The 142386-nt window shown below is 47.8% G+C and overlaps 6 protein-coding genes and 2 pseudogenes across 6 annotated transcripts in view; all 8 read right to left on the bottom strand.

Moving 5' to 3' along the window:
* Positions 1–3131: 3131 nt before the first annotated feature.
* LOC144274140 (butyrophilin subfamily 2 member A2 pseudogene) lies at positions 3132–17668 on the bottom strand (annotated as a pseudogene).
* A 2551-nt stretch (positions 17669–20219) lies between these two features.
* Positions 20220–27404, bottom strand: LOC144274141 (butyrophilin subfamily 1 member A1-like). Its single transcript, XM_077832787.1, has 5 exons — positions 27395–27404; positions 26370–26498; positions 23152–23499; positions 21681–21962; positions 20220–20383 (listed from the first exon to the last, which is right to left on the bottom strand). The coding sequence occupies exons 1-5, from the start codon at positions 27402–27404 to the stop codon at positions 20220–20222; spliced, it is 933 nt and encodes a 310-aa protein (XP_077688913.1).
* A 2806-nt stretch (positions 27405–30210) lies between these two features.
* LOC144274839 (butyrophilin subfamily 1 member A1-like) lies at positions 30211–47265 on the bottom strand. The gene is made up of 9 exons (XM_077833937.1): positions 46651–47265; positions 46294–46377; positions 45552–45668; positions 43611–43958; positions 42688–42969; positions 41640–41744; positions 36844–36864; positions 34206–34238; positions 30211–32429 (listed from the first exon to the last, which is right to left on the bottom strand). The coding sequence occupies exons 3-9, from the start codon at positions 45649–45651 to the stop codon at positions 31912–31914; spliced, it is 1407 nt and encodes a 468-aa protein (XP_077690063.1). The 5' UTR covers positions 45652–45668; positions 46294–46377; positions 46651–47265; the 3' UTR covers positions 30211–31911.
* Positions 47266–58684: 11419 nt separating this feature from the next.
* Positions 58685–63911, bottom strand: LOC144274142 (butyrophilin subfamily 2 member A2 pseudogene; annotated as a pseudogene).
* A 2970-nt stretch (positions 63912–66881) lies between these two features.
* Positions 66882–76906, bottom strand: LOC144274674 (butyrophilin subfamily 1 member A1-like). Its single transcript, XM_077833683.1, has 5 exons — positions 76697–76906; positions 73908–74036; positions 70692–71039; positions 69216–69497; positions 66882–67312 (listed from the first exon to the last, which is right to left on the bottom strand). The coding sequence occupies exons 2-5, from the start codon at positions 73972–73974 to the stop codon at positions 67149–67151; spliced, it is 861 nt and encodes a 286-aa protein (XP_077689809.1). The 5' UTR covers positions 73975–74036; positions 76697–76906; the 3' UTR covers positions 66882–67148.
* An 838-nt stretch (positions 76907–77744) lies between these two features.
* LOC144274676 (butyrophilin subfamily 1 member A1-like) lies at positions 77745–94810 on the bottom strand. Its single transcript, XM_077833685.1, has 9 exons — positions 94199–94810; positions 93842–93925; positions 93100–93216; positions 91160–91507; positions 90237–90518; positions 89189–89293; positions 84393–84413; positions 81755–81787; positions 77745–79967 (listed from the first exon to the last, which is right to left on the bottom strand). Exons 3-9 carry the CDS (start codon positions 93197–93199, stop codon positions 79450–79452), a joined length of 1407 nt encoding a protein of 468 aa, XP_077689811.1. The 5' UTR covers positions 93200–93216; positions 93842–93925; positions 94199–94810; the 3' UTR covers positions 77745–79449.
* An 11051-nt stretch (positions 94811–105861) lies between these two features.
* Positions 105862–134471, bottom strand: LOC144274675 (butyrophilin subfamily 1 member A1-like). Its single transcript, XM_077833684.1, has 8 exons — positions 134355–134471; positions 131138–131485; positions 129665–129946; positions 127644–127748; positions 126149–126169; positions 124802–124822; positions 110110–110136; positions 105862–106842 (listed from the first exon to the last, which is right to left on the bottom strand). The coding sequence occupies exons 1-8, from the start codon at positions 134419–134421 to the stop codon at positions 106328–106330; spliced, it is 1386 nt and encodes a 461-aa protein (XP_077689810.1). The 5' UTR covers positions 134422–134471; the 3' UTR covers positions 105862–106327.
* A 5000-nt stretch (positions 134472–139471) lies between these two features.
* LOC144275081 (butyrophilin subfamily 1 member A1-like) overlaps positions 139472–142386 on the bottom strand; it is a 16320-nt gene continuing 13405 nt past the window's right edge. Inside the window, exons 8-9 of the mRNA XM_077834191.1 lie at positions 142143–142175; positions 139472–140410 (exon numbers count right to left, since the gene is read on the bottom strand). Of these exons, the coding sequence (XP_077690317.1) occupies positions 139893–140410; positions 142143–142175 (551 nt within the window). The 3' untranslated portion in view covers positions 139472–139892. The remainder of the gene's footprint in view (positions 140411–142142; positions 142176–142386) is intronic.

Here is a 142386-nt window from a genome sequence, read left to right on the forward strand (position 1 = left end):
TCCCCTGAGCAGTGTTTGATTCTTGTGTTGCTCTCCCTTTTATCTAAGCCCCGGTAAATGCAGTTTCACCCCTTTTAATTATTTATTTTATTACTCTCATTGTTCTTAGTTCACCATCACTTTGGGTAAGACTGTGTAGAGGTATGTCCTTGTGCTACCTGGTTCACGATTGACTTACTTCGCCCGTGTTCACTAAGGGCACTGGCCTATTGTTGGTTTAAAGCCCCTTAAACGGATGAATGTAGCAGCTTCCCTTTGTCCAGGTTAACGGTTACACATGAGAGCAAGACACAATAGCAAAGAGAAGACCCGAGGCCACTCTGGAATTTTTGTGTTGTGTGTGTGTGTGTGTGTGTCCACACGCGCACCCAGTCACAAGTTGACTGAGAGAGTTTGGAGCAGTGCGCAAAGGAAGATTTCTGAGTTTTTTTGGATGGGTGGGATGGTTTGGTGCCTCCTTAGATAATGGAAACAGAACTTCCTGCATACTTTGTAAATACACTAGATTGTATGAAAGATACCAGACTCATCATCAAATTCTGCTCTCAACTAGAACAGTGCGCAGGGCCTTGAACATCAGCCATCCACTCGGGTCAACCTAATAACACTCTCTTGTATGACATCTCTCTCAGAGGCAAATTTCTACTGTAATTTTAACTAAACATAGATATACAGTAGTGATAACCCCAAGAAATCATATGGTACATCATGCATCAAAGAATTATGATTTAAAACCAAATATGTTTGGGGTTCTTTTCATTTTTTGTTTCTGAGCCTTTAGGGGTGCATTAGATTCATATTTTCACATTTTTTCCAAAACCACAAGTTAAAATTTTTTTTATTGGTATACTTAGTGAAAACTGTGATTCTCAAGCAATCATTTGATTCCAGAAGTTTGTGCTTTCAGAATAAAAACACCAAATACTGCCACCCTCATGGTAAAATGGCAAGAGTCGGTAAAACTGGTGATATGTATTTGGCTATCTAGACACACATGACACTAGTATCAATGAGAATTGCACTGAATACAGCTAAGGACATGGTTACATTATGTTTTTGGATACAGGCCGTAGTTTGCAAGCTGAAATTGCAACCATTGATTGCCTGTTACTGCTCCGAAAGGTTCCATATATCTGAAATGCCTTTATGTTCCTATGACAATTAATACCATTTTGGACTTCCAATGTTATGAACTTTTTATACCTTTTAATTAAAAATAATAAACCTAATGTCTGTAACTAATCCTCCCATTCTGTGAACACTGAAGCATATGCTTTTTGGAGGTAGCTGCCCTGGGACATGTGTAAGGTGATCAGTAGATACTGCCAGGCTTATGGCCTGAGGACGTCCTGATTTTTTGTACCTCAGTGGTGGCAACCCTATTTCAAAGCCTTCGCTGTCCTTCATTCTCACTAGTTTACTTTTCTTCCCTTCCAAACAGGGGCATCGTTTGCTGTGGGCAGGTGCCCCTCCAACCTTGGTTCCCCAGCCCCCAACATTTTCATAGCTCTTCGCCAGGGGTTGTGTGAAAAACAGCCCCCTGTCAGATTTAGCCATCAGGTTTAGCTACCAGTGGGGGTTTCTGATACTATCCATATCACGTCTTGCTTTCCTATCTGAATTAACTACCCGCAACTTTCCACATGGGTGTCTCATTCAGAGGGCCCTGCCTGCCACATCCCTCCTCACCTCTGAGAGACAGCCCCCCCACCTGCCACTCGCCACATCCTTCCTCACCCCCCGCCCCTGTGAAACGCCTGCCTGCTGCTCACCACGTCCCCTGTGAGATCCTTCCCCCACTGGTCTCCAGGTCCCTCCTTTCCTCCACCCCCCAACAAAATCCACCCCCCACTACCATTTGCCTCATCCCTCCTCATCCCCCAGCCCCTGCAAGATCTCCCAGCCCGCGGGTCACTGTGTCCCTCCTTTCCTCCACCCTCCCCGAAAGACTGCCCAGCGCACCCTGTCCCTCCTTTCATCCACCCCCCTACCCGCGAGATGCCTCTACCCATCACTCACTGTGCCCCTCCTCTCCTCCATCCCCTTGCCCATGAGACCCCCCATACCTCACTCATTATGTCCCTCCTCTCACCCATCGCCTACCCGCAAGACCCCCACCTGCTCGCTGGATCCCTCCTCACCCCTCCTCCCCATCAAGAGCCCTCCCCTCTTGCCGCATCCCTTATCAACGCTGCCCTCACATGGGCAGGAGAGTGATGCAGCCAACGGTGGTGGCTGGGCAGGGCCTGGGGCAAAGTGGGGACAGGGCCAGTGGGGGGGATGGAATGTGGATGCAAGAGGTGGGACAGGGAACTAACCTCCCCCAGGGGAAGCTTCACCCACTGCCCATGTTAAAGCTGTTTTAGTGCTTGAGGGGTTCACAGTTGATACCTGGTGAGTGAAATCTAAATACAGAACAGACAACCAGTGTGGGGTTTGTGCCCTGCTTTGTAACTGCCCTGAGGTTGGACCTCACGTTCTTGAGCTGCCCACAACAATTACAGCTGGGACATTAAGGTGAAGGAAACAAGAAGAATTGTTTGTAGTGTTTTTATTTTACAGTGAGTAGGTGGAAAGCAGGAAAGTAAAAGGAGCTAAGACAGAGTTTAATGACCACAGCATATTGTAAGGAGATCCACAGCTACTCAGAGCAGTTTGCTTAATAGCACTAAAATAGCACCAATGCCCAGGAATTAATATAGGGAATTAATGAGTTACAGTCTCACTTTCAGTAACATGTCATAAATCCCTCTGTCCCTCTCAGGTTCCCTTTCCTTCTCCCTTTTCTTTCATACTCTCCTTCTCTACTCAGCATTTTTCTAGCCCTCACTTGTGATCCCTGTTTATTTTCCTGTGTCTTTCCCACTCTCCTCCCCTCCCTCCCACAGATCAACCCCCTTGGCTGCTCCCTTCTTTCCCCTGATTTTCTGCCTTCCCCTCTTGCTGCCCCAGCGAGATCTAATCCCACAGATCTGCACAAAATACTCCCAGCTGCTACAGAGCTTCCAGCTTCTCCCAAAACCCTGATTGATTCATGCTGGGTCCCTGCCTCCTCCACCTCTGCCTGTCCCCAGCCCGGCTGTTAGTTCTGCCCCCTGCCCAGCGCCCGCCTGTGCCCCTCAGGGCCCCTCTGCCCCTCCTGCAGCCCCAGGGGTTCCTTCCCCTCCCCCTCTGTCTCCTGTTGCTGCAGGGAGGGAGGGGGAGGAGCTTCCACTGGTCATAGAGATGAGGGGCCGGGGCTGGGTCGATGGGAGTCCTCCAAGGTCATAGAGACTAGGAGCCGTGAGGCTAGAGAGGCTGATTTCCGGTTCCCCCCTTTGCTGTGGGTCTCAGGGGCGCAGGCGGAGCCGGGATCCCCACCACGCCCAGAGCCAGGGGCGGATTCTCTCCCCAGGGACGGAGCCCGGCGGGAAAGTGAAGATCGGGGCCTCGTCACCAGCATCGATAAATGTCACCTGCCCCCGGCCACAGTCCAGACAAACCCAGATCCTGCTGGGGACCCGGCTCAGGGTCAGGGGGGTCACAGGGGAGGTGAGAGCCCGGAACTGATCCCCGCACCGCTCCACAGCCCAGATCCCCCCCTCAGGGCTACAGCTGATCTCTCCCTTCCTCCCCACAGACTCTCTGGCCACCCCCACAGCCCAGTATCCCCCACCCTCCACCTCCACCTCCCAGCAATGTCTCCCCGCGGTGAATCCCTCACAGCCCAGCACACAGAGCCAAGAGTCAAATCTCTCAGGGTTGTCGGGCAGATCCTGCCACCTGTCTCCCTGGCTCACACTTTTCCCACCCTCAGACAGGACGAGTTGGGGATGAGCCGTGTCTGGATCCAGAGTCACGTTTGCTGGGGAGAGAGAATCAGAGCGTGAGGGGCAGAGCTCGGCCCTGGGGGAGGGTTTGATGGCCTCAGTGACAGAATCTGCCCCAGCTGGGGAGTGACGCAGGGAAACTCCTTCCTCCAGGATTTACCCGTCAGCTCTGAAGGGGGAGCAGCTCAGAGATGTCAGCACAGTGCAGGGGAGAGTCACGCCCCGGGCAGAGGTGGGCCAGCCATGCAGCCAAAGGGTCACTTGAGCCAGGTCTGGGACTCAGGCTCTTTCCTGTCCTGCTCCACATCTCTCCAGGGAGGGGACTAGAGACCCAGGTGTCATGGGGGGCCCCACAGAGTGGTGAGAAACTGAGCTCCCTCTCCTCAGTGCTCACTGACACGCCTCACCTCTCCCTGCAGTTTCCCATCTTAAACCCCACATTCCCAGATGAGAGAGAGCATTGCTATGGGGAGAGAATAGATGCCTCCCATCCCTGCACCCTCAGCCTACGTGAGAGCAAGGGGAGTGCTGGGGGAGAAGGAGCACGAGGTTCATCTTCCCGTCTGACTCTGGCAAAGACCAGACTAACTCAGCAGACACATATTAACAGACACACACACCCCTCACTCACTCAGCCCTTGCCCAGCATGGGGCAGGAGCGGTGACTGTGGGCAGGGATGGCCTGTGCTGGTGGAGGGTCCAGCCGGGAAATGAAAGGGTCTGAGCGGGAAGGGCAGGGGAAGTGGAATGGGGGCACTAGGACCCCGCGGCAGCAGATGATGCAGGGAGGTAGCAAGGAGCTGCAGGGGAGAGGCAGGGACACTCTGCTCTGGGGCCCAGGGAGGTGCAAGGGGGGCAACAAGGGGGGAACAGGGGACACTCGGAGGGGGCACGGGGCGGGGTGGGAGGTGGGGCCAGGGGGAGAACATTGGTGGAGCCGGGCCCTCAATATTGCTGGAGCCACGAGCCCATATAACTCACCGCTGCGGCTTGCCAGTAGGGCCGTACCAGGGCCTATTGGCTTCCTTTCACCTCTGCTGTTATTACCTGTAAAGCTCCTTTCTCCACTCCCGCTACCCTGCTGTTCTCTGGCAACATATTTTGTCCCTGGGGTTGGCCCATTAGCTGGTGTCCCGTGTGTGTGTTTTATGATACAATCTCCAATTCCATGATCGCACACTGTTTTTGCCACAGGACCCCTGCCTCATTCTTTCACTGCCCAGGATGGATGCACAAGGGGTGAGAATTAAGGGCGTACAGGCCAGGATAAAACTAGCATTTCCTAACTACCAAGTGTTTGACATTTCAACCTAAATCATCTTCTGTTCAGGGGGGTTGTGCAATATTCTGTACTTGTAACATGTCCCTTCTTGCTCCTCTCTTTTAAAGGTAAAAATCCCCCGTTTTTTCAATCTCTCCTTGTGCTGATTCTCATTGCCTTTCTCTGAGCCCCCTTTTCTTCTTCAGTACCCTTTCTGAGGTGGGGTGAGAAGTACCCAATACAGTACTCCCGATGAGGGCAAAACACTGATTTCTATAACGGCTGTATAATATCTCCATGTTGTTCACCATCCCCCTTTTATGGATTCTCAGATTTTGTTTGACCTTTTCCCCAGAGCTGCGCAGTGAGCAGAGGGTTTTGTCAAGCTGGCCACAGTGAATTCCAGGTTGCATTACTGAGGCCTTGGCTACACTTGCACGTTATAGCGCAATAGAGCCGCCCAGAGCGCTCTCCCTCACTCCCCGTCCACACTGGCAAGGCACGTAGAGCGCTCCGACTCCCTGGCTAGAGCGCGGCTGGTCCTCCACCTCCCCGGCAGGGATAAGGTTTGCTGCGTATTGGGTGAGACTCTGCAGCGTCAGTGTGGACGAGGAGTAACGTTACAGCGCTCTGATTGCCCTCCGGAAACGTCCCATCATCCCATTAACTGAAGTGACCGCTCTTGTCTTTGTTGAGAACTCCGGCAGGAATGCGGAAGTGGCCCTTTCAAAGCTCCATTTCGGAGCCGGCTGCTTATCAGCTCGGAGAAAAAAAACAAACAGCTACTGTTTGCTTTGAGTGACGGAGAGAGAGGCGGGGGTCTGAACTTACAGACAGCGTGGTGACACACTCTCAGCATCCCAAAAACCCACTCTCTCTCCCCCCACATACACACAACACACTCCACTCCACCCCACGCCCATTTGAAAAGCACGCTGCAGCCACTTGAATGCTGGGATAGCTGCCCATAATGCACCGCTCCCAATGCCGCTGCCAATGTGGCCATGCCCCTGCGCTGTCAGCTCTCAGTGTGGACAGACTGCGGCGCTTCCCCTACTGTGCTCTCCAAAGGCTGGTTTAACCCAAAACGCTCTACAGCTGCCAGTGTAGCCAAGCCCTGAGCTGCTGATGCACTTATTTTCAAACCCTGTAATGTGAATGAGTCGCTCAATTTTTTCCCTCCATGATATGTTAATTTATCACCAGTGCACTTCATATCCCACCAGGTTTCCCTTTCACACAACTTGCGGGGGGAGAGGTCCCTCTGAACCGCCTCACAGTCTTCACTGGACTTGACTAGCCAACCTCAGCTGTGGCCCTCTGGAAGAAGAATCATTCCCCACAGGGACCACTCCCGAAATGCCCTGTGCATCCCTCTATTCCTCTCCCACTCCCTAACCTCATCCCTCCCCATACCACTCCTCTCCTGCCCCATCTTCCCCAAGGAATTCCAGAGCGCGCACTGGCTCCTTCTGTGCCCTTACTGGCTTCTCATGCAGCTTGGATCCTGCCGTGTGTTTGGGGGGTTGCAGTCAGTGTGTGATAGGGTCTCGGTATCTCTGTATGTGACCTATGGGGGTCTGTGTGCAGTGAATGTGCTAAGCCCTGCTGGCTGCCATGTACCTGTGCCACGGCTAGAGCAGCAGCAGCAGCTGTCTGGGCACATGCAACTCGGTTAGGGCTTCTGAAAATTGAAATGAGCAGCCTAGACATTAACCTGGCCCTGGCCCAGCCCTTTGTCCACCCCTCCCTCCCTGAGCCTCCAGCCCCATCAGGGACTCTAACAGCATCTCGCTGAGAATCCTCTGAGCTTCCAGTGGGCACAAAAGAGCTCCTTGGGCACCCAAAATCACAATGTTGGCCAGACAAACCTTTGAGTCTTTTCACCTTAGTACAGAGCCATCCCTGCCCCAAAGAGCTAGTGTAAAATATTAACTGTGTGACAAAAGGGGACTGGAAGTCTCAGGGCAGGGGAGCTTTGGATATCGATGCAATAGGAGCTGTAGTTACCTGGGCAGACGATGTTTCTTCTCCAGTCTGAAACCAAACACAGAGAGAGGGATGAGAACCCAGCTGAGCAAATGCAGCAACACCAGGGCTCTGGGATGAAGAGCAGCTGGCTTAAGCTGAACCCAGGCAAGAGCAAAGTGATTGAGAAGCAGGGACACATTTTGAAGAACGAGATGAGACTCTGCCCTTCATTTCATTGAATCTGTACAGCCCCCGTTCACCAAAGTCGAGGTGCAAAGACTAGGTGACCTGGTAGCATCAGTGTCTAAACATCCCAGCTCACTAGGCCCAGGGCTACCCTGGGGTGGGTGCGGGGAGGGGGAGATTGACCTAAGATGCACAACTTCAGCTACGGGAATAGCGTAGCTGAAGTCGACGTATTCAGGTCGACTTACTTTGGCGTCCTCACGGTGGCGAGTTGATAGCTGCCACTCCCCCGTCGACTCCGCTTGCGCCTCTCGAGGCGGTGGAGAACCGGAGTTGACAGGAGAGCGCTCGGGGACTGATTTATCACGTCTACACTAGATGGGATAAATCAACCCCCGATAGATTGATTGCTACCCGCCAATCCGCCCTAGGAAACTCTGCCTCTTCCTGGGGGCAGGAATCTGGCCAGTGATCCCTGCCTCTGCCACCGCCAGGCTGGGTTACTGTCGCTCACTGAATCTACAGCTGAGTGTGAAGGCTCCAGCTGGTACCGAATGCAGCTGCCGGCCTTCTCCAGGGCTTAGGCCACAGTGAACCCATCAGGCCCATGTTCCAATCCCTTCACTGGCTCCCAGTCCCCTTCTGATGCCAGTTTAAGGCCTTGGTTTTAATCTGCAAATCAATTAAAGAATCCAGCCCCAGCGGAGGCTGTTTGTGAGCCGTCCAGGTAGGAGGCTACAGAGGCCCCTGCTCCGCCCCCACCCCACCTCATTCCACCCCCTTCCCGAAGTCCCCGGCCCCACCCTGCCTCTTCCCCTCCTCCCCCAAGCGTGTCACATCCCCGCTCCTCCCCTTCCTTCCCAAAGCATCCTGAGTGCTGTGAAACAGCTGTTTTGCGGCAGGTGGGAGGCACTGGGAGGGAGGGGGAGGAGTTGGTCAGCGAGGACGCCAGTGGGCACCGCGGGGAGGGGACAGCTTGGCTGTGGGTTGGTGCAGAGCACCCACTAATTTTTCCTTGTGGGTGCTCCGGGGCTGTCGGCACCTATGGCCAGTGGTGACAGCGAGAGCAGCAGCAGCAAGCCAGTTGCAGAGGTGGACGAAGCAGTGGACATGTTGCTCAATGTCCCCGCCCCCCCACCACACACACACACACCTTTCAGGGTTGGGAGGTGAATCCATGTGAGGGCACCTCTGAACTCTGGGTCTTGGCTGATTAAGAACAACCACCTGTGAGTGGGCTGCAGCGGCGGGAGAGGGGAGTGGTGTGTTACAGGTCATTCGCTCATTGGATTTTCACACGGCAAGGTGGGAAACTGAGGCAAAGGACACTGCCCAATGTACTGTGGGGTGGGGGTTTGCTTAGGGTAACATGCTTTCAAATCATGGCTGTGGTGTTTTCCCAAAACAATGCTGGGTTCCCTTTGCCTTGTAATAAAAGTTTTCTTTTGTTACACTCAGGGCGGGTGAGTGGGAAGGTTTGTCTCTTACCCTGTATCTACACTAGCAGGCCCCTGACTGACAAAAGTTTCACCGACAAAAGCACCGGTGTGGACAGTGCTATGTTGGCGGGAGACACTCTCCCACCGACATAGCTACTGCCGCTCGTTGGGGGGGGTTAAATTATGCTGGTGGGAGGTCGGCATCCAGCGGCTACACGGGAGAGCCCATTGCAGGGAGGCTGCAGGGGTACGGCTGTGCCGCTATAAGCCTTAAAGGGGCCATTGTAGAGCCTTAAAAAGGCTCAGGAGTGAAATTTGCCCAGATTATTGTGTGGGGTCTCAAGGTTTTTCTCTTCTGTATTGCTAGGAGGAACCCTTGACACTGCACCCAGTCCTTGGTGCTCCCGACTCCACCTGGCAGAAGGGTGAGAGATCGAGAGATCCAGAGGTAGTTTCAACACCACGGAAAAGGCTGCATTCGAGAAATAGAAACACTTACCAAGTTCACGTTGAAGATCATCTAGGTAACAAAGAATCAGAAACAAATACACACTAATTAAGTGCATCTCTTCCAGGATGGAATCAACCCCAGCCTCCCATCCCATCTGCAGCCTGTCCCTCTCAAACCCATAGAACCAGGCAATGGGCAGGGAAACTACTGAGGTCTGGAGAGAAGAGTCCCTTTCCAACCCACAGGAAGGGAACAGAGCACCTGCAAAGTCCCATAGGGTGCGGCTACACAGCAACTGAATACCCCCAATTGACCCATGGCAGCTAACCAGGCTCACAAGACATGGGCTGGGGGCCTGTAAAATTGTGGGGTAGACATTTGGGCTCATTTTGTGTCTACACTAGAGTAAAGTATCAAAAAATAACTGATTATCTGCATGGACTTACAGTTCTGAAAGTTCTGAATTCCCTAGCGAATTAGGGCCAGATTTTTAAAAGTATTTAGGTTCCTAACTCCCACTGATTTCAATTGGCATTAGGTGTCCAAATACCTTTAAAAAGCTACCCTTAGAGCCCAATGCCACTTCCTTGCATATTCCATGTTCCCATTCACTTTGCTGGGAGCTTTAGGAGTGCACGGAATGTAATATTGGGCCCTAAAATTATCAACATTATTCTTTTAGTGATGTGACTTGTGCATTTAGCGTTGGATCCTACACTCGTTGAAATCAAAGGCACAGCTCTAACTGATGTTAGTGGTGCAGCATCAGGGCATTCAAGTTTTTCTCATTTAAAAAATAAAACATGAGGAGACAAATTTGTACAAAGTTTTCCTTGTTGGAGAAAAGGGCACAACACTTACTGATTTGTGTATCACGGTTCCCTAAAAAAACAGAAATAAATATAAATTATTATTAGGAGCATTTTTCTCATGGATATACGGTTGTCTGAGTTTTGTGAAAGTTGAACATCGTGTCTCACTTTTCATAGAACCAGTTGGGGTGAAACTGATCAGGCTTAATCTCATCGCAGTTTCCTTTTAACATTAAATGAAAAAATGAACAACTCCTCCTCCAATATAATTACACACAAGATCCACATTGGACCCAATTATTTACTTGTCAGATGAGGCAAGAGGACATTTGAGGGCACAGAGTCCTCCTGGTCCCCCATGTCATGGTGCCTCCAGCACCATGTGGATTTCATCCTCAGAGAAGATACATTTCAAAGAACATTTTCTTTCTGGTTTTCTCTTACCCACATACTGAATAATTATCAATACATTATCCCTGATATTTCATGTGATACTCAAATTGATCTCTGTTTAATAATTATCATCATAAATAATAAACAGCAAACAACTTAATGGAAAAGGTTCTATGTGGAGTAAAATTGAATTTACTGATTTCTCCAAGATGTTTCCCTAAAGAAATGAAATGAAGCAAACAGATGGAAATACAAGTTATTTAAGAAGATTTCCAGTTAATGGAGATTTCAAGGTGTGTTTTCATGATATGAATGCCTGGCCCCTAAACACCAAACATTTCATTCATGTTTTACTAACCATGTGGCCACACTAGAGTTAAGTGTCCAACAGTAACTGACTATTTTCAAGGATTTACAAATGCAGGAACACCAGGGCTCTGGGATGAAGAGCAGCTGGCTTAAGCTGAACCCAGGCAAGAGCAAAGTGATTCAGAAGCTGAGACACATTTTGTAGAACTAGATAAGACTCTCCCCTTCATTCCTGGGAATTTGTACAGCCCCCATTCACCAAAGTCGAGATGCAAAGACTCAGGTCCCATGTGACCCTTCCCTAGGCCTAGTTGACCAGGTAGCATCAGTGTCTAAACATCTCAGCTCACTGGGAAACTCTGCATCATCCTGTGGGCAAGAATCTGGCCACAGTGATCCCTGCCTCTGCCACCACCAGGCTGTAGATCACTGAATCTACAGCTGAGTGTGAAGGCTCCAGCTGGTATCGAATGCAGCTGCCGGCCTTCTCCAGGGCTTAGGCCACAGTGAACCCATCAGGCCCATGTTCCAGTCCCTTCACTGGCTCCCAGGCCCCTTCTGATGCCAGTCTAAGGCCTTGGTGTTAATCTGCAAGTCAATTAAAGAATCCAGCCCCACTGGAGGCTGTTTGTGAGTCGTCCAGGTAGGAGGCTACAGAGGCAGAGCATTGTACAGGGCACCCAGGTTGCAGGGTGGGACCGACACAGCTACCCATTACTCTGGATTGTACCCTGGGTGTGTCACAGTCACACCCTGAATTAAAACTCACTGGCTAAGCAGGGGGCAGAGATGCCAAAGCCCAGTGAAGATCAGAGGGGGTGGGGACAGGTGTTCCTGCCTGATGCTATGAACTCCCCTTCGAGAGCCCTAGGTACCATTTGACCCTCCCCTCCCCTCTCCCGTGTTGAAAGCCAGAGCTGATTAGACTCCATGGAGAGCCCTTGTTTCAGTTCAGTGGTTGCAAGAGCTGAAACCATTGATGAGCAGGCCTGGGGCCAAGTCGCAGACCTGGTGTGGGGACAGGGCTGCAGGGAACAGCATGGAGACGCAGCAGGAGACACGGCCTGCTGGAGCCCCTGGGCAGGTCGGGGAACCTCAGAAGGCGCCGTTGCGGAAGTGGCAGTGGGTGGCCAGCAGCAGCCGTGGTAACCCCAGTGGAGCTGAGCGGTGGCAGAGGTAACAGCAGCAGAGAAACCAGCAGAACCCGCGGCAGAGGCATCAGCCAGCGGGGCAGAGACAGCAGCCGCCGCGAGCCAGTTCCAGAGGCAGGAGTGGCAGCAGAGGCGTTGCTCGACGTCCCTCACCCTTTTTCAGGGATGGGAGGTAGCGAGCAGCCAGGGGCCTAGGTGCCGACTTCCCCTCTGGCCGGTGGGTGCTGAGCCCCTGCTCCACACCAGGCCTCGCCCCCACTCCAGCCCTTCCCCCAAACCCCTGCCCCACCTCTTCCCACCCCTGCTCCACCCCCCCACTCCACCCCTTCCCCAAACCTCTACCCCACCTCTTCCCACCCCTGCTCCACCCCCTCATTCCAGCCCTGCCCCAAGTCCCCACCCCTGCTCCGCCCCCGCCCCACCTCATTCCACTCCCTTTCCGAAGACCCCGTCCCCACCTCGCCTTTTCCCCGCCTCCTCCCCCTTCTTCTCAGAGAATTCTGAGTGCCGTGAAACAGCTGTTTTGCGGCAGGCAGCAGGCACTGGGAGGGAGGGGGAAGAGTTGGTCAGCGAGGCCGTCAATGGGTGAGATGCACTGGTGGGAGGGGGGAGCTTGGCTGTGGGTGGGTGCAGAGCACCCACGAACTTTTCCCCATGGGTGCTCCGGGGCTGTCGGCACCTATGGCCAGTAGTGACACTGATAGCAGCAGCAGCAAGCCAGTTGCAGAGGTGGAGGCAGCAGCGGACGTGTTGCTCAATGCTTCCCCCACCCCCACCCCCCAGCACCACACACACACACAAACACCCTTCAGGGGTGGAAGGTGAATCCATGTGAGGGCACCTCTGAACTCTGGGTCTTGGCTGATTAAGAACAACCACCTGTGAGTGGGCTGCAGCAGCGGGAGAGGGGAGTGGTGTGTTACAGGTCATTCGCTCATTGGATTTTCACATGGCAAGGTGGGAAACTGAGGCAAAGGACACTGCCCAATGTACTGTGGGGTGGGGGTTTGCTTAGGGTTACATGCTTTCGAATCATGGCTGTGGTGTTTTCCCAAAACAATGCTGGGTTCCCTTTGCCTTGTAATAAAAGTTTTCTTTTGTTACACTCAGGGCGGGTGAGTGGGAAGGTTTGTCTCTTACCCTGTATCTACACTAGCAGGCCCCTGACTGACAAAAGTTTCACCGACAAAAGCACCGGTGTGGACAGTGCTATGTTGGCGGGAGACACTCTCCCACCGACATAGCTACTGCCGCTCGTTGGGGGGGGTTAAATTATGCTGGTGGGAGGTCGGCATCCAGCGGCTACACGGGAGAGCCCATTGCAGGGAGGCTGCAGGGGTACGGCTGTGCCGCTATAAGCCTTAAAGGGGCCATTGTAGAGCCTTAAAAAGGCTCAGGAGTGAAATTTGCCCAGATTATTGTGTGGGGTCTCAAGGTTTTTCTCTTCTGTATTGCTAGGAGGAACCCTTGACACTGCACCCAGTCCTTGGTGCTCCCGACTCCACCTGGCAGAAGGGTGAGAGATCGAGAGATCCAGAGGTAGTTTCAACACCACGGAAAAGGCTGCATTCGAGAAATAGAAACACTTACCAAGTTCACGTTGAAGATCATCTAGGTAACAAAGAATCAGAAACAAATACACACTAATTAAGTGCATCTCTTCCAGGATGGAATCAACCCCAGCCTCCCATCATGCAGCCTGTCCCTCTCAAACTCATTGATCCAGGCAATGGGCAGGGAAACTACTGAGGTCTGGGGAGAAGAGTCCCTTTCCAACCCACGGGCAGGGCACGGAGCACCTGCGAAGCCCCATAGGGTGTGGCTACACAGCAGCTGAATACCCCCAATTGACCCATGGCAGCTAACCAGGCTCACAAGACATGGGCTGGGGGCCTGTAAAATTGTGGGGTAGACATTTGGGCTCATTTTGTGTCTACACTAGAGTAAAGTATCAAAAAATAATTGATTATCTGCATGGACTTACAGTTCTGAAAGTTCTGAATTCCCTAGCGAATTAGGGCCAGATTTTTAAAAGTATTTAGGTTCCTAACTCCCACTGATTTCAATTGGCATTAGGTGTCCAAATACCTTTAAAAAGCTACCCTTAGAGCCCAATGCCACTTCCTTGCATATTCCATGTTCCCATTAACTTTGCTGGGAGCTTTAGGAGTGCACGGAATGTAATATTGGGCCCTAAAATTATCAACATTATTCTTTTAGTGATGTGACTTGTGCATTTAGCGTTGGATCCTACACTCGTTGAAATCAAAGGCACAGCTCTAACTGATGTTAGTGGTGCAGCATCAGGGCATTCAAGTTTTTCTCATTTAAAAAATAAAACATGAGGAGACAAATTTGTACAAAGTTTTCCTTGTCGGAGAAAAGGGCACAACACTTACTGATTTGTGTATCACGGTTCCCTAAAAAAACAGAAATAAATATAAATTATTATTAGGAGCATTTTTCTCATGGATATACGGTTGTCTGAGTTTTGTGAAAGTTGAACAGCGTGTCTCACTTTTCATAGAACCAGTTGGGGTGAAATTGATCAGGCTTAATCTCATCGCAGTTTCCTTTTAACATTAAATGAAAAAATGAACAACTCCTCCTCCAATATAATTACACACAAGATCCACATTGGACCAAATTATTTACTTGTCAGATGAGGCAAGAGGACATTTGAGGGCACAGAGTCCTCCTGGTCCCCCATGTCATGGTGCCTCCAGCACCATGTGGATTTCATCCTCAGAGAAGATACATTTCAAAGAACATTTTCTTTCTGGTTTTCTCTTACCCACATACTGAATAATTATCAATACATTATCCCTGATATTTCATGTGATACTCAAATTGATCTCTGTTTAATAATTATCATCATAAATAATAAACAGCAAACAACTTAATGGAAAAGGTTCTATGTAGAGTAAAACTGAATTTACTGATTTCTCCAAGATGTTTCCCTAAAGAAATGAAATGAAGCAAACAGATGGAAATACAAGTTATTTAAGAAGATTTCCAGTTAATGGAGATTTCAAGGTGTGTTTTCATGATATGAATGCCTGGCCCCTAAACACCAAACATTTCATTCATGTTTTACTAACCATGTGGCCACACTAGAGTTAAGTGTCCAACAGTAACTGACTATTTTCAAGGATTTACAAATGCAGGAACACCAGGGCTCTGGGATGAAGAGCAGCTGGCTTAAGCTGAACCCAGGCAAGAGCAAAGTGATTCAGAAGCTGAGACACATTTTGTAGAACTAGATAAGACTCTCCCCTTCATTCCTGGGAATTTGCACAGCCCCCATTCACCAAAGTCGAGATGCAAAGACTCAGGTCCCATGTGACCCTTCCCTAGGCCTAGTTGACCAGGTAGCATCAGTGTCTAAACATCTCAGCTCACTGGGAAACTCTGCATCATCCTGTGGGCAAGAATCTGGCCACAGTGATCCCTGCCTCTGCCACCACCAGGCTGTAGATCACTGAATCTACAGCTGAGTGTGAAGGCTCCAGCTGGTATCGAATGCAGCTGCCGGCCTTCTCCAGGGCTTAGGCCACAGTGAACCCATCAGGCCCATGTTCCAGTCCCTTCACTGGCTCCCAGTCCCCTTCTGATGCCAGTTTAAGGCCTTGGTGTTAATCTGCAAGTCAATTAAAGAATCCAGCCCCACTGGAGGCTGTTTGTGAGTCGTCCAGGTAGGAGGCTACAGAGGCAGAGCATTGTACAGGGCACCCAGGTTGCAGGGTGGGACCGACACAGCTACCCATTACTCTGGATTGTACCCTGGGTGTGTCACAGTCACACCCTGAATTAAAACTCACTGGCTAAGCAGGGGGCAGAGATGCCAAAGCCCAGTGAAGATCAGAGGGGGTGGGGACAGGTGTTCCTGCCTGATGCTATGAACTCCCCTTCGAGAGCCCTAGGTACCATTTGACCCTCCCCTCCCCTCTCCCGTGTTGAAAGCCAGAGCTGATTAGACTCCATGGAGAGCCCTTGTTTCAGTTCAGTGGTTACAAGAGCTGAAACCATTGATGAGCAGGCCTGGGGCCAAGTCACAGACCTGGTGTGGGGACAGGGCTGCAGGGAACAGCATGGAGACGCAGCAGGAGACACGGCCTGCTGGAGCCCCTGGGCAGGTCGGGGAACCTCAGAAGGCGCCGTTGCGGAAGTGGCAGTGGGTGGCCAGCAGCAGCCGTGGTAACCCCAGTGGAGCTGAGCGGTGGCAGAGGGAACAGCAGCAGAGAAACCAGCAGAACCCGCGGCAGAGGCATCAGCCAGCGGGGCAGAGACAGCAGCCGCCGCGAGCCAGTTCCAGAGGCAGGAGTGGCAGCAGAGGCGTTGCTTGACGTCCCTCACCCTTTTTCAGGGATGGGAGGTAGCGAGCAGCCAGGGGCCTAGGTGCCGACTTCCCCTCTGGCCGGTGGGTGCTCGACCCCCTGCTCCACACCAGGCCTCGCCCCCACTCCAGCCCTTCCCCCAAACCCCTGCCCCACCTCTTCCCACCCCTGCTCCACCCCCCCACTCCACCCCTTCCCCAAACCTCTACCCCACCTCTTCCCACCCCTGCTCCACCCCCTCATTCCAGCCCTGCCCCAAGTCCCCACCCCTGCTCCGCCCCCGCCCCACCTCATTCCACTCCCTTTCCGAAGACCCCGTCCCCACCTCGCCTTTTCCCCGCCTCCTCCCCCTTCTTCTCAGAGAATTCTGAGTGCCGTGAAACAGCTGTTTTGCGGCAGGCAGCAGGCACTGGGAGGGAGGGGGAAGAGTTGGTCAGTGAGGCCGTCAATGGGTGAGATGCGCTGGTGGGAGGGGGGAGTTTGGCTGTGGGTGGGTGCAGAGCACCCACGAACTTTTCCCCATGGGTGCTCCGGGGCTGTCAGCACCTATGGCCAGTGGTGACAGTGATAGCAGCAGCAGCAGCAAGCCAGTTGCAGAGGTGAAAGCAGCAGCGGACGTGTTGCTCAATGCCCCTCACCAAACACACACACACCTTTCAGGGGTGGGAGGTGAGTCCATGTGAGGGCACCTCTGAACTCTGGGTCTTGGCTGATTAAGAACAACCACCTGTGAGTGGGCTGCAGTGGTGGGAGAGGGGAGTGGTGTGTCACAGGTCATTCGCTCATCAGATTTTCACATGGCAAGGTGGGAAACTGAGGCAAAGGACACTGCCCAATGTACTGTGGGGTGGGGGTTTCCTTAGGGTTACATGCTTTCGAATTATGGCTGTGGTGTTTTCCCAAAACAATGCCAGGTTCCTTTTCCCTTGTAATAAAAGTTTTCTTTTGTTACACTTAGGGCGGGTGAGTGGGAAGTTTTGTCTCTTATTCTGTGCATAAACTAGCACGTTTGTCAGTACAACTTTTGTCAGTCGGGGTATGAAAAAAGCAGGCCCCTGACTGACAAAAGTTTCACCGACAAAAGCACCGGTGTGGACAGTGCTATGTTGGCGGGAGACACTCTCCCACCGACATAGCTACTGCCGCTCGTTGGGGGGGGTTAAATTATGCTGGTGGGAGGTCGGCATCCAGCAGCTACACGGGAGAGCCCATTGCAGGGCAGCTGCAGGGGTACGGCTGTGCCGCTATAAGCCTTAAAGGGGCCACTATAGAGCCTTGAAAAGGCTCAGGAGTGAAATGTGCCCAGATTATTGGGTGGGGTCTCCAAGGTTTTCTCTTTTGTGTTGCTAAGAGGAACCTTTGACGCTGACCCCAGTCCTTGGTGCTGCCGACTCCACCTGGCAGAAGGGTGAGAGATTGATAGATCCAGAGATAGTTTCAACACCACGGAAAAGGCTGCATTCGAGAAATAGAAACACTTACCAAGTTCTCTTTGAAGATCATCTAGGTAACAAAGAATCAGAAACAAATACACACTGATTAAGTGCATCTCTTCGAGGATGGAATCAACCCCAGCCTCCCATCATGCAGCCTGTCCCTCTCATACCCATTGATCCAGGCAATGGGCAGGGAAACTCCTGAGGTCTGGGGAGAAGAGTCCCTTTCCAACCCACGGGCAGGGCACGGAGCACCTGTGAAGCCCCATAGGGTGTGGCTACACAGCAGCTGAATACCCCCAATTGACCCATGGCAGTTAACCAGGTTCACAAGACATGGGCTGGGGGCCTGTAAAATTGTGATGTAGACATTTGGGCTCATTTTGTGTCTACACTAAAGTAAAGTATCAAAAAATAACTGATTATCTACATGGACTGACAGTTCTGAAAGTTTTCAATTCCCAAGGGAATTGAAGCCAGATTTTTAAAGGTATTTAGGTTCCTAACTCCCACTGATTTCAATTAGCATAAGGTGTCCAAATACCTTTAAAAAGCTACCCTTAGAGCCCATTCCCGCTTCCTTGCATATTCCATGTTCCCATTCACTTTGCTGGGAGCTTTAGGAGTGCACGGATGGTAATATTGGGCCCTAAAATTATCAACATTATTCTTTTAGTGGTGTGACTTGTGCATTTAGTGTTGGATCCTACACTCGTTGAAATCAAAGGCACAGCTCTAATTGATGTTAGTGGTGCAGCATCAGGGCATTCATGTTTTTCTCATTTAAAAAATAAAACACGAGGAGACAAATTTGAACAAAGTTATCCTTGCTGGAGAAAAGGACACAACACTTACTTATTTTTGTATCACGTTTCCCTAAAAAAAACCCAAAAAAACAGAAATAAATATAAATTATTATTAGGAGCATTTTTCTCATGGATATTCGGTTGTCTGAGTTTTGTGAAACATCGTGTCTCACTTTTCATATTACCAGTTGGGGTGAAATTGATCAGGGTTAATCTCATCCCAATTTCCTTTTAACATTAAATGAAAAAATGAACAACTCCTCCTCCAATATAATTACACACAAGATCCACATTGAAGCAAATTATTTACTTGCCGGATGAGGAAAGAGGACATTTGAGGGCACAGAGTCTTCCTGGTTCCCCATGTCATGGTGCCTCCAGAACCATGTGGATTTCACTCTCAGAGAAGATACATTTCAAAGAACATTTTCTTTCTGATTTTCTCTTACCCACATGCTGAATAATTATCAATATATTATCCCTGATATTTCATGTGATACTCAAATTGATCTCTCTTTAATAATGATCATCATAAATAATAAAACATCAAACAACTCAATGGAAAAGGTTCTATGTGGAGAAAAATTGAACTTACTGATTTCTCCAAGATGTTTCCCTAAAGAAATGAAATAAAGCAAACAGATGTAAATACAAGTTATTTAAGAAAATTTCCAGTTAATGGAGATTTAAAGAAGTTTTTTCATGATATGAACGCCTGGCCCCTGAATACCAAACATTTCATTCATGTTTAACGAGCCATGTGGCCAAACTAGAGTTAAGTGTCCAACAGTAACTGACTATTGTCAAGGATTTACAATTCTGAAAGGTTTGAATTCCTTATGGAATTAGGGTCTGATTTTTCAAGGCATTGAGGAGCCTAACTCTCACTGATTTCAGTGAGAGTTAACTGACCAAATAAAAATCTATCCATTAGAGTCCAATCCTGCTTCTTGTATTATCTCTCACATTCCCATTGGCTTTGCTGGGAGCTCTGGGGTGCAGACTCGAATTTCTGGCCCTCAAATTATCAGCATTATTTTTTTTAGCAATTTGACTTGTGCATTCAGTGCTTAATCCTACACTCATTGAAGTCAATGGCAAAGATCTAACTGATGTTAGTGACGCAGTATCTGGGCTTTCATCTTTTTCTGGTTAAAAAAACTCCACCCCAAAAATTCACAGAAAAACAAAGAAATACCCTTATGAGGAGTCAAATTTGTACAGAAGTTTTACTTGTTGGAGGAAAGAGCACAACTCGTACAGATTTCTATATCCTGTTCCATTAAAAATAAACAGAAATAAATATAAATTCTTATTAGGAGCATTCTTCCCTTGGTTATACAGTTGTCTGCATTTCGTGAAAGTTGCACAGTGATTATACAATTCATGAGCCTTTGAGGGTTTCATGTTCTCAACACCAGGAGAAAAAGGTTTCCCTTCTCCATCTCTGACTTCTTGTTCCTCACCATTTTCAGAACTCAGGTTAAGTCTCAGAGCTCATGTCTATTCAGACCCCTCTTTTCTACTGTGTATATTTTTTTAATATTATCTATTGGGATGAAATTTGTCCATGGGGACTGAGGAGGGAATAACTGCACAGCTGGGTGGGAAGTGGGCAGAAAAGAGTGAGGAGTGGAGAAGGTTTTGGATCACTCTCCCCCCCCTTCCCCAAGTGCTCCATTCAGCTTAACTGAGGCAGTTCTGGGGGAGAAATATTCTGGGCCTGTAAAGGGCCGATGAAGATCACTGCCCCCTGGAGCAAATGGGAACCTTAGTAACGTTTTCTGCTGCGGGGAGCATAGGGCATGTCTGTGCTTCCCCTGCTTGGCCCAGTGTAAAATTTCATTCTTCCCTTTTTTCATTTATTAGAAGAAAATTTCTTGTTAATTTCACTAAATTTTCCCCTGTGACATTTACCTTTTATTTTAAATAGATAAACAGTGAGGCCAATGAAACCAAACAAAACCAGCAGGATCACACTCAGAGCCACCATCCATGGATTCACCCTCGGGAAAAAGGAATCTGAAAAATAAACCCCCAGGATTTGCATTAGTTTGGAAGCAGGGACAAAACTAATTTTTTTCCTATTGCATGTAAATATATAAATAGTCCCCAGCAGGACGTATGTGAAGTAAGAGTGAAAACATGACACCCCCCCCCCCACGCTGCACAAAAGACCAAAACCTGATTTTAAAAATTACTCCAACCAACACAGCTTTAGCACTGATCAACCAGTGAATGAACAGGCCTGGTTTGATTCATGCTATTCAGAGCTTTATTGAGCTGAGGGGCAAATTCTTTGCTCACAAAACCTCATTGACTTCAGTGGAGTTATGCCAGCAAACAATTTGGTCCTCACTATTCAGCAACATTCAGAAATTGCAGAAGTCGTTAGAATATTTTGGTGAGTCACTAATAATTTCCTCAATTATTTCGACGAATCATAATTGCAATGAATCCAAACATTAAGTGCTAGAAATTGATTCATCTTCTTTTGCTGTTCTTGTGTTTACAGCATTTACATCATCTAGCCAGGGTGGGCATTTCAAACATGCCTAAGGCCTTCTCCACACAGGATTTGTGCCCTGGTTTCGTGAAATTGGTGTAACACTCATGCAGTCATTGTTACACTGATTCCACAGCTGACCATGTAAGAGGATTGCCCCAATTTAACTAAACTGATTTACAATTTAAGGTTTTCTCAATCAGCTTAATAGTGTCCTTTATCCATTTAGTATAAATCAGTAAGGAACTAACTTACGCTAAATATATAGGACACTGAAACTGAAATAAGAGCATTCAAACAAGGGTTTTCATCAATAACTCAGGAGATAATCAGGGCAGCTTTTGTGTGTAGACAAAGGCAAAGTGAGTTATGAGCACAAGTCCCACTGAATGTCAACAGAAACAAGCCCACATCATTTGGTGACATTTCACTTATAGAAAAGGTAGCAAACAAACGATGGTATAAAAATTGCTACGTTCAAAAAAAATCACTGAGGGGAAGTTAAGTTTTTAAGAACAAACTCTTCTCAAAATCAGTCTCTCTCTCTTTTTTTTTTAAAGTAAGAGTTTCAGGAGTATCAGAGTTAAGATTAAATTTACATGAAACCCAAAACTCTGATAACTCTGAATGTGCAAAATTAAGGCAATCAGATTGCCTGAGTTGTGACCCTGTTAAGGTTCCAGTTTCTGAACTTCTTTGTTTTTAGGTAGGTTGTAAAATATGCACAACAGATGCTTCAGTTCTTTGTTTCCTATGTTTTGTTTTGTTTCTGATGGAGGTGATTTCAGTATGTGGGTTTAGCTGGTAACTGACCTGCTATATAAACTGTTGATTCCTTTTCTTGATTGAGAAGGGTGTTCCTGATCAAACAGGACAGGTTCTGGTTTGAACGTTCTTTTATAATAATAGAATTTTCTGTTTCAAACAGGCTACTATCCCTGAGGGATTTTGCTTCAGAGAGCGATGGTAATTCTTTCCCACTGAGATCTCTCCAAAGAACCTTGGGCTCTGGAAACCAACCAGCCGATTGACAAACCATCCGGATCCCTCCATCCTGGTGACTCTCCACAGAGATGAGAGCATTGGAGCCCAAACCTAGAGGAAAATTACGTAAATGTGTGATAAATCAATGGGGTAACTTAACAGCTAAAAAAGGATGAGTGATAGATTGTGGATCCATTACTCCCACTCAAGATCACTTGCTCATGTAGAAGGGATAAATGAACACTGGAATTTCTGAATTCCCAATACGCATGGACACAGGAAAACACGTGAACAAATATTTAAAATAATTTCACTGAATAAGGAGAGATATTGTCCTCTCCACCCAAAAGCAAGGGAGCATTGAACACCTTTGGAAATCTGGCCACTTCATTTAAATACCTAGTGGAATATGAATTTTTCAAAAAGCCAGATTTTAGTATACTCGATAAAAATTTTGTTTGTTCTCTTTTTAAATCAGTCAATCAATCTAACTGGCTCCATGGTTCCTGTGTCGGAGCAGCAGGGCACAAACGCTCGGCCTCATCTGCTAGCAGTAAATACTTAACTTGTCCCTCCCCCACCTTTATGTGGCCTCAGCCAATGAGAAAGCTGCAACTGATTTTGACTGCACCCCTAAATAACCAGCAGTAGTGACCACGTCAGAAGGCCTGTACACCTGGCAGTCCCACCGTAGCCAGGCCTCAGAACGACGGCAGAGGAATTGGAAGACCAGGGGCCGTCCACACGTGAGAGGCTCCAGCAGCGCAGCTTCACCGCTGTGGTGCTTCAGTGTAGACACTACTTACCCCAAGGGCAGGACTTCTCCTGGCGTCCCAGGTGACACCCCTCTCTGAGAGGCAGGAGCTAGGTTGACAGAAGAATTCTTCTGTTGACCCAGCCCTGCCTGCATGGCGACTTAGGTCAGCTTAGTTTTGTCACTCATGGGGGGTGTATTTTTCACACCCCTGAGTGACCTAGTTCAGCAGACCTACTTTTCTCACGTAAACAAGGCCCATATTTGTCTAGAAGTCTTTTCCCTCCTTTCTCTCCCTCCTTTTGGAGTTAGTCAAGAACATTTTTTGGGCAAGGAAATCTCTTGACCATTCTGAAAATGTCTTTAATAAAACGTTGGGAAAGTTTTCAGCATATTTTCCAAAGTGTCTGAATGTGGTCGTGTGCTGAAATCTAGTCACATTGTGTTACTCTAAAATAATTCACAAGTTGCTAGTCACAGTTGTTGCAGTAGAAAAGAACAAAAACTGCAGCCCAGGATGAGATAATACAGACAAGAGCTGCTGACCTGCTACCTTCAGTTCCAACAGGGCTTCTTCATAAAAAGAACCATCTTGAACAAAACAGTGGTATTGTCCTTCATCTGAGCTTCTGATATTAACAATCTGCAAGGAAACATTCCCATCCGTGATGCCAGCTTTCAAAAGCTCCGTCCTTCCACGATATTCTGGCATCTGCTGTCCATACTCATCCTTTCTATGCCGATACAGGTGCACAAATGAAGTGAACTCAGATCGGAACCATCTCACCTCCATGTTCACAGCGCTCATCCTGGGGGACAGGTGACAGGGTAACACAATGTTCTCACCCAAAATGGCAGTGACAGGGTGACCAGGACCCATCACTCTGAACTGAGCTGTGAAATACACCAAAGCAAAAAGAGAACAACCTCAGAGAGAAAATAAAATATATTCATGACTGATTCAATAGGTTCATACTTTCCAAAAATTCAGCCTGGGGCAGACACCTGGTATGCAAATTTCCAGCCTGAACATTGAAAATTTGGCACAATAAGAAACAACTGAAAAGGGTGGGGGGGAAGAGTTACATTAATAAGTGACAGGCCAGCTCACGTATAGGTGTCACTGGTTACTCCCCATATATTAATTTGACATGCCACAGAGCCATTTCAGTGCCCCGTGAACAGACAGGGTGACCTGAGTATATACACTGTGTACCTGAGCTCTGTGATCTGTTCTGACCATCACTATATTTCTGATGTGATTTCTCAGCATTGGTTTGAATATGAGAAGGATGAAAAGATGAAATCCTGACTCCACTGAAGTCAACAGAGATCTCCTAGAATTTCACCCTAATGTTTTGGGACCCAGCTTCTTTGGAGACCACCACCTCGTACGAGGACACAATTTTCATTGAGATCAGCTGAGGTTCTTGAGTTTCCCTCCTTTGCCCCCCTCCACCTGTATTTAGTGAGACGGGGTCACTGCCAGGACATTTTCAGTAAAGGGTCTTCTACTCTGGGACCCACGTGCCTTGACCTCACTGAGCCAAATCACTTCAGCTTTAGGCCAGTTGGCCTTGGTGTTTGAGAAAGGATTGGGTCACAGAGGATGCAAGCATGTGAACTAGGATGCTCAGCGTGACCCAAGGTGCGTAGGGCTGCCCACAGTGGAAATGCCAAGGTCAGGGAAGGCTGCAAAAAGGAGAGCAGCTTCTCCCAAAACTGGTGGTTTACACTATAGTTAGATTCACCAACCAGTCACAAACTGTGCTCCTGATCCCCCACACTGGATATCAGAAAAGAAATCAAACAGCCCCCTTTACTGCATTCCAATCTCTGGCTCCCAATCAGCGAATAGGTTCAGTACAGTGAGACATTACTTAAAACTCTGTTCACTTTACAAAATGTTCTTTTAATTCCCCAAAGGACCAGACACATTACCAGATCAATACTAATTTGAATCTTACCCAAAAGACCATGCTGCCAGCCAATCCTTTAGTATCTAAAACTAAAGGTTTTATTAGAAAAGAAAAGGAACGAAAGAGAAGAGAGTTGCTAAATGGTCAAAGCAATCAGATAGATAGATAGATAGATAGATAGATAGATAAAAGAAAGTGACTTCAGAATCCATATATCAGGTTCTTAGCAGCACTGGTGAATTTGCTAGCTTGCAAAGTCCCTCTGGAACACATCCAGAGCTTGGATGGGTCTATCAGTCCTTTGTTCAAAGCTTCAATTTGTAGGGAAGTTACTCCAGAGGCGAGAAGCAGGACTGCAGACAAAATGGAGAAGATGCAGCTGCCTTTTTATATCCTTTGCCATGTGGCGTGTACATCCTTTGTCCCAAACACTAACTCACAGCACATGGGCATAAAAAGGTACTTGGAGTCCCCTGTCCATAGGCATGTCCTTACATGTCCTGAAAAACAACGAGGAGCCCGGTGGCACCTTAAAGACTAAGATTTATTTGGGGCGTAAGCTTTTCCCAAATAAATCTGTTAGTCTTTAAGGTGCCACTGGACTCCTCGTTGTTTTTGTGGATATAGACTAACACGGCTACCTCTCTGATACTTGTCTACATGTCCTGCTGACTCATAGCCCCGGGCTTCTCTCAATGGTTCATTCTACAGCTGATTGCCTTTGATGGGCCATCAAGAGGGCCGGATAGTGCTGATGCTGGACTGTCTGGGGGTGTCACCCAAATGCACAGCACAAGATTGACACACAAATATACCACACATATTTATATCTCACCATACAAAGATGATACATACCTATAAACAAGCTTATCATATTTAGCAAATCATGCCTTTTCCACTGATACCTTACATAGAATCATAGAACTGGAAGGGACCTTGAGAGGTCATCGAGTCCAGCCCCCTGCACTCATGGCAGGACCAGCACCACCTAGACCATCCCTGACAGGTGTTTGTCTAACCTGCTCTTAAAAATCTGCAATGACAGAGATTCCACAACCTCCCTGTGCAATTGATTCCAGTGCCTAACCACCCTGACAGTTAGGAAGTTTTTCCTAATGTCCAACCTAAACCTTTCTCGCTGCAATTTAAGTCCATTGCTTCTTGTCCTATCATCAGAGGTTAAGGAGAACAATTTTTCTCCCTCCTCCTTATAACAAGCTTTTAGGTATTTGAAAACTGTTAACATGTCCCCTCTCAGTCTTCTCTTTCCCAGACTAAACAAAACCAGTTCTTTCAATCTTCCCTCATAGGTTATGTTTTCCAGACCCCTAATCATCCTTGTTGCTCTACTCTGCACTCTCTCCAATTTGTCCGTATCTTTTCTGAAATGTGGCGCCCAGAACTGGACACAATATTCCAGCTGAGGCCTAATCAACGCAGTGTAGAGCAGTAGAATTACTTCTCGTGGCATATCTTGTATAAGATTTATTGCGATTTTGTAATATTGGTATCAATGCTACTATAAATGGTCACCCATATTCCATACAGCCTCACACACAGATACTATAATGATATAAGTATCTAGATAGATAGAGAAACTGCGTTGCCTCATATGCAGCGGGTGGAGAATTACTCCTCCAGAAGTGCTGGGGAGGAAGTGGAGACTTATTTATTGATATTGAGCCAATCTGAAATTCGTGTTACGGGTGGGTTTGGGGGTTGTTTTGGTTTTGGTTTTTTTTTTTTTCCCCCAGTTTTGTACAAAGGAGTGGAATAGGCATAATTTATAAATCACTGCGATGAAACAAATCCTACAACCAGCAGCAGGATCAGTGGGATTCCTACCTGATTCCAGCTTGTGAATGTGATAAGTAATGAAGAAAATGACCAAATGAGGCAGAGAGGTGATCATTGTGGAGCTAGGACAGAATGAAAGAACCTTCCTCTTCACTGTAACTTGATCTGGACAACAGGCTAGGGAAGAGAAAAATACTTTACCAAAACATGTTTTGCATTCAAATCTGATTTGTTAGAAAAAGGAACTATTATCTGTAGTTAGTGAATTGAACGGATTGTTTCTGGTCACCATGTCCTTCAAGATTTTAGAGCTGGTAGACCTCATCCTCTCACACCTTGTTTTTAATGATAGGTTGGAAACGGAAAACTAACTTTCCTGCTTTTTCAACTCCCAACTGGTTTCTCAACTTTGAATGGACGAGTCATTGAACTGAGCCAGTTGGGTTCATTGAAATGAATAAAATATTTTCTCTGCACTTGCAGAAGAAGCTATTGCTGTCAAAAGCTGGGTGAGCCCTTCAACAAATTCTGGTTGCACCACTTCGTTGATCTTATTTTCTTTAAAACTTCTCCAGCAAACACGTACTGCTTGAATGTTATACATTACATATATGCCTTAGCATCAGCTGTCATAATTTTAATTTGAAAGATAATTTCTAATTTTAAAAAATCCAAGTTAAAGAAAAGCCTCTGATCTAAATTTTCTTTTAAAAAATCATTTTTAAAGATGAATTTTCATCCACCCTGAGTGTCTGATATTTCCTTCAGACCCCATTGCCAAAGAACTACAGCACTTTGAAGATTTACATTAATAGGTGGGATACATTGGATTGGATGAATTATTGAAGAAAGCTGAAAATTGTTTGTCTCTTTCAAAAACAGAGCAGCAGCACTGCCAACCACAGTATCCAAAAATCAAAAGTCAGTGTAACCCCGGCCCACCCTAACGTGTTCGGTCTGTGTCGTATTGTCCGGTCTTGTGTTGTCTGCAGTGGCACTTGAACAGTTTTTAAAGTGTGGGTGCTGAAAGCCAGTGAAACTGCCCCACACTTTTCACCTCGTGCCCCCCTTACCTCTCTCCATGGCCTACACCCCCTCCCCTCAGAGCTGGGGCTGGGACCAGGGCTGTGTCTCTAGGAGTGCAGGGACACAGACAGGGGTCAAGGGGCTGAGGCTGGTGGCAGACATGGGGCCAGAAGTGGATTCCCCACATGCGGGGCCAGGAGAGGAGCCCCAGGCACGGGACCGGGAGTGGAGCCCCATGTAAAACCTGGGGATGCTGTAGTACCCCCCAACGCCCCTGCTTCCCATGCCTATGATTGTCTGGTCTTGTAGCTTTGATAAGCTGTAAAACTGTATAATTGTTTAATTTTATTAGAGCATCCATGAAGAATGTGGTATTTGGGAACATATGCAAGTTGTACATTGTTGTGGTTGTTTTGTGCTTTAAAATGTTTGTTTCTTTATGAAAATCAATCCAAAAAATCCTCTCCTCCCTCCCCGTCATGCACACACATAATTGAAATAAAAATCACAATTGGGTCAAAAAAATATAAGTGATTGACTTAAAATCAATATTTTAAAAAATACATTTTGAGTTCCTATTTTTTGCCATTTGGTTTTTGAACCCTGACTGTGCACTCAGGTCTTAATCTTAAACTTTGCCCTGCAACCATAAAAGCTAGAAATTCATGTTTACTTGAAATGAAATCTGAGATTCTCACATCAATTTATAACTAGAGCATTCGGGCTTTCAGAAAATTACCGAATACTGTGAGACTTAAAATAAAAATCACACAAAGTTATGAGAGTTGACAACACTGCAGCTGGTCAAAAATGTTTAAACAAAAATGATTTTTTCAATCGAAAATGGCGTTTGGATTTTTTTTTAAAAAAACTGATGATTTCCTATTATTTTAATGTTTCTAATTTCTCAGTGAAATGATGCTAAATGAAAAAAATATTTCAAATTGATTCAAAATGAGAAACCCTAATCAAATGGAATAAAAACATTTTATTCACCCATCCTTTATCCTGTCTCAAAGGAGGAAAGGGAGCAAAAATGAAAACGGAAAAAGAAAAACTAAAATCGAATTTTTTGTTCAATAATACGTGATTGAAATTTGAAAAATAAGCAAATTCTTTTAAACAAAAACATAATTTGTAAATAGCTGTACTCCAACAGATTTCTTCATAATATTGCCCCTTGAATGGCTTTTCACACAGGAGGAGATAATCTGTTACACAATGTATAAATTTCCCTTTTTTAGTATGGCCTGAAGTCCCTACTCAGTGACACTCCTGAACACAGGATCAACTTGAGGCACATGCTCACTTCCCACTGAGTTCAGGAGGAGAAAAGGAGGCAGTTTTCTGCTTTGATTGATTCTGAGCATAATTGTATTTTTTACAAGAACAAAAGGATTCACCCCCTCCCCGCAGTCAAGAGGCAGAAAACTGCAATGAGAGCACAGGCAGAAAACTAGACTGATGGCCGCTGGGTTTGGTGCAGGAAATTTTCTGTATTCAAAATAGAGGAAGTTACAAATCTCCCCCAAGAACAGTCTTGGGTCCACTGCTCTTGAATAAAATTCAGCAAAACAAAGAAATGACGAATTCAACAAGCTGTAAAAGTCTCGTGTTACATTACTGTGAAAACAATCCGCAATGTATGTGACAGTCCATCACTTTCAATGTAGATGTACTGTCAAGTTCCCAGAAAGAGAGAAACAAATTCTCACAGGATTATTTACTCCTTGTGTTTTGAATAATCTGTCCAAGCAATAAGGAGCGTGCATTAGACGTTAGAAACAGTCCTTCTGGAGCAAAATTAACCCACCTGGTTGGGTCTTCTGAGCAGTCGGGTGTGGTCAGACTTGGCTCCTCTGGCTGGGACAGTCCCAGGCTCGGTGACTGTTCCCGTCGGTCACGGAGGCGGCTCAGCTCATTTTAGCGATTGAGGAGCTGCAGTTTTGTCTCGGGGCTTCTCCAGGGAAGGTTGTGAACAGAAACAGGGTTTGTTCCGATCGATAAACGTGGCTCAGCTCGCGGCCTTTGCCCGGGGACAGTGAAAGTAACACTGGAAATTGCCTCAGTCCAACCCCTGTCCCGGGGAAGGGAGAGTCTCCTCTTAAAGACACAGCCCCAGTCCCGCGGGGCCGCCAGTGCGGGGGGGACCGGAACTTTCTGTTAAAATTTAACATAAAGGGGGTTTGTTGTTGCGGGAGAGGGGGTTTGTTTTGGGGTTGTTTTTTTTCCTATTTAGTTGACTAGACGCAGCAAAAGCAGGAAGCAGATTCTCTCTGAAATCAGGCCTGGATTCAGGTAACTGGGTCACCTGAACAGCGGACTCTCAGTCCAGTCCGGATTTCAAAAAGAGAAAAGCTTTTGCTGACTATCATAAACTAAATGGCAACCCCCCCCCCCACAGCCAACAACAAAGCCCCTTTTGTTAACATACAGTGACAGTTTCCCACTGACGATCGTGACCTTCCAAAACAGCAAGGTCATCAGAAGTGATTTGCTCTGTGCCGTGCTGGCCCCCGTCTATGAGAGAGACAAGGTGGAGGGTGTTTGATCTTTTACTGGATCAACTTCTGTTGGGGAAAGAGACAAGCTTTCCAGCAACACAGACCTAAAGAAGAGCTCGGTGTAGCTCCAAAGCTCCTCTCTCTCAACAACAGGAGTTGGTCCCCTAAAAGATTTGATCTCCCCCACCTGGTCTGAGTTCAACAAAACTCAAACTTCTGAAAACCAAGAAATACAGAGTTAAGGTAAAAAGAAAAGGAGTACTTGTGGCACCTTAGAGACTAACCAATTTATTTGAGATGCACAAATCCAGGTTTTCTCACCCTCCGCCCCACCCCCCCCACTGCTGGTAATAGCCCATCCAAAGTGACCACTCTCTTCACAATGTGTATGATAATCAAGGTGGGCCATTTCCTGCACAAATCCAGGTTTTCTCACCCCCCCACCCCCCATACACACACAAACTCACTCTCCTGCTGATAATAGCTCATCCAAAGTGACCACTCTCCCTACAATGTGCATGGTAATCAAGGTGGGTCATTTCCAGCACAGATCCAGGCTTTCTCAACCTGCTCCCCCCCCCCACCCGGGAACACACACACACACACACACATAAACTCACTCTCCTGCTGGCAATAGCTCATCCAAACTGGCCACTCTCCAAGTTTAAATCCAAGTTTAACCTGAACGTCAGGGGGGGTGGTAGGAAAAAGCAAGGGGAAATAGGCTACCTTGCATAATGACTTAGCCACTCCCAGTCTCTATTTAAGCCTAAATTAATAGTATCCAATTTGCAAATGAATTCCAATTCAGCAGTTTCTCGCTGGAGTCTGGATTTGAAGTTTTTTTGTTGTAAGATAGCGACCTTCATGTCTGTAGTCGCGTGACCAGAGAGATTGAAGTGTTCTCCGACTGGTTTATGAATGTTATAATTCTTGACATCTGATTTGTGTCCATTTATTCTTTTACGTAGAGACTGTCCAGTTTGACCAATGTACATGGCAGAGGGGCATTGCTGGCACATGATGGCATATATCACATTGGTGGATGTGCAGGTGAACGAGCTTCTGATAGTGTGGCTGATGTGATTAGGCCCTGTGATGGTGTCCCCTGAATAGATATGTGGGCACAGTTGGCAACGGGCTTTGTTGCAAGGATAGGTTCCTGGGCTAGTGGTTCTGTTGTGTGGTATGTGGTTGTTGGTGAGTATTTGCTTCAGGTTGCGGGGCTGTCTGTAGGCAAGGACTGGCCTGTCTCCCAAGATTTGTGAGAGTGTTGGGTCATCCTTCAGGATAGGTTGTAGATCCTTAATAATGCGTTGGAGGGGTTTTAGTTGGGGGCTGAAGGTGACGGCTAGTGGCGTTCTGTTATTTTCTTTGTTAGGCCTGTCCTGTAGTAGGTGACTTCTGGGAACTCTTCTGGCTCTATCAATCTGTTTCTTCACTTCCGCAGGTGGGTATTGTAGTTGTAAGAAAGCTTGATAGAGATCTTGTAGGTGTCCCTCTCACATTCCCTTTCCTTCTCCCTTTTCCTTCATTGTCTCTTTTTCTACTCAGCATTTTTCTAGCCCTCACTTGTGATACCTATTTATTTTCCTCTCCCACTCTCCCCTCCTCCCTCCCACAGATCATCCCCCTTGGCTGCTCCATTCTTTCCCCTGATTTTATCCCTTCTCCTCCTGCTGCCCCAATGAGATCTAAGGACACAGATCTGTACAAAACGCTCTCTGCTGCTGCAGAGCTTCCAGCTTCTCCCAAAACCCTGATTGATTAATTCTGTGCCACCCTCACCTCTGCCTGTCCCCAACCCGATTGTTCATTCTACCTCCTGCCCAGCCCCCACATCTGCCTCTCATGGCCCTCTGGCAGCTCCAAGGGGCTCTTCTTCCTCCCCCTCCCGTCCCTGAGGCTGCAGGGAGGGCAGGGAGGAGATTCTAGGGGTCATAGAGATGAGGAGCCAGAGGGTTGGGTAGCCAGAAGTCCTCTACGGTCATAAAGACTAGGGCATGCGAGGATAGAAAGGCTGATTTTGGGGCCCCCAGTGGGATATTCCACCCCCTGTCTCAGGGACATAAGCTGAGCCTTGATCCTCCCACCCCCAACCAGAACCAGGGTCGGATTCTCTCCCCAGGGATGGAGCCTGGTGGGAAAGTGAAGATCGGGGCCCCATCATCAGCATCACTAAATGTCACCTGCCACCGGTCACAGTCCAGACAAACCCGGATCCTGCTGGGGACCTGGCTCAGGGGCAGAGGGGCCTCAGGGGAGGTGAGAGCCCGGAACTGCCCCCCGCACTGCCCCACAGCCCAGATCCCCTGCTCAGGGCTAAGGCTGATCCATCCCTTCCTCCTCACAGACTCTCTGGCCACCCCCACAGCCCAGAGTTCCCCATCCCCCACCTCCACCTCCCAGCAATGTGTCTCCGCGGTGAATCCCTCACAGCCCAGCACACAGGCCCGAGAATCAAATCTCTCAGGGTTGTCGGGCAGATCCTGCCGTGTGTCTCCCCATCTCACACTTTTCCCATCCTCAGACAGGACGAGTTGGGACTGAGCCGTGTCTGGATCCAGCGTCACATTCACTAGGAAAAGAGAGAATCAGAGCGTGAGGGGCAGAGCTCAGCCCTGGGGGAGGCTGGGGCCATTTCTCACACTCCCCAGCAGCCCCATCCTGGCTGGGACAGGCCTGGATCCCAGGGAGCTGCCTCTGACCTGGGCTCCTAAGACTGAGCAGGGATGTCACTGCACTTCCTCAGTCTTTTTCTCTTCAGCTGCCAGCTCCCTCTGCTGGGGCTGCTCCATTCCCAGTGGCAGAGACACAGCCAGGAAGGTGTCAGAAGTTTTTATTGAGGAGGGAACAGAGGAGGCAAGAACCAGCTTTAAACCCCAGAGGGAAGCTCCCTCCCCAATGCAGAGACGGGTCCGTGATGGAGTGAAAGGATCTTTCCCCTCCTGCGCCCACCTCTCCCCAGGGAAGGGACTAAAGACTCTGGCAGCCCCAGCAGATGGTACAACTCAGTGAACATTGGCAGAGCCTCCCCGCACCCCACCTTCAATCTCACTGTGTCCCAGCTCCCCCTGTGCTGGACTTTGCTGTGGGGCCTCCCCACTGCACCCGGCCTGCTCTGAAATGTCACAGCTCGGACAGCAACAGGCCACACGCTACCAGGACTGAACCTGCCCAGAATGGCACTGCTCAGCAGCAATCACAGCACAAAGGTCCAGTAGCCTGGGGGAGGGAGGGGTCAGCACCACTGAAGGGGGTTCATGGTGGAACGAGGCAGAAGCAATGCGTGTGGGGGGAGCAGGGGCAAATTAGGGTTTTGTGAGGCCCTGGGCCAGAGCAAGTGGGGGCTTCTCCCGACCTCTTCTCCCTGAAGTCCGCCATCCCCCCCTGCGCTTCTTCCAGGGAAATGGGGTCAGGGTACAGGGGCTTGCCACACTCCGCCCACCTGGCGCTCCAGGCGGATAGCAGGGCAAGCCCCTGCACCCCCAACTTCACTCCCCGGCTGAAGTGCCAGGTGGGTGGAGTGGGGCAAGCCCTTGAGCTCTGACCCAGGACTGCTGGGCAGGCAGAACAGGTTGGGGCCCAGAGGCGTCCATTTTTCTGGGGCCGCCCAATTGGCTGGGGCCCCTGGGCACAGGCCCTGTTAGCCCAGTGGCTAATCCGCCACTAGGAGGATATGTGGAACAGGTGGCAGGTGGAAATAAGGAGAGGGTCATGCCAGTGATGTGGAGACTGAAGTGACGTCCTGTTTACCAGAGACAGGAACATACTTGGGCCATGGTGGATAGAGAGAGGAGAAAAGAGACAAGCTCACAGCTCTGATCATAGGAGCTTCCTACATCTTTATAATGGACCCAAGGGAACCCTTCTCTGTGATCAAGGCTTGAGGCTGGAGCAAGGGTCTCACACAGACACAGTCCCTGCTCACCCCATCAGTGTGGGGTCACTGCAGAGCTCCTGGCTTTCTTCAATGGGAAAAAGATGAAGGAAGAAACAGGGAGACACTGGAGATCAGCCATCAGCACAGGAAGATTAAACAAACTGCCCCTGGAGAAGTGGCTGTGGACTGGATCTGTACAATGAGTAGGAGCTGCGGTCTCAGATCTCTGCAGGGTGCAGCGCACATGCTGGCAGTGGAGGGGAAGGAAGAGTAGATGCAATATGATGTCGAGTCAGTATGGTGTGGTAGGACATAGGCACAAACCCTGCCTCATGATGCGCAGTGAAATGCCGGGTGCTGGGGAGGTCTGCCCTGAACGATCACATCAACCCCCACATTCGAGGAAAAAAGGGGCACATTGCCTCATGGGAACAGATATTTGGACATTGATAAAATATGATCTTAAATTACCTTCTTCTATAGGTGCCACAGATCTTCTCCACCCTAAAACCAGCCACATAATTAGAGATGAGAGCGGATCTGAACACGTATTGCATGATTCAATATTGTACAAACTAATGACTGATGGAAAAAGAAAGTTCTTCCAGACATATACTAAAATGTAAAGCATCAGAACCTCCATTAGGTTGCATGAGTGTCTCTCTCCCAGGGTGGATCTTCACTGCAGAGTTAGCCCAGGATCTTACTTGTCTGCTTCCCCAAACTGTTACTTGTGCAAGCCCAAAAACTCTGACTCAAGTTTGGTGGTGTTTTACACCCAGGCTAGCTGGCAAGACTTTGGGTACAGGCTATTGCCCAGGGTCCACTTTAATTCAGGTTGGTTACGTCCCACACTTTGCAGTGTGGAGGGAGGTTAATCATCTCAGGGGCTGATAGTTCACCAGAGCCTTCTGACAATTCCTCCTGGGCCATATTTTTTTGGCCACTACCCACTTTATTACTGTATTGCTTACCAATTTGTCAAATTAGCTTTTCGTGTGAAATTCATCCAGTCTAGTCTTTCCCCATATTTTATAAAGTTACATGAAAAAGCAACCACCCACATCCCCCAAAGGAATGACAGTAAAAAAGCAAACAAACAAAAAAGGGTTTCCAAGGGCAACAACTTTAAAAATTAAATTTAAAAGCAAACATCTCCACCACAATTAAACAAACTGCCACACAAAGATCGAATTTTGTTACAAAAACTTTCTTGTCAGAGCAAGGACAATGATACTTACTTATTTCTTTATCTCGTATGGCTAAAAATTAAACAGAAATAAATACATATTTTTGTTCGGCATTTCCCTTTTCTTATTTTTTAGCTTTCTTTATCACCAATATGACAGTGAAGGCTGAAAGACATCAAACTCATCCTCAAAATGTCAGACTAGAGGGCCCAGTGGTCCCTTCTGGTCTTAAACTCTGTGACTCTATGTGACTCTATTATCAGTTTTTCAAAATAGCTTTTGGTGTGAAATCTCTCCAATTTACCATTACCCCATATTTTACAGAATTACAGTAACCCTTCCCAGAATAATAATAAAAAGAAAGGAGAGAAACCAAAAGATGTCATATTGCAACAAAAGTGTAAACGTTAAATTTAAAATTGAACAACTCTACAAGAATGAAACAAGCTCCCACATGAGGATCCAATTTGATACCAAAAATAAATAAATGCTTGTCTGAGGAAGGACAATGACACTTACCAATTTCTATATCTCGTTTGTCTAAAAATTAAACAGAAATACATATAGTGTTTGTTAGAAGTGTCCCTTTACTTATATTTTATTTCTCTTTATCATCAATACTAATGTTAAGGCTGAGAGATTGTTTCTATTCAACCTCCTCTTCAGGACAGTAAGGTGAGAGGATCCAGTGGCCCTTTCTGGTTTTAAACTCTGTGACTCTATAATTAATTCCTTCTCAGTTTTTCATTGGTGTGAAATATGTCCACTTTAGTCTTTCCCCAGACAGTATAGAGTCACATTACAAAACAACCCGCCATCCTCCCCCAAAAGAATAATAATAATAATAAAATAATAATAATTAATAATAAATCATTCATAATAAAGCAACAAGCAAACAAACAAAAGGTTTCATATTGCAAGAACTTTAAAAGTTACATTTAAAAACGTTCTTGTCAGAGTAAGGACAATGATACTTACTTATTTCTTTATCTCGTAGGTCTAAAAATTAAACAGAAATAAATACATATTTTTGTTCAGCATTTCCCTTTTCTTAGTTTTCAGTTTTCTTTATCACCAGTATGACTGTGAAGGCTGAAAGACATCAAACTCATCCTCAAAATGTCAGACTAGAGGACCCAGTGGTCCCTTCTGGTCTTAAACTCTGTTACTCTATGACTCTATTGATCATCAATTTCTCATATTAACTTTTTGCAAGAAATTTATCCAGTTTAGTCTTTCCCTACATTTTGTTAAGTTACAATACCCCCCACAAAAGAATAATAATAAAAAGCAAGTAAGCAAACAAAAAAAAAGTTTAATATTGCAACAAAATTGTAAAAGTTAAATTTAAAAGCACACAACCCCACCACAATTAAACCAGCTCCCACATGAGGATCCAATTTGGTATTAAAATTTTCTTGTCAGAGAAAGGATAATGACACTTACCAATTTCTGTATCTCTTTTGCCTAAAAAGCAAACCGACAGACACATATTGTTTGTTAGGACTTCCCCTTTTCTTATGTTTTATTTCGCTTTCTCATCAATATGAAAATTAAGGCTGAGAGATATTTTTTTCTATTCAATCTCCGCTGGAGGAGGTCAGATTAGAGGAGCCAGTCATTTCTTCTGTTCTTAAACTGTGTGACTCTATGATTCTATGGCTTATCAATTTTTCATATTAGCTTTTGCTGTGAAATTCATTCAGTTTAGTCTTTCCCCACATTGATTAAAGTTACATTACAAAACAAACCCCTGTCTGCCCCCAAAATAATTCTAGTAATAATAAAAAGCAAGCAAACAAACATAAAAGATTTCATATTGCAACAATTTTGAAAGTTCCATTGGAAAACAAACTTCCACATGAGGATCCAAACTGGTACAAAAAGTTTCTTGTCAGAGGAAGGAGAATGACACTTACTTATTTCTTTATCTCGTAGGTCTAAAAATTAAAGAGAAATAATATATACATTTGTTAGGCGTTTCCCTTTTCTTAGGTTTTATTTCTCTTCTTCAGGACGTCAGACTAGAGAGGGACAAGTGGTTCCTTCTGGTCTTAAACTCTGTGACTCTATTGTTTATCAGTTTTTCAAATTAAATTTTGGTGTGAAATCTCTCCAATTTAGTGCCTCCTTCCCACATTTTATCATGTTACTGTAACCTCCCTCAACCAAAAAATAATAATAAATAAAAAAACAAACACGCAGACAAACAAAAACAGGTTAAATGTTGCAACTGAATTGTAAATGTTCAATTGAAAATCAAACAACTCCACAACAATTAAACAAACCCCCACATGAGGATCCAATTTCATACAAAAAATTTCTTGTCAGAGGAAGGATAATGACACTTACCAATTTCTATATTTCGTTTGCCTAAAAATGAAGCAGAAATACACAAATTGTTTGTTAGGTGTTTCCCTTTTCTTATGTTTTATTTCTCATTATCATCAATGTGATAAATAAGGCTTAGAAATTTTTTCTATTCCGCTGCCTCTTAAGGAGGTCAGACTAGATGATCTGGTCGTCTCTTCTGCTCATAAACTCTGTGATTCTATTAGAATCATAGAATCCTAGGACTGGAAGTCTAATCCCCTGCACTCGTGGCAGGACTAAATATTATCTAGACCATCCCCGACAGGTGTTTGTCTAACCTGCTCTTAAAAGTCTCCAAAGATGGAGATTCCACATCCTCCTTTATTCCATTTATTACTTACTCTGCCAGCTAGGAAGTTTTTCCTAATGTCTAACCTAAACCTTCCTCATGGCAATTTAAGCCCCTGCTTCTTGTCCTATCCTCAGAGGTTAATGACAACAATTTACTTCCCTCCTCCTTGTAACAACCTTTGATGTACTTGAAAACTGTTATCACGTCCCCCCTCAGCCTTCTCTTCTCCGAACTAAACAAATCCAATTACTCTATTGCTTACCAGTTAATCAAATTAGCTTTTTGTGTGAAACTTACCCAGGTTAGTCATTCCCCACATTTTATAAATTCATATTCCCTCCCCCCATGAGAATAATCATAAAAAACAAGTAAGCAACCAAAAAAAAAACAGGTTTAATAATGCAAAAATAAATAAAAAGGGTAAATTTAAAGCAAACAACGCCACAACAATTAATCAATCTGCCGACGATGGAGTACAGCAGTTTAGAACCATGCCCTTGGGACGACATGGGGCCGCTGCCACTTTCCAGCAGCCAATGGACAGAGTGCTGCGGCTGCAGGGATCCGACACGGCCACCTACACGGACGATATCATCATCTGCAGGGAGAGCTGGGACGAGCGTATGGAGCATGTCCCTGAGGTATCTGGGGCTCTCAAAGAGGCGGGTTTGACGGCCAACCCAACCAAGTGTCAGCTGCCCACCCAAGAAGTCACTTACCTAGGGAAGGATGCCGGGGGAGTGGGGGGCGGGGTGGGGGAGGGGGAGATACGACCTTTGGTACAAAAGTCTTAGTGGGCTGCCCCGTCCCTTTCATAAAGTAGCAAGTCCGGTGGTTTATGGGATTAGCAGGATACTATTGACAGTTCATCCCGAACTTTGCTACCATGGCTGCCCAGTTGACAGACCAGGTTAAGGACACTGCACCCACGTCAGGCATTGGGAGAAGAAGAACACCCTGTTCTCTATCCCAGCAGGAAGCTATTTCCACAGGAGGTAGCCTAACCAGTCATCAAGAAGGAGGCCCTGGAGGTGAAATGAGCCACTGATGCCCTTACTTGTAGGGTTAGCCCTTCCACCTAGTAACTGACTGTGCACCAATCCACTGGCTGCGCTCAGTGACAGGCCATAATCCAGGCATTATTCAGTGGCTTCACTCAATGAAGCCATACAGCTTTCGGGTGGTAAAAGCGTGGACTTCGTTTTCACAGGATGGTGGGGACATGAACTGGCCCCAGGACACCCCAGCCCAGGGTCTGAGAGGGAGGGTGGGCGAGGGAGTATACAAACCCCACATTGCGTCTCACGTGGTGAAAGGACAGTACTGGGCCCAGGTAGCCCCGCACATCCATCCCTGCAGAGCATGCTTCAATTGGAGAGAGGGCTGGAAAGGGAGCAACCCAGCTCAGACGGGAGAGGCTGGGGAGGAGGACAGACCTGCCCTGAAGCCTCCTGACAAAGGACGGACCGTATACTTAGCCCCATCAGGGCTGATGGTTTCATTGCCTTTTCTTTTTCTTTTCACCTTATTTTGGATTGGAACCGGGGGAGACCAGCAGTTGGTTGGAAGTGACCCAGGGAGGGCAACTCGGAAAACAACTTTGGGGACCAGACACTGTTGAACCTCCTAAGGCCCTGGCTCAGAGCCCAGAAGAGTGGGTGGGCCCAGGCTCCCCTTCCACTGCCCACCTCCCTGCCCTTCTGATTCAAAAAGGGTCAGGACTGCAAGATCTGCCCACTGGGAGGGGGCACTAAGTGTGCTAACCACTAGGTCACATAACCACCGATGACCCTATCACGCTCCTATAGGGGGATCCAATTGTGTACAAAAAATTTCTTCTCAGAAGGAAGAAAATGACACTTACCAATTTCTAGATCTCGTTTCACTAAAACATAAACAGAAATATGTTATAAATTTTTTTATGAGCTTTTCTTGCCTTATGTGTTATTTCTCATTATCATCAATACAAAGTTAAGGCTGGGTGATTATTTTTACTCAACTTCCTTGTTTCTATTGCTTCCCCATCAAAAGGGAAAGTTTATCTAATTTAGACTTACCCCAAATTTTATTAAACTTGTTTAACACACCCTGTCCTGGGACACAGCCCCATCCCAGTCAGGAAAAGACGAAAACTCCTCTGGGCTCAAGTGGCCTCATTCCTGCAGGGCCAGCTCCATTTGGAGGAAATGATCTCAAAAGAGAGAGGTTGTCACAGGAAGGGGGCCGCAACCAGCAAAAAGGCTGCTGAAACTCAGAGGAGCTGATTTCTGCAACAGAACCACTGTGAGGAAGAGAACGTGTGACCCTCTGCCACTCACAAGGGCCCTTCAGACCAGGTACAAACAGGGATGTGTGCAGAAATTTAAATTTGATCCCTTTTGGAGGGGCACATTCTGTACCCATCCCTGGAGCTCGCTCCCCCCACTGTTCTGGCCAGGGAAGGACTTTGCTCTTTCCCCTATGCCCACCTTGGCAGAGCACTCTTCCCTCCCACACAGGAGCTTGCTCTTTCCCCCACACCAGCAGGAGTTCGCTTTACCTTGCCTCCGCCCTGGCCCTGGCAGCAGGTTACTCTTCCCTGCCTCTGCAGCCCTGGGGTTGTAGAAGCTCTGTGCCCTCGATGATTATTTGGGGCCCCGTGCCTCTGCTTGACCCCCCTCCCCCCATGCATGACCCTGGGTACAAGCTGACTGCAGCAGGAGTGGCTGAAGATAAATCCTGTCATGGGGTTCAGCTGTTCTTAAACTTCTGTCATGAATTCACTTGATCGATGCTACACTCCCTGGTGACTGGACTTGCCATTATTTTCTCAGATGCTCCATCGGTATGTGGTCTAAGGCCCAGACAACTAAGCAGCACCCAGACTTATGTCTTCTAGCCTGCCCTGAGAGCAAACAGTCCTTTTACCCCAATGGATAGCAATGTCACATTAGAGGAAACTGAGGCACAAAAAATTCATTAAAATAATGCAGAAAATTCCCATTTCAGCACACCTTCATTGACAGATCTCTATAGATTCTTCTCAAAGACTCTGAGACTGAGGCTGGTTTGCATTGAAAACTTACACTCCTCGTACACGTAGCTATGCTGACCTAACCCCCTAATTCAAAGGACTTTTAAGGGGAAAGGGTCTTTGGAAACATCCAAACAGGCCCTGAAATGGTCCAACCTGTTACACATACTAACCCTCCCCCACCCAACAAACACACAGAAATAAAAATAAATCAGAGAAACCAACAAGCGTATATGCAATTGTGTAACTTGGTCAAAGTCTGTATTTGTGGAAAAAAGGGAAATTGAAACTTACCAACTTCTTCAGTAAGTTTCGCTGAAAAGTACAAAAATAAATGTAAATTAATATCATCTCCTTGCTTCATTAAAAGTGTTTGAAGACGACTTCCTATAGGTACACAATTCATTAGGAAGGAAGTCTGATTGATTTGGAAATCAGGCAGATATTCTTTATGGATGAAGTTCAGCAGGTTAAGGATAGCTGTGCCTGAGTTATGTGACAGTGGGTATGATTTTTTAATTTCCTAACTGAGGAAGAAATGTGTTTCTTTACTGATTTACCACAAGGGCATTTCTACAGGGCCTCTCACTGTAATGTCCGGGTGCACTACACTTTATTAGCAGAAAAGAGATTTGAAGGACAAATATGAGAGGCTAGGCTTTGCAGAACCTTCTCTCAAGTGGGACCAGAGACAGACAGTGGTAATCTCCGGAGAACTAGCAGCAGAGGGAGATGAAGGACCAAGCAGAACACAGATGTATCTGCTATGATCCGATTCTCTGACTCAGTTCTATTGCCCAAGACTCTCCTCTCTCCTATTCCACTCCCCACTCCCTACACACACAGTCCTCTTCCGCTCTCCCCCCCACAGCCCTCCCCACCACCCTCTATCAATAAATTCACATGCATTCTTCTTCTTTATACAGGACAAGATCAGCAGATCACACCTTCTTTTAATATTAAATTCCTAAATTGCTCTAATTTATTTATTAGAACAAAATCTTTATTTACAGTATATTTCTTCCTCTGATATTTACCTTTCATTTTAAAGAGATAAACAGTGAGGCCAATGAAAGCAAACAAAACTACCAGGATCACACTCAAAGTCGCCATCAAGGGATTCACCCTCGGGAAAAAGAGATCTGAAAAACAAAACACCAGAACTTGTCTTAATTTGGCTGATTACAGTCAGATGTTTTTATTTCATACAAATACATAAATGGTGCCCAGCAGGATTTGTGCAAGACAAGAGTGAAAGAATGGCCATGTGTACACTACGCAAAAATGTGTAGACCGCTGGGTTTGCTCTGGCCCCTGCCTAAGGGCCAGAGCATACACACTCCAGGGAGGCCCTGTTCCTGCCTAAGGGCCGGAACCCCTGGACTATTTGGGGTTCAGCCCCATTACACCGGTTGGGATGCTAACATCAGTTTGCTAATTTCCCCTGAGACTAGGCAGCAATCCCAGTGGTATAGTGAGGCGGTGTGGCCTCCCTCCAATCCAGAGTGGGAGGGACGACCACCGCACCACTACACGAGGGTAAAATGAGTCCATTTGTGGATCTTGACCAAAGTGATGTAAGAAGCACAAGTCCAACTGAATGTCATTAGAAACAACATCACATGACGTAGGTGACGTTTCCCACAACAAGCAATGAACAGTGAGTTGGTGCAGCAACAAGATCACAAAGAGGCCACATGACAAACCTTACCACATTCAGAAAAATCACTGAGGTGAAGTTAAGGTTGCAGGATCATATTGTGTCAGTGGATTGAGTGAAAATTTCTCCTAAAAAATGCTGGAAGATTTTTGTGTGTGTGCATACATGCGTGCAGGCTAGTATCAGGAAAGTCAGACTTCACATTAAATTTACATGAAATCCCAAACTTTGATTTTCTGAATACTCACAACTAAGGGAATCAAATTACCTAAACTGTGATCTCGTAAATATACCAGTCTCCTATTTTCTGTGTTTGTACGTGGATTCTGAAATATCCACCACAGATGTTTCCGTTCTTTTCTTCCTATGTTTTGTTTGGTTTCTGGTGGTGGTGAGTTCAGTGTGGGGTTTGGATGGTGACTGACCTGCTATATAAACGGCTGATTCCTTGTCTTGATTGAGAACGGTGTTCCTGATGCAACAGGACAAGTTTTGGTTTGAATGTTCTGTTACAATGAGAGCAGTTTCTGTTTCAAACAGGTTGTTATCGCCACGGGATTTTGTTTCAGAGAGTGATGGTAAACGCTGCCCATTGAAATCTTTCCACAGCACCTCAGGCTCTGGGTACCAGCCAGCTGATCGACAAACCACCCGGATCCCTCCATCCTGGTGACCCTCCACAGAGATGAGAGGAGCAGAGCCCAGACCTAAGGGGAAAACACATAAAGGTGTCAATTCCATGAATTAATTTATAAAGCAGAAGGGATGAGGGACAGTTTGTGGATCCCTTACTCACACTAGAAAGCACTTGTTCACGGGGGTAGTCAGGAGAAGGGATAAATGAATACTGGATAAATGAAGGGATAAATGAATACTCAGTCTTGTCTAAGAGTGGTTAATATGTAGCTCCCCATCACCACCATCACCACTATAGAGTCTCAGCAAATAAGGCTGCATTTGATTTTAACTACACCCCTACATAACAACCAACCCATAAGAAGGCCATAAAAGTCTGGCAGCCCCACCTTAGCCACACATCCTAGAAACCACTGCAGAGCAATTGGAAGGCTTTATGTGTCCAGAAGGCCTTTCCCTCTTAATTAAAGACCCCTTTGGGAGTCAATCAAGACTGGGCAAGAAAGTGCCTTGGCCATCCTGAAAATGTGTTTAATAACACGTTGGGAAAGTTTTCAGCATATTTTCCCAAGTATGAAAGTGGCTGTTTGCTGAAAGTTAGATACACTGTGTTATTGCAAAATATTTCACAAGCAAGGAGTCACAGCTGTTGTGATAGGAAAGAACAAAGCCTGCAGACCACACACAGTTAAAACTGACACAAGGTACTGACCTGCTACCCGCAGTTCCAATACGGTTTCTTCATAAAAAGTACCATCTTGAACAAAGCAGTGGTATTGTCCTTCATCAGAGGGTCTGATATTGAGAATCCTCAAGGGAACATTTCCATCTGTGAGTCCGGCTTTCAAAAGCTCTGTCCTTCCCTCATACTCTGGCATCTGCCCTTCATACTGATCCTTCCCATCACGGTACAGGTGCACAAAGGATACAAATTCAGGTCGGAACCATCTCACCTCCATGTTTGCAGCGCTCATCCGGGGGGACAGGTGACAGGGGAACACAGCTTCCTGACCCAGGATGGCAGCGACAGGGTCAGGGGGTCCAATCACCGTGAATTTTGCTGGAAAATGCACCGGGACAGCAATAACAACAACAACAACCTTGGTGAGGCAGAGAACTGGGAATGGACATGCTCGGTGTATAGTTGAGACAAGCTATTCAAGTAGCCCCTTTTTCTAAGTGCTCTCAAATTGACACGCTTACTGACATTGGCATGAGATTTGCTGGTCCTCACCAGGAATAAGGGGAGGGTTGGTGGGCCATATCTGGTGTTCTTCCACCAAGGCGCTCCTGAGATCTAGGCCTATTGCTCTAGGCAACTGTTGAACTATTGTGGTTCAATACTTCATATGATCAAGAGACCAATTAACCAAACGTTGCCAAATGTATTGCCTAAGGACAAATCAGGACACTATGAAAAGGAGACATACATATCCTCCTTCTGGAAAGCAATCCTTACCTTGCAGTGTGCTCACCTTACACAGAAATTGTGCTTCAAAAATACACCACCAAAACCACTTATATTTATACCAGGGGTGTTTGCAAGTGAAAAAGCACTTTATCCATCACCCCCTCCAACCCCCCACTTCTTAATCTTGTTCTGTACGTTCCTTATTGCTGTTTCGGACAGAACATTCCAAACCAGGTGGGAGCACACGTACATCCCAGCCACTGCTAGGACATGCCATTCATGTCTCTTGGCTTTGATAGGCTTCTGATGTTCTACCGTGAACACTAACTTAACTTTAGCAAAGTTTGGTGGGATATTTGATGTGGGTGAACAGAATTGTTAGAAGAGCATAATACATTCCGTTAATTGCCCATCACCATATGTAAAGAGAGAATTACTGTGCATATAATACCTAATAATAAGGTGGTGTATACTACACCTAACATATATGTATTAGCTAACAGGCCCAATAAAAAAAGTCACATGACATAGAATATCAGGGTTGGAAGGGACCTCAGGAGGTCATCTAGTCCAACCCCCTGCTCAAAGGGGGACCAATCCCCAATTTTTGCCCCAGGTCCCTAAATGGCCCCCTCATGGATTAAACTCACAACCCTGGGTTTAGCAGCCCAATGCTCAAACCACTGAGCTCCCTCCCCCAAATAGACTCCTAGTGGAATCAAAACGAGCTCCGATATTCCACAGTGGAGAGAGGAGGCGGCGCAATTGTCATGTAGGGCCCTCACCAGGGGCCCACACCATCAGGTATTAATACCTGTCCCCAGCCTCTCTCAGATATTCTAGTTCTTATTACATTTTTGTGCACATGGGGCTCTAACTATGGCTCCAATCTCTGGATATCTCAGATACTCTAAGATAATTTATGTACTTTATGAATTATTCTTGTTATGGTTAAACTCTTCAACAGGTGTCCAGTCAATGCTCTGGGCATCCTTGACAACCTTTTCAAGAGACTCGTGTGAAGAAACAGACCTGAGCCCTATCCCAGGAGCAAATAAAATAACCCTGCAGCAGCAACAGAATGAGAGCAAACAATGGATAATGAAGGTGCTGATCTTGCTGCGTGGTTACATTTACACACCGGGAGTAGTTACATTGACTCTGAGTGGAGCATGTTGTTCAGACACTTCAGGAGCCTAAATAAATTCTCTAAGAAACAGCAGCCACGGGGCGGATTCCTACCTGATCCCATCCTGTGAACAGAACACGTAAGGAAGCAAATGATAAACCCAGGGAGAGGGGAGCTGGCTTGGGAGCTGTGGCAGGATGAGAGAACCTTCATCTGCACTGTAACTTGACCTAGACAACGGGAAGAAGGAGGAAAGAAAACTCATCTTAGTGAACGTAACACTGAGACTAACAGGAAATCATTAAAGTCAAACATTAAAGAGGACACATTAAATAAGAAAGGAATAAATGCATTATTAAGTGAACTTTTTCATATTATGTAGTTAGAACAGCCATTTAAATAAACTGAATATGTGTTTCCTTTATGAGTCTGAATTTGTCCCATCCCTACAAAATCCACATTAAAAAAGTCAGATCGGTGTAGAAGTTGGTAGTAATTCCGTCAATGGAGAAAAAAGTTTTAAGGAATGAGAAACTGTGTGTTTGTCAGGTTTCAGAGAAGCAGCCGTGTTAGTCTGTATTCGCAAAAAGAAAAGGAGGACTTGTGGCACCTTAGAGACTAACAAATTTATTTGAGCATACGCTTTCATGGGCTACAGCTCACTTCATCGGATGCATGTGTGTTTGTGTGTGAGACAGAAAGATTCTTTGTTTTTGTTTGTTTTTTACCCATTTCTTTTCTTTCAACATATCAGAGGCAAAATGATTTAGTCCCATAAACAGAATTATCAAGTATCAGAGATAACAGAGAAAGAGGCTGCCCAAAAAGTTGGATTTGCAAGCATTTGTAACTTACTTTTCAAAACAGAAATCTACAATAAGTTAATTCATAGCCAGACTCCCTTTGAATGCATTGAGAGCAGGATCAGGTCCAGTTTTCCTGAATAAAATAAAAAGAGGAAAGACAAAAAATTCTTACATCGAATAGCCACAATAGTCTGGTGTTAAATTCTAATGAAAGGGGAGGAAACAAAATCGCTCAGTTAAAATTTGGAATATATAGTTCAAAAGCAAGTTTATATTCAGAGTCAGATACATTTATCTGGGATTACTGGATCATTTTGCAGCTATTTATTCACCCAAAGACTAAATGTCTCGTAGGAGCTATCAAAGAGCAGCAGAGAGAGTATTCAAGTGACAGAAGCTCACCTACCTGATGACTCCTGGAAATCAGCTTTGGGACCGTTTTGAGCTCTCCCTGGCATCTCCGGGTTTTCTACAATCCTCATCCATTCTCCTCTGGGGGGTTTACATTTTCAGTGATGATTTCAGTGAGGCCAAATTAAGCGAGGAGAAATGACAGAGACAAGGAGCTGGATCCCAGGCTTTGCTTCCAAATATCTGCCAAAACGGTGTCTCTTTTTTGTCAAGACACTGAAGCGAGATGTGTCTCTCCCGAGGCCTCCACCACACTAGAAAGCGAAAGTAGGAAAGGGAGGGGCACGCGGGGGGGGGGGGTTCCGTCCCTTCACCCCCACATTGCCCTTTGGGGTGAAGGATCCTCTCCCGGAGAAGTCCACCCAGGGGTCCCGTCTTGACTCAGATCTACCCAAGGGCCCCAGTTTGGCGGAAGCCCCGTGAGAATTTCGCAGAGACTCGGCTCCCTGCTCCGCGAGACCTGCTACCTGCGGGACCGGATTTCTGACGGCGCTGGGTTCACACGCATCAGGGGCCCCCCGGTCGCTCCACTTCTGCTGCAGCCCAGCGGCCGCGGCGCCGGCTCCGCTCTCCAGCCCCTTCCCCTAGGACCGGCCCCGGGGCTTCTCCTCCGCCCCCCACCCCGCCCACTCGCTCCTGCTCTCCGCTGGCCGGCTGAGGGCTCCTCTCGTCCCCCCCGCCCGTCACTGGCAAGCAGCCTGCGGGGGGCCGGAGAGGAGCCCTCAGCCACTGCCCTGCCGCTCCTCCGGGCTGCCGGTGCCGCTTCGGGCTCCCCCGGGGTCAGGCAGCCCAAAGCCAGGGACTGTCACCCAGCCGCCCGGGGGGAGCGGAGCGGATGGAGTCCCTGCCTGCCGCTCAGCTGGGGGGGTGGGGGGGGGGGCGCTAGGACTAGGGAGAAGGTGGGCGGGGGGGGGATCCTGTTTACCCCTCCCCCGCCCTGCTGGCCTGCAGTTTACTCCTGGCACCTCCCTCGCTCCAGGGACCAACCCTAGCTCCCCCCCCCCCCCCGCTGTGCTTTTGCCCCAGGCCCTGCCCCGCTCCAGTCAGCAGGGATTAATCCTCCCCCCATGCCCCACTGTGCTCGTCTTGCCCCTGGCCCCTGCCTCGCTCCAGCTGGGGACCAATCCTTCCCCCCCCACACATGCCCCCCTGTGCTCTTGCCCCTGGCCCCTGCCTCGCTCCAGCTGGGGACCAATCCTCCCCCCCCGCACATGCCCCCCTGTGCTCTTGCCCCTGGTCCCTGCCTCGCTCCAGCTGGGGACCAATCCTTCCCCCACATGCCCCCCTGTGCTCTTGCCCCTGGCCCCTGCCTCCCTCCAGCTGGGGACCAATCCTCCCCCCCCCCATTCCCCTCTGTGCTCTTGCCCCTGGCCACTGCCACACTCCAGCTGGGGACCAATCCTTCCCCCCCCACATGCCCCCCGTGCTCTTGCCCCTGGCCCCTGCCTCCCTCCAGCTGTGGACCAATTCTTCCACCCCCCACATGCCCCCCTGGGCTCTTGCCCCTGGTCCCTGCCTCGCTCCAGCTGGGGTCCAATCCTTCCCCCCCCCACATGCCCCCCTGTGCTCTTGCCCCTGGCCCCTGCCTCCCTCCAGCTGGGGACCAATCCTTCCCCCCCCCCCACATGCCCCCCTGTGCTCTTGCCCCTGGCCCCTGCCTCCCTCCAGCTGGGGACCAATCCTTCCCCCCCCCCCACATGCCCCCCTGTGCTCTTGCCCCTGGCCCCTGCCTCCCTCCAGCTGGGGACCAATCCTTCCCCCCCACACACATGCCTCCCTGTGCTCTTGCCCCTGGCCCCTGCCTCCCTCCAGCTGGGGAGCAATCCTTCCAACCGCACTGTGTCTCGCTGTCAGGGTAGATAACAATCAATGATTTTTAAAAAAAATTAAAAAATTGGATTTTTTCATTTAAATTGGATTTTTTTGAGAAAATGCTTTTTGAGAAAAAAACCTATCTAAAGATGAGATATCTTTGAGCTATAACCTATCATAGAATAGGGATGATAAATTATATTTCTATAGTATGAGACAATATATTCATGTAATGTTTGAGAAAAGTTTTGTAAATGAGTTCTAATAGTTCATGGATTAGGGACCCAATCTTATGGGGTTCCACAGGCTTCTCTATAGATTATTTAGGTTAATCTTTCCATCTACCCAATGGGACTCAGTGCTCAGTCTAGAAGACACCATCAGAGATGCTTAATTTTTCAGTTCTCAAACTGCGGATTTGGGTCTCCAGAGGTAACATGCTTGTTAACAGCAAAAATGTTTTAAAATAAATAAATAATATGTAAAGGTGAGAAATAACAGACCTCAACTCTATTGTCCCTCTGCAAATTTGTGTACATGGAGTCAATCCCTTTGTACCTCTCTCTAAAAGTGCAAAGTTTCAAAAAGTTCAATGAATAGAAGACTGTTGGGGGCACAATAGATCTGGACAAGGAGAAGAAGTCTGGACATAAATGTGAAAAGCGAGGGACATATGCTTTTTTGTTAAAATATTATATGTTTGCTGTTGAAGAAAAAAATCCAGAATACTTAACGTTGTTTTCGTTAAATAAAATAATTGAAATGTCTGTCTGGTGATGTTCTCCTCCTAATACAGCCAGGCAAGAAAATCCTTCAATTATTAATGATTAATCTGTTGAATTGGAGATGGTTCACCTCCCAATGACAATAAATATCTGCTTCAATTACCTTTGGTAAATGAAATAACCAATCATTCATTTTCTGATATAGCTGTAAAACTAATCTGAAAAGTTTTCAAAATAAATCACTGTTTAAAAATGTATAGTGTGTACCTTCTAAAAATGAAACCTACATCGATCTCTGAGTTGTGAAGAATATGTATTAAGGTTGTAACAACAATCAAGAATGCACATGTATATAGAAAACCCTGATTAAATCGAGACTTCCTGACTAGTGATTTAAATCATGATTTAAATCAAATGCACCCTGCCTGCTGTGCTCTTGCCCCTGGCCCCTTCATTCCCCAGGGGGCCCCACAAATATGTTTGGCGCCAGGCTCACAAAAAGCTAATCCGGCCCTGTTTAATACAATCATAATAACCATTATATTTTTCATCTGCTGCGCCAAATGAAAACTCCCCTTTTAATTACTTCAGTAATAAACAGCCCTTGTACGCTACACTGGAGTTTATGGTGAAGGGAGTGTCTTTATTGCTGTAAGGTCGAAGGTTAAAGCCAAACCTCTCTCTGTTCTCAGCTACAAATCAAACAGGGACCAAACTGCGTAAGTTGTTAGTTCTAAGTCCTCACTGGTCAGCAGACATAGTGCTCCCCTTGTGACAGGATCCCCCACGTGCAAACTGGATCTGGGGTACCACTGTGGCCCCTTACGTCTCCAGCCTGGGCTGTCTCTCACAATGCTTTGAAGCAGTAAACCCCATTGGGAGCTGTCATCACTCAGCACAAAAATAGGTGGAACCCCACACCCAGCTGGATTGCCTGAATGCTCCCAGAGCCACTCACAAATCACACAGAGAAAGGCACCAGCCAATATCCCCCAGCTCCCCAGCCTTGCACCCCAGTGTAAGTTTATTGCCCAGTGTGGAGAGGACATGCACCAGCCAGAAATGGAAATCCAGCTGAGGTGAGAAAGGAAAGCTTGCCAGAGATGTGGCTTGTTACCAGGGCTGCTGTAAACTTGGATACAATGTTGCACTATTTAATGCACTACACTGTGGAATTTGTATGTTCTTGCAGCTGGATGGTGTGAGCTGAAATTATTTTCCTTTAGGGGAAGGCTGTCATTGCTCCTTGTTTTGCTGGGGAATGCATGGCTGGAGATCTGTAGCCATCAGTCACTCGCCTTCATACTGCTGCTGTTTCATGTGGCTGGGCCCTGCAGCCAGAACTCTTCTGTGGCAGAGTGGATCTGAGATCAGGATCAAGAGGGAATCTGGGGAGTGGCCTTCTGGAGCCAGAACAGGAGCTGCAGCTGCGATGGGAAAGGTGTGCTGGACAGAGGCATCCTGGGGAAGCAGCTGGTTACTTCCTGAGCAACCAGATACAATATTATTACAGATCCTGACTCACATTGTGATGAGATACATTGCTACCCTTGTGTAAGGCAAACTGGCTACATGGTTGTAAACTTGCTTCTAACCAGCCTTGCTGCTTCATGGCATCCAGATGCTGTCAGCTCTGGTGCATGGGCTCAGGGTGAGAATCTCACTGCTGCTGGGTTTTTGTTGCTGGTGAACGTATTGCCTGAGAATTGCAGTCATCAGTCAGACACTTTCTCCCCCCAATTACAAAGTATTTGAGAGGCTGCACAAGGTCACTTCAGGTGGAACTGGGAAAAGAACCCAGCTCTCCAATATGGAAAACCCAGGTGCTAGCCACTCATTCCTACTGCCTTTGGGTTGAATGCATAAAATAGATATGATCTGGTTACCACCACTGCACAACAGAGCCAGGCACAGAACCTTGGAGCTCTGACCTCTAATCTGGCTCGTAAGCATTTGTGTACCTGATGGAACAGTGTGTCAAGTCCCCCAACAGTGATTGGCCTCAGAAATAATGGTGGGGGACCGGGGAGGCCATGTTACAAATCCTGCTGCTGTGGGAGTGGGGACTGAGGGGTATTAAAAAAAGAAAACTAAAATATATAATTTAATTCACCCGCTCGTTGAAAATGTTATAAGCAATTGATTGAGGGGCAATGTGCCCTGAAATCCTGGTATTCCAGATTGAAAACATCAGTCTCAAAATATGGGCTGGGATTTTCTCAGGAGCCAAGTCCCCATTGAATTCCTGCCCTGAAGCCCTGGGGATTGCACTGGTTGGACAGACGTGGTCTAAGAAGCATTAGGGCCAAGCCCCATTAGACAGGCTGATTTGATGTAAGAATGGTTGGGCTTTGCCCTAGTGCTGTCCTGAACACTCTCAGCAGCAATGCCTTCCGGGTAGGTATCTACAGTCCCAGTCCCTAGAAAGATCACCAAAGCAGTGGATCCTGAGAGATTTGAAGATGCTGCACTGTGGGACTCATGGAACCGCTGTGGTTGGTCCTTGCCCATGTACACCACAGAACAGGTCAGACTGACCCAGGTCAGCACAGCCCAGGGGTTAGTTTTGTTGCAATCCAGTGTAATCCCAGTGGTAAATGACATGGACCCCTGAGCTGTCTGGAGCCCTTTTGTGTGTGGATTCAAGGTGCTGGGGGGGTGGGGGGAAGGGGGGAGGTCCGTGCATTATTTAGCACAGTCACCTCCTGTGCCGGCATCTGAGTTTAACCTTCAGTAGTATCTCCCAATGAGAAACCTCATCTCCCTGCTGGGCCTGGGATGTTTGTCAAAGAGTCTTTCCTTCCTAATGGCCGCACTTCATCACTGCTCAGTGCTGTTGTGGGGTGGCAGGCTGGTCTAGCAGTTTGGGCACTGGACTGGACCTTCGGATATCTTGGTTGTATTCCCAATTCTGCCACTGACCTACTGCATGACCTTGGACAAGTCACTGCCCTCTCTGTGCCTCAGTTTCCCTTCCCCACCTCTTGTCTACTTCGTCTGCAACCTGTTCAAGGTGGGCATTGTCCCTCATTGTGTTTTATGCAGGGCCCAGATCTCATTTGGGGGCTGTGGGGACTGCTGTGATCCAAATAAAACTAATAATAAGTTCTATGATACAAATCAGTAACAAGATCAACAGCTTGTAACTTCCCCATCTCCAGCCTGAAGGCAGCATTCTCACATAGACCGGCCTGCAGCTCTTGTGATTCAAGCCTCACTGATCATTTAACCGCTTCTGTTCTATAAAAAGCAATTTTCCAATGTGCTGGGGGGAGGGGACTTGACACCTGGCTCTGCCCAGGCCCCACCCCAACTCCACCCCTTTCCCCAAGGCCCCACCCCAATTCTACTCACCCCATTCTACCCCATCCCCGGAGGGTAACAATGCTTACTCCTCCTCCTCTCCCCTCAATAGCCCCCACAGCTGAGCTTGACAGGCGGGAGGCACGGAGAGGCACTGATCAGCAGGACCTGACAGCAGGACCCATGCGGTCGGCACCTATGATAAAAAAGTTCCCTTATTTCACCAGGGGAAGCTGGTTTTAATAAGGATTCCACTTCTTAGATAAAAGTCTCCCATGTCAGGTATCTTTAAAGACTATTTTTTGCCCTTCTTGCCATTCTCCCAGATCATCTATTTTTCAGTAGTATCTCCCATTCAATGAAGGCTTTGGAGAGCTGAATGATGTACACTTGCAACAGGCAACTTCCGGTGAAATGAACCTTGTAACCAAAGTTATTACCATTAAATTTGACAGCAACTCCCTACCTTGTACTCCTGGGCAGCTTCCTCTATAGGAACCACCATGTGAGCTCTGTGCACTTGGGATCTGTCGCACACCACACAGATGGGGGTTTGATCCTCTTCACAGAACAGTTTCAGAGCCTCCTGGTGTTCCCCACACACCCTGCCCCCTCCTGCTCCTTTCGCTGCCTGAAAAGTCAGCCCCTTTGGCTATTTCTACATTTGCCAGCTGCCTGTTGGGCCTGAGGTTTCTCTGTTGCACAGTTTCTCTGCACGGAGGGCAGGAGGCGGCTGTGTCAGGTCCCTCCCAGCACTGGGCGATGCAGGCTCGGCAGAGATTGTGCCCACACTCCAGAGTGACAGGGTGTGTGAAATACTCCAGACAGACAGGCCATGTCGCTTCCTCCTGGAGACTTTCCACGGGGCTCTCTGCAGCCATGGCTCCCTCTGGGCAGTGGGACAAGGTTACTTTCACTTTCCTGAGGTCAGGAAGGCAGGGGCAGGCTGGTGGTGGGGGTGCTGTACCAGCACTGATGGTGAAAAAAATCCAAATAAAAACAAAAAACAAAAGCCTTGCCCCCCAACTGCCCCAGCCAGGGCCCCCACAATGCCAGAGCCAGACCCCCACGCCTCCACCCCACTCTGGGCCCCATGCAACACCCCCCCCCCACACACACACACTGTCCATGCTAAGGCCTCCACCATACACCCCCACACGCTGTACATACCAGCACCCCCTACTCATTCTGCATTCAAATCCCTCCCCCCATACACTCTGGGGACCCCCTGAAGCAACACGTCTCTGTGCCCCGCCAGAAACCCACACAGCCAGTGTCCCCTTTGCCCCTCTTACCCCCTCCCCCCCACACGATACCACCAGTCCAGTGTGCCCACCAGGACCCACCAACCAACACTAAGAGAAAGACAGGCCAACACACCGAGCAGAACTTTTAATATTTTTTTAAAAAAAGAAAAAGAAAAAAAAGCAGGGGAGCCGACCCGAGGTGCAGCCAGTACACACCCAGAGCAGATCCCCAACAGACAACCCCTCCCAGGCTGGTGCACCCCAGATAACCAAAGACTGACCAATAATTAGCACAGGGCAGTGGGTGCCACTCCCCTCCCCCCACCAGCCCAGTCGAGCCACCCCCAGCCCAACTGTGCCAACCCCCCCAACTCGCGCAAACCCTGCTGCAGCCTCCGCCTGCCCCTCCCCCACACAGCTTGTGTGTCCCCCCGACCCCAGCTGCCCCACAACAGCCTCCCCGCCCCGGTGCACTGCAACTGCCAGGCCAGCAGGGCAAGGGCAGGTTAAATCGATGCTGCCCTGCTGCAGGTACCGCTATCCCCCCCTCAAACCACAACGCCCCGCCCCCCCAACCAAAAACCTCCCTGCCGTGAACCAGGTGCAGCAAAGCAAGCTGGTGGCTGGGGTGGCCCTGCTGAAGGGGCGGCAATTCGGCAGCAGCCCCTCTCCGTTGTTTCCCAAGGCTGCAATTCACTTCACCTCTGGGTGTCCTCGATCCCACCTGCCACATGGGGCTAATGCTGACCCTGCCTCCTAGGCTGAATCCATTCATGGCTGTGTGATGATGGGGGAAATGGCGATACCAAGGTGAGTAGATTTGGGCTGAATTACTCCACAGTCTGAGAGTGAGAGCCAGCTCCATGCAGGGGGCACGGGAGAGAGAGGGACTCAGGCCAGCTCCGCATAGAGGGGGGTCAGGGCTTTAGCCCTGCAGCTTCTGTTGCTAGGGCATCTTGGGGTCCTGAACTGGGGGCTTCAGCCCCACGTCTTCTCCCAGGGTCCAGGGCTTCTCCCACCCACCCTGCGCGGCTTCTGCCGGGGTCCGTGGCAGTGTTCCCTGTAATTTTTTATGTCCATGTGCAGAATGACTTTTGTTATGTGCACCAATATGGAGGTGTGTGGTGGGGCTGGGGCCAAGCGGTCTCGGGGGGGTCAGGGCTGGGGCATAGGGTTCGAGTGCAGGGCAGGTGAGGGCTCTGGCTGTGCATGTTGGGCTAGGGGGTCAGGCTGGTGATGAAGGGTTTGGGGTGCTGGCTGCCCTGGGGACTACCCCCAGCCCTCTCTCACCGGCTCCAGCTCGGGGCCACTTGAGAGGTGCCTCTCCACGGTCGCAGCATCTCCAGTGGCTCGGCTGGGGGCATCTGTCCCCCAGCCAGAGCAGGTCCGGGCTAGGCTTGGTGGGGGTCAGGGAAGGGGCGTAGCTGAGAGGGAATTTAGGTCCGGGACTTCTCCTTTATCCCCACCCTGCCCAGCGCATCTCCTGCCGGGGTCTGGAGCTTCTCCTCCCCCTAATCTGCCACTGCACCCATCCAGCCTGTGCGCATAGGAGCCCTGCAGCACGCCTGGGTGATTTCAAACGGCCTGGAGTTCCCAGCCACCGCTACCAGGACCACCGCAGTGGTGGCAGCCAGGGTCCCCAGGCCCTTTGAAATCTCCTGGGCCCCTAGGCAATTGCCCCCTTGCCCCCCCCAGTGGCCCCTGGTGGGTGAAAGGTGTAACTGCAGCACGTCTCTGACAATGTATTTTCTGCAGAGAAAAAGAAAATTCTGGATGGCACATGAATTCTGTGCCTACGCAGGGGCACAGAATCCCCTGAGCAGTGTTTGATTCTTGTGTTGCTCTCCCTTTTATCTAAGCCCCGGTAAATGCAGTTTCACCCCTTTTAATTATTTATTTTATTACTCTCATTGTTCTTAGTTCACCATCACTTTGGGTAAGACTGTGTAGAGGTATGTCCTTGTGCTACCTGGTTCACGATTGACTTACTTCGCCCGTGTTCACTAAGGGCACTGGCCTATTGTTGGTTTAAAGCCCCTTAAACGGATGAATGTAGCAGCTTCCCTTTGTCCAGGTTAACGGTTACACATGAGAGCAAGACACAATAGCAAAGAGAAGACCCGAGGCCACTCTGGAATTTTTGTGTTGTGTGTGTGTGTGTGTGTGTCCACACGCGCACCCAGTCACAAGTTGACTGAGAGAGTTTGGAGCAGTGCGCAAAGGAAGATTTCTGAGTTTTTTTGGATGGGTGGGATGGTTTGGTGCCTCCTTAGATAATGGAAACAGAACTTCCTGCATACTTTGTAAATACACTAGATTGTATGAAAGATACCAGACTCATCATCAAATTCTGCTCTCAACTAGAACAGTGCGCAGGGCCTTGAACATCAGCCATCCACTCGGGTCAACCTAATAACACTCTCTTGTATGACATCTCTCTCAGAGGCAAATTTCTACTGTAATTTTAACTAAACATAGATATACAGTAGTGATAACCCCAAGAAATCATATGGTACATCATGCATCAAAGAATTATGATTTAAAACCAAATATGTTTGGGGTTCTTTTCATTTTTTGTTTCTGAGCCTTTAGGGGTGCATTAGATTCATATTTTCACATTTTTTCCAAAACCACAAGTTAAAATTTTTTTTATTGGTATACTTAGTGAAAACTGTGATTCTCAAGCAATCATTTGATTCCAGAAGTTTGTGCTTTCAGAATAAAAACACCAAATACTGCCACCCTCATGGTAAAATGGCAAGAGTCGGTAAAACTGGTGATATGTATTTGGCTATCTAGACACACATGACACTAGTATCAATGAGAATTGCACTGAATACAGCTAAGGACATGGTTACATTATGTTTTTGGATACAGGCCGTAGTTTGCAAGCTGAAATTGCAACCATTGATTGCCTGTTACTGCTCCGAAAGGTTCCATATATCTGAAATGCCTTTATGTTCCTATGACAATTAATACCATTTTGGACTTCCAATGTTATGAACTTTTTATACCTTTTAATTAAAAATAATAAACCTAATGTCTGTAACTAATCCTCCCATTCTGTGAACACTGAAGCATATGCTTTTTGGAGGTAGCTGCCCTGGGACATGTGTAAGGTGATCAGTAGATACTGCCAGGCTTATGGCCTGAGGACGTCCTGATTTTTTGTACCTCAGTGGTGGCAACCCTATTTCAAAGCCTTCGCTGTCCTTCATTCTCACTAGTTTACTTTTCTTCCCTTCCAAACAGGGGCATCGTTTGCTGTGGGCAGGTGCCCCTCCAACCTTGGTTCCCCAGCCCCCAACATTTTCATAGCTCTTCGCCAGGGGTTGTGTGAAAAACAGCCCCCTGTCAGATTTAGCCATCAGGTTTAGCTACCAGTGGGGGTTTCTGATACTATCCATATCACGTCTTGCTTTCCTATCTGAATTAACTACCCGCAACTTTCCACATGGGTGTCTCATTCAGAGGGCCCTGCCTGCCACATCCCTCCTCACCTCTGAGAGACAGCCCCCCCACCTGCCACTCGCCACATCCTTCCTCACCCCCCGCCCCTGTGAAACGCCTGCCTGCTGCTCACCACGTCCCCTGTGAGATCCTTCCCCCACTGGTCTCCAGGTCCCTCCTTTCCTCCACCCCCCAACAAAATCCACCCCCCACTACCATTTGCCTCATCCCTCCTCATCCCCCAGCCCCTGCAAGATCTCCCAGCCCGCGGGTCACTGTGTCCCTCCTTTCCTCCACCCTCCCCGAAAGACTGCCCAGCGCACCCTGTCCCTCCTTTCATCCACCCCCCTACCCGCGAGATGCCTCTACCCATCACTCACTGTGCCCCTCCTCTCCTCCATCCCCTTGCCCATGAGACCCCCCATACCTCACTCATTATGTCCCTCCTCTCACCCATCGCCTACCCGCAAGACCCCCACCTGCTCGCTGGATCCCTCCTCACCCCTCCTCCCCATCAAGAGCCCTCCCCTCTTGCCGCATCCCTTATCAACGCTGCCCTCACATGGGCAGGAGAGTGATGCAGCCAACGGTGGTGGCTGGGCAGGGCCTGGGGCAAAGTGGGGACAGGGCCAGTGGGGGGGATGGAATGTGGATGCAAGAGGTGGGACAGGGAACTAACCTCCCCCAGGGGAAGCTTCACCCACTGCCCATGTTAAAGCTGTTTTAGTGCTTGAGGGGTTCACAGTTGATACCTGGTGAGTGAAATCTAAATACAGAACAGACAACCAGTGTGGGGTTTGTGCCCTGCTTTGTAACTGCCCTGAGGTTGGACCTCACGTTCTTGAGCTGCCCACAACAATTACAGCTGGGACATTAAGGTGAAGGAAACAAGAAGAATTGTTTGTAGTGTTTTTATTTTACAGTAAGTAGGTGGAAAGCAGGAAAGTAAAAGGAGCTAAGACAGAGTTTAATGACCACAGCATATTGTAAGGAGATCCACAGCTACTCAGAGCAGTTTGCTTAATAGCACTAAAATAGCACCAATGCCCAGGAATTAATATAGGGAATTAATGAGTTACAGTCTCACTTTCAGTAACATGTCATAAATCCCTCTGTCCCTCTCAGGTTCCCTTTCCTTCTCCCTTTTCTTTCATACTCTCCTTCTCTACTCAGCATTTTTCTAGCCCTCACTTGTGATCCCTGTTTATTTTCCTGTGTCTTTCCCACTCTCCTCCCCTCCCTCCCACAGATCAACCCCCTTGGCTGCTCCCTTCTTTCCCCTGATTTTCTGCCTTCCCCTCTTGCTGCCCCAGCGAGATCTAATCCCACAGATCTGCACAAAATACTCCCAGCTGCTACAGAGCTTCCAGCTTCTCCCAAAACCCTGATTGATTCATGCTGGGTCCCTGCCTCCTCCACCTCTGCCTGTCCCCAGCCCGGCTGTTAGTTCTGCCCCCTGCCCAGCCCCCGCCTGTGCCCCTCAGGGCCCCTCTGCCCCTCCTGCAGCCCCAGGGGTTCCTTCCCCTCCCCCTCTGTCTCCTGTTGCTGCAGGGAGGGAGGGGGAGGAGCTTCCACTGGTCATAGAGATGAGGGGCCGGGGCTGGGTCGATGGGAGTCCTCCAAGGTCATAGAGACTAGGAGCCGTGAGGCTAGAGAGGCTGATTTCCGGTTCCCCCCTTTGCTGTGGGTCTCAGGGGCGCAGGCGGAGCCGGGATCCCCACCACGCCCAGAGCCAGGGGCGGATTCTCTCCCCAGGGACGGAGCCCGGCGGGAAAGTGAAGATCGGGGCCTCGTCACCAGCATCGATAAATGTCACCTGCCCCCGGTCACAGTCCAGACAAACCCAGATCCTGCTGGGGGCCCGGCTCAGGGTCAGGGGGGTCACAGGGGAGGTGAGAGCCCGGAACTGATCCCCGCACCGCTCCACAGCCCAGATCCCCCCCTCAGGGCTACAGCTGATCTCTCCCTTCCTCCCCACAGACTCTCTGGCCACCCCCACAGCCCAGTATCCCCCACCCTCCACCTCCACCTCCCAGCAATGTCTCCCCGCGGTGAATCCCTCACAGCCCAGCACACAGAGCCAAGAGTCAAATCTCTCAGGGTTGTCGGGCAGATCCTGCCATCTGTCTCCCTGGCTCACACTTTTCCCACCCTCAGACAGGACGAGTTGGGGATGAGCCGTGTCTGGATCCAGAGTCACGTTTGCTGGGGAGAGAGAATCAGAGCGTGAGGGGCAGAGCTCGGCCCTGGGGGAGGGTTTGATGGCCTCAGTGACAGAATCTGCCCCAGCTGGGGAGTGACGCAGGGAAACTCCTTCCTCCAGGATTTACCCGTCAGCTCTGAAGGGGGAGCAGCTCAGAGATGTCAGCACAGTGCAGGGGAGAGTCACGCCCCGGGCAGAGGTGGGCCAGCCATGCAGCCAAAGGGTCACTTGAGCCAGGTCTGGGACTCAGGCTCTTTCCTGTCCTGCTCCACATCTCTCCAGGGAGGGGACTAGAGACCCAGGTTTCATGGGGGGCCCCACAGAGTGGTGAGAAACTGAGCTCCCTCTCCTCAGTGCTCACTGACACGCCTCACCTCTCCCTGCAGTTTCCCATCTTAAACCCCACATTCCCAGATGAGAGAGAGCATTGCTATGGGGAGAGAATAGATGCCTCCCATCCCTGCACCCTCAGCCTACGTGAGAGCAAGGGAATGCTGGGGGAGAAGGAGCACGAGGTTCATCTTCCCGTCTGACTCTGGCAAAGACCAGACTAACTCAGCAGACACATATTAACAGACACACACACCCCTCACTCACTCAGCCCTTGCCCAGCATGGGGCAGGAGCGGTGACTGTGGGCAGGGATGGCCTGTGCTGGTGGAGGGTCCAGCCGGGAAATGAAAGGGTCTGAGCGGGAAGGGCAGGGGAAGGGCAGCCTGCCCTGCCACTAGTGAAATGGGGGCACTAGGACCCCGCGGCAGCAGATGATGCAGGGAGGTAGCAAGGAGCTGCAGGGGAGAGACAGGGACACTCTGCTCTGGGGCCCAGGGAGGTGCAAGGGGGGCAACAAGGGGGGAACAGGGGACACTCGGAGGGGGCACGGGGGCGGGGTGGGAGGTGGGGCCAGGGGGAGACCTGGCCCCGAACATTGGTGGAGCCGGGCCCTCAATATTGCTGGAGCCACGAGCCCATATAACTCACCGCTGCGGCTTGCCAGTAGGGCCGTACCAGGGCCTATTGGCTTCCTTTCACCTCTGCTGTTATTACCTGTAAAGCTCCTTTCTCCACTCCCGCTACCCTGCTGTTCTCTGGCAACATATTTTGTCCCTGGGGTTGGCCCATTAGCTGGTGTCCCGTGTGTGTGTTTTATGATACAATCTCCAATTCCATGATCGCACACTGTTTTTGCCACAGGACCCCTGCCTCATTCTTTCACTGCCCAGGATGGATGCACAAGGGGTGAGAATTAAGGGCGTACAGGCCAGGATAAAACTAGCATTTCCTAACTACCAAGTGTTTGACATTTCAACCTAAATCATCTTCTGTTCAGGGGGGTTGTGCAATATTCTGTACTTGTATCATGTCCCTTCTTGCTCCTCTCTTTTAAAGGTAAAAATCCCCCGTTTTTTCAATCTCTCCTTGTGCTGATTCTCATTGCCTTTCTCTGAGCCCCCTTTTCTTCTTCAGTACCCTTTCTGAGGTGGGGTGAGAAGTACCCAACACAGTACTCCCGATGAGGGCAAAACACTGATTTCTATAACGGCTGTATAATATCTCCATGTTGTTCACCATCCCCCTTTTATGGATTCTCAGATTTTGTTTGACCTTTTCCCCAGAGCTGCGCAGTGAGCAGAGGGTTTTGTCAAGCTGGCCACAGTGAATTCCAGGTTGCATTACTGAGGCCTTGGCTACACTTGCACGTTATAGCGCAATAGAGCCACCCAGAGCGCTCTCCCTCACTCCCCGTCCACACTGGCAAGGCACGTAGAGCGTTCTGACTCCCTGGCTAGAGCGCGGCTGGTTCTCCACCTCCCCGGCAGGGATAAGGTTTGCTGCGTATTGGGTGAGACTCTGCAGCGTCAGTGTGGACGAGGAGTAACGTTACAGCGCTCTGATTGCCCTCCGGAAACGTCCCATCATCCCATTAACTGAAGTGACCGCTCTTGTCTTTGTTGAGAACTCCGGCAGGAATGCGGAAGTGGCCCTTTCAAAGCTCCATTTCGGAGCCGGCTGCTTATCAGCTCGGAGAAAAAAACAAACAGCTACTGTTTGCTTTGAGTGACGGAGAGAGAGGCGGGGGTCTGAACTTACAGACAGTGTGCTGACACACTCTCAGCATCCCAAAAACCCACTCTCTCTCCCCCCACATACACACAACACACTCCACTCCACCCCACGCCCATTTGAAAAGCACGTTGCAGCCACTTGAATGCTGGGATAGCTGCTCATAATGCACCGCTCCCAATGCCGCTGCCAATGTGGCCATGCCCCTGCGCTGTCAGCTCTCAGTGTGGACAGACTGCGGCGCTTCCCCTACTGTGCTCTCCGAAGGCTGATTTAACCCAAAATGCTCTACAGCTGCCAGTGTAGCCAAGCCCTGAGCTGCTGATGCACTTATTTTCAAACCCTGTAATGTGAATGAGTCGCTCAATTTTTTCCCTCCATGATATGTTAATTTATCACCAGTGCACTTCATATCCCACCAGGTTTCCCTTTCATACAGCTTGCGGGGGAAAAAGTCCCTCTGAACCGCCTCACAGTCTTCACTGGACTTGACTAGCCAACCTCAGCTGTGGCCCTCTGGAAGAAGAATCATTCCCCACAGGGACCACTCCCGAAATCCCCTGTGCATCCCTCTATTCCTCTCTCACTCCCTAACCTTACCCCTCCCCATACCACTCCTCTCCTGCCCCATCTTCCCCAAGGAATTCCAGAGCACGCACTGGCTCCCTCTGTGCCCTTACTGGCTTCTCATGCAGCTTGGATCCTGCCGTGTGTGTGATGGGGTCTCGGTATCTCTGTGTGTGACCTATGGGGGTCTGTGTGCAGTGAATGTGCTAAGCCCTGTTGGCTGCCATGTACCTGTGCCACGGCTAGAGCAGCAGCAGCAGCTGTCTGGGCACATGCAACCCTGTTAGGGCTTCTGAAAATTGAAATGAGCAGCCTAGACATTAACCTGGCCCCGGCTAAGCCCTTTTTCCACCCCTCCCTCCCTGAGCCTCCAGCCCCATCAGGGACTCTAACAGCATCTCGCTGAGAATCCTCTGAGCTTCCAGTGGGCACAAAAACCCCTTAGGCGCCCAAAATCACAACGTTGGCCAGACAAACCTTTGAGTCTTTTCACCTTAGTACAGAGCCATCCCTGCCCCAAAGAGCTAGTGAAAAATGTTAACTGTATGAGAAAGAGGGACTGGAAGTCTCAGGGCAGGGAAGTTTTGGATATCGATGCAATAGGAGCTGTAGTTACCTGGGCAGACGATGTTTCTTCTCCAGTCTGAAACCAAACACAGAGAGAGGGATGAGAACCCAGCTGAGCGAATGCAGCAACACCAGGGCTCTGGGATGAAGAGCAGCTGGCTTAAGCTGAACCCAGGCAAGAGCAAAGTGATTGAGAAGCAGGGACACATTTTGAAGAACGAGATGAGACTCTGCCCTTCATTTCATTGAATCTGTACAGCCCCCATTCACCAAAGTTGAGGTGCAAAGACTAGGTGACCAGGTAGCATCAGTGTCTAAACAACCCAGCTCACTAGGCCCAGGTCTACACTGGGGAGCCGGGGGGGGGCTAGGGGTGGGGAGATTGACCTAAGATACACAACTTCAGCTACGGGAATAGCGTAGCTGAAGTCAATGTATTCAGGTCGACTTACTTCGGCGTCCTCACGGTGGCGAGTCAATCGCTGCCGCTCCCCCGTCGACTCCGCTTGCGCCTCTCACGGCGGTGGAGAACCGGAGTTGATGGGAGAGCGCTTGGGGATTGATTTATCGCGTCTACACTACATGAGATAAATCGACCCCCAATAGATCGATCGCTACACACCGATCCGCCCTAGGAAACTTTGCATCTTCTTGGGGACAAGAATCTGGCCAGTGATCCCTGCCTCTGCCACCGCCAGGCTGGGTTACTGTCGATCACTGAATCCACAGCTGAGTGTGAAGGCTCCAGCTGCTACCAGATGCAGCTGCCGGCCTTCTCCAGGGCTTAGGCCACAGTGAACCCATCAGGCCCATGTTCCAGTCCCTTTACTGGCTCCCAGTCCCCTTCTGATGCCAGTTTAAGGCCTTGGTTTTAATCTGCAAATCAACCAAAGAACCCAGCCCCAGTGGAGGCTATTTGTGAGCCGTCCAGGTAAGAGGCTACAGAGGTCCCTGCTCCACCCCCACCCCACCTCATTCCACCCCCTTCCCGAAGTCCACAGCCCCACCCTGCCTCTTCCCCTCCTCTGCCCCCAAGTGTGCCACATCCCCGCTCCTCCCCTTCCTTCCCAAAGCATCCTGAGTGCCGTGAAACAGCTGTTTTGCGGCAGGTGGGAGGCACTGGGAGGGAAGGGGAAGAGTTGGTCAGCAAGGCCACCAGTGGGCACTAGGGGGAGTGGGGAGCTTGGCTGTGGGTGGGTGCAGAGCACCCGCTAATTTTTCCCTGTGGGTGCTCCAGGGCTGTTGGCACCTATGGCCAGTGGTGACAGCGATAGCAGCAGCAGCAAGCCAGTTGCAGAGGTGGAGGCAGCAGCGGACATGTTGCTCAATGTCCCCCCAACCCCCAGGCCCCTGACTGACAAAAGTTTCACCGACAAAAGCACCGGTGTGGACAGTGCTATGTTGGCGGGAGACACTCTCCCACCGACATAGCTACTGCCGCTCGTTGGGGGGGGTTAAATTATGCTGGTGGGAGGTCGGCATAGAGCGGCTACACGGGAGAGCCCATTGCAGGGCAGCTGCAGGGGTACGGCTGTGCCGCTATAAGCCTTAAAGGGGTCATTATAGAGCCTTAAAAAGGCTCAGGAGTTAAATTTGCCCAGATTATTGGGTGGGGTCTCAAAGTTTTTCTGGTTTGTATTGCTAAGAGGAACCCTTCACACTGCACCCAGTCCTTGGTGCTGCCGACTCCACCTGGCAGAAGGGTGAGAGATTGATAGATCCAGAGATAGTTTCAACACCACAGAAAAGGCTGCATTCGAGAAATAGAAACACTTACCAAGTTCTCTTTGAAGATCATCTAGGTAACAAAGAATCAGAAACAAATACACACTAATTACGTGCATCTCTTCTCAGATGGAATCAACCCCAGCCTCCCATCATGCAGCCTGTCCCTCACAAACCCATTGATCCAGGCAATGGGCAGGGAAACTCCTGAGGTCTGGGGAGAAGAGTCCCTTTCCAACCCACAGGCAGGGCACGGAGCACCTGCGAAGCCCCATAGGGTGTGGCTACACAGCAGCTGAATACCCCCAATTGACCCATGGCAGCTAACTAGGCTCACAAGACATGGGCTGGGGGCCTGTAAAATTGGGGTGTAGACATTTGGGCTCATTTTGTGTCTACACTAGAGTAAAGTATCAAAAAATAACTGATTATCTGCATGGACTTACAGTTCTGAAAGTTTTGAATTCCCTAGGGAATTAGGGCCAGATTTTTAAAGGTATTTAGGTTCCTAACTCCCACTAATTTCAGTTGGCATTAGGTGTCCAAATACCTTTAAAAAGCTACCCTTAGAGCCCAATGCCGATTCCTTGCATATTCCATGTTCCCATTCACTTCGCTGGGAGCTTTAGGAGTGCACGGAATGTAATATTGGGCCCTAAAATTATCAACATTATTCTTTTAGTGATGTGACTTGTGCATTTAGTGTTGGATCCTACACTCGTTGAAATCAAAGGCACAGCTCTAATTGATGTTAGTGGTGCAGCATCAGGGCATTCAAGTTTTTCTCATTTAAAAAATAAAACACGAGGAGACAAATTTGAACGAAGTTTTCTTGTTGGAGGAAAGGGCACAACACTTACCGATTTTTGTATCACGGTTCCCTAAAAAACAGAAATAAATATAAATTATTGTTAGGAGCCTTTTTCTCATGGATATACAGTTGTCTGAGTTTTGTGAAAGTTGAACATCGTATCTCACTTTCCATAAAACCAGTTGGGGTGAAACTGATCAGGCTTAATCTCATCCCAATTTCCTTTTAACATTAAACGAAAAAATGAACAACTCCTCCTCCAATATAATTACAGACAAGATCCACATTGGACCAAATTATTTACTTGTCAGATGAGGCAAGAGGACATTTGAGGGCACAGAGTCCTCCTGGTCCCCCATGTCATGGTGCCTCTAGCACCATGTGGATTTCACCCTCAGAGAAGATACATTTCAAAGAACATTTTCTTTCTGGTTTTCTCTTACCCACATACTGAATAATTATCAATACATTATCCCTGATATTTCATGTGATACTCAAATTGATCTCTGTTTAATAATTATCATCATAAATAATAAACAGCAAACAACTTAATGGAAAAGGTTCTATGTAGAGTAAAATTGAATTTACTGATTTCTCCAAGATGTTTCCCTAAAGAAATTAAATGAAGCAAACAGATGGAAATACAAGTTATTTAAGAAGATTTCCAGTTAATGGAGATTTCAAGGTGTGTTTTCATGATATGAACGCCTGGCCCCTAAATACCAGACATTTCATTCATGTTTTACTAACCATGTGGCCACACTAGAGTTAAGTGTCCAACAGTAACTGACTATTTTCAAGGATTTACAATTCTGAAAGGTTTGAATTCCTTATGCAATTAGGGTCTGATTTTTCAAGGCATTGAGGAGCCTAACTCCGACTGATTTCAGTGAGAGTTAGCTCACTATGTACCTTAAAAAAATCTAGCCATTAGAGTCCAATCCTGCTTTCTTGTATTATCTCTCACATTCCCATTGGCTGTGCTGGGAGCTCTGCGGATGCAGACTTGAATTTCTGGCCCTCAAATTATCAGCATTATTTTTTAACGATATGACTTGTGCATTCAGTGCTTAATCCTCCATTCATTGAAGTCAATGGCTAAGATCTAACTGATGTTAGTGACGCAGTATCTGAACTTTCATTGTTTTCTGGTTAAAAAACTCCACCCCAAAAATTCACAGATAAAGAAATACCCTTATGAGGAGTCAAATTTGTACAGAAGTTTTACTTGTTGGAGGAAAGAGCACAACTCTTACAGATTTCTATATCCTGTTCCATTAAAAATAAACAGAAATAAATATAAATTCTTATTAGGAGCATTCTTCCCTTGGTTATACAGTTCTCTGCATTTCATGAAAGTTGCACAGAGATTATACAATTCATGAGCCTTTGAGGGGTTTCATGTTCTCAACACCAGGAGAAAAAGGTTTCCCTTCTCCATCTCTGACTTCTTGTTTCTCACCATAGTCAGAACTCAGGTTAAGGCTCAGAGCTCATGTCTATTCAGACCCCTCTTTTCTACTGTGTATATTTTTTTAATATTATCTATTGGGATGAAATTTGCCAGGCTTTGTCTCATTCCAATTTCTTTTTAACAGTAAATGAAATCACAGACAACTGCTCCCAAAATAAAACAGCACACAATCTTTATGGGGACCCAACTCTGTCCAAAATATTTACTTATCAGAAGAGTGAAAAATACATTAACTAATTCCCAAAGTCCATGGGGACTGAAGAGGGAATAACTGCACAGCTGGGTGGGAAGTGAGCAGAAAAAAGTGAGGAGTGAAGAAGGTTTGGGATCAATCCCCCCCCCTTCCCCAAGCGCTCCACTCAGCTTAACTGAGGCAGTTCTGGGGGAGAAATATTCTGGGTCTGTAAAGGGCTGATGCAGATCACTGCCTCCAAGAGCAAATGGGAACCTTAGTAACATTTCCTTCCCTGTGCTGCTGCGGGGAGCACAGGGCAGGTCCATGCTTCCCCTGCTTGGCCCAGTGTAAAATTTCATTCTTCCCTTTTTTCATTTATTAGAAGAAAATTTCTTGTTAATTTCACTAAATTTTCCCCTGTGACGTTTACCTTTTATTTTAAATAGATAAACAGTGAGGCCAATGAAACCAAACAAAACCAGCAGGATCACACTCAGAGCCACCATCCATGGATTCACCCTCGGGAAAAAGGAATCTGAAAAATAACCCCCCAGGATTTGCATTAGTTTGGAAGCAGGGACAAAACTAATTTTTTTTCTATTGCATGTAAATATATAAATAGTCCCCAGCAGGACGTATGTGAAGTAAGAGTGAAAACATGACCCCCCGGCCCCCATGCTGCACAAAAGACCAAAACCTGATTTTAAAAATTACTCCAACTAACACAGCTTTAGCACTGATTAAGCTGTGAATGAACAGGCCTGGTTTGATTCATGGTATTCAGAGCTGTATTGAGTTCAGGGGCAAATTCTCTGCTCACAAAACCGCATTGACTTCAGTGGAGTTATGCCAGCAAACAATTTGGACCTCACTGTTCAGCAACATTCAGAAATTGCAAGAGTAATTAGAATGTTTTTCATAGATTCAAAGATACTGAGGTCAGAAGGGACCATTATGATCATCTAGTCTGACCTCCTGCACAACGCAGGCCACAGAATCTCACCCACCCACTCCTGCGAAAAACCTTTCACTTATGTCTGAGCTATCGAAGTCCTCAAATTATGGTTTAAAGACTTCAAGGAGCAGAGAATCCTCCAGCAAGTGACCCGTGCCCCATGCTACAGAGGAAGGCAAAAAACCTCCAGGACCTCTTCCAATCTGTCCTGGAGGTAAATTCCTTCCCAACCCAAATATGGCTATCAGCTAAACCCTGAGCATATGGGCAAGATTCACCAGCCAGATACTACAGAAAATTCTTTCCTGGGTAACTCAGATCCCACCTCATCTAACATCCCAATACAGGCCATTAGGCTTATTTACCATGAATATTTAATTTCCAAAATCATGTTATCCCATCATACCATCTCCTCCATAAACTTATCGAGTTTAATCTTAAAGCCAGATAGATCTTTTGCCCCCGCTGCTTCCCTTGGAAGGCTATTCCAAAACTTCACTCCTCTGATGGTTAGAAACCTTCGTCTAATTTCAAGTCTAAACTTCCTGGCAGCCATTTTGGTGAGTCACTAATAATTTCCCCAATTATTTTGATGTATCATAATTGCAATGAATCCAAACATTAAGTGATAGAAATTGATTCATCTTCCTTTGCTGGTCTTGTGTTTACAGCATTTACATCATCTAGCCAGGGTGGGCATTTCAAACATGCCTAAGGCCTTCTCCACACAGGATTCGTGCACTGGTTTAGTGAAATTGGTGTAACACTCATGCAGTCATTGTTACATTGATTCCACAGCTGACCACGTCACAGGACTCCCCCAATTTAACTAAACTGTAAATCAGCTGAAGACTGTCCTTTATCCATTTAGTATAAATCAGTAAGGAACTGACTTATACTAAATGCACAGGACACTCTGAAACTGACAGAAGAGCGTTTAGACAAGGGGTTTCATCAAGAACTCAGGAGATAATCAGGGCGGCTTTTGTGTGTAGACAAAAGCAAAGTGAGTTATGAGCACAAGTCCTATTGAATGTCAACAGAAACAAGCCCTCATCATTTGGTGACATTTCACTAATTGAAAAGGTAGCAAACAAACGATGGTGTAAAAATTGCTACATTCAAAAAAAATCACTGAGGGGAAGTTAAGTTTTTAGGAACAAACTCTTTCAAGGTTTGGTGAATATTTCTTCCCAAAATCATTCTTTTTTTTTAATTATTTTTTTTAAGTAAGAGTTTCAGGAGTATCAGAGTTAAGATTAAATTTACATGAAACCCAAAACTCTGATAACTCTGAATATGCAAAATTAAGGCAATCAGATTGCCTGAGTTGTGACCCTGTTAAGGTGCCAGTATCTGAACTTCTTTGTTTTTATGTAGGTTGTAAAATATGCACAACTGATGCTTCAGTTCTTTGTTTCTTAGGTTTGGTTTTGTTTCTGATGGAGGTGATTTCAGTATGTGGGTTTAGCTGGTAACTGACCTGCTATATAAACTGTTGATTCCTTTTCTTGATTGAGAATGGTGTTCCTGATCAAACAGGACAGGTTCTGGTTTGAACGTTCTTTTATAATAATAGAATTTTCTGTTTCAAACAGGCCACTATCCCCGAGGGATTTTGCTTCAGAGAGCGATGGTAATTCTTTCCCACTGAGATCTCTCCAAAGAACCTTGGGCTCTGGATACCAACCAGCCGATTGACAAACCATCCGGATCCCTCCATCCTGGTGACTCGCCACAGAGATGAGAGGATTGGAGCCCAAACCTAGAGGAAAATTACATAAATGTGTGATAAATCAATGGGGTAACTTAACAGCTAAAAAAGGATGAGTGATAGATTGTGGATCCATTACTCCCACTCGAGATCACTTGCTTATATAGAAGGGATAAATAAACACTGGAATTTCTGAATTCCCAATATGCATGGACACAGGAAAACACGTGAACAAATATTTAAAATAATTTCACTGAATAAGGAGAGATATTGTCCTCTCCACCCAAGACCAGTGGAACATTGAACACCTTTGGAAATCCGGCCACTTCGTTTAAATACCTAGTGGGATATGAATTTTTCAAAAAGCCAGATTTTAGTATATTCGATAAACATTTTGATTGTTCTCTTTTTAAATAAATAAATAAATAAATCTAACTGGCTCCATGGTTCCTGTGTCAGAGCAGCAGGGGACAAACGCTTGGCCTCATCTGCTAGCAGTAAATACTTAACTTGTCCCCGCCCCCACCTTTATGTGGCCTCAGCCAATCAGAAAGCTGTAACTGATTTTGACTGCACCCCTAAATAACCAGCAGTAGTGACCATGTCAGAAGGCTTGTACGCCTGGCAGTCCCACCGTAGCCAGGCCTCAGAACCACAGCAGAGGAATTGGAAGACCAGGGGCTGTCCACACGTGAGAGGCTCCAGCAGCGCAGCTTCACCGCTGTGGTGCTTCAGTGTAGACACTACTTACCCCAAGGGCAGGACTTCTCCTGGCGTCCCAGGTGACACCCCTCTCTGAGAGGCAGGAGCTAGGTTGACAGAAGAATTCTTCTGTTGACCCAGCCCTGCCTGCATGGGGACTTAGGTCAGCTTAGTTATGTCGCTCATGGGGGGTGTATTTTTCAAATCCCTCAGTGACATAGTTAAGCTGACCTACTTTTCTAGCGTAAACCAGGTCCATATTTGTCCAGAAGTCTTTTCCCTCCTTTCTCTCCCTCCTTTTGGAGTCAGTCAAGAACATCTTTTGGGCAAGGAAATCTCTTGACCATTCTGAAAATGTCTTTAATAAAACATTGGGAAAGTTTTCAGCATATTTTCCAAAGTGTCTGAATGTGGTCGTGTGCTGAAATCTAGTCACACTGTGTTACTCTAAAATAATTCACAAGTTGCTCGTCACAGTTGTTGCAGTAGAAAAGAACAAAAACTGCAGCCCAGGCTGAGATAATACAGACAAGAACAGCTGACCTGCTATCTTCAGTTCCAATATGGCTTCTTCATAAGAAGGACCATCTTGAAGAAAACAGTGGTATTGTCCTTCATCTGAGCGTCTGATATTAAGAATCTGCAAGGAAACATTCCCATCTAGGATGCCATCTTTCAAAAGCTCTGTCCTTCCATGATAGTCTGGCATCTGCTCTCCATATTGATCCTTTCCTCCATGATACAGGTGCACAACTGAAAAGAACTCAGATCGGAACCATCTCACCTCCATGTTCACAGCGCTCATCCTGGGGGACAGGTGACAGGGTAATACAATGTTCTCACCCACAACGGCAGTGACAGGGTGACCAGGACCCATCACTCTGAACTGAGCTGTGAAATACACCAAAGCAAAAAGAGAACAACCTCAGAGAGAAAATAAAATATATTCATGATCGATTCAATAGGTTCAAACTTTCCAAAAATTCATCCTGGGGCAGACACCTGGTATGCAAATTTCCAGCCTGAACATTGAAAATTTGGCACAATAAGAAACAACTGAAAAGGGAGGGGGGGAAGAGTTACATTAATAAGTGACAGGCCAGCTCACATATAGGTGTCACTGATCACTCCCCATATATTAATTTGACATGCCACAGAGCCATTTCAGTGCCCCGTGAATGGACAGGGTGACCTGAGTATATACACTGTGTACCTGAGCTCTGTGATCTGTTCTGACCATCACTATATTTCTGATGTGATTTCTCAGCATTGGTTTTAATATGAGAAGGATGAAAAGATGAAATCCTGACTCCACTGAAGTCAACAGAGATCTCCTAGAATTTCACCCTAATGTTTTGGGACCCAGCTTCTTTGGAGACCACCACCTCTCACCTCATATGAGGACACAATTTTCATTGAGATCAGCTGAGGTTCTTGAGTTTTCCTCCTTTGCCCCTCTCCACCTGTATTTAGTGAGATGGGGTCACTGCCAGGACATTTTCAGTAAAGGGTCTTCAACTCTGGGACTCACGTGCCTTGGCCTCACTGAGCCAAATCACTTCAGCTTTAGGCCAGGTTGCCTTGGTGTTTGAGAAAGGATTGTGTCACAGAGGATGCAAGCATGTAAACTAGGATGCTCAGCGTGACCCAAGGTGCGTAGGGCTGCCCACAGTGGAAATGCCAAGCTCAGGGAAGGCTGCAAAAAGGAGAGCAGCTTCTCCCAAAACTGGTGGTTTACACTATAGTTAGATTCACCAACCAGTCACAAACTGTGCTCCTGATCCTCCACACTGGATATCAGAAAAGAAATCAAACAGCCCCCTTTACTGCATTCCAATCTCTGGCTCCCAATCAGCGAATAGGTTCAGTACAGTGAGACATTACTTAAAACTCTATTCACTTTACAAAATGTTCTTTTAATTCCCCAAAGGACCAGACACATTACCAGATCAATACTAATTTGAATCTTACCCAAAAGACCATGCTGCCAGCCAATCCTTTAGTATCTAAAACTAAAGGTTTTATTAGAAAAGAAAAGGAACGAAAGAGAAGAGAGTTGCTAAATGGTCAAAGCAATCAGATAGATAGATAGATAGATAGATAGATGAAAGAAAGTGACTTCAGAATCCATATATCAGGTTCTTAGCAGCACTGGTGAATTTGCTAGCTTGCAAAGTCCCTCTGGAACACATCCAGAGCTTGGATGGGTCTATCAGTCCTTTGTTCAAAGCTTCAATTTGTAGGGAAGTTACTCCAGAGGCGAGAAGCAGGACTGCAGACAAAATGGAGAAGATGCAGCTGCCTTTTTATATCCTTTGCCATGTGGCGTGTACATCCTTTGTCCCAAACACTAACTCACAGCACATGGGCATAAAAAGGTACTTGGAGTCCCCTGTCCATAGGCATGTCCTTACATCTCCTGAAAAACAACGAGGAGCCCGGTGGCACCTTAAAGACTAAGATTTATTTTGGGCGTAAGCTTTTCCCAAATAAATCTGTTAGTCTTTAAGGTGCCACTGGACTCCTCGTTGTTTTTGTGGATATAGACTAACACGGCTACCTCTCTGATACTTGTCTACATGTCCTGCTGACTCATAGCCCCGGGCTTCTCTCAATGGTTCATTCTACAGCTGATTGCCTTTGATGGGCCATCAAGAGGGCCGGATAGTGCTGATGCTGGACTGTCTGGGGGTGTCACCCAAATGCACAGCACAAGATTGACACACAAATATACCACACATATTTATATCTCACCATACAAAGATGATACATACCTATAAACAAGCTTATCATATTTAGCAAATCATGCCTTTTCCACTGATACCTTACATAGAATCATAGAACTGGAAGGGACCTTGAGAGGTCATCGAGTCCAGCCCCCTGCACTCATGGCAGGACCAGCACCACCTAGACCATCCCTGACAGGTGTTTGTCTAACCTGCTCTTAAAAATCTGCAATGACAGAGATTCCACAACCTCCCTGTGCAATTGATTCCAGTGCCTAACCACCCTGACAGTTAGGAAGTTTTTCCTAATGTCCAACCTAAACCTTTCTCGCTGCAATTTAAGTCCATTGCTTCTTGTCCTATCATCAGAGGTTAAGGAGAACAATTTTTCTCCCTCCTCCTTATAACAAGCTTTTAGGTATTTGAAAACTGTTAACATGTCCCCTCTCAGTCTTCTCTTTCCCAGACTAAACAAAACCAGTTCTTTCAATCTTCCCTCATAGGTTATGTTTTCCAGACCCCTAATCATCCTTGTTGCTCTACTCTGCACTCTCTCCAATTTGTCCGTATCTTTTCTGAAATGTGGCGCCCAGAACTGGACACAATATTCCAGCTGAGGCCTAATCAACGCAGTGTAGAGCAGTAGAATTACTTCTCGTGGCATATCTTGTATAAGATTTATTGCGATTTTGTAATATTGGTATCAATGCTACTATAAATGGTCACCCATATTCCATACAGCCTCACACACAGATACTATAATAAGTATCTAGATAGATAGAGAAACTGCGTTGCCTCATATGCAGCGGGTGGAGAATTACTCCTCCAGAAGTGCTGGGGAGGAAGTGGAGACTTATTTATTGATATTGAGCCAATCTGAAATTCGTGTTACGGGTGGGTTTGGGGGTTGTTTTGGTTTTGGTTTTTTTTTTTTTCCCCCAGTTTTGTACAAAGGAGTGGAATAGGCATAATTTATAAATCACTGCGATGAAACAAATCCTACAACCAGCAGCAGGATCAGTGGGATTCCTACCTGATTCCAGCTTGTGAATGTGATAAGTAATGAAGAAAATGACCAAATGAGGCAGAGAGGTGATCATTGTGGAGCTAGGACAGAATGAAAGAACCTTCCTCTTCACTGTAACTTGATCTGGACAACAGGCTAGGGAAGAGAAAAATACTTTACCAAAACATGTTTTGCATTCAAATCTGATTTGTTAGAAAAAGGAACTATTATCTGTAGTTAGTGAATTGAACGGATTGTTTCTGGTCACCATGTCCTTCAAGATTTTAGAGCTGGTAGACCTCATCCTCTCACACCTTGTTTTTAATGATAGGTTGGAAACGGAAAACTAACTTTCCTGCTTTTTCAACTCCCAACTGGTTTCTCAACTTTGAATGGACGAGTCATTGAACTGAGCCAGTTGGGTTCATTGAAATGAATAAAATATTTTCTCTGCACTTGCAGAAGAAGCTATTGCTGTCAAAAGCTGGGTGAGCCCTTCAACAAATTCTGGTTGCACCACTTCGTTGATCTTATTTTCTTTAAAACTTCTCCAGCAAACACGTACTGCTTGAATGTTATACATTACATATATGCCTTAGCATCAGCTGTCATAATTTTAATTTGAAAGATAATTTCTAATTTTAAAAAATCCAAGTTAAAGAAAAGCCTCTGATCTAAATTTTCTTTTAAAAAATCATTTTTAAAGATGAATTTTCATCCACCCTGAGTGTCTGATATTTCCTTCAGATCCCATTGCCAAAGAACTACAGCACTTTGAAGATTTACATTAATAGGTGGGATACATTGGATTGGATGAATTATTGAAGAAAGCTGAAAATTGTTTGTCTCTTTCAAAAACAGAGCAGCAGCACTGCCAACCACAGTATCCAAAAATCAAAAGTCAGTGTAACCCCGGCCCACCCTAACGTGTTCGGTCTGTGTCGTATTGTCCGGTCTTGTGTTGTCTGCAGTGGCACTTGAACAGTTTTTAAAGTGTGGGTGCTGAAAGCCAGTGAAACTGCCCCACACTTTTCACCTCGTGCCCCCCTTACCTCTCTCCATGGCCTACACCCCCTCCCCTCAGAGCTGGGGCTGGGACCAGGGCTGTGTCTCTAGGAGTGCAGGGACACAGACAGGGGTCAAGGGGCTGAGGCTGGTGGCAGACATGGGGCCAGAAGTGGATTCCCCACATGCGGGGCCAGGAGGGGAGCCCCAGGCATGGGACCGGGAGTGGAGCCCCATGTAAAACCTGGGGATGCTGTAGTACCCCCCAACGCCCCTGCTTCCCATGCCTATGATTGTCTGGTCTTGTAGCTTTGATAAGCTGTAAAACTGTATAATTGTTTAATTTTATTAGAGCATCCATGAAGAATGTGGTATTTGGGAACATATGCAAGTTGTACATTGTTGTGGTTGTTTTGTGCTTTAAAATGTTTGTTTCTTTATGAAAATCAATCCAAAAAATCCTCTCCTCCCTCCCCATCATGCACACACATAATTGAAATAAAAATCACAATTGGGTCAAAAAAATATAAGTGATTGACTTAAAATCAATATTTTAAAAAATACATTTTGAGTTCCTATTTTTTGCCATTTGGTTTTTGAACCCTGACTGTGCACTCAGGTCTTAATCTTAAACTTTGCCCTGCAACCATAAAAGCTAGAAATTCATGTTTACTTGAAATGAAATCTGAGATTCTCACATCAATTTATAACTAGAGCATTCGGGCTTTCAGAAAATTACCAATACTGTGAGACTTAAAATAAAAATCACACAAAGTTATGAGAGTTGACAACACTGGAGCTGGTCAAAAATGTTTAAACAAAAATGATTTTTTCAATCGAAAATGGCGTTTGGATTTTTTTTTAAAAAACTGATGATTTCCTATTATTGTAATGTTTCTAATTTCTCAGTGAAATGATGCTAAATGAAAAAAATATTTCAAATTGATTCAAAATGAGAAACCCTAATCAAATGGAATAAAAACATTTTATTCACCCATCCTTTATCCTGTCTCAAAGGAGGAAAGGGAGCAAAAATGAAAACGGAAAAAGAAAAACTAAAATCGAATTTTTTGTTCAATAATACGTGATTGAAATTTGAAAAATAAGCAAATTCTTTTAAACAAAAACATAATTTGTAAATAGCTGTACTCCAACAGATTTCTTCATGATATTGCCCCTTGAATGGCTTTTCACACAGGAGGAGATAATCTGTTACACAATGTATAAATTTCCCTTTTTTAGTATGGCCTGAAGTCCCTACTCAGTGACACTCCTGAACACAGGATCAACTTGAGGCACATGCTCACTTCCCACTGAGTTCAGGAGGAGAAAAGGAGGCAGTTTTCTGCTTTGATTGATTCTGAGCATAATTGTATTTTTTACAAGAACAAAAGGATTCACCCCCTCCCCGCAGTCAAGAGGCAGAAAACTGCAATGAGAGCACAGGCAGAAAACTAGACTGATGGCCGCTGGGTTTGGTGCAGGAAATTTTCTGTATTCAAAATAGAGGAAGTTACAAATCTCCCCCAAGAACAGTCTTGGGCCCACTGCTCTTGAATAAAATTCAGCAAAACAAAGAAATGACGAATTCAACAAGCTGTAAAAGTCTTGTGTTACATTACTGTGAAAACAATCCGCAATGTATGTGACAGTCCATCACTTTCAATGTAGATGTACTGTCAAGTTCCCAGAAAGAGAGAAACAAATTCTCACAGGATTATTTACTCCTTGTGTTTTGAATAATCTGTCCAAGCAATAAGGAGCGTGCATTAGACGTTAGAAACAGTCCTTCTGGAGCAAAATTAACCCACCTGGTTGGGTCTTCTGAGCAGTCGGGTGTGGTCAGACTTGGCTCCTCTGGCTGGGACAGTCCCAGGCTCGGTGACTGTTCCCGTCGGTCACGGAGGCGGCTCAGCTCATTTTAGCGATTGAGGAGCTGCAGTTTTGTCTCGGGGCTTCTCCAGGGAAGGTTGTGAACAGAAACAGGGTTTGTTCCGATCGATAAACGTGGCTCAGCTCGCGGCCTTCGCCCGGGGACAGTGAAAGTAACACTGGAAATTGCCTCAGTCCAACCCCTGTCCCGGGGAAGGGAGAGTCTCCTCTTAAAGACACAGCCCCAGTCCCGCGGGGCCGCCAGTGCGGGGGGGACCGGAACTTTCTGTTAAAATTTAACATAAAGGGGGTTTGTTGTTGCGGGAGAGGGGGTTTGTTTTGGGGTTGTTTTTTTTCCTATTTAGTTGACTAGACTCAGCAAAAGCAGGAAGCAGATTCTCTCTGAAATCAGGCCTGGATTCAGGTAACTGGGTCACCTGAACAGCGGACTCTCAGTCCAGTCCGGATTTCAAAAAGAGAAAAGCTTTTGCTGAATATCATAAACTAAATGGCAACCGCCCCCCCCCCAGCCAACAACAAAGCCCCTTTTGTTAACATACAGTGACAGTTTCCCACTGACGATCGTGACCTTCCAAAACAGCAAGGTCATCAGAAGTGATTTGCTCTGTGCCGTGCTGGCCCCCGTCTATGAGAGAGACAAGGTGGAGGGTGTTTGATCTTTTACTGGATCAACTTCTGTTGGGGAAAGAGACAAGCTTTCCAGCAACACAGACCTAAAGAAGAGCTCGGTGTAGCTCCAAAGCTCCTCTCTCTCAACAACAGGAGTTGGTCCCCTAAAAGATTTGATCTCCCCCACCTGGTCTGAGTTCAACAAAACTCAAACTTCTGAAAACCAAGAAATACAGAGTTAAGGTAAAAAGAAAAGGAGTACTTGTGGCACCTTAGAGACTAACCAATTTATTTGAGATGCACAAATCCAGGTTTTCTCACCCTCCGCCCCCCCCCCCACTGCTGGTAATAGCCCATCCAAAGTGACCACTCTCTTCACAATGTGTATGATAATCAAGGTGGGCCATTTCCTGCACAAATCCAGGTTTTCTCACCCCCCCACCCCCCATACACACACAAACTCACTCTCCTGCTGATAATAGCTCATCCAAAGTGACCACTCTCCCTACAATGTGCATGGTAATCAAGGTGGGTCATTTCCAGCACAGATCCAGGCTTTCTCAACCTGCTCCCCCCCCCCACCCGGGAACACACACACACACACACACACACATAAACTCACTCTCCTGCTGGCAATAGCTCATCCAAACTGACCACTCTCCAAGTTTAAATCCAAGTTTAACCTGAACGTCAGGGGGGGTGGTAGGAAAAAGCAAGGGGAAATAGGCTACCTTGCATAATGACTTAGCCACTCCCAGTCTCTATTTAAGCCTAAATTAATAGTATCCAATTTGCAAATGAATTCCTATTCAGCAGTTTCTCGCTGGAGTCTGGATTTGAAGTTTTTTTGTTGTAAGATAGCGACCTTCATGTCTGTAGTCGCGTGACCAGAGAGATTGAAGTGTTCTCCGACTGGTTTATGAATGTTATAATTCTTGACATCTGATTTGTGTCCATTTATTCTTTTACGTAGAGACTGTCCAGTTTGACCAATGTACATGGCAGAGGGGCATTGCTGGCACATGATGGCATATATCACATTGGTGGATGTGCAGGTGAACGAGCTTCTGATAGTGTGGCTGATGTGATTAGGCCCTGTGATGGTGTCCCCTGAATAGATATGTGGGCACAGTTGGCAACGGGCTTTGTTGCAAGGATAGGTTCCTGGGCTAGTGGTTCTGTTGTGTGGTATGTGGTTGTTGGTGAGTATTTGCTTCAGGTTGCGGGGCTGTCTGTAGGCAAGGACTGGCCTGTCTCCCAAGATTTGTGAGAGTGTTGGGTCATCCTTCAGGATAGGTTGTAGATCCTTAATAATGCGTTGGAGGGGTTTTAGTTGGGGGCTGAAGGTGACGGCTAGTGGCGTTCTGTTATTTTCTTTGTTAGGCCTGTCCTGTAGTAGGTGACTTCTGGGAACTCTTCTGGCTCTATCAATCTGTTTCTTCACTTCCACAGGTGGGTATTGTAGTTGTAAGAAAGCTTGATAGAGATCTTGTAGGTGTCCCTCTCACATTCCCTTTCCTTCTCCCTTTTCCTTCATTGTCTCTTTTTCTACTCAGCATTTTTCTAGCCCTCACTTGTGATACCTATTTATTTTCCTCTCCCACTCTCCCCTCCTCCCTCCCACAGATCATCCCCCTTGGCTGCTCCATTCTTTCCCCTGATTTTATCCCTTCTCCTCCTGCTGCCCCAATGAGATCTAAGGACACAGATCTGTACAAAACGCTCTCTGCTGCTGCAGAGCTTCCAGCTTCTCCCAAAACCCTGATTGATTAATTCTGTGCCACCCTCACCTCTGCCTGTCCCCAACCCGATTGTTCATTCTACCTCCTGCCCAGCCCCCACATCTGCCTCTCAGGGCCCTCTGGCAGCTCCAAGGGGCTCTTCTTCCTCCCCCTCCCGTCCCTGAGGCTGCAGGGAGGGCAGGGAGGAGATTCTAGGGGTCATAGAGATGAGGAGCCAGAGGGTTGGGTAGCCAGAAGTCCTCTACGGTCATAAAGACTAGGGCATGCGAGGATAGAAAGGCTGATTTTGGGGCCCCCAGTGGGATATTCCACCCCCTGTCTCAGGGACATAAGCTGAGCCTTGATCCTCCCACCCCCAACCAGAACCAGGGTCGGATTCTCTCCCCAGGGATGGAGCCTGGTGGGAAAGTGAAGATCGGGGCCCCATCATCAGCATCACTAAATGTCACCTGCCACCGGTCACAGTCCAGACAAACCCGGATCCTGCTGGGGACCTGGCTCAGGGGCAGAGGGGCCTCAGGGGAGGTGAGAGCCCGGAACTGCCCCCCGCACTGCCCCACAGCCCAGATCCCCTGCTCAGGGCTAAGGCTGATCCATCCCTTCCTCCTCACAGACTCTCTGGCCACCCCCACAGCCCAGAGTTCCCCATCCCCCACCTCCACCTCCCAGCAATGTGTCTCCGCGGTGAATCCCTCACAGCCCAGCACACAGGCCCGAGAATCAAATCTCTCAGGGTTGTCGGGCAGATTCTGCCATGTGTCTCCCCATCTCACGCTTTTCCCATCCTCAGACAGGACGAGTTGGGACTGAGCCGTGTCTGGATCCAGCGTCACATTCACTAGGAAAAGAGAGAATCAGAGCGTGAGGGGCAGAGCTCAGCCCTGGGGGAGGCTGGGGCCATTTCTCACACTCCCCAGCAGCCCCATCCTGGCTGGGACAGGCCTGGATCCCAGGGAGCTGCCTCTGACCTGGGCTCCTAAGACTGAGCAGGGATGTCACTGCACTTCCTCAGTCTTTTTCTCTTCAGCTGCCAGCTCCCTCTGCTGGGGCTGCTCCATTCCCAGCGGCAGAGACACAGCCAGGAAGGTGTCAGAAGTTTTTATTGAGGAAGGAACAGAGGAGGCAAGAACCAGCTTTAAACCCCAGAGGGAAGCTCCCTCCCCAGTGCAGAGACGGGTCCGTGATGGAGTGAAAGGATCTTTCCCCTCCTGCGCCCACCTCTCCCCAGGGAGGGGACTAGAGACTCTGGCAGCCCCAGCAGATGGTACAACTCAGTGAACATTGGCAGAGCCTCCCCGCACCCCACCTTCAATCTCACTGTGTCCCAGCTCCCCCTGTGCTGGACTTTGCTGTGGGGCCTCCCCACTGCACCCGGCCTGCTCTGAAATGTCACAGCTCGGACAGCAACAGGCCACACGCTACCAGGACTGAACCTGCCCAGAATGGCACTGCTCAGCAGCAATCACAGCACAAAGGTCCAGTAGCCTGGGGGAGGGAGGGGTCAGCACCACTGAAGGGGGTTCATGGTGGAACGAGGCAGAAGCAATGCGTGTGGGGGGAGCAGGGGCAAACTAGGGTTTTGTGAGGCCCTGGGCCAGAGCAAGTGGGGGCTTCTCCCGACCTCTTCTCCCTGAAGTCCGCCATCCCCCCCTGCGCTTCTTCCAGGGAAATGGGGTCAGGGCACAGGGGCTTGCCACACTCCGCCCACCTGGCGCTCCAGGCGGATAGCAGGGCAAGCCCCTGCACCCCCAACTTCACTCCCCGGCTGAAGTGCCAGGTGGGTGGAGTGGGGCAAGCCCTTGAGCTCTGACCCTGCTCCTTGGCAGGACTGCTGGGCAGGCAGAACAGGTTGGGGCCCAGAGGCGTCCATTTTTCTGGGGCCGCCCAATTGGCTGGGGCCCCTGGGCACAGGCCCTGTTAGCCCAGTGGCTAATCCGCCACTAGGAGGATGTGTGGAACAGGTGGCAGGTGGAAATAAGGAGAGGGTCATGCCAGTGATGTGGAGACTGAAGTGACGTCCTGTTTACCAGAGACAGGAACATACTTGGGCCATGGTGGATAGAGAGAGGAGAAAAGAGACAAGCTCACAGCTCTGATCATAGGAGCTTCCTACACCTTTATAATGGACCCAAGGGAACCCTTCTCTGTGATCAAGGCTTGAGGCTGGAGCAAGGGTCTCACACAGACACAGTCCCTGCTCACCCCATCAGTGTGGGGTCACTGCAGAGCTCCTGGCTTTCTTCAATGGGAAAAAGATGAAGGAAGAAACAGGGAGACACTGGAGATCAGCCATCAGCACAGGAAGATTAAACAAACTGCCCCTGGAGAAGTGGCTGTGGACTGGATCTGTACAATGAGTAGGAGCTGCAGTCTCAGATCTCTGCAGGGTGCAGCGCACATGGTGGCAGTGGAGGGGAAGGAAGAGTAGATGCGATATGATGTCGATTCAGTATGGTGTGGTAGGACATAGGCACAAACCCTGCCTCATGATGCACAGTGAAATGCCGGGTGCTGGGGAGGTCTGCCCTGAACGATCACATCAACCCCCACATTCGAGGAAAAAAGGGGCACATTGCCTCATGGGAACAGATATTTGGACATTGATAAAATATGATCTTAAATTACCTTCTTCTATAGGTGCCACAGATCTTCTCCACCCTAAAACCAGCCACATAATTAGAGATGAGAGCGGATCTGAACACGTATTGCATGATTCAATATTGTACAAACTAATGACTGATGGAAAAAGAAAGTTCTTCCAGACATATACTAAAATGTAAAGCATCAGAACCTCCATTAGGTTGCATGAGTGTCTCTCTCCCAGGGTGGATCTTCACTGCAGAGTTAGCCCAGGATCTTACTTGTCTGCTTCCCCAAACTGTTACTTGTGCAAGCCCAAAAACTCTGACTCAAGTTTGGTGGTGTTTTACACCCAGGCTAGCTGGCAAGACTTTGGGTACAGGCTATTGCCCAGGGTCCACTTTAATTCAGGTTGGTTACGTCCCACACTTTGCAGTGTGGAGGGAGGTTAATCATCTCAGGGGCTGATAGTTCACCAGAGCCTTCTGACAATTCCTCCTGGGCCATATTTTTTTGGCCACTACCCACTTTATTACTGTATTGCTTACCAATTTGTCAAATTAGCTTTTCGTGTGAAATTCATCCAGTCTAGTCTTTCCCCATATTTTATAAAGTTACATGAAAAAGCAACCACCCACATCCCCCAAAGGAATGACAGTAAAAAAGCAAACAAACAAAAAAGGGTTTCCAAGGGCAACAACTTTAAAAATTAAATTTAAAAGCAAACATCTCCACCACAATTAAACAAACTGCCACACAAAGATCGAATTTTGTTACAAAAACTTTCTTGTCAGAGCAAGGACAATGATACTTACTTATTTCTTTATCTCGTATGGCTAAAAATTAAACAGAAATAAATACATATTTTTGTTCGGCATTTCCCTTTTCTTATTTTTTAGCTTTCTTTATCACCAATATGACAGTGAAGGCTGAAAGACATCAAACTCATCCTCAAAATGTCAGACTAGAGGGCCCAGTGGTCCCTTCTGGTCTTAAACTCTGTGACTCTATGTGACTCTATTATCAGTTTTTCAAAATAGCTTTTGGTGTGAAATCTCTCCAATTTACCATTACCCCATATTTTACAGAATTACAGTAACCCTTCCCAGAATAATCATAAAAAGAAAGGAGAGAAACCAAAAGATGTCATATTGCAACAAAAGTGTAAACGTTAAATTTAAAATTGAACAACTCTACAAGAATGAAACAAGCTCCCACATGAGGATCCAATTTGATACCAAAAATAAATAAACGCTTGTCTGAGGAAGGACAATGACACTTACCAATTCCTATATCTCGTTTGTCTAAAAATTAAACAGAAATACATATAGTGTTTGTTAGAAGTGTCCCTTTACTTATATTTTATTTCTCTTTATCATCAATACTAATGTTAAGGCTGAGAGATTGTTTCTATTCAACCTCCTCTTCAGGACAGTAAGGTGAGAGGATCCAGTGGCCCTTTCTGGTTTTAAACTCTGTGACTCTATAATTAATTCCTTCTCAGTTTTTCATTGGTGTGAAATATGTCCACTTTAGTCTTTCCCCAGACAGTATAGAGTCACATTACAAAACAACCCGCCATCCTCCCCCAAAAGAATAATAATAATAATAAAATAATAATAATTAATAATAAATCATTCATAATAAAGCAACAAGCAAACAAACAAAAGGTTTCATATTGCAAGAACTTTAAAAGTTACATTTAAAAACGTTCTTGTCAGAGTAAGGACAATGATACTTACTTATTTCTTTATCTCGTAGGTCTAAAAATTAAACAGAAATAAATACATATTTTTGTTCAGCATTTCCCTTTTCTTAGTTTTCAGTTTTCTTTATCACCAGTATGACTGTGAAGGCTGAAAGACATCAAACTCATCCTCAAAATGTCAGACTAGAGGACCCAGTGGTCCCTTCTGGTCTTAAACTCTGTTACTCTATGACTCTATTGATCATCAATTTCTCATATTAACTTTTTGCAAGAAATTTATCCAGTTTAGTCTTTCCCTACATTTTGTTAAGTTACAATACCCCCCACAAAAGAATAATAATAAAAAGCAAGTAAGCAAACAAAAAAAAAGTTTAATATTGCAACAAAATTGTAAAAGTTAAATTTAAAAGCACACAACCCCACCACAATTAAACCAGCTCCCACATGAGGATCCAATTTGGTATTAAAATTTTCTTGTCAGAGAAAGGATAATGACACTTACCAATTTCTGTATCTCTTTTGCCTAAAAAGCAAACCGACAGACACATATTGTTTGTTAGGACTTCCCCTTTTCTTATGTTTTATTTCGCTTTCTCATCAATATGAAAATTAAGGCTGAGAGATATTTTTTTCTATTCAATCTCCGCTGGAGGAGGTCAGATTAGAGGAGCCAGTCATTTCTTCTGTTCTTAAACTGTGTGACTCTATGATTCTATGGCTTATCAATTTTTCATATTAGCTTTTGCTGTGAAATTCATTCAGTTTAGTCTTTCCCCACATTGATTAAAGTTACATTACAAAACAAACCCCTGTCTGCCCCCAAAATAATTCTAGTAATAATAAAAAGCAAGCAAACAAACATAAAAGATTTCATATTGCAACAATTTTGAAAGTTCCATTGGAAAACAAACTTCCACATGAGGATCCAAACTGGTACAAAAAGTTTCTTGTCAGAGGAAGGAGAATGACACTTACTTATTTCTTTATCTCGTAGGTCTAAAAATTAAAGAGAAATAATATATACATTTGTTAGGCGTTTCCCTTTTCTTAGGTTTTATTTCTCTTCTTCAGGACGTCAGACTAGAGAGGGACAAGTGGTTCCTTCTGGTCTTAAACTCTGTGACTCTATTGTTTATCAGTTTTTCAAATTAAATTTTGGTGTGAAATCTCTCCAATTTAGTGCCTCCTTCCCACATTTTATCACGTTACTGTAACCTCCCTCAACCAAAAAATAATAATAAATAAAAAAACAAACACGCAGACAAACAAAAACAGGTTAAATGTTGCAACTGAATTGTAAATGTTCAATTGAAAATCAAACAACTCCACAACAATTAAACAAACCCCCACATGAGGATCCAATTTCATACAAAAAATTTCTTGTCAGAGGAAGGATAATGACACTTACCAATTTCTATATTTCGTTTGCCTAAAAATGAAGCAGAAATACACAAATTGTTTGTTAGGTGTTTCCCTTTTCTTATGTTTTATTTCTCATTATCATCAATGTGATAAATAAGGCTTAGAAATTTTTTCTATTCCGCTGCCTCTTAAGGAGGTCAGACTAGATGATCTGGTCGTCTCTTCTGCTCATAAACTCTGTGATTCTATTAGAATCATAGAATCCTAGGACTGGAAGTCTAATCCCCTGCACTCGTGGCAGGACTAAATATTATCTAGACCATCCCCGACAGGTGTTTGTCTAACCTGCTCTTAAAAGTCTCCAAAGATGGAGATTCCACATCCTCCTTTATTCCATTTATTACTTACTCTGCCAGCTAGGAAGTTTTTCCTAATGTCTAACCTAAACCTTCCTCATGGCAATTTAAGCCCCTGCTTCTTGTCCTATCCTCAGAGGTTAATGACAACAATTTACTTCCCTCCTCCTTGTAACAACCTTTGATGTACTTGAAAACTGTTATCACGTCCCCCCTCAGCCTTCTCTTCTCCGAACTAAACAAATCCAATTACTCTATTGCTTACCAGTTAATCAAATTAGCTTTTTGTGTGAAACTTACCCAGGTTAGTCATTCCCCACATTTTATAAATTCATATTCCCTCCCCCCATGAGAATAATCATAAAAAACAAGTAAGCAACCAAAAAAAAAACAGGTTTAATAATGCAAAAATAAATAAAAAGGGTAAATTTAAAGCAAACAACGCCACAACAATTAATCAATCTGCCGACGATGGAGTACAGCAGTTTAGAACCATGCCCTTGGGACGACATGGGGCCGCTGCCACTTTCCAGCAGCCAATGGACAGAGTGCTGCGGCTGCAGGGATCCGACACGGCCACCTACACGGACGATATCATCATCTGCAGGGAGAGCTGGGACGAGCGTATGGAGCATGTCCCTGAGGTATCTGGGGCTCTCAAAGAGGCGGGTTTGACGGCCAACCCAACCAAGTGTCAGCTGCCCACCCAAGAAGTCACTTACCTAGGGTAGGATGTCAGGGGAGTGGGGGGAGGGGTGGGGGAGGGGGAGATACGACCTTTGGTACAAAAGTCTTAGTGGGCTGCCCCGTCCCTTTCACAAAGTAGCAAGTCCGGTGGTTTATGGGATTAGCAGGATACTATTGACAGTTCATCCCGAACTTTGCTACCATGGCTGCCCAGTTGACAGACCAGGTTAAGGACACTGCACCCACGTCAGGCATTGGGAGAAGAAGAACACCCTGTTCTCTATCCCAGCAGGAAGCTATTTCCACAGGAGGTAGCCTAATCAGTCATCAAGAAGGAGGCCCTGGAGGTGAAATGAGCCACTGATGCCCTTACTTGTAGGGTTAGCCCTTCCACCTAGTAACTGACTGTGCACCAATCCACTGGCTGCGCTCAGTGACAGGCCATAATCCAGGCATTATTCAGTGGCTTCACTCAATGAAGCCATACAGCTTTCGGGTGGTAAAAGCGTGGACTTCGTTTTCACAGGATGGTGGGGACATGAACTGGCCCCAGGACACCCCAGCCCAGGGTCTGAGAGGGAGGGTGGGCGAGGGAGTATACAAACCCCACATTGCGTCTCACGTGGTGAAAGGACAGTACTGGGCCCAGGTAGCCCCGCACATCCATCCCTGCAGAGCATGCTTCAATTGGAGAGAGGGCTGGAAAGGGAGCAACCCAGCTCAGACGGGAGAGGCTGGGGAGGAGGACAGACCTGCCCTGAAGGCTCCTGACAAAGGACGGACCGTATACTTAGCCCCATCAGGGCTGATGGTTTCATTGCCTTTTCTTTTTCTTTTCACCTTATTTTGGATTGGAACCGGGGGAGACCAGCAGTTGGTTGGAAGTGACCCAAGGAGGGCAACTCGGAAAACAACTTTGGGGACCAGACACTGTTGAACCTCCTAAGGCCCTGGCTCAGAGCCCAGAAGAGTGGGTGGGCCCAGGCTCCCCTTCCACTGCCCACCTCCCTGCCCTTCTGATTCAAAGAGGGTCAGGACTGCAAGATCTGCCCACTGGGAGGGGGCACTAAGTGTGCTAACCACTAGGTCACATAACCACCGATGACCCTATCACGCTCCTATAGGGGGATCCAATTGTGTACAAAAAATTTCTTCTCAGAAGGAAGAAAATGACACTTACCAATTTCTAGATCTCGTTTCACTAAAACATAAACAGAAATATGTTATAAATTTTTTTATGAGCTTTTCTTGCCTTATGTGTTATTTCTCATTATCATCAATACAAAGTTAAGGCTGGGTGATTATTTTTACTCAACTTCCTTGTTTCTATTGCTTCCCCATCAAAAGGGAAAGTTTATCTAATTTAGACTTACCCCAAATTTTATTAAACTTGTTTAACACACCCTGTCCTGGGGCACAGCCCCATCCCAGTCAGGAAAAGACGAAAACTCCTCTGGGCTCAAGTGGCCTCATTCCTGCAGGGCCAGCTCCATTTGGAGGAAATGATCTCAAAAGAGAGAGGTTGTCACAGGAAGGGGGCCGCAACCAGCAAAAAGGCTGCTGAAACTCAGAGGAGCTGATTTCTGCAACAGAACCACTGTGAGGAAGAGAACGTGTGACCCTCTGCCACTCACAAGGGCCCTTCAGACCAGGTACAAACAGGGATGTGTGCAGAAATTTAAATTTGATCCCTTTTGGAGGGGCACATTCTGTACCCATCCCTGGAGCTCGCTCCCCCCACTGTTCTGGCCAGGGAAGGACTTTGCTCTTTCCCCTATGCCCACCTTGGCAGAGCACTCTTCCCTCCCACACAGGAGCTTGCTCTTTCCCCCACACCAGCAGGAGTTCGCTTTACCTTGCCTCCGCCCTGGCCCTGGCAGCAGGTTACTCTTCCCTGCCTCTGCAGCCCTGGGGTTGTAGAAGCTCTGTGCCCTCGATGATTATTTGGGGCCCCGTGCCTCTGCTTGACCCCCCTCCCCCCATGCATGACCCTGGGTACAAGCTGACTGCAGCAGGAGTGGCTGAAGATAAATCCTGTCATGGGGTTCAGCTGTTCTTAAACTTCTGTCATGAATTCACTTGATCGATGCTACACTCCCTGGTGACTGGACTTGCCATTATTTTCTCAGATGCTCCATCGGTATGTGGTCTAAGGCCCAGACAACTAAGCAGCACCCAGACTTATGTCTTCTAGCCTGCCCTGAGAGCAAACAGTCCTTTTACCCCAATGGATAGCAATGTCACATTAGAGGAAACTGAGGCACAAAAAATTCATTAAAATAATGCAGAAAATTCCCATTTCAGCACACCTTCATTGACAGATCTCTATAGATTCTTCTCAAAGACTCTGAGACTGAGGCTGGTTTGCATTGAAAACTTACACTCCTCGTACACGTAGCTATGCTGACCTAACCCCCTAATTCAAAGGACTTTTAAGGGGAAAGGGTCTTTGGAAACATCCAAACAGGCCCTGAAATGGTCCAACCTGTTACACATACTAACCCTCCCCCACCCAACAAACACACAGAAATAAAAATAAATCAGAGAAACCAACAAGCGTATATGCAATTGTGTAACTTGGTCAAAGTCTGTATTTGTGGAAAAAAGGGAAATTGAAACTTACCAACTTCTTCAGTAAGTTTCGCTGAAAAGTACAGAAATAAATGTAAATTAATATCATCTCCTTGCTTCATTAAAAGTGTTTGAAGACGACTTCCTATAGGTACACAATTCATTAGGAAGGAAGTCTGATTGATTTGGAAATCAGGCAGATATTCTTTATGGATGAAGTTCAGCAGGTTAAGGATAGCTGTGCCTGAGTTATGTGACAGTGGGTATGATTTTTTAATTTCCTAACTGAGGAAGAAATGTGTTTCTTTACTGATTTACCACAAGGGCATTTCTACAGGGCCTCTCACTGTAATGTCCGGGTGCACTACACTTTATTAGCAGAAAAGAGATTTGAAGGACAAATATGAGAGGCTAGGCTTTGCAGAACCTTCTCTCAAGTGGGACCAGAGACAGACAGTGGTAATCTCCGGAGAACTAGCAGCAGAGGGAGATGAAGGACCAAGCAGAACACAGATGTATCTGCTATGATCCGATTCTCTGACTCAGTTCTATTGCCCAAGACTCTCCTCTCTCCTATTCCACTCCCCACTCCCTACACACACAGTCCTCTTCCGCTCTCCCCCCCACAGCCCTCCCCACCACCCTCTATCAATAAATTCACATGCATTCTTCTTCTTTATACAGGACAAGATCAGCAGATCACACCTTCTTTTAATATTAAATTCCTAAATTGCTCTAATTTATTTATTAGAACAAAATCTTTATTTACAGTATATTTCTTCCTCTGATATTTACCTTTCATTTTAAAGAGATAAACAGTGAGGCCAATGAAAGCAAACAAAACTACCAGGATCACACTCAAAGTCGCCATCAAGGGATTCACCCTCGGGAAAAAGAGATCTGAAAAACAAAACACCAGAACTTGTCTTAATTTGGCTGATTACAGTCAGATGTTTTTATTTCATACAAATACATAAATGGTGCCCAGCAGGATTTGTGCAAGACAAGAGTGAAAGAATGGCCATGTGTACACTACGCAAAAATGTGTAGACCGCTGGGTTTGCTCTGGCCCCTGCCTAAGGGCCAGAGCATACACACTCCAGGGAGGCCCTGTTCCTGCCTAAGGGCCGGAACCCCTGGACTATTTGGGGTTCAGCCCCATTACACCGGTTGGGATGCTAACATCAGTTTGCTAATTTCCCCTGAGACTAGGCAGCAATCCCAGTGGTATAGTGAGGCGGTGTGGCCTCCCTCCAATCCAGAGTGGGAGGGACGACCACCGCACCACTACACGAGGGTAAAATGAGTCCATTTGTGGATCTTGACCAAAGTGATGTAAGAAGCACAAGTCCAACTGAATGTCATTAGAAACAACATCACATGACGTAGGTGACGTTTCCCACAACAAGCAATGAACAGTGAGTTGGTGCAGCAACAAGATCACAAAGAGGCCACATGACAAAACTTACCACATTCAAAAAAATCACTGAGGTGAAGTTAAGGTTGCAGGATCATATTGTGTCAGTGGATTGAGTGAAAATTTCTCCTAAAAAATGCTGGAAGATTTTTGTGTGTGTGCATACATGCGTGCAGGCTAGTATCAGGAAAGTCAGACTTCACATTAAATTTACATGAAATCCCAAACTTTGATTTTCTGAATACTCACAACTAAGGGAATCAAATTACCTAAACTGTGATCCTGTAAATATACCAGTCTCCTATTTTCTGTGTTTGTACGTGGATTCTGAAATATCCACCACAGATGTTTCCGTTCTTTTCTTCCTATGTTTTGTTTGGTTTCTGGTGGTGGTGAGTTCAGTGTGGGGTTTGGATGGTGACTGACCTGCTATATAAACGGCTGATTCCTTGTCTTGATTGAGAATGGTGTTCCTGATGCAACAGGACAAGTTTTGGTTTGAATGTTCTGTTATAATGAGAGCAGTTTCTGTTTCAAACAGGTTGTTATCGCCACGGGATTTTGTTTCAGAGAGTGATGGTAAACGCTGCCCATTGAAATCTTTCCACAGCACCTCAGGCTCTGGGTACCAGCCAGCTGATCGACAAACCACCCGGATCCCTCCATCCTGGTGACCCTCCACAGAGATGAGAGGAGCAGAGCCCAGACCTAAGGGGAAAACACATAAAGGTGTCAATTCCATGAATTAATTTATAAAGCAGAAGGGATGAGGGACAGTTTGTGGATCCCTTACTCACACTAGAAAGCACTTGTTCACGGGGGTAGTCAGGAGAAGGGATAAATGAATACTGGATAAATGAGGGGATAAATGAATACTCAGTCTTGTCTAAGAGTGGTTAATATGTAGCTCCCCATCACCACCATCACCACTATAGAGTCTCAGCAAATAAGGCTGCATTTGATTTTAACTACACCCCTACATAACAACCAACCCATAAGAAGGCCATAAAAGTCTGGCAGCCCCACCTTAGCCACACATCCTAGAAACCACTGCAGAGCAATTGGAAGGCTTTATGTGTCCAGAAGGCCTTTCCCTCTTAATTAAAGACCCCTTTGGGAGTCAATCAAGACTGGGCAAGAAAGTGCCTTGCCCATCCTGAAAATGTGTTTAATAACACGTTGGGAAAGTTTTCAGCATATTTTCCCAAGTATGAAAGTGGCTGTTTGCTGAAAGTTAGATACACTGTGTTACTGCAAAATATTTCACAAGCAAGGAGTCACAGCTGTTGTGATAGGAAAGAACAAAGCCTGCAGACCACACACAGTTAAAACTGACACAAGGTACTGACCTGCTACCCGCAGTTCCAATACGGTTTCTTCATAAAAAGTACCATCTTGAACAAAGCAGTGGTATTGTCCTTCATCAGAGGGTCTGATATTGAGAATCCTCAAGGGAACATTTCCATCTGTGAGTCCGGCTTTCAAAAGCTCTGTCCTTCCCTCATACTCTGGCATCTGCCCTTCATACTGATCCTTCCCATCACGGTACAGGTGCACAAAGGATACAAATTCAGGTCGGAACCATCTCACCTCCATGTTTGCAGCGCTCATCCGGGGGGACAGGTGACAGGGGAACACAGCTTCCTGACCCAGGATGGCAGCGACAGGGTCAGGGGGTCCAATCACCGTGAATTTTGCTGGAAAATGCACCGGGACAGCAATAACAACAACAACAACCTTGGTGAGGCAGAGAACTGGGAATGGACATGCTCGGTGTATAGTTGAGACAAGCTATTCAAGTAGCCCCTTTTTCTAAGTGCTCTCAAATTGACACGCTTACTGACATTGGCATGAGATTTGCTGGTCCTCACCAGGAATAAGGGGAGGGTTGGTGGGCCATATCTGGTGTTCTTCCACCAAGGCGCTCCTGAGATCTAGGCCTATTGCTCTCGGCAACTGTTGAACTATTGTGGTTCAATACTTCATATGATCAAGAGACCAATTAACCAAACGTTGCCAAATGTATTGCCTAAGGACAAATCAGTACACTATGAAAAGGAGACATACATATCCTCCTTCTGGAAAGCAATCCTTACCTTGCAGTGTGCTCACCTTACACAGAAATTGTGCTTCAAAAATACACCACCAAAACCACTTATATTTATACCAGGGGTGTTTGCAAGTGAAAAAGCACTTTATCCATCACCCCCTCCAACCCCCCACTTCTTAATCTTGTTCTGTACGTTCCTTATTGCTGTTTCGGACAGAACATTCCAAACCAGGTGGGAGCAGACGTACATCCCAGCCACTGCTAGGACATGCCATTCATGTCTCTTGGCTTTGATAGGCTTCTGATGTTCTACCGTGAACACTAACTTAACTTTAGCAAAGTTTGGTGGGATATTTGATGTGGGTGAACAGAATTGTTAGAAGAGCATAATAAATTCCGTTAATTTCCCATCACCATATGTAAAGAGAGAATTACTGTGCATATAATACCTAATAATAAGGTGGTGTATACTACACCTAACATATATGTATTAGCTAACAGGCCCAATAAAAAAGTCACATGACATAGAATATCAGGGTTGGAAGGGACCTCAGGAGGTCATCTAGTCCAACCCCCTGCTCAAAGGGGGACCAATCCGCAATTTTTGCCCCAGGTCCCTAAATGGCCCCCTCATGGATTAAACTCACAACCCTGGGTTTAGCAGCCCAATGCTCAAACCACTGAGCTCCCTCCCCCAAATAGACTCCTAGTGGAATCAAAACGAGCTCCGATATTCCACAGTGGAGAGAGGAGGCGGCGCAATTGTCATGTAGGGCCCTCACCAGGGGCCCACACCATCAGGTATTAATACCTGTCCCCAGCCTCTCTCAGATATTCTAGTTCTTATTACATTTTTGTGCACATGGGGCTCTAACTATGGCTCCAATCTCTGGATATCTCAGATACTCTAAGATAATTTATGTACTTTATGAATTATTCTTGTTATGGTTAAACTCTTCAACAGGTGTCCAGTCAATGCTCTGGGCATCCTTGACAACCTTTTCAAGAGACTCGTGTGAAGAAACAGACCTGAGCCCTATCCCAGGAGCAAATAAAATAACCCCGCAGCAGCAACAGAATGAGAGCAAACAATGGATAATGAAGGTGCTGATCTTGCTGCGTGGTTACATTTACACACCGGGAGTAGTTACATTGACTCTGAGTGGAGCATGTTGTTCAGACACTTCAGGAGCCTAAATAAATCCTCTAAGAAACAGCAGCCACGGGGCGGATTCCTACCTGATCCCATCCTGTGAACAGAACACGTAAGGAAGCAAATGATAAACCCAGGGAGAGGGGAGCTGGCTCGGGAGCTGTGGCAGGATGAGAGAACCTTCATCTGCACTGTAACTTGACCTAGACAACGGGAAGAAGGAGGAAAGAAAACTCATCTTAGTGAACGTAACACTGAGACTAACAGGAAATCATTAAAGTCAAACATTAAAGAGGACACATTAAATAAGAAAGGAATAAATGCATTATTAAGTGAACTTTTTCATATTATGTAGTTAGAACAGCCATTTAAATAAACTGAATATGTGTTTCCTTTATGAGTCTGAATTTGTCCCATCCCTACAAAATCCACATTAAAAAAGTCAGATCGGTGTAGAAGTTGGTAGTAATTCCGTCAATGGAGAAAAAAGTTTTAAGGAATGAGAAACTGTGTGTTTGTCAGGTTTCAGAGAAGCAGCCGTGTTAGTCTGTATTCGCAAAAAGAAAAGGAGGACTTGTGGCACCTTAGAGACTAACAAATTTATTTGAGCATACGCTTTCATGGGCTACAGCTCACTTCATCGGATGCATGTGTGTTTGTGTGTGAGACAGAAAGATTCTTTGTTTTTGTTTGTTTTTTACCCATTTCTTTTCTTTCAACATATCAGAGGCAAAATGATTTAGTCCCATAAACAGAATTATCAAGTATCAGAGATAACAGAGAAAGAGGCTGCCCAAAAAGTTGGATTTGCAAGCATTTGTAACTTACTTTTCAAAACAGAAATCTACAATAAGTTAATTCATAGCCAGACTCCCTTTGAATGCATTGAGAGCAGGATCAGGTCCAGTTTTCCTGAATAAAATATAAAGAGGAAAGACAAAAAATTCTTACAACGAATAGCCACAATAGTCTGGTGTTAAATTCCAATGAAAGGGGAGGAAACAAAATCGCTCAGTTAAAATTTGGAATATATAGTTCAAAAGCAAGTTTATATTCAGAGTCAGATACATTTATCTGGGATTACTGGATCATTTTGCAGCTATTTATTCACCCAAAGACTAAATGTCTCGTAGGAGCTATCAAAGAGCAGCAGAGAGAGTATTCAAGTGACAGAAGCTCACCTACCTGATGACTCCTGGAAATCAGCTTTGGGACCGTTTTGAGCTCTCCCTGGCATCTCTGGGTTTTCTACAATCCTCATCCATTCTCCTCTGGGGGGTTTACATTTTCAGTGATGATTTCAGTGAGGCCAAATTAAGCGAGGAGAAATGACAGAGACAAGGAGCTGGATCCCAGGCTTTGCTTCCAAATATCTGCCAAAACGGTGTCTCTTTTTTGTCAAGACACTGAAGCGAGATGTGTCTCTCTCGAGGCCTCCACCACACTAGAAAGCGAAAGTAGGAAAGGGAGGGGCACGCGGGGGGGGGTTCCGTCCCTTCACCCCCACATTGCCCTTTGGGGTGAAGGATCCTCTCCCGGAGAAGTCCACCCAGGGGTCCCGTCTTGACTCAGATCTACCCAAGGGCCCCAGTTTGGCGGAAGCCCCGTGAGAATTTCGCAGAGACTCGGCTCCCTGCTCCGCGAGACCTGCTACCTGCGGGACCGGATTTCTGACGGCGCTGGGTTCACACGCATCAGGGGCCCCCCGGTCGCTCCACTTCTGCTGCAGCCCAGCGGCCGCGGCGCCGGCTCCGCTCTCCAGCCCCTTCCCCTAGGACCGGCCCCGGGGCTTCTCCTCCGCCCCCCACCCCGCCCACTCGCTCCTGCTCTCCGCTGGCCGGCTGAGGGCTCCTCTCGTCCCCCCCGCCCCCCCCCCCCGCCCGTCACTGGCAAGCAGCCTGCGGGGGGCCGGAGAGGAGCCCTCAGCCACTGCCCTGCCGCTCCTCCGGGCTGCCGGTGCCGCTTCGGGCTCCCCCGGGGTCAGGCAGCCCAAAGCCAGGGACTGTCACCCAGCCGCCCGGGGGGAGCGGAGCGGATGGAGTCCCTGCCTGCCGCTCAGCTGGGGGGGTGGGGGGGGCGCTAGGACTAGGGAGAAGGTGGGCGGGGGGGGATCCTGTTTACCCCTCCCCCGCCCTGCTGGCCTGCAGTTTACTCCTGGCACCTCCCTCGCTCCAGGGACCAACCCTAGCTCCCCCCCCCCCCGCTGTGCTTTTGCCCCAGGCCCTGCCCCGCTCCAGTCAGCAGGGACTAATCCTCCCCCCATGCCCCACTGTGCTCGTCTTGCCCCTGGCCCCTGCCACACTCCAGCTGGGGACCAATCCTTCCCCCCCCCACATGCCCCCCTGTGCTCTTGCCCCTGGGCCCTGCCTCCCTCCAGCTGGGGACCAATCCTCTCCCCCCCCCCCATTCCCCTCTGTGCTCTTGCCCCTGGCCACTGCCACACTCCAGCTGGGGACCAATCCTTCCCCCACATGCCCCCCTGTGCTCTTGCCCCTGGCCCCTGCCTCCCTCCAGCTGGGGACCAATCCTCTCCCCCCCCCCCATTCCCCTCTGTGCTCTTGCCCCTGGCCACTGCCACACTCCAGCTGGGGACCAATCCTTTCCCCCCCCACATGCCCCCCGTGTTCTTGCCCCTGGCCCCTGCCTCCCTCCAGCTGTGGACCAATTCTTCCACCCCCCACATGCCCCCCTGGGCTCTTGCCCCTGGCCCCTGCCTCCCTCCAGCTGGGGACCAATCCTTCCCCCCACACACATGCCTCCCTGTGCTCTTGCCCCTGGCCCCTGCCTCCCTCCAGCTGGGGACCAATCCTTCCCCCCACACACATGCCTCCCTGTGCTCTTGCCCCTGGCCCCTGCCTCCCTCTAGCTGGGGACCAATCCTTCCAACCCCACTGTGTCTCGCTGTCAGGGTAGATAACAATCAATGATTTTTTAAAAAAAAATTAAAAATTGGATTTTTTCATTTAAATTGGATTTTTTTGAGAAAATGCTTTTTGAGAAAAAAACCTATCTAAAGATGAGATATTTTTGAGCTATAACCTATCATAGAATAGGGATGATAAATTATATTTCTATAGTATGAGACAATATATTCATGTAATGTTTGAGAAAAGTTTTGTAAATGAGTTCTAATAGTTCATGGATTAGGGACCCAATCTTATGGGGTTCCACAGGCTTCTCTATAGATTATTTAGGTTAATCTTTCTATCTACCCAATGGGACTCAGTGCTCAGTCTAGAAGACACCATCAGAGATGCTTAATTTTTCAGTTCTCAAACTGCGGATTTGGGTCTCCAGAGGTAACATGCTTGTTAACAGCAAAAATGTTTTAAAATAAATAAATAATATGTAAAGGTGAGAAATAACAGACCTCAACTCTATTGTCCCTCTGCAATTTTGTGTACATGGAGTCAATCCCTTTGTACCTCTCTCTAAAAGTGCAAAGTTTCAAAAAGTTCAATGAATAGAAGACTGTTGGGGGCAGAATAGATCTGGACAAGGAGAAGTCTGGACATAAATGTGAAAAGCGAGGGACATATGCTTTTTTGTTAAAATATTATATGTTTGCTGTTGAAGAAAAAAATCCAGAATACTTAACGTTGTTTTTGTTAAATAAAATAATTGAAATGTCTGTCTGGTGATGTTCTCCTCCTAATACAGCCAGGCAAGAAAATCCTCCAATTATTAATGATTAATCTGTTGAATTGGAGATGGTTCACCTCCCAGTGACAATAAATATCTGCTTCAATTACCTTTGGTAAATGAAATAACCAATCATTCATTTTCTGATATAGCTGTAAAACTAATCTGAAAAGTTTTCAAAATAAATCACTGTTTAAAAATGTATAGTGTGTACCTTCTAAAAATGAAACCTACATCGATCTCTGAGTTGTGAAGAATATGTATTAAGGTTGTAACAACAAACAAGAATGCACATTTATATAGAAAACTCTGATTAAATCGAGACTTCCTGACTAGTGATTTAAATCATGATTTAAATCAAATGCACCCTGCCTGCTGTGCTCTTGCCCCTGGCCCCTTCATTCCCCAGGGGGCCCCACAAATATGTTTGGTGCCAGGCTCACAAAAAGCTAATCCGGCCCTGTTTAATACAATCATAATAACCATTATATTTTTCATCTGCTGCGCCAAATGAAAACTCCCCTTTTAATTACTTCAGTAATAAACAGCCCTTGTACGCTACACTGGAGTTTATGGTGAAGGGAGTGTCTTTATTGCTGTAAGGTCGAAGGTTAAAGCCAAACCTCTCTCTGTTCTCAGCTACAAATCAAACAGGGACCAAACTGCGTAAGTTGTTAGTTCTAAGTCCTGACTGGTCAGCAGACATAGTGCTCCCCTTGTGACAGGATCCCCCGCGTGCAAACTGGATCTGGGGTACCACTGTGGCCCCTTACGTCTCCAGCCTGGGCTGTCTCTCACAATGCTTTGAAGCAGTAAACCCCATTGGGAGCTGTCATCACTCAGCACAAAAATAGGTGGAACCCCACACCCAGCTGGATTGCCTGAATGCTCCCAGAGGCACTCACAAATCACACAGAGAAAGGCACCAGCCAATATCCCCCAGCTCCCCAGCCTTGCACCCCAGTGTAAGTTTATTGCCCAGTGTGGAGAGGACATGCACCAGCCAGAAATGGAAATCCAGCTGAGGTGAGAAAGGAAAGCTTGCCAGAGATGTGGCTTGTTACCAGGGCTGCTGTAAACTTGGATACAATGTTGCACTATTTAATACACTACACTGTGGAATTTGTATGTTCTTGCAGCTGGATGGTGTGAGCTGAAATTATTTTCCTTTAGGGGAAGGCTGTCATTGCTCCTTGTTTTGCTGGGGAATGCATGGCTGGAGATCTGTAGCCATCAGTCACTCGCCTTCATACTGCTGCTGTTTCATGTGGCTGGGCCCTGCAGCCAGAACTCTTCTGTGACAGAGTGGATCTGAGATCAGGATCAAGAGGGAATCTGGGGAGTGGCCTTCTGGAGCCAGAACAGGAGCTGCAGCTGCGATGGGAAAGGTGTGCTGGACAGAGGCATCCTGGGGAAGCAGCTGGTTACTTCCTGAGCAACCAGATACAATATTATTACAGATCCTGACTCACATTGTGATGAGATACATTGCTACCCTTGTGTAAGGCAAACTGGCTACATGGTTGTAAACTTGCTTCTAACCAGCCTTGCTGCTTCATGGCATCCAGATGCTGTCAGCTCTGGTGCATGGGCTCAGGGTGAGAATCTCACTGCTGCTGGGTTTTTGTTGCTGGTGAACGTATTGCCTGAGAATTGCAGTCATCAGTCAGACACTTTCTCCCCCCAATTACAAAGTATTTGAGAGGCTGCACAAGGTCACTTCAGGTGGAACTGGGAAAAGAACCCAGCTCTCCAATATGGAAAACCCAGGTGCTAGCCACTCATTCCTACTGCCTTTGGGTTGAATGCATAAAATAGATATGATCTGGTTAGCACCACTGCACAACAGAGCCAGGCACAGAACCTTGGAGCTCTGACCTCTAATCTGGCTCGTAAGCATTTGTGTACCTGATGGAACAGTGTGTCAAGTCCCCCAACAGTGATTGGCCTCAGAAATAATGGTGGGGGACCGGGGAGGCCATGTTACAAATCCTGCTGCTGTGGGAGTGGGGACTGAGGGGTATTAAAAAAAGAAAACTAAAATATATAATTTAATTCACCCGCTCGTTGAAAATGTTATAAGCAATTGATTGAGGGGCAATGTGCCCTGAAATCCTGGTATTCCAGATTGAAAACATCAGTCTCAAAATATGGGCTGGGATTTTCTCAGGAGCCAAGTCCCCATTGAATTCCTGCCCTGAAGCCCTGGGGATTGCACTGGTTGGACAGACATGGTCTAAGAAGCATTAGGGCCAAGCCCCATTAGACAGGCTGATTTGATGTAAGAATGGTTGGGCTTTGCCCTAGTGCTGTCCTGAACACTCTCAGCAGCAATGCCTTCCGGGTAGGTATCTACAGTCCCAGTCCCTAGAAAGATCACCAAAGCAGTGGATCCTGAGAGATTTGAAGATGCTGCACTGTGGGACTCATGGAACCGCTGTGGTTGGTCCTTGCCCATGTACACCACAGAACAGGTCAGACTGACCCAGGTCAGCACAGCCAACGGGTTAGTTTTGTTGCAATCCAGTGTAATCCCAGTGGTAAATGACATGGACCCCTGAGCTGTCTGGAGCCCTTTTGTGTGTGGATTCAAGGTGCTGGGGGGGTGGGGGGAAGGGGGGAGGTCCGTGCATTATTTAGCACAGTCACCTCCTGTGCCGGCATCTGAGTTTAACCTTCAGTAGTATCTCCCAATGAGAAACCTCATCTCCCTGCTGGGCCTGGGATGTTTGTCAAAGAGTCTTTCCTTCCTAATGGCTGCACTTCATCACTGCTCAGTGCTGTTGTGGGGTGGCAGGCTGGTCTAGCAGTTTGGGCACTGGACTGGACCTTCGGATATCTTGGTTGTATTCCCAATTCTGCCACTGACCTACTGCATGACCTTGGACAAGTCACTGCCCTCTCTGTGCCTCAGTTTCCCTTCCCCACCTCTTGTCTACTTCGTCTGCAACCTGTTCAAGGTGGGCATTGTCCCTCATTGTGTTTTATGCAGGGCCCAGATCTCATTTGGGGGCTGTGGGGACTGCTGTGATCCAAATAAAACTAATAATAAGTTCTATGATACAAATCAGTAACAAGATCAACAGCTTGTAACTTCCCCATCTCCAGCCTGAAGGCAGCATTCTCACATAGACCGGCCTGCAGCTCTTGTGATTCAAGCCTCACTGATCATTTAACTGCTTCTGTTCTATAAAAAGCAATTTTCCAATGTGCTGGGGGGAGGGGACTTGACACCTGGCTCTGCCCAGGCCCCACCCCGACTCCACCCCTTTCCCCAAGGCCCCACCCCAATTCTACTCACCCCATTCTACCCCATCCCCGGAGGGTAACAATGCTTACTCCTCCTCCTCTCCCCTCAATAGCCCCCACAGCTGAGCTTGACAGGCGGGAGGCACGGAGAGGCACTGATCAGCAGGACCTGACAGCAGGACCCATGCGGTCGGCACCTATGATAAAAAAGTTCCCTTATTTCACCAGGGGAAGCTGGTTTTAATAAGGATTCCACTTCTTAGATAAAAGTCTCCCATGTCAGGTATCTTTAAAGACTATTTTTTGCCCTTCTTGCCACTCTCCCAGATCATCTATTTTTCAGTAGTATCTCCCATTCAATGAAGGCTTTGGAGAGCTGAATGATGTACACTTGCAACAGGCAACTTCCGGTGAAATGAACCTTGTAACCAAAGTTATTACCATTAAATTTGACAGCAACTCCCTACCTTGTACTCCTGGGCAGCTTCCTCTATAGGAACCACCGTGTGAGCTCTGTGCACTTGGGATCTGTCGCACACCACACAGATGGGGGTTTGATCCTCTTCACAGAACAGTTTCAGAGCCTCCTGGTGTTCCCCACACACCCTGCCCCCTCCTGCTCCTTTCGCTGCCTGAAAAGTCAGCCCCTTTGGCTATTTCTACATTTGCCAGCTGCCTGTTGGGCCTGAGGTTTCTCTGTTGCACAGTTTCTCTGCACGGAGGGCAGGAGGCGGCTGTGTCAGGTCCCTCCCAGCACTGGGCGATGCAGGCTCGGCAGAGATTGTGCCCACACTCCAGAGTGACAGGGTGTGTGAAATACTCCAGACAGATGGGCCATGTCGCTTCCTCCTGGAGACTTTCCACGGGGCTCTCTGCAGCCATGGCTCTCTCTGGGCAGTGGGACAAGGTTACTTTCACTTTCCTGAGGTCAGGAAGGTAGGGGCAGGCTGGTGGTGGGGGTGCTGTACCAGCACTGATGGTGAAAAAAATCCAAATAAAAACAAAAAACAAAAGCCTTGCCCCCCAACTGCCCCAGCCAGGGCCCCCACAATGCCAGAGCCAGACCCCCACGCCTCCACCCCACTCTGGGCCCCATGCAACACCCCCCCACACACACACACACTGTCCATGCTAAGGCCTCCACCATACACCCCCACACGCTGTACATACCAGCACCCCCTACTCATTCTGCATTCAAATCCCTCCCCCCATACACTCTGGGGACCCCCTGAAGCAACACGTCTCTGTGCCCCGCCAGAAACCCACACAGCCAGTGTCCCCTTTGCCCCTCTTACCCCCTCCCCCCCACACGATACCACCAGTCCAGTGTGCCCACCAGGACCCACCAACCAACACTAAGAGAAAGACAGGCCAACACACCGAGCAGAACTTTTAATATTTTTTTAAAAAAAGAAAAAGAAAAAAAAGCAGGGGAGCCGACCCGAGGTGCAGCCAGTACACACCCAGAGCAGATCCCCAACAGACAACCCCTCCCAGGCTGGTGCACCCCAGATAACCAAAGACTGACCAATAATTAGCACAGGGCAGTGGGTGCCACTCCCCTCCCCCCACCAGCCCAGTCGAGCCACCCCCAGCCCAGCTGTGCCAACCCCCCCAACTCGCGCAAACCCTGCTGCAGCCTCCGCCTGCCCCTCCCCCACACAGCCTGTGTGTCCCCCCGACCCCAGCTGCCCCACAACAGCCTCCCCGCCCCGGTGCACTGCAACTGCCAGGCCAGCAGGGCAAGGGCAGGTTAAATCGATGCGGCCCTGCTGCAGGTACTGCTATCCCCCCCTCAAACCACAACGCCCCGCCCCCGCAACCAAAAACCTCCCTGCCGTGAACCAGGCGCAGCAAAGCAAGCTGGTGGCTGGGGTGGCCCTGCTGAAGGGGCGGCAATTCGGCAGCAGCCCCTCTCCGTTGTTTCCCAAGGCTGGAATTCACTTCACCTCTGGGTGTCCTCGATCCCACCTGCCACATGGGGCTAATGCTGACCCTGCCTCCTAGGCTGAATCCATTCATGGCTGTGTGATGATGGGGGAAATGGCGATACCAAGGTGAGTAGATTTGGGCTGAATTACTCCACAGTCTGAGAGTGAGAGCCAGCTCCATGCAGGGGGCACGGGAGAGAGAGGGACTCAGGCCAGCTCCACATAGAGGGGGGTCAGGGCTTTAGCCCTGCAGCTTCTGTTGCTAGGGCATCTTGGGGTCCTGAACTGGGGGCTTCAGCCCCACGTCTTCTCCCAGGGTCCAGGGCTTCTCCCACCCACCCTGCGCGGCTTCTGCCGGGGTCCGTGGCAGTGTTCCCTGTAATTTTTTATGTCCATGTGCAGAATGACTTTTGTTATGTGCACCAATATGGAGGTGTGTGGTGGGGCTGGGGCCAAGCGGTCTCGGGGGGGTCAGGGCTGGGGCATAGGGTTCGAGTGCGGGGCAGGTGAGGGCTCTGGCTGTGCATGTGGGGTTAGGGGTCAGGCTGGTGATGAAGGGTTTGGGGTGCTGGCTGCCCCGGGTACTACCCTCAGCCCTCTCTCACCGAAGCAGCTTGGGGCCACTTGAGAGGTGCCTCTCCATGGTCACAGCATCTCCAGTGGCTCGGCTGGGGGCATCTGTCCCCCAGCCAGAGCAGGTCCAGCCTAGGCTTGGTGGGGGTCAGGGAAGGGGCGTAGCTGAGAGGGAATTTAGGTCTGGGGCTTCTCCTTTATCCCCACCCTGCCCAGCGCATCTCCTGCTGGGGTCTGGAGCTTCTCCTCCCCCTAATCTGCCACTGCACCCATCCAGCCTGTGTGCATAGGAGCCCTGCAGCACGCCTGGGTGATTTCAAACGGCCTGGAGCTCCCAGCCACCGCTACCAGGACCACCGCAGTGGTGGCAGCCAGGGTCCCCAGGCCCTTTGAAATCTCCTGGGCCCCTAGGCAATTGCCCCCTTGCCCCCCCCCCAGTGGCCCCTGGTGGGTGAAAGGTGTAACTGCAGCACGTCTCTGACAATGTATTTTCTGCAGAGAAAAAGAAAATTCTGGATGGCACATGAATTCTGTGCCTACGCAGGGGCACAGAATCCCCTGAGCAGTGTTTGATTCTTGTGTTGCTCTCCCTTTTATCTAATCCCCGGTAAATGCAGTTTCACCCCTTTTAATTATTTATTTTATTACTCTCATTGTTCTTAGTTCACCATCACTTTGGGTAAGACTGTGTAGAGGTATGTCCTTGTGCTACCTGGTTCACGATTGACTTACTTCGCCCGTGTTCACTAAGGGCACTGGCCTATTGTTGGTTTAAAGCCCCTTAAACGGATGAATGTAGCAGCTTCCCTTTGTCCAGGTTAACGGTTACACATGAGAGCAAGACACAATAGCAAAGAGAAGACCCGAGGCCACTCTGGAATTTTTGTGTTGTGTGTGTGTGTGTGTGTCCACACGCGCACCCAGTCACAAGTTGGCTGATAGAGTTTGGAGCAGTGAGCAAAGGAAGATTTCTGAGGTTTTTTTGGATGGGTGGGATGGTTTGGTGCCTCCTTAGATAATGGAAACAGAACTTCCTGCATACTTTGTAAATACACTAGATTGTATGAAAGATACCAGACTCATCATCAAATTCTGCTCTCAACTAGAACAGTGCGCAGGGCCTTCAACATCAGCCATCCACTCGGGTCAACCTAATAACACTCTCTTGTATGAAATCTCTCTCAGAGGCAAATTTCTACTGTAATTTTAACTAAACATAGATATACAGTAGTGATAAGCCCAAGAAATCATATGGTACATCATGCCTCAAAGAATTATGATTTAAAACCAAGTATGTTTGGGGTTCTTCTCGTTTTTTGTTTCTGAGCCTTTAGGGGTGCATTAGATTCATATTTTCACTTTTTTTCCAAAACCACAAGTTAAAATTTTTTTTATTGATATACTTAGTGAAAACTGTGATTCTCAAGGAATCATTTGATTCCAGAAGCTTGTGCTTTCAGAATAAAAACACCAAATACTGCCACCCTCATGGTAAAATGGCAAGAGTCGGTAACATTGGTGATATGTATTTGGCTATCTAGACACACATGACACTGTTATCAATGACAATTGTACTGAATACAGCTAAGGACATGGTTACATTATGTTTTTGGAAACAGGCTGTAGCTTGCAAGCTGAAATTGCAACCGTTGATTGCCTGTTACTGCTCCGAAAGGTTCCATATATCTGAAATGGCTTTATGTTCCTGTGACAATTAATACCATTTTGGACTTCCAATATTATGAACTTTTTATACCTTTTAATTAAAAATAATAAACCTAACATCTGTAACTAATCCTCACATTCTGTGAACACTGAAGCATATGATTTTTGGAGATAGCTGCCCTGGGACATGTGCCAGGCTTATGGCCTGAGGACATCCTGATTTTTTGTACCTCAGTGGTGGCAACCCTATTTCGCTGTCATTCATTCTCACAAGTTTACTTTTTTTCCCTTCCAAACAGGGGCATCGTTTGCTGTGGGCAGGTGCCCCTCCAACCTTGGTTCCCCAACCCCCAAAATTTTCATAGCTCTTCGCCAGGGGTTGTGTGAAAAACAGCCCCCTGTCAGACTTAGCCATCAGGTTTAGCTACCAGTGGTGGTTTCTGATACTATCCATATCATGTCTTGCTTTCCTATCTGAATTAACTACCCCCAACTTTCCACATGGGTGTCTCATTCAGAGGGACCTGCCTGCCACATCCCTCCGCACCCCCGAGAGACACCCCCCCCCGCCTGCCACTTGCCACATCCTTCCTCACCCCCGCCCCTGTGAAACGCCCGCCCGCTGCTCGCCATGTGCCTCCTCACCTCCACCCCATCCCCTGTGAGATCCTTCCCCCACCGCTCTCCATGTCCCTCCTTTCCTCCACCCCCCAACAAAATCCCACCCCCCCACTGCCATTTGCCTCATCCCTCCTCATCCCCCAGCCCCTGCAAGATCTCCCAGCCCGCGGGTCACTGTGTCCCTCCTCTCCTCCACCCTCCCCGCAAGACTGCCCAGCGCACCCTGTCCCTCCTCTCATCCACCCCCCTACCTACAAGATGCCTCTACCCATCACTCACTGTGTCCTTCCTCTCCTCCATCTCCTTGCGCGTGAGACTCCCCATACCTCACTCATGTCCCTCCTCTACTCCATCGCCCTGTGAGATCCCCACGTTGCCGTGTCCCTCCTCTCACCCATCCCCTGCCTGCAAGACCCCCAACCTGCTCCGCATCCTTCCTCACCCCTCCTCCCCGTCAAGAGCCCTCCCCCCTTGCCGCATCCCTTATCAACGCTGCCCTCACATGGGCAGGAGAGTGATGCAGTGAATGGTGGTGGCTGGGCAGGGCCTGCAGTGAAGTGGGGACAGGGCCTGGGGGGGGTATGGGGGTGGAATAGGGGTGCAAGAGGTGGGACAGGGAACTAGCCTCCCCCAGGGGAAGCTTCACCCGCCACCCGTGTTAAGGCTGTTTTAGTGCTTGAGGGGTTCACAGTTGATACCTGGTGAGTGAAATCTAAATACAGAACAGACAACCAGTGGGGGGTTTGTGCCCTGCTTTGTAACTGCCCTGAGGTTGGACCTCATGTTCTTGAGCTGCCCACAACAATTACGGCTGGGACATTAAGGTGAAGGAAACAAGAATTGTTTGTAGTGTTTTTATTTTACAATAAGTAGGTGGAAAGCAGGAAAGTAAAAGGAGCTAAGACAGAGTTTAACGACCACAGCATATTGTAAGAAGATCCACAGCTACTCAGAGCAGTTTGTTTAATGGCACTAAAATAGCACCAATGCCCAGGAATTAATATAGGAAATTAATGAGTTACAGTCTCACTTTCAGTAACAGATCATAAATCCCTCTGTCCCTCTCAGGTTCCCTTTCCTTCTCCCTTTTCTTTCATACTCTCCTTTTCTACTCAGCATTTTTCTAGCCCCCACTTGTGATCCCTGTTTATTTTCCTGTGTCTTTCCCACTCTCCTCCCCTCCCTCCCACAGATCAACCCCCTTGGCTGCTCCCTTCTTTCCCCTGATTTTCTGCCTTCCCCTCTTGCTGCCCCAGCGAGATCTAATGCCACAGATCTGCACAAAATGCTCCCAGCTGCTACAGAGCTTCCAGCTTCTCCCAAAACCCTGATTGATTCATGCTGGGTCCCTGCCTCCTCCACCTCTGCCTGTCCCCAGCCCGGCTGTTAGTTCTGCCCCCTGCCCAGCCCCCGCCTCTGCCCCTCAGGGCCCCTCTGCCCCTCCTGCAGCCCCAGGGGTTCCTTCCCCTCCCCCTCTGTCTCCTGTTGCTGCAGGGAGGGAGGGGGAGGAGCTTCCACTGGTCATAGAGATGAGGGGCCGGGGCTGGGTCGATGGGAGTCCTCCAAGGTCATAGAGACTAGGAGCCGTGAGGCTAGAGAGGCTGATTTCAGGTTCCCCCCTCTGCTGTGGGTCTCAGGGGCGCAGGCGGAGCCGGGATCCCCACCACGCCCAGAGCCAGGGGCGGATTCTCTCCCCAGGGACGGAGCCCGGCGGGAAAGTGAAGATCGGGGCCTCGTCACCAGCATCGATAAATGTCACCTGCCCCCGGTCACAGTCCAGACAAACCCAGATCCTGCTGGGGGCCCGGCTCAGGGTCAGGGGGGTCACAGGGGAGGTGAGAGCCCGGAACTGATCCCCGCACCGCTCCACAGCCCAGATCCCCCCCTCAGGGCTACGGCTGATCTCTCCCTTCCTCCCCACAGACTCTCTGGCCACCCCCACAGCCCAGTATCCCCCACCCTCCACCTCCACCTCCCAGCAATGTCTCCCCGCGGTGAATCCCTCACAGCCCAGCACACAGAGCCAAGAGTCAAATCTCTCAGGGTTGTCGGGCAGATCCTGCCACCTGTCTCCCCGTCTCACACTTTTCCCACCCTCAGACAGGACGAGTTGGGGATGAGCCGTGTCTGGATCCAGAGTCACGTTTGCTGGGGAGAGAGAATCAGAGCGTGAGGGGCAGAGCTCGGCCCTGGGGGAGGGTTTGATGGCCTCAGTGACAGAATCTGCCCCAGCTGGGGAGTGACGCAGGGAAACTCCTTCCTCCAGGATTTACCCGTCAGCTCTGAAGGGGGAGCAGCTCAGAGATGTCAGCACAGTGCAGGGGAGAGTCACGCCCCGGGCAGAGGTGGGCCAGCCATGCAGCCAAAGGGTCACTTGAGCCAGGTCTGGGACTCAGGCTCTTTCCTGTCCTGCTCCACATCTCTCCAGGGAGGGGACTAGAGACCCAGGTTTCATGGGGGGCCCCACAGAGTGGTGAGAAACTGAGCTCCCTCTCCTCAGTGCTCACTGACACGCCTCACCTCTCCCTGCAGTTTCCCATCTTAAACCCCACATTCCCAGATGAGAGAGAGCATTGCTATGGGGAGAGAATAGATGCCTCCCATCCCTGCACCCTCAGCCTACGTGAGAGCAAGGGAATGCTGGGGGAGAAGGAGCACGAGGTTCATCTTCCCATCTGACTCTGGCAAAGACCAGACTAACTCAGCAGACACATATTAACAGACACACACACCCCTCACTCACTCAGCCCTTGCCCAGCATGGGGCAGGAGCGGTGACTGTGGGCAGGGATGGCCTGTGCTGGTGGAGGGTCCAGCCGGGAAATGAAAGGGTCTGAGCGGGAAGGGCAGGGGAAGGGCAGCCTGCCCTGCCACTAGTGAAATGGGGGCACTAGGACCCCGCGGCAGCAGATGATGCAGGGAGGTAGCAAGGAGCTGCAGGGGAGAGACAGGGACACTCTGCTCTGGGGCCCAGGGAGGTGCAAGGGGGGCAACAAGGGGGGAACAGGGGACACTCGGAGGGGGCACGGGGGCGGGGTGGGAGGTGGGGCCAGGGGGAGACCTGGCCCCGAACATTGGTGGAGCCGGGCCCTCAATATTGCTGGAGCCATGAGCCCATATAAGTAACCCCTGCGGCTTGCCAGTAGGGCCGTACCAGGGCCTATTGGCTTCCTTTCACCTCTGCTGTTATTACCTGTAAAGCTCCTTTCTCCACTCCCGCTACCCTGCTGTTCTCTGGCAACATATTGTGTCCCTGGGGTTGGCCCATTAGCCGGTGTCCCGTGTGTGTGTTTTATGATACAATCTCCAATTCCATGATCACACACTGTTTTTGCCACAGGACCCCTGCCTCATTCTTTCACTGCCCAGGATGGATGCAGAAGGGGTGAGAATTAAGGGCGTACAGCCTAGCATAAAACTAGCATTTCCTAACTACCAAGTGTTTGACATTTCAACCTAAATCATCTTCTGTTCAGGGGGGTTGTGCAATATTCTGTACTTGTATCATGTCCCCTCTTGCTCCTCTCTTTTAAAGGTAAAAATCCCCTGTTTTTTCAATCTCTCCTTGTGGTGATTCTCATTGCCTTTCTCTGAGCCCCCTTTTCTTCTTCGGTACCCTTTCTGAGGTGGGGTGAGAAGTACCCAACACAGTACTCCCGATGAGGGCAAAACACTGATTTCTATAACGGCTGTATAATATCTCCATGTTGTTCACCATCCCCCTTTTATGGATTCTCATATTTTGTTTGACCTTTTCCCCAGAGCTGCGCAGTGAGCAGAGGGTTTTGTCAAGCTGGCCACAGTGAATTCCAGGTTGCATTACTGAGGCCTTGGCTACACCTGCACGTTATAGCGCAATAGAGCCGCCCAGAGCGCTCTCCCTCACTCCCCGTCCACACTGGCAAGGCACGTAGAGCGCTCCGACTCCCTGGCTAGAGCGCGGCTGGTCCTCCACCTCCCCGGCAGGGATAAGGTTTGCTGCGTATTGGGTGAGACTCTGCAGCGTCAGTGTGGACGAGGAGTAACATTACAGCGCTCTGATTGCCCTCCGGAAACGTCCCATCATCCCATTAACTGAAGTGACCGCTCTTGTCTTTGTTGAGAACTCCGGCAGGAATGCGGAAGTGGCCCTTTCAAAGCTCCATTTCGGAGCCGGCTGCTTATCAGCTCGGAGAAAAAAAACAAACAGCTACTGTTTGCTTTGAGTGACGGAGAGAGAGGCGGGGATCTGAACTTACAGACAGCGTGCTGACACACTCTGAGCATCCCAAAAACCCACTCTCTCTCCCCCCACATACACACAACACACTCCACTCCACCCCACGCCCATTTGAAAAGCACGCTGCAGCCACTTGAATGCTGGGATAGCTGCCCATAATGCACCGCTCCCAATGCCGCTGCCAATGTGGCCATGCCCCTGCGCTGTCAGCTCTCAGTGTGGACAGACTGCGGCGCTTCCCCTACTGTGCTCTCCGAAGGCTGGTTTAACCCAAAACGCTCTACAGCTGCCAGTGTAGCCAAGCCCTGAGCTGCTGATGCACTTATTTTCAAACCCTGTAATGTGAATGAGTCGCTCAATTTTTTCCCTCCATGATATGTTAATTTATCACCAGTGCACTTCATATCCCACCAGGTTTCCCTTTCACACAACTTGCGGGGGGAGAGGTCCCTCTGAACTGCCTCACAGTCTTCACTGGACTTGACTAGCCAACCTCAGCTGTGGCCCCTGGAAGAAGAATCATTCCCCACAGGGACCACTCCCGAAATGCCCTGTGCATCCCTCTATTCCTCTCCCACTCCCTAACCTCATCCCTCCCCATACCACTCCTCTCCTGCCCCATCTTCCCCAAGGAATTCCAGAGCGCGCACTGGCTCCCTCTGTGCCCTTACTGGCTTCTCATGCAGCTTGGATCCTGCCGTGTGTTTGGGGGGTTGCAGTCAGTGTGTGATAGGGTCTCGGTATCTCTGTGTGTGACCTATGGGGGTCTGTGTGCAGTGAATGTGCTAACCCCTGTTGGCTGCCATGTACCTGTGCCACGGCTAGAGCAGCAGCAGCAGCTGTCTGGGCACATGCAACTCGGTTAGGGCTTCTGAAAATTGAAATGAGCAGCCTAGACATTAACCTGGCCCTGGCCCAGCCCTTTGTCCACCCCTCCCTCCCTGAGCCTCCAGCCCCATCAGGGACTCTAACAGCATCTCGCTGAGAATCCTCTGAGCTTCCAGTGGGCACAAAAGAGCTCCTTGGGCACCCAAAATCACAATGTTGGCCAGACAAACCTTTGAGTCTTTTCACCTTAGTACAGAGCCATCCCTGCCCCAAAGAGCTAGTGTAAAATATTAATTGTGTGACAAAAGGGGACTGGAAGTCTCAGGGCAGGGGAGCTTTGGATATCGATGCAATAGGAGCTGTAGTTACCTGGGCAGACGATGTTTCTTCTCCAGTCTGAAACCAAACACAGAGAGAGGGATGAGAACTCAGCTGAGCAAATGCAGCAACACCAGGGCTCTGGGATGAAGAGCAGCTGGCTTAAGCTGAACCCAGGCAAGAGCAAAGTGATTGAGAAGCAGGGACACATTTTGAAGAACGAGATGAGACTCTGCCCTTCATTTCATTGAATCTGTACAGCCCCCGTTCACCAAAGTCGAGGTGCAAAGACTAGGTGACCTGGTAGCATCAGTGTCTAAACATCCCAGCTCACTAGGCCCAGGGCTACCCTGGGGTGGGTGCGGGGAGGGGGAGATTGACCTAAGATGCACAACTTCAGCTACGGGAATAGCGTAGCTGAAGTCGACGTATTCAGGTCGACTTACTTTGGCGTCCTCACGGTGGCGAGTTGATAGCTGCCACTCCCCCGTCGACTCCGCTTGCGCCTCTCGAGGCGGTGGAGAACCGGAGTTGACGGGAGAGCGCTCGGGGACTGATTTATCACGTCTACACTAGATGGGATAAATCAACCCCCGATAGATTGATTGCTACCCGCCAATCCGCCCTAGGAAACTCTGCCTCTTCCTGGGGGCAGGAATCTGGCCAGTGATCCCTGCCTCTGCCACCGCCAGGCTGGGTTACTGTCGCTCACTGAATCTACAGCTGAGTGTGAAGGCTCCAGCTGGTACCGAATGCAGCTGCCGGCCTTCTCCAGGGCTTAGGCCACAGTGAACCCATCAGGCCCATGTTCCAATCCCTTCACTGGCTCCCAGTCCCCTTCTGATGCCAGTTTAAGGCCTTGGTTTTAATCTGCAAATCAATCAAAGAATCCAGCCCCAGCGGAGGCTGTTTGTGAGCCGTCCAGGTAGGAGGCTACAGAGGCCCCTGCTCCGCCCCCACCCCACCTCATTCCACCCCCTTCCCGAAGTCCCCGGCCCCACCCTGCCTCTTCCCCTCCTCCCCCAAGCGTGTCACATCCCCGCTCCTCCCCTTCCTTCCCAAAGCATCCTGAGTGCTGTGAAACAGCTGTTTTGCGGCAGGTGGGAGGCACTGGGAGGGAGGGGGAGGAGTTGGTCAGCGAGGCCGCCAGTGGGCACCGCGGGGAGAGGAGAGCTTGGCTGTGGGTTGGTGCAGAGCACCCACTAATTTTTCCTTGTGGGTGCTCCGGGGCTGTCGGCACCTATGGCCAGTGGTGACAGCGAGAGCAGCAGCAGCAAGCCAGTTGCAGAGGTGGACGCAGCAGTGGACATGTTGCTCAATGTCCCCGCCCCCCACCACACACACACACGCCTTTCAGGGTTGGGAGGTGAATCCATGTGAGGGCACCTCTGAACTCTGGGTCTTGGCTGATTAAGAACAACCACCTGTGAGTGGGCTGCAGCGGCGGGAGAGGGGAGTGGTGTGTTACAGGTCATTCGCTCATTGGATTTTCACACGGCAAGGTGGGAAACTGAGGCAAAGGACACTGCCCAATGTACTGTGCCCACCGGTGTTTGCTTAGGGTAACATGCTTTCGAATCATGGCTGTGGTGTTTTCCCAAAACAATGCTGGGTTCCCTTTGCCTTGTAATAAAAGTTTTCTTTTGTTACACTCAGGGCGGGTGAGTGGGAAGGTTTGTCTCTTACCCTGTATCTACGCTAGCAGGCCCCTGACTGACAAAAGTTTCACCGACAAAAGCACCGGTGTGGACAGTGCTATGTTGGCGGGAGACACTCTCCCACCGACATAGCTACTGCCGCTCGTTGGGGGGGGTTAAATTATGCTGGTGGGAGGTCGGCATCCAGCGGCTACACGGGAGAGCCCATTGCAGGGAGGCTGCAGGGGTACGGCTGTGCCGCTATAAGCCTTAAAGGGGCCATTGTAGAGCCTTAAAAAGGCTCAGGAGTGAAATTTGCCCAGATTATTGGGTGGGGTCTCAAGGTTTTTCTCTTCTGTATTGCTAGGAGGAACCCTTGACACTGCACCCAGTCCTTGGTGCTCCCGACTCCACCTGGCAGAAGGGTGAGAGATCGAGAGATCCAGAGGTAGTTTCAACACCACGGAAAAGGCTGCATTCGAGAAATAGAAACACTTACCAAGTTCACGTTGAAGATCATCTAGGTAACAAAGAATCAGAAACAAATACACACTAATTAAGTGCATCTCTTCCAGGATGGAATCAACCCAAGCCTCCCATCATGCAGCCTGTCCCTCTCAAACCCATAGAACCAGGCAATGGGCAGGGAAACTACTGAGGTCTGGAGAGAAGAGTCCCTTTCCAACCCACGGGCAGGGCACGGAGCACCTGCAAAGTCCCATAGGGTGTGGCTACACAGCAACTGAATACCCCCAATTGACCCATGGCAGCTAACCAGGCTCACAAGACATGGGCTGGGGGCCTGTAAAATTGTGGTGTAGACATTTGGGCTCATTTTGTGTCTACACTAGAGTAAAGTATCAAAAAATAACTGATTATCTGCATGGACTTACAGTTCTGAAAGTTCTGAATTCCCTAGCGAATTAGGGCCAGATTTTTAAAAGTATTTAGGTTCCTAACTCCCACTGATTTCAATTGGCATTAGGTGTCCAAATAGCTTTAAAAAGCTACCCTTAGAGCCCAATGCCACTTCCTTGCATATTCCATGTTCCCATTCACTTTGCTGGGAGCTTTAGGAGTGCACGGAATGTAATATTGGGCCCTAAAATTATCAACATTATTCTTTTAGTGATGTGACTTGTGCATTTAGCGTTGGATCCTACACTCGTTGAAATCAAAGGCACAGCTCTAACTGATGTTAGTGGTGCAGCATCAGGGCATTCAAGTTTTTCTCATTTAAAAAATAAAACATGAGGAGACAAATTTGTACAAAGTTTTCCTTGTTGGAGAAAAGGGCACAACACTTACTGATTTGTGTATCACGGTTCCCTAAAAAAACAGAAATAAATATAAATTATTATTAGGAGCATTTTTCTCATGGATATACGGTTGTCTGAGTTTTGTGAAAGTTGAACATCGTGTCTCACTTTTCATAGAACCAGTTGGGGTGAAACTGATCAGGCTTAATCTCATCGCAGTTTCCTTTTAACATTAAATGAAAAAATGAACAACTCCTCCTCCAATATAATTACACACAAGATCCACATTGGACCCAATTATTTACTTGTCAGATGAGGCAAGAGGACATTTGAGGGCACAGAGTCCTCCTGGTCCCCCATGTCATGGTGCCTCCAGCACCATGTGGATTTCATCCTCAGAGAAGATACATTTCAAAGAACATTTTCTTTCTGGTTTTCTCTTACCCACATACTGAATAATTATCAATACATTATCCCTGATATTTCATGTGATACTCAAATTGATCTCTGTTTAATAATTATCATCATAAATAATAAACAGCAAACAACTTAATGGAAAAGGTTCTATGTAGAGTAAAATTGAATTTACTGATTTCTCCAAGATGTTTCCCTAAAGAAATGAAATGAAGCAAACAGATGGAAATACAAGTTATTTAAGAAGATTTCCAGTTAATGGAGATTTCAAGGTGTGTTTTCATGATATGAATGCCTGGCCCCTAAACACCAAACATTTCATTCATGTTTTACTAACCATGTGGCCACACTAGAGTTAAGTGTCCAACAGTAACTGACTATTTTCAAGGATTTACAAATGCAGGAACACCAGGGCTCTGGGATGAAGAGCAGCTGGCTTAAGCTGAACCCAGGCAAGAGCAAAGTGATTCAGAAGCTGAGACACATTTTGTAGAACTAGATAAGACTCTCCCCTTCATTCCTGGGAATTTGCACAGCCCCCATTCACCAAAGTCGAGATGCAAAGACTCAGGTCCCATGTGACCCTTCCCTAGGCCTAGTTGACCAGGTAGCATCAGTGTCTAAACATCTCAGCTCACTGGGAAACTCTGCATCATCCTGTGGGCAAGAATCTGGCCACAGTGATCCCTGCCTCTGCCACCACCAGGCTGTAGATCACTGAATCTACAGCTGAGTGTGAAGGCTCCAGCTGGTATCGAATGCAGCTGCCGGCCTTCTCCAGGGCTTAGGCCACAGTGATCCCATCAGGCCCATGTTCCAGTCCCTTCACTGGCTCCCAATCCCCTTCTGATGCCAGTTGAAGGCCTTGGTGTTAATCTGCAAATCAATTAAAGAATCCAGCCCCACTGGAGGCTGTTTGTGAGTCGTCCAGGTAGGAGGCTACAGAGGCAGAGCATTGTACAGGGCACCCAGGTTGCAGGGTGGGACTGACACAGCTACCCATTACTCTGGATTGTACCCTGGGTGTGTCACAGTCACACCCTGAATTAAAACTCACTGGCTAAGCAGGGGGCAGAGATGCCAAAGCCCAGTAAAGATCAGAGGGGGTGGGGACAGGTGTTCCTGCCTGATGCTATGAACTCCCCTTCGAGAGCCCTAGGTACCATTTGACCCTCCCCTCCCCTCTCCCGTGTTGAAAGCCAGAGCTGATTAGACTCCATGGAGAGCCCTTGTTTCAGTTCAGTGGTTGCAAGAGCTGAAACCATTGATGAGCAGGCCTGGGGCCAAGTCGCAGACCTGGTGTGGGGACAGGGCTGCAGGGAACAGCATGGAGACGCAGCAGGAGACACGGCCTGCTGGAGCCCCTGGGCAGGTCGGGGAACCTCAGAAGGCGCCGTTGCGGAAGTGGCAGTGGGTGGCCAGCAGCAGCCGTGGTAACCCCAGTGGAGCTGAGCGGTGGCAGAGGGAACAGCAGCAGAGAAACCAGCAGAACCCGCGGCAGAGGCATCAGCCAGCGGGGCAGACAGCAGCCGCCGCGAGCCAGTTCCAGAGGCAGGAGTGGCAGCAGAGGCGTTGCTCGACGTCCCTCACCCTTTTTCAGGGATGGGAGGTAGCGAGCAGCCAGGGGCCTAGGTGCCGACTTCCCCTCTGGCCGGTGGGTGCTGAGCCCCTGCTCCACACCAGGCCTCGCCCCCACTCCAGCCCTTCCCCCAAACCCCTGCCCCACCTCTTCCCACCCCTGCTCCACCCCCCCACTCCACCCCTTCCCCAAACCTCTACCCCACCTCTTCCCACCCCTGCTCCACCCCCTCATTCCAGCCCTGCCCCAAGTCCCCACCCCTGCTCCGCCCCCGTCCCACCTCATTCCACTCCCTTTCCGAAGACCCCGTCCCCACCTCGCCTTTTCCCCGCCTCCTCCCCCTTCTTCTCAGAGAATTCTGAGTGCCGTGAAACAGCTGTTTTGCGGCAGGCAGCAGGCACTGGGAGGGAGGGGGAAGAGTTGGTCAGCGAGGCCGTCAATGGGTGAGATGCACTGGTGGGAGGGGGGAGCTTGGCTGTGGGTGGGTGCAGAGCACCCACGAACTTTTCCCCATGGGTGCTCCGGGGCTGTCGGCACCTATGGCCAGTAGTGACACTGATAGCAGCAGCAGCAAGCCAGTTGCAGAGGTGGAGGCAGCAGCGGACGTGTTGCTCAATGCTTCCCCCACCCCGACCCCCCAGCACCACACACACACACAAACACCCTTCAGGGGTGGAAGGTGAATCCATGTGAGGGCACCTCTGAACTCTGGGTCTTGGCTGATTAAGAACAACCACCTGTGAGTGGGCTGCAGCGGCGGGAGAGGGGAGTGGTGTGTTACAGGTCATTCGCTCATTGGATTTTCACATGGCAAGGTGGGAAACTGAGGCAAAGGACACTGCCCAATGTACTGTGGGGTGGGGGTTTGCTTAGGGTTACATGCTTTCGAATCATGGCTGTGGTGTTTTCCCAAAACAATGCTGGGTTCCCTTTGCCTTGTAATAAAAGTTTTCTTTTGTTACACTCAGGGCGGGTGAGTGGGAAGGTTTGTCTCTTACCCTGTATCTACACTAGCAGGCCCCTGACTGACAAAAGTTTCACCGACAAAAGCACCGGTGTGGACAGTGCTATGTTGGCGGGAGACACTCTCCCACCGACATAGCTACTGCCGCTCGTTGGGGGGGGTTAAATTATGCTGGTGGGAGGTCGGCATCCAGCGGCTACACGGGAGAGCCCATTGCAGGGAGGCTGCAGGGGTACGGCTGTGCCGCTATAAGCCTTAAAGGGGCCATTGTAGAGCCTTAAAAAGGCTCAGGAGTGAAATTTGCCCAGATTATTGTGTGGGGTCTCAAGGTTTTTCTCTTCTGTATTGCTAGGAGGAACCCCTGACACTGCACCCAGTCCTTGGTGCTCCCGACTCCACCTGGCAGAAGGGTGAGAGATCGAGAGATCCAGAGGTAGTTTCAACACCACGGAAAAGGCTGCATTCGAGAAATAGAAACACTTACCAAGTTCACGTTGAAGATCATCTAGGTAACAAAGAATCAGAAACAAATACACACTAATTAAGTGCATCTCTTCCAGGATGGAATCAACCCCAGCCTCCCATCATGCAGCCTGTCCCTCTCAAACCCATTGATCCAGGCAATGGGCAGGGAAACTACTGAGGTCTGGAGAGAAGAGTCCCTTTCCAACCCACGGGCAGGGCACGGAGCACCTGCGAAGCCCCATAGGGTGTGGCTACACAGCAGCTGAATACCCCCAATTGACCCATGGCAGCTAACCAGGCTCACAAGACATGGGCTGGGGGCCTGTAAAATTGTGGGGTAGACATTTGGGCTCATTTTGTGTCTACACTAGAGTAAAGTATCAAAAAATAACTGATTATCTGCATGGACTTACAGTTCTGAAAGTTCTGAATTCCCTAGCGAATTAGGGCCAGATTTTTAAAAGTATTTAGGTTCCTAACTCCCACTGATTTCAATTGGCATTAGGTGTCCAAATACCTTTAAAAAGCTACCCTTAGAGCCCAATGCCACTTCCTTGCATATTCCATGTTCCCATTCACTTTGCTGGGAGCTTTAGGAGTGCACGGAATGTAATATTGGGCCCTAAAATTATCAACATTATTCTTTTAGTGATGTGACTTGTGCATTTAGCGTTGGATCCTACACTCGTTGAAATCAAAGGCACAGCTCTAACTGATGTTAGTGGTGCAGCATCAGGGCATTCAAGTTTTTCTCATTTAAAAAATAAAACATGAGGAGACAAATTTGTACAAAGTTTTCCTTGTTGGAGAAAAGGGCACAACACTTACTGATTTGTGTATCACGGTTCCCTAAAAAAACAGAAATAAATATAAATTATTATTAGGAGCATTTTTCTCATGGATATACGGTTGTCTGAGTTTTGTGAAAGTTGAACAGCGTGTCTCACTTTTCATAGAACCAGTTGGGGTGAAATTGATCAGGCTTAATCTCATCGCAGTTTCCTTTTAACATTAAATGAAAAAATGAACAACTCCTCCTCCAATATAATTACACACAAGATCCACATTGGACCAAATTATTTACTTGTCAGATGAGGCAAGAGGACATTTGAGGGCACAGAGTCCTCCTGGTCCCCCATGTCATGGTGCCTCTAGCACCATGTGGATTTCACCCTCAGAGAAGATACATTTCAAAGAACATTTTCTTTCTGGTTTTCTCTTACCCACATACTGAATAATTATCAATACATTATCCCTGATATTTCATGTGATACTCAAATTGATCTCTGTTTAATAATTATCATCATAAATAATAAACAGCAAACAACTTAATGGAAAAGGTTCTATGTAGAGTAAAATTGAATTTACTGATTTCTCCAAGATGTTTCCCTAAAGAAATGAAATGAAGCAAACAGATGGAAATACAAGTTATTTAAGAAGATTTCCAGTTAATGGAGATTTCAAGGTGTGTTTTCATGATATGAATGCCTGGCCCCTAAACACCAAACATTTCATTCATGTTTTACTAACCATGTGGCCACACTAGAGTTAAGTGTCCAACAGTAACTGACTATTTTCAAGGATTTACAAATGCAGGAACACCAGGGCTCTGGGATGAAGAGCAGCTGGCTTAAGCTGAACCCAGGCAAGAGCAAAGTGATTCAGAAGCTGAGACACATTTTGTAGAACTAGATAAGACTCTCCCCTTCATTCCTGGGAATTTGTACAGCCCCCATTCACCAAAGTCGAGATGCAAAGACTCAGGTCCCATGTGACCCTTCCCTAGGCCTAGTTGACCAGGTAGCATCAGTGTCTAAACATCTCAGCTCACTGGGAAACTCTGCATCATCCTGTGGGCAAGAATCTGGCCACAGTGATCCCTGCCTCTGCCACCACCAGGCTGTAGATCACTGAATCTACAGCTGAGTGTGAAGGCTCCAGCTGGTATCGAATGCAGCTGCCGGCCTTCTCCAGGGCTTAGGCCACAGTGAACCCATCAGGCCCATGTTCCAGTCCCTTCACTGGCTCCCAGGCCCCTTCTGATGCCAGTCTAAGGCCTTGGTGTTAATCTGCAAGTCAATTAAAGAATCCAGCCCCACTGGAGGCTGTTTGTGAGTCGTCCAGGTAGGAGGCTACAGAGGCAGAGCATTGTACAGGGCACCCAGGTTGCAGGGTGGGACCGACACAGCTACCCATTACTCTGGATTGTACCCTGGGTGTGTCACAGTCACACCCTGAATTAAAACTCACTGGCTAAGCAGGGGGCAGAGATGCCAAAGCCCAGTGAAGATCAGAGGGGGTGGGGACAGGTGTTCCTGCCTGATGCTATGAACTCCCCTTCGAGAGCCCTAGGTACCATTTGACCCTCCCCTCCCCTCTCCCGTGTTGAAAGCCAGAGCTGATTAGACTCCATGGAGAGCCCTTGTTTCAGTTCAGTGGTTGCAAGAGCTGAAACCATTGATGAGCAGGCCTGGGGCCAAGTCGCAGACCTGGTGTGGGGACAGGGCTGCAGGGAACAGCATGGAGACGCAGCAGGAGACACGGCCTGCTGGAGCCCCTGGGCAGGTCGGGGAACCTCAGAAGGCGCCGTTGCGGAAGTGGCAGTGGGTGGCCAGCAGCAGCCGTGGTAACCCCAGTGGAGCTGAGCGGTGGCAGAGGGAACAGCAGCAGAGAAACCAGCAGAACCCGCGGCAGAGGCATCAGCCAGCGGGGCAGAGACAGCAGCCGCCGCGAGCCAGTTCCAGAGGCAGGAGTGGCAGCAGAGGCGTTGCTCGACGTCCCTCACCCTTTTTCAGGGATGGGAGGTAGCGAGCAGCCAGGGGCCTAGGTGCCGACTTCCCCTCTGGCCGGTGGGTGCTGAGCCCCTGCTCCACACCAGGCCTCGCCCCCACTCCAGCCCTTCCCCCAAACCCCTGCCCCACCTCTTCCCACCCCTGCTCCACCCCCCCACTCCACCCCTTCCCCAAACCTCTACCCCACCTCTTCCCACCCCTGCTCCACCCCCTCATTCCAGCCCTGCCCCAAGTCCCCACCCCTGCTCCGCCCCCGTCCCACCTCATTCCACTCCCTTTCCGAAGACCCCGTCCCCACCTCGCCTTTTCCCCGCCTCCTCCCCCTTCTTCTCAGAGAATTCTGAGTGCCGTGAAACAGCTGTTTTGCGGCAGGCAGCAGGCACTGGGAGGGAGGGGGAAGAGTTGGTCAGCGAGGCCGTCAATGGGTGAGATGCACTGGTGGGAGGGGGGAGCTTGGCTGTGGGTGGGTGCAGAGCACCCACGAACTTTTCCCCATGGGTGCTCCGGGGCTGTCGGCACCTATGGCCAGTAGTGACACTGATAGCAGCAGCAGCAAGCCAGTTGCAGAGGTGGAGGCAGCAGCGGACGTGTTGCTCAATGCTTCCCCCACCCCCACCCCCCAGCACCACACACACACACAAACACCCTTCAGGGGTGGAAGGTGAATCCATGTGAGGGCACCTCTGAACTCTGGGTCTTGGCTGATTAAGAACAACCACCTGTGAGTGGGCTGCAGCGGCGGGAGAGGGGAGTGGTGTGTTACAGGTCATTCGCTCATTGGATTTTCACATGGCAAGGTGGGAAACTGAGGCAAAGGACACTGCCCAATGTACTGTGGGGTGGGGGTTTGCTTAGGGTTACATGCTTTCGAATCATGGCTGTGGTGTTTTCCCAAAACAATGCTGGGTTCCCTTTGCCTTGTAATAAAAGTTTTCTTTTGTTACACTCAGGGCGGGTGAGTGGGAAGGTTTGTCTCTTACCCTGTATCTACACTAGCAGGCCCCTGACTGACAAAAGTTTCACCGACAAAAGCACCGGTGTGGACAGTGCTATGTTGGCGGGAGACACTCTCCCACCGACATAGCTACTGCCGCTCGTTGGGGGGGGTTAAATTATGCTGGTGGGAGGTCGGCATCCAGCGGCTACACGGGAGAGCCCATTGCAGGGAGGCTGCAGGGGTACGGCTGTGCCGCTATAAGCCTTAAAGGGGCCATTGTAGAGCCTTAAAAAGGCTCAGGAGTGAAATTTGCCCAGATTATTGTGTGGGGTCTCAAGGTTTTTCTCTTCTGTATTGCTAGGAGGAACCCTTGACACTGCACCCAGTCCTTGGTGCTCCCGACTCCACCTGGCAGAAGGGTGAGAGATCGAGAGATCCAGAGGTAGTTTCAACACCACGGAAAAGGCTGCATTCGAGAAATAGAAACACTTACCAAGTTCACGTTGAAGATCATCTAGGTAACAAAGAATCAGAAACAAATACACACTAATTAAGTGCATCTCTTCCAGGATGGAATCAACCCCAGCCTCCCATCATGCAGCCTGTCCCTCTCAAACCCATTGATCCAGGCAATGGGCAGGGAAACTACTGAGGTCTGGAGAGAAGAGTCCCTTTCCAACCCACGGGCAGGGCACGGAGCACCTGCGAAGCCCCATAGGGTGTGGCTACACAGCAGCTGAATACCCCCAATTGACCCATGGCAGCTAACCAGGCTCACAAGACATGGGCTGGGGGCCTGTAAAATTGTGGGGTAGACATTTGGGCTCATTTTGTGTCTACACTAGAGTAAAGTATCAAAAAATAACTGATTATCTGCATGGACTTACAGTTCTGAAAGTTCTGAATTCCCTAGCGAATTAGGGCCAGATTTTTAAAAGTATTTAGGTTCCTAACTCCCACTGATTTCAATTGGCATTAGGTGTCCAAATACCTTTAAAAAGCTACCCTTAGAGCCCAATGCCACTTCCTTGCATATTCCATGTTCCCATTCACTTTGCTGGGAGCTTTAGGAGTGCACGGAATGTAATATTGGGCCCTAAAATTATCAACATTATTCTTTTAGTGATGTGACTTGTGCATTTAGCGTTGGATCCTACACTCGTTGAAATCAAAGGCACAGCTCTAACTGATGTTAGTGGTGCAGCATCAGGGCATTCAAGTTTTTCTCATTTAAAAAATAAAACATGAGGAGACAAATTTGTACAAAGTTTTCCTTGTTGGAGAAAAGGGCACAACACTTACTGATTTGTGTATCACGGTTCCCTAAAAAAACAGAAATAAATATAAATTATTATTAGGAGCATTTTTCTCATGGATATACGGTTGTCTGAGTTTTGTGAAAGTTGAACATCGTGTCTCACTTTTCATAGAACCAGTTGGGGTGAAATTGATCAGGCTTAATCTCATCGCAGTTTCCTTTTAACATTAAATGAAAAAATGAACAACTCCTCCTCCAATATAATTACACACAAGATCCACATTGGACCCAATTATTTACTTGTCAGATGAGGCAAGAGGACATTTGAGGGCACAGAGTCCTCCTGGTCCCCCATGTCATGGTGCCTCCAGCACCATGTGGATTTCATCCTCAGAGAAGATACATTTCAAAGAACATTTTCTTTCTGGTTTTCTCTTACCCACATACTGAATAATTATCAATACATTATCCCTGATATTTCATGTGATACTCAAATTGATCTCTGTTTAATAATTATCATCATAAATAATAAACAGCAAACAACTTAATGGAAAAGGTTCTATGTAGAGTAAAATTGAATTTACTGATTTCTCCAAGATGTTTCCCTAAAGAAATGAAATGAAGCAAACAGATGGAAATACAAGTTATTTAAGAAGATTTCCAGTTAATGGAGATTTCAAGGTGTGTTTTCATGATATGAATGCCTGGCCCCTAAACACCAAACATTTCATTCATGTTTTACTAACCATGTGGCCACACTAGAGTTAAGTGTCCAACAGTAACTGACTATTTTCAAGGATTTACAAATGCAGGAACACTAGGGCTCTGGGATGAAGAGCAGCTGGCTTAAGCTGAACCCAGGCAAGAGCAAAGTGATTCAGAAGCTGAGACACATTTTGTAGAACTAGATAAGACTCTCCCCTTCATTCCTGGGAATTTGCACAGCCCCCATTCACCAAAGTCGAGATGCAAAGACTCAGGTCCCATGTGACCCTTCCCTAGGCCTAGTTGACCAGGTAGCATCAGTGTCTAAACATCTCAGCTCACTGGGAAACTCTGCATCATCCTGTGGGCAAGAATCTGGCCACAGTGATCCCTGCCTCTGCCACCACCAGGCTGTAGATCACTGAATCTACAGCTGAGTGTGAAGGCTCCAGCTGGTATCGAATGCAGCTGCCGGCCTTCTCCAGGGCTTAGGCCACAGTGAACCCATCAAGCCCATGTTCCAGTCCCTTCACTGGCTCCCAGGCCCCTTCTGATGCCAGTCTAAGGCCTTGGTGTTAATCTGCAAGTCAATTAAAGAATCCAGCCCCACTGGAGGCTGTTTGTGAGTCGTCCAGGTAGGAGGCTACAGAGGCAGAGCATTGTACAGGGCACCCAGGTTGCAGGGTGGGACCGACACAGCTACCCATTACTCTGGATTGTACCCTGGGTGTGTCACAGTCACACCCTGAATTAAAACTCACTGGCTAAGCAGGGGGCAGAGATGCCAAAGCCCAGTGAAGATCAGAGGGGGTGGGGACAGGTGTTCCTGCTTGATGCTATGAACTCCCCTTCGAGAGCCCTAGGTACCATTTGACCCTCCCCTCCCCTCTCCCGTGTTGAAAGCCAGAGCTGATTAGACTCCATGGAGAGCCCTTGTTTCAGTTCAGTGGTTGCAAGAGCTGAAACCATTGATGAGCAGGCCTGGGGCCAAGTCGCAGACCTGGTGTGGGGACAGGGCTGCAGGGAACAGCATGGAGACGCAGCAGGAGACACGGCCTGCTGGAGCCCCTGGGCAGGTCGGGGAACCTCAGAAGGCGCCGTTGCGGAAGTGGCAGTGGGTGGCCAGCAGCAGCCGTGGTAACCCCAGTGGAGCTGAGCGGTGGCAGAGGGAACAGCAGCAGAGAAACCAGCAGAACCCGCGGCAGAGGCATCAGCCAGCGGGGCAGAGACAGCAGCCGCCGCGAGCCAGTTCCAGAGGCAGGAGTGGCAGCAGAGGCGTTGCTCGACGTCCCTCACCCTTTTTCAGGGATGGGAGGTAGCGAGCAGCCAGGGGCCTAGGTGCCGACTTCCCCTCTGGCCGGTGGGTGCTGAGCCCCTGCTCCACACCAGGCCTCACCCCCACTCCACCCCTTCCCACAAACCCCTGCCCCACCTCTTCCCACCCCTGCTCCACCCCCCCACTCCACCCCTTCCCCAAACCTCTACCCCACCTCTTCCCACCCCTGCTCCACCCCCTCATTCCAGCCCTGCCCCAAGTCCCCACCCCTGCTCCGCCCCCGCCCCACCTCATTCCACTCCCTTTCCGAAGACCCCGTCCCCACCTCGCCTTTTCCCCGCCTCCTCCCCCTTCTTCTCAGAGAATTCTGAGTGCCGTGAAACAGCTGTTTTGCGGCAGGCAGCAGGCACTGGGAGGGAGGGGGAAGAGTTGGTCAGCGAGGCCGTCAATGGGTGAGATGCACTGGTGGGAGGGGGGAGCTTGGCTGTGGGTGGGTGCAGAGCACCCACGAACTTTTCCCCATGGGTGCTCCGGGGCTGTCGGCACCTATGGCCAGTAGTGACACTGATAGCAGCAGCAGCAAGCCAGTTGCAGAGGTGGAGGCAGCAGCGGACGTGTTGCTCAATGCTTCCCCCACCCCCACCCCCCAGCACCACACACACACACAAACACCCTTCAGGGGTGGGAGGTGAATCCATGTGAGGGCACCTCTGAACTCTGGGTCTTGGCTGATTAAGAACAACCACCTGTGAGTGGGCTGCAGCGGCGGGAGAGGGGAGTGGTGTGTTACAGGTCATTCGCTCATTGGATTTTCACATGGCAAGGTGGGAAACTGAGGCAAAGGACACTGCCCAATGTACTGTGGGGTGGGGGTTTGCTTAGGGTTACATGCTTTCGAATCATGGCTGTGGTGTTTTCCCAAAACAATGCTGGGTTCCCTTTGCCTTGTAATAAAAGTTTTCTTTTGTTACACTCAGGGCGGGTGAGTGGGAAGTTTTGTCTCTTACCCTGTATCTACACTAGCAGGCCCCTGACTGACAAAAGTTTCACCGACAAAAGCACCGGTGTGGACAGTGCTATGTTGGCGGGAGACACTCTCCCACCGACATAGCTACTGCCGCTCGTTGGGGGGGGTTAAATTATGCTGGTGGGAGGTCGGCATCCAGCGGCTACACGGGAGAGCCCATTGCAGGGAGGCTGCAGGGGTACGGCTGTGCCGCTATAAGCCTTAAAGGGGCCATTGTAGAGCCTTAAAAAGGCTCAGGAGTGAAATTTGCCCAGATTATTGGGTGGGGTCTCAAAGTTTTTCTCTTTTGTGATGCTAAGAGGAACCTTGGATACTGCACCCAGTCCTTGGTGCTCCCGACTCCACCTGGCAGAAGGGTGAGAGATCGAGAGATCCAGAGATAGTTTCAACACCACGGAAAAGGCTGCATTCGAGAAATAGAAACACTTACCAAGTTCACGTTGAAGATCATCTAGGTAACAAAGAATCAGAAACAAATACACACTAATTAAGTGCATCTCTTCGAGGATGGAATCAGCCCCAGACTCCCATCATGCAGCCTGTCCCTCTCATACCCATTGATCCAGGCAATGGGCAGGGAAACTACTGAGGTCTGGGGAGAAGAGTCCCTTTCCAACCCACGGGCAGGGCACGGAGCACCTGCGAAGTCCCATAGGGTGTGGCTACACAGCAGCTGAATACCCCCAATTGACCCATGGCAGCTAGCCAGGCTCACAAGACATGGGCTGGGGGCCTGTAAAATTGTGGGGTAGACATTTGGGCTCACTTTGTGTCTACACTAGAGTAAAGCACCAAAAAATAACTGATTATCTGCATGGACTGACAGTTCTGAAAGTTTTGAATTCCCCAGGGAATTAGGGCCAGATTTTTAAAGGTATTTAGGTTCCTAACTCCCACTGATTTCAATTGGCATTAGGTGTCCAAATACCTTTAAAAAGCTACCCTTAGAGCCCAATGCCGATTCCTTGCATATTACATGTTCCCATTCACTTTGCTGGGAGCTTTAGATATGTACGGAATGTAATATTGGGCCCTAAAATTATCAACGTTTTTCTTTTAGTGATGTGACTTGTGCATTTAGCATTGGATCCTACACTCGTTGAAATCAAAGGCACAGCTCTAACTGATGTTAGTGGTGCAGCATCAGGGCATTCAAGTTTTTCTCATTTAAAAAATAAAACACGAGGAGACAAATTTGAACGAAGTTTTCTTGTTGGAGGAAAGGGCACAACACTTACCAATTTTTGTATCACGGTTCCCTAAAAAACAGAAATAAATATAAATTATTGTTAGGAGCCTTTTTCTCCTGGATATACAGTTGTCTGAGTTTTGTGAAAGTTGAACATCGTGTCTCACTTTCCATAAAACCAGTTGGGGTGAAACTGATCAGGCTTAATCTCATCCCAATTTCCTTTTAACATTAAACGAAAAAATGAACAACTCCTCCTCCAATATAATTACACACAAGATCCACATTGGACCAAATTATTTACTTGTCAGATGAGGCAAGAGGACATTTGAGGGCACAGAGTCCTCCTGGTCCCCCATGTCATGGTGCCTCCAGCACCATGTGGATTTCACCCTCAGAGAAGATACATTTCAAAGAACATTTTTTTTCTGGTTTTCTCTTACCCACATACTGAATAATTATCAATACATTATCCCTGATATTTCATGTGATACTCAAATTGATCTCTGTTTAATAATTATCATCATAAATAATAAACAGCAAACAACTTAATGGAAAAGGTTCCATGTGGAGAAAAATTGAATTTACTGATTTCTCCAAGATGTTTCCCTAGAGAAATGAAATAAAGCAAACAGATGGAAATACAAATTATTTAAGAAGATTTCTAGTTAATGGAGATTTAAAGGAGTGTTTTCATGATATGAACGCCTGGCCCCTAAATACCAAACATTTCATTCGTGTTTTACTAACCATGTGGCCACACTAGAGTTAAGTGTCCAACAGTAACTGACTATTTTCAAGGATTTACAGTTCTGAAAGGTTTGAATTCCTTATGCAATTAGGGTCTGATTTTTCAAGGCATTGAGGAGCCTAACTCCGACTGATTTCAGTGAGAGTTAGCTCACCATGTACCTTAAAAAAATCTAGCCATTAGAGTCCAATCCTGCTTTCTTGTATTATCTCTCACATTCCCATTGGCTGTGCTGGGAGCTCTGCGGATGCAGACTGGAATTTCTGGCCCTCAAATTATCAGCATTATTTTTTAACGAAATGACTTGTGCATTCAGTGCTTAATCCTCCACTCATTGAAGTCAATGGCAAAGATCTAACTGATGTTAGTGATGCAGTATCTGAACTTTCATTGTTTTCTGGTTAAAAAACTCCACCCCAAAAATTCACAGATAAACAAAGAAATACCCTTATGAGGAGTCAAATTTGTACAGAAGTTTTACTTGTTGGAGGAAAGAGCACAACTCTTACAGATTTCTATATCCTGTTCCATTAAAAATAAACAGAAATAAATATAAATTCTTATTAGGAGCATTCTTCCCTTGGTTATACAGTTCTCTGCATTTCATGAAAGTTGCACAGAGATTATACAATTCATGAGCCTTTGAAGGGTTTCATGTTCTCAACACCAGGAGAAAAAGGTTTCCCTTCTCCATCTCTGACTTCTTGTTTCTCACCGTAGTCAGAACTCAGGTTAAGGCTCAGAGCTCATGTCTATTCAGACCCCTCTTTTCTACTGTGTATATTTTTTTAATATTATCTATTGGGATGAAATTTGCCAGGCTTTGTCTCATTCCAATTTCTTTTTAACAGTAAATGAAATCACAGACAACTGCTCCCAAAATAAAACAGCACACAATCTTTATGGGGACCCAACTCTGTCCAAAATATTTACTTATCAGAAGAGGGAAAAATACATTAACTAATTCCCAAAGTCCATGGGGACTGAAGAGGGAATAACTGCACAGCTGGGTGGGAAGTGAGCAGAAAAAAGTGAGGAGTGAAGAAGGTTTGGGATCAATCCCCGCCCCTTCCCCAAGCGCTCCATTCAGCTTAACTGAGGCAGTTCTGGGGGAGAAATATTCTGGGTCTGTAAAGGGCTGATGCAGATCACTGCCTCCAAGAGCAAATGGGAACCTTAGTAACATTTCCTTCCCTGTGCTGCTGCAGGGAGCACAGGGCAGGTCCGTGCTTCCCCTGCTTGGCCCAGTGTAAAATTTCATTCTTCCCTTTTTTCATTTATTAGAAGAAAATTTCTTGTTAATTTCACTAAATTTTCCCCTGTGACGTTTACCTTTTATTTTAAATAGATAAACAGTGAGGCCAATGAAACCAAACAAAACCAGCAGGATCACACTCAGAGCCACCATCCATGGATTCACCCTCGGGAAAAAGGAATCTGAAAAATAACCCCCCAGGATTTGCATTAGTTTGGAAGCAGGGACAAAACTAATTTTTTTTCTATTGCATGTAAATATATAAATAGTCCCCAGCAGGACGTATGTGAAGTAAGAGTGAAAACATGACCCCCCGGCCCCCATGCTGCACAAAAGACCAAAACCTGATTTTAAAAATTACTCCAACTAACACAGCTTTAGCACTGATTAAGCTGTGAATGAACAGGCCTGGTTTGATTCATGGTATTCAGAGCTGTATTGAGTTCAGGGGCAAATTCTCTGCTCACAAAACCGCATTGACTTCAGTGGAGTTATGCCAGCAAACAATTTGGACCTCACTGTTCAGCAACATTCAGAAATTGCAAGAGTAATTACAATGTTTTTCATAGATTCATAGATACTGAGGTCAGAAGGGACCATTATGATCATCTAGTCTGACCTCCTGCACAACGCAGGCCACAGAATCTCACCCACCCACTCCTGCAAAAAACCTCTCACCTATGTCTGAGCTATTGAAGTCCTCAAATTATGGTTTAAAGACTTCAAGGAGCAGAGAATCCTCCAGCAAGTGACCCGTGCCCCATGCTACAGAGGAAGGCAAAAAACCTCCAGGACCTCTTCCAATCTGCCCTGGAGGTAAATTCCTTCCCAACCCCAAATATGGCTATCAGCTAAACCCTGAGCATATGGGCAAGATTCACCAGCCAGATACTACAGAAAATTCTTTCCTGGGTAACTCAGATCCCACCCCATCTAACATCCCAACACAGGCCATTAGGCTTAATTACCATGAATATTTAATTTCCAAAATCATGTTATCCCATCATACCATCTCCTCCATAAACTTATCGAGTTTAATCTTAAAGCCAGATAGATCTTTTGCCCCCGCTGCTTCCCTTGGAAGGCTATTCCAAAACTTCACTCCTCTGATGGTTAGAAACCTTCGTCTAATTTCAAGTCTAAACTTCCTGGTGGCCATTTTGGTGAGTCACTAATAATTTCCCCAATTATTTTGATGTATCATAATTGCAATGAATCCAAACATTAAGTGCTAGAAATTGATTCATCTTCCTTTGCTGGTCTTGTGTTTACAGCATTTACATCATCTAGCCAGGGTGGGCATTTCAAACATGCCTAAGGCCTTCTCCACACAGGATTCCTGCACTGGTTTAGTGAAATTGGTGTAACACTCATGCAGTCATTGTTACATTGATTCCACAGCTGACCACGTAACAGGACTCCCCCAATTTAACTAAACTGATTGACAAAACCTTAAACTGTAAATCAGCTGAAGAGTGTCCTTTATCCATTTAGTAAAAATCAGTAAGGAACTGACTTACACTAAATGCACAGGACACTCTGAAACTGACAGAAGAGCGTTTAGACGAGGGGTTTCATCAGGAGATAATCAGGGCGGCTTTTGTGTGTAGACAAAGGCAAAGTGAGTTATGAGCACAAGTCCTATTGAATGTCAACAGAAACAAGCCCACATCATTTGGTGACATTTCACTAATTGAAAAGGTAGCAAACAAATGATGGTGTAAAAACTGCTACATTTAAAAAAAATCACTGAGGAGAAGTTAAGTTTTTAGGAACAAACTCTTTCAAGGTTTGGTGAATATTTCTTCCCAAAATCATTCTTTTTTTTTAACTATTTTTTTTAAGTAAGAGTTTCAGGAGTATCAGAGTTAAGATTAAATTTACATGAAACCCAAAACTCTGATAACTCTGAATATGCAAAATTAAGGCAATCAGATTGCCTGAGTTGTGACCCTGTTAAGGTTCCAGTATCTGAACTTCTTTGTTTTTATGTAGGTTGTAAAATATGCACAACTGATGCTTCAGTTCTTTGTTTCCTAGGTTTTGTTTTGTTTCTGATGGAGGTGATTTCAGTATGTGGGTTTAGCTGGTAACTGACCTGCTATATAAACTGTTGATTCCTTTTCTTGATTGAGAATGGTGTTCCTGATCAAACAGGACAGGTTCTGGTTTGAACGTTCTTTTATAATAATAGAATTTTCTGTTTCAAACAGGCCACTATCCCCGAGGGATTTTGCTTCAGAGAGCGATGGTAATTCTTTCCCACTGAGATCTCTCCAAAGAACCTTGGGCTCTGGATACCAACCAGCCGATAGACAAACCATCCGGATCCCTCCATCCTGGTGACTCGCCACAGAGATGAGAGGATTGGAGCCCAAACCTAGAGGAAAATTACATAAATGTGTGATAAATCAATGGGGTAACTTAACAGCTAAAAAAGGATGAGTGATAGATTGTGGATCCATTACTCCCACTCGAGATCACTTGCTCATATAGAAGGGATAAATGAACACGGGAATTTCTGAATTCCCAATACGCATGGACACAGGAAAACACGTGAACAAATATTTAAAATAATTTCACTGAATAAGGAGAGATATTTTCCTCTCCACCCAAGAACAGTGGAACATTGAACACCTTTGGAAATCCGGCCACTTCGTTTAAATACCTAGTGGGATATGAATTTTTCAAAAAGCCAGATTTTAGTATATTGGATAAACATTTTGATTGTTCTCTTTTTAAATAAATAAATAAATCTAACTGGCTCCATGGTTCCTGTGTCGGAGCAGCAGGGGAAAAATGCTCGTCCTCATCTGCTAGTGGTAAATACTTAACTTGTCCCCGCCCCCACCTTTATGTGGCCTCAGCCAATCAGAAAGCTGCAACTGATTTTGACCGCACCCCTAAATAACCAGCAGTAGTGACCATGTCAGAAGGCCTGTACACGTGGCAGTCCCACCTTAGCCACGCCTCAGAATGACGGCCGAGGAATTGGAAGACCAGGAGCTGTCCGCACGTGAGAGGCTCCAGCAGCGCAGCTTCACCTCTGTGGTGCTTCAGTGTAGACACTACTTACCCCAAGGGCAGGACTTCTCCTGGCGTCCCAGGTGACACCCATCTCTGAGAGGCAGGAGCTAGGTTGACAGAAGAATTCTTCTGTTGACCCAGCCCTGCCTGCATGGCAACTTAGGTCAGCTTAATTTTGTCGCTTATGGGGTGTGTATTTTTCAAATCCCTGAGAGAGATAGTTCAGCTGACCTACTTTTTTAGTGTAAACCAAGCCCATATTTGTCTAGAAGTCTTTTCCCTCCTTTCTCTCCCTCCTTTTGGAGTTAGTCAAGAACATCTTTTGGGCAAGGAAGTCTCTTGACCATTCTGAAAATGTCTTTAATAAAATGTTGGGAAAGTTTTCAGCATATTTTTCAAAGTGTCTGAATGTGGTCGTGTGCTGAAATCTAGTCACCCTGTGTTACTCTAAAATAATTCACAAGTTGCTAGTCACAGTTGTTGCAGTAGAAAAGAACAAAAACTGCAGCCCAGCGCTGAGATAATACAGACAAGAGCAACTGACCTGCTATCTTCAGTTCCAATAGGGCTTCTTCATAAAAAGAACCATCTTGAACAAAACAGTTGTATTGTCCTTCATCTGAGCTTCTGATATTAAGAATCTGCAAGGAAACATTCCCATCTAGGATGCCATCTTTCAAAAGCTCCGTCCTTTCATGATAGTCTGGCATCTGCTCTCCATATTGATCCTTTCCTCCATGATACAGGTGCACAACTGAAAAGAACTCAGATCGGAACCATCTCACCTCCATGTTCTCAGCGCTTATCCTGGGGGACAGGTGACAGGGTAACACAATGTTCTCACCCAAAATGGCAGTGACAGGGTGATCAGGACCCATCACTCTGAACTGAGCTGTGAAATACACCAAAGCAAAAAGAGAACAACCTCAGAGAGAAAATAAAATATATTCATGACTGATTAAATAGGTTCATACTTTCCAAAAATTCAGCCTGGGGCAGACACCTGGTATGCAAATTTCCAGCCTGAACATTGAAAATTTGGCACAATAAGAAACAACTGAAAAGGGTGGGGGGAAGAGTTACATTAATAAGTGACAGGCCAGCTCACGTATAGGTGTCACTGATAACTCCCCATATATTAATTTGACATGCCACAGAGCCATTTCAGTGCCCCGTGAACGGACAGGGTGACCTGAGTATATACACTGTGTACCTGAGCTCTGTGATCTGTTCCGACTGTCACTATATTTCTGATGTGATTTCTCAGCATTGGTTTTAATATGAGAAGGATGAAAAGATGAAATCCTGACTCTACTGAAGTCAACAGAGATCTCCTAGAATTTCACCCTAATGTTTTGGGACCCAGCTTCTTTGGAGACCACCACATCTCACCTCATATGAGGACACAATTTTCATTGAGATCAGCTGAGGTTCTTGAGTTTCCCACATTTGTCCCCTCCACCTGTATTTAGTGAGACAGGGTCACTGCCAGGACATTTTCAGTAAAGGGTCTTCAACTCTGGGACCCACATGCCTTGACCTCACTGAGCCAAATCACTTCAGCTTTAGGCCAGTTGGCCTTAGTGTTTGAGAAAGGATTGGGTCACAGAGGACGCAAGCATGTGAACTAGGATGCTCAGCATGAACCAAGGTGTGTAGGGCAGCCCACAGTGGAAATGCCAAGGTCAGGGAAGGCTGCAAAAAGGAGAGCAGCTTCTCCCAAAACTGGTGGTTTACACTATAGTTAGATTCACCAACCAGTCACAAACTGTGCTCCTGATCCCCCACACTGGTTATCAAGAAAAGAAATCACACAGCCCCCTTTACTGTATCTCAGTCTCTGGCTCCCAATCAGCGAATAGGTTCAGTACAGTGAGACATTACTGAAAACTCGATTCACTTTACAAAATGTTCTTTTAATTCCCCAAAGGACCAGACACATTACCAGATCAATACTAGTTTGAATCTTACCCAAAAGACCATGCTGCCAGCCAGTCCTTTAGTATCTAAAACTAAAGGTTTTATTAGAAAAGAAAAGGAACGAAAGAGAAGAGAGTTGCTAAATGGTCAAAGCAATCAGATAGATAGATATGAATGAAAGAGAGTTCAGAATCCATATATCAGGTTCTTAGCAGCACTGGTGAGTTTGCTAGCTTGCAAAGTCCCTCTGGAACACATCCAGAGCTTGGATGGTCTATCAGTCCTTTGTTCAAAGCTTCAGTTTGTAGGGAAGTTACTCCAGAGGCGAGAAGCAGGACTGCAGACAAAAAGGAGAAGATGCAGCTGCCTTTTTATATCCTTTGCCATGTGGCGTGTACATCCTTTGTCCCAAACACAAGCTCACAGCACGTGGGCATGAAAAGGTACTTGGAGTCCCCTGTCCATAGGCCTGTCCTTACATGTCCTGAGAAACAACGAGGAGTCCGGTAGCACCTTAAAGACTAAGATTTATTTGGGGCATAAGCTTTTCCCAAATAAATCTGTTAGTCTTTAAGGTGCCACCGGACTCTTCGTTGTTTCTGTGGATATAGACTAACAGGGCTACCTCTCTGACACTTGTCTAAATGTCCTGCTGACTCATGGCCCCGGGCTTCTCTCAATGGTCCATTCCACAGCTGATTGCCTTTGATGGGACATCAAGCAGTCTGGATAGTGCTGATGCCGGTCTGTCTGAGGGTGTCACCCAAATGCACAGCAGAAGATTGACACACAAATATACCACACATATTTATGTCTCACCATACAAAGATGATACATACCTATAAACAAGCTTATCATATTTAGCAAATCATGCCTTTTCCACTGATACGTCATATAGAATCATAGAACTGGAAGGGACCTTGAGAGGTCAACAAGTCCAGTCCCCTGCACTCATGGCAGGACCAGCACCACCTAGACCATCCCTGACAGGTGTTTGTCTAACCTGCTCTTAAAAATCTGCAATGATGGAGAGTCTACAACCTCCCTACGCAATTGATTCCAGTGCCTAACCACCCTGACAGTTAAGTTTAGGTTGGACATTAGGAAAAACTTCCTTTCTTGCTGCAATTTAAGTCCATTGCTTCTTGTCCTATCATCAGAGGTTAAGGAGAACAATTTTTCTCCCTCCTCCTTATAATAAGCTTTTAGGTATTTCAAAACTGTTAACATGTCCCTTCTCAGTCTTCTCTTTTCCAGACTAAACAAAACCAGTTCTTTCAATCTTCCCTCATAGGTCATGTTTTCCAGACCCCTAATCATCCTTGTTGCTCTACTCTGCACTCTCTCCAATTTGTCCATAACTTTTCTGAAATGTGGCACCCAGAACTGGACACAATATTCCAGTTGAGGCCTAATCAACGCAGCGTAGAGCAGCAGAATTACTTCTCGTGGCATATATTGTATAAGATTTATTGTGATTTTGTAATATTGGTATCAATGCTATTATAAATGGTCACCCATATTCCATACAGCCTCACACACAGATACTATAATGATATAAGTATCCAGATAGATAGAGAAACTGCGTTGCCTCATATGCAGCGGGTGGAGAATTACTCCCCCAGAAGGGCTGGGGAGGAAGTGGAGACTTATTTACTGATATTGAGCCAATCTGAAATTTGTTGTAGGGGTGGATTTGGGGTTTTTTTTGGTCTTGGGTTTTTTCTTTTTTTTTCTTTTTTTTTTTCAGTTTTGTACAAAGGAGTGGAATAGGCATGATTTATAAATCATTCCGATGAAACAAATCCTACAACCAGCAGCAGGACCAGTGGGATTCCTACCTGATTCCAGCTTGTGAATGTGATAAGTAATGAAGAAAATGACCAAATGAGGCAGAGAGGTGATCATTGTGGAGCTAGGACAGAATGAAAGAACCTTCCTCTTCACTGTAACTTGATCTGGACAACAGGCTAGGGAAGAGAGAAATACTTTCCAAAACATGTTTTGCATTCAAATCTGATTTGTTAGAAAAAGGAACTATTATCTGTAGTTAGTGAATTGAACGGATTGTTTCTGGTCACCATGTCCTTTAGAACTGGTAGACCTCATCCTCTCACACCTTGTTTTTAATGATAGGTTGGAAGCGGAAAACAAACTTTCCTGCTTTTTCAACTCCCAACTGCTTTCTCAACTTTGAATGGATGAGTCATTGAACTGAGCTAGTTGGGTACATTGAAATGAATAAAATATTTTCTCTGCACTTGCAGAAGAGGCTATTGCTGTGAAAAGCTGGGTGAGCCCTTCAACAAATTCTGGTTTCACCGCTTCATTGATCTTATTTTCTTTAAAACTTCTCCAGCAAACATGTACTGCTTGAATGTTATACATATTATATATGCCTTAGCATCAGTTGTCATCATTTTAATTTGAAAGATAATTTAAATTAAATACTGGTTTAAAAAAATCCAAGTTAAAGAAAAGCCTCTGATCTAAATTTTCTTTTAAAAAATCATTTTTTAAAGATTAATTTTCATCCACCCTGAGTGTCTGACATTTCCTTCAGACCCCATTGCCAAAGAACTTTGAAGATTTACATTAATAGCTGGGATACATCGGGTTTGTGTAGATTGGATGAATTATTTCAGAAAGCTGAAATTTGTTTGTCTCTTTCAAAAACAGAGCAGCAGCACTGTCAACCACATTATCCAAAAATCAAAAGTCAGTGTAACCCCGGCCCACCCTAATGTGTTAGGTCTGTGTCGTATTGTCCAGTCTTGTGTTGTCTGCAGTGGCATTTGAACAGTTTTTAAAGTGTGGGTGCTGAAAGCCAGTGAAACTGCCCCCAAACTTTTTACCTCGTGCCCCCCTTACCTCTCTCCATGGCCTCTGCCCCCTCCCCTCAGAGCTGGGGCTGGGACAAGGGCTGTGTCTCCAGGCGTGCAGGGACAGAGACGGGGGTCAAGGGGCTGAGGCAGGTGGCGGACATGTGGCCAGGAGTGGATTCCCCACATGCGGGGCCAGGAAGGGAGCCCCAGGCACGGGACCGAGAGTGGAGCCCCATGTAAAACCTGGGGACGCTGTAGTACCCCCCACGGCCCTGCTTCCCATGCCTATGACTGTCTGGTCTTGTAGCTTTGATAAGCTGTAAAACTGTATAATTGCTTAATTTTATTAGAGCATCCATGAAGAATGTGGTATTTGGGAACATATGCAAGTTGTACATTGTTGTGATTGTTTTGTGCTTTACAATGTTTGTTTCCTTATGAAAATCAATCCAAAAAATCCTCTCCTCCCTCCCCATCATGCACACACATAATTGAAAAAAAAAATCACAATTGGGTCAAAAAAATATAAGTGATTGACTTAAAATCAATATTTTAAAAACTACATTTTGAGTTCCTATTTTTTGCCATTTGGTTCCTGAGCCCTGAGTGTGCACTCAGGTCTTAATCTTAAACTTTGCCCTGCAACCATAAAAGCTAGAAATTCATGTTTACTTGAAATGAAATCTGAGATTCTCACATCAATTTACAACTAGAGCATTCGGGCTTTCAGAAAATTACCAAATACTGTGAGACTTAAAATAAAAATCACACAAAGTTATGAGAGTTGACAACACTGCAGCTGGTCAAAAATGTTTAAACAAAAATGATTTTTTCAATCGAAAATGGCTTTTGGACTTTTTTTTAAAAAACTGATGATTTCCTATTATTTTAATGTTTCTAATTTCTCAGTGAAATGATGCTAAATGAAAAAAATATTTCAAATTGATTCAAAATGAGAAACCCTAATCAAATGGAATAAAAACATTTTATTCGCCCATCCCTTATCCTGTCTCAAAGGAGGAAAGGGAGCAAAAATGAAAACGGAAAAAGAAAAACTAAAATTGAATTTTTTGTTCAATAATACGTGATTGAAATTTGAAAAATAAGCAAATTCTTTTAAACAAAAACATAATTGGTAAATAGCTGTACTCCAACAGATTTCTTCATGATATTGCCCCTTGAATGGCTTTTCACACAGGAGGAGATAATCTGTTACACAATGTATAAATTTCCCCTTTTTTAGTATGGCCTGAAGTCCCTACTCAGTGACACTCCTGAACACAGGATCAACTTGAGGCGCATGCTCACTTCCCACTGAGTTCAGGAGGAGAAAAGGAGGCAGTTTTCTGCTTTGATTGATTCTGAGCATAATTGTATTTTTTACAAGAACAAAAGGATTCACCCCCTCCCCGCAGTCAAGAGGCAGAAAACTGCAATGAGAGCACAGGCAGAAAACTAGACTGATGGCCGCTGGGTTTGGTGCAGGAAATTTTCTGTATTCAAAAGAGAGGAAGTTACAAATCTCCCCCAAGAACAGTCTTGGGCCCACTGCTCTTGAATAAAATTCAGCAAAACAAAGAAATGACGAATTCAACAAGCTGTAAAAGTCTCGTGTTACATTGCTGTGAAAACAATCCGCAATGTATGTGACAGTCCATCACTTTCAATGTAGATGCACTGTCAAGTTCCCATAAAGAGAGAAACAAATTCTCACAGGATTATTTACTCCTTGTGTTTTGAATAATCTGTCCAAGCAATAAGGAGCGTGCATTAGACGTTAGAAACAGTCCTTCTGGAGCAAAATTAACCCACCTGGTTGGGTCTTCTGAGCAGTCGGGTGTGGTCAGACTTGGCTCCTCTGGCTGGGACAGTCCCAGGCTCGGTGACTGTTCCCGTCGGTCACGGAGGCGGCTCAGCTCATTCTGGCGAGCGAGGAGCTGCAGTTTTGTCTCGGGGCTTCTCCGGGGAAGGTTGTGAACAGAAACAGGGTTTGTTCCGATCGATAAACGTGGCCTTCGCCCGGGGACAGTGAAAGTAACACTGGAAATTGCCTCAGTCCAACCCCTGTCCCGGGGAAGGGAGAGTCTCCTCTTAAAGACACAGCCCCAGTCCCGCGGGGCCGCCAGTGCGGGGGGGACCGGAACTTTCTGTTAAAATTTAACATAAAGGGGGTTTGTTGTTGCGGGAGAGGGGGTTTGTTTTGGGGTTGTTTTTTTTCCTATTTAGTTGACTAGACGCAGCAAAAGCAGGAAGCAGATTCTCTCTGAAATCAGGCCTGGATTCAGGTAACTGGGTCACCTGAACAGCGGACTCTCAGTCCAGTCCGGATTTCAAAAAGAGAAAAGCTTTTGCTGACTATCATAAACTAAATGGCAACCCCCCCCGCCCCCAGCCAACAACAAAGCCCCTTTTGTTAACATACAGTGACAGTTTCCCACTGACGATCGTGACCTTCCAAAACAGCAAGGTCATCAGAAGTGATTTGCTCTGTGCCGTGCTGGCCCCCGTCTATGAGAGAGACAAGGTGGAGGGTGTTTGATCTTTTACTGGATCAACTTCTGCTGAGGAAAGAGACAAGCTTTCCAGCAACACAGACCTAAAGAAGAGCTCGGTGTAGCTCCAAAGCTCCTCTCTCTCAACAACAGGAGTTGGTCCCCTAAAAGATTTGATCTCCCCCACCTGGTCTGAGTTCAACAAAACTCAAACTTCTGAAAACCAAGAAATACAGAGTTAAGGTAAAAAGAAAAGGAGTACTTGTGGCACCTTAGAGACTAACCAATTTATTTGAGATGCACAAATCCAGGTTTTCTCACCCTCCGCCCCCCCCCCCCCACTGCTGGTAATAGCCCATCCAAAGTGACCACTCTCTTCACAATGTGTATGATAATCAAGGTGGGCCATTTCCTGCACAAATCCAGGTTCTCTCACCCCCCCACCCCCCATACACACACAAACTCACTCTCCTGCTGATAATAGCTCATCCAAAGTGACCACTCTCCCTACAATGTGCATGGTAATCAAGGTGGGTCATTTCCAGCACAGATCCAGGCTTTCTCAACCTGCTCCCCCCCCCCACCCGGGAACACACACACACACACACACACATAAACTCACTCTCCTGCTGGCAATAGCTCATCCAAACTGACCACTCTCCAAGTTTAAATCCAAGTTTAACCTGAACGTCAGGGGGGGTGGTAGGAAAAAGCAAGGGAAAATAGGCTACCTTGCATAATGACTTAGCCACTCCCAGTCTCTATTTAAGCCTAAATTAATAGTATCCAATTTGCAAATGAATTCCAATTCAGCAGTTTCTCGCTGGAGTCTGGATTTGAAGTTTTTTTGTTGTAAGATAGCGACCTTCATGTCTGTAGTCGCGTGACCAGAGAGATTGAAGTGTTCTCCGACTGGTTTATGAATGTTATAATTCTTGACATCTGATTTGTGTCCATTTATTCTTTTACGTAGAGACTGTCCAGTTTGACCAATGTACATGGCAGAGGGGCATTGCTGGCACATGATGGCATATATCACATTGGTGGATGTGCAGGTGAACGAGCCTCTGATAGTGTGGCTGATGTGATTAGGCCCTGTGATGGTGTCCCCTGAATAGATATGTGGGCACAGTTGGCAACGGGCTTTGTTGCAAGGATAGGTTCCTGGGCTAGTGGTTCTTTTGTGTGGTATGTGGTTGTTGGTGAGTATTTGCTTCAGGTTGCGGGGCTGTCTGTAGGCAAGGACTGGCCTCTCTCCCAAGATTTGTGAGAGTGTTGGGTCATCCTTCAGGATAGGTTGTAGATCCTTAATAATGCGTTGGAGGGGTTTTAGTTGGGGGCTGAAGGTGACGGCTAGTGGCGTTCTGTTATTTTCTTTGTTAGGCCTGTCCTGTAGTAGGTGACTTCTGGGAACTCTTCTGGCTCTATCAATCTGTTTCTTCACTTCCGCAGGTGGGTATTGTAGTTGTAAGAAAGCTTGATAGAGATCTTATATGTGTCCCTCTCACATTCCCTTTCCTTCTCCCTTTTCCTTTATTGTCTCTTTTTCTACTCAGCATTTTTCTAGCCCTCACTTGTGATACCTATTTATTTTCCTCTCCCACTCTCCTCTCCTCCCTCCCACAGATCATCCCCCTTGGCTGCTCCATTCTTTCCCCTGATTTTATCCCTTCTCCTCCTGCTGCCCCAATGAGATCTAAGGACACAGATCTGTACAAAATGCTCCCTGCTGCTGCAGAGCTTCCAGCTTTTTCCAAAACCCTGATTGATTAATTCTGTGCCACCCTCACCTCTGCCTGTCCCCAACCCGACTGTTCGTTCTACCTCCTGCCCAGCCCCCACATCTGCCTCTCAGGGCCCTCTGGCAGCTCCAAGGGGCTCTTCTTCCTCCCCCTCCCGTCCCTGAGGCTGCAGGGAGGGCAGGGAGGAGATTCTAGGGGTCATAGAGATGAGGAGCCAGAGGGTTGGGTAGCCAGAAGTCCTCTACGGTCATAAAGACTAGGGCATGCGAGGATAGAAAGGCTGATTTTGGGGCCCCCAGTGGGATATTCCACCCCCTGTCTCAGGGACATAAGCTGAGCCTTGATCCTCCCACCCCCAACCAGAACCAGGGTCGGATTCTCTCCCCAGGGATGGAGCCTGGTGGGAAAGTGAAGATCGGGGCCCCATCATCAGCATCACTAAATGTCACCTGCCACCGGTCACAGTCCAGACAAACCCGGATCCTGCTGGGGACCTGGCTCAGGGGCAGAGGGGCCTCAGGGGAGGTGAGAGCCCGGAACTGCCCCCCGCTCTGCCCCACAGCCCAGATCCCCTGCTCAGGGCTAAGGCTGATCCATCCCTTCCTCCTCACAGACTCTCTGGCCACCCCCACAGCCCAGAGTTCCCCATCCCCCACCTCCACCTCCCAGCAATGTGTCTCCACGGTGAATCCCTCACAGCCCAGCACACAGGCCCGAGAATCAAATCTCTCAGGGTTGTCGGGCAGATTCTGCCATGTGTCTCCCCATCTCACACTTTTCCCATCCTCAGACAGGACGAGTTGGGACTGAGCCGTGTCTGGATCCAGCGTCACATTCACTAGGAAAAGAGAGAATCAGAGCGTGAGGGGCAGAGCTCAGCCCTGGGGGAGGCTGGGGCCATTTCTCACACTCCCCAGCAGCCCCATCCTGGCTGGGACAGGCCTGGATCCCAGGGAGCTGCCTCTGACCTGGGCTCCTAAGACTGAGCAGGGATGTCACTGCACTTCCTCAGTCTTTTTCTCTTCAGCTGCCAGCCAGGAAGGTGTCAGAAGTTTTTATTGAGGAGGGAACAGAGGAGGCAAGAACCAGCTTTAAACCCCAGAGGGAAGCTCCCTCCCCAATGCAGAGACGGGTCCGTGATGGAGTGAAAGGATCTTTCCCCTCCTGCGCCCACCTCTCCCCAGGGAGGGGACTAGAGACTCTGGCAGCCCCAGCAGATGGTACAACTCAGTGAACATTGGCAGAGCCTCCCCGCACCCCACCTTCAATCTCACTGTGTCCCAGCTCCCCCTGTGCTGGACTTTGCTGTGGGGCCTCCCCACTGCACCCGGCCTGCTCTGAAATGTCACAGCTCGGACAGCAACAGGCCACACGCTACCAGGACTGAACCTGCCCAGAATGTCACTGCTCAGCAGCAATCACAGCACAAAGGTCCAGTAGCCTGGGGGAGGGAGGGGTCAGCACCACTGAAGGGGGTTCATGGTGGAACGAGGCAGAAGCAATGCGTGTGGGGGGAGCAGGGGCAAATTAGGGTTTTGTGAGGCCCTGGGCCAGAGCAAGTGGGGGCTTCTCCCGACCTCTTCTCCCTGAAGTCCGCCATCCCCCCCTGCGCTTCTTCCAGGGAAATGGGGTCAGGGCACAGGGGCTTGCCACACTCCGCCCACCTGGTGCTCCAGGCGGATAGCAGGGCAAGCCCCTGCACCCCCAACTTCACTCCCCGGCTGAAGTGCCAGGTGGGTGGAGTGGGGCAAGCCCTTGAGCTCTGACCCAGGACTGCTGGACAGGCAGAACAGGTTGGGGCCCAGAGGCGTCCATTTTTCTGGGGCCGCCCAATTGGCTGGGGCCCCTGGGCACAGGCCCTGTTAGCCCAGTGGCTAATCCGCCACTAGGAGGATGTGTGGAACAGGTGGCAGGTGGAAATAAGGAGAGGGTCATGCCAGTGATGTGGAGACTGAAGTGACGTCCTGTTTACCAGAGACAGGAACATACTTGGGCCATGGTGGATAGAGAGAGGAGAAAAGAGACAAGCTCACAGCTCTGATCATAGGAGCTTCCTACATCTTTATAATGGACCCAAGGGAACCCTTCTCTGTGATCAAGGCTTGAGGCTGGAGCAAGGGTCTCACACAGACACAGTCCTTGCTCACCCCATCAGTGTGGGGTCACTGCAGAGCTCCTGGCTTTCTTCAATGGGAAAAAGATGAAGGAAGAAACAGGGAGACACTGGAGATCAGCCATCAGCACAGGAAGATTAAACAAACTGCCCCTGGAGAAGTGGCTGTGGACTGGATCTGTACAATGAGTAGGAGCTGCAGTCTCAGATCTCTGCAGGGTGCAGCGCACATGCTGGCAGTGGAGGGGAAGGAAGAGTAGATGCGATATGATGTCGATTCAGTATAGTGTGGTAGGACATAGGCACAAACCCTGCCTCATGATGCGCAGTGAAATGCCGGGTGCTGGGGAGGTCTGCCCTGAACGATCACATCAACCCCCACATTCGAGGAAAAAAGGGGCACATTGCCTCATGGGAACAGATATTTGGACATTGATAAAATATGATCTTAAATTACCTTCTTCTATAGGTGCCACAGATCTTCTCCACCCTAAAACCAGCCACATAATTAGAGATGAGAGCGGATCTGAACACGTATTGCATGATTCAATATTGTACAAACTAATGACTGATGGAAAAAGAAAGTTCTTCCAGACATATACTAAAATGTAAAGCATCAGAACCTCCATTAGGTTGCATGAGTGTCTCTCTCCCAGGGTGGATCTTCACTGCAGAGTTAGCCCAGGATCTTACTTGTCTGC

Source organism: Eretmochelys imbricata, chromosome 14, assembly GCF_965152235.1.
Source record: "Eretmochelys imbricata isolate rEreImb1 chromosome 14, rEreImb1.hap1, whole genome shotgun sequence".
NCBI classification, from domain to species: Eukaryota; Metazoa; Chordata; order Testudines; family Cheloniidae; genus Eretmochelys; species Eretmochelys imbricata.

Coding starts and splice junctions, on each gene's coding strand:
- LOC144274839 (XM_077833937.1), bottom strand. CDS start 45,651: ATGAAGGTTCTCTCATCCTGCCACAGCTCCCAAGCCAGCTCCCCTCTC. Junction 42,970..43,610: donor ATTGGAACTGCGGGTAGCAG/GTCAGTACCTTG, acceptor TTTTCCCCTTAG/GTCTGGGCTCTGCTCCTCTC. Junction 34,239..36,843: donor CCTACGAGATAAAGAAATAA/GTAAGTGTCATT, acceptor GGCTGGTTTTAG/GGTGGAGAAGATCTGTGGCA.
- LOC144274675 (XM_077833684.1), bottom strand. CDS start 134,421: ATGATCACCTCTCTGCCTCATTTGGTCATTTTCTTCATTACTTATCAC. Junction 129,947..131,137: donor ATTGGAACTGAAGATAGCAG/GTCAGTTGCTCT, acceptor ATTTTCCTCTAG/GTTTGGGCTCCAATCCTCTC. Junction 126,170..127,643: donor TTATCTATTTAAAATAAAAG/GTAAACGTCACA, acceptor TCATTTCTCTAG/GGAAACATCTTGGAGAAATC.
- LOC144274676 (XM_077833685.1), bottom strand. CDS start 93,199: ATGAAGGTTCTCTCATCCTGCCACAGCTCCCGAGCCAGCTCCCCTCTC. Junction 89,294..90,236: donor ATCAGCCGTTTATATAGCAG/GTCAGTCACCAT, acceptor TTTGTTTTTCAG/ATCTCTTTTTCCCGAGGGTG. Junction 79,968..81,754: donor TGTGGCACCTATAGAAGAAG/GTAATTTAAGAT, acceptor CTCTTTTCCTAG/TGAATGTGACGCTGGATCCA.
- LOC144274674 (XM_077833683.1), bottom strand. CDS start 73,974: ATGATCACCTCTCTGCCTCATTTGGTCATTTTCTTCATTACTTATCAC. Junction 71,040..73,907: donor CATTCACAAGCTGGAATCAG/GTAGGAATCCCA, acceptor TGTATTTCACAG/CTCAGTTCAGAGTGATGGGT. Junction 69,498..70,691: donor ATTGGAACTGAAGATAGCAG/GTCAGCTGTTCT, acceptor ATTTTCCTCTAG/GTTTGGGCTCCAATCCTCTC.
- LOC144274141 (XM_077832787.1), bottom strand. Junction 21,963..23,151: donor GTTGGAACTGAAGGTAGCAG/GTCAGCAGCTCT, acceptor ATTTTCCTCTAG/GTTTGGGCTCCAATGCTCTC. Junction 20,384..21,680: donor ATCAACAGTTTATATAGCAG/GTCAGTTACCAG, acceptor TTTATTTTTCAG/ATTCCTTTTTCCCGAGGGTG.